Source organism: Bos taurus, chromosome 6 (assembly GCF_002263795.3).
Source record: "Bos taurus isolate L1 Dominette 01449 registration number 42190680 breed Hereford chromosome 6, ARS-UCD2.0, whole genome shotgun sequence".
Taxonomy (NCBI): domain Eukaryota; kingdom Metazoa; phylum Chordata; class Mammalia; order Artiodactyla; family Bovidae; genus Bos; species Bos taurus.
Genome location: NC_037333.1, coordinates 73,579,312 through 73,723,490, shown reverse-complemented (window position 1 = coordinate 73,723,490; position 144,179 = coordinate 73,579,312). Strand labels below are relative to the sequence as shown.

Below are 144,179 nucleotides of genomic sequence, written 5' to 3'. Positions count from 1 at the left end.
TGCCCTACATGGAAAGGGGATATTACAGATATGAAAATGTTAAAGGTCTGGTGATGAGGAGATTATCTAGATGTGATCATAGACTAAGTCCATGCACCACAACTATTGAGCCTATGCTCTAGAGCCCAGGAATTGCAACTATTGAGCTTATGTGCCACAATTACTGAAGAATGTGCACCCTAGAGCCAGTGCTCCACAGTAGGAGAAGCCAGCACAGTGGGAAGCCCGCACACTATAATGAGGAGAAGCCCCTCTGGCCACAAATAGAGAAAAGGCCTGCACAAGACTGAAGACCCAGCACTGCCAAAATAAATAAAACTATAAAAAAAAAGGAAAGAAAAAATACTTATTAAAAAAAAAAAAAAAAAGAGTCTTATAGGAGGGAGACAGGAAGGTCAAAGTTACAGAAGGGAATGTGACACTGAAAGCAGAGATATTTTCATCCTGGTCTCCAGAAGTTGTGAATGCTGCTGCCGAAAGGGAACTGTGGAAAGGTGATTATATTAAGGATATTGAGATGACAGGATTATCCTGGGGACCCAGGTAGGTCCAAGTAATCAAACAGGTTTTTATAACAGGGACTCAGGAGGAGCCAGAGGAGAAGCAGATGTGATGATGGGAGCAGAAACTGGAGTGACCCACTTTGAATATGGAGGAAGGGGCCACAAGGCAAGGATACAGGCAGCCATTAGAAGCTGAAAAAGACAAGGAAAGATATTCATCCCTGAGAGACTCTGGAAGGAACAAGCCAATGCTTTAGCTCAACAAAACTGATTGTAAACGTCTGACCTCCAAAACTATAAAAATAAACTTGTGTTGTTTCAAGCCACTAAATGCATGATAATTTGTTACAGCAGCAATGGAAAATTAATACAATATGTAGAGAAAGAAAAGCATTTGCCAAATCAAGAACTATGTAATAGGTGCCAGAGAATGTATGTATTTGTTTTTACACCAAAATCTTTTCTGCTACAGCAGTTGCAATGCAAGTCACCCACTCATAAAGTTTATAATTATCAATGGTTCATTTTTCTTCTACACAGGCCAAACTAGTGAGCTAAGGGGGCATGTAGTAGCATGTGTGCTAAGTCGCTTCAGTTGTGTCTGACTGTTCAATCCTATGGGCTGCAGCCTGCAAGGCTCCTCTGTCCATGGGCTTCTTCAGGCAAGAATACTGGAGTGGATTGCCATGTACTCCTCCAGGGGATCTTCCAGATCCAGGGTTGAACCCATGTCTCCTGCATCGGGTTCTTTACTACCAGCGCCACTTGGGAAGCCTTTTTCTTACTATAAAAGCCCTTAATTCAAAGGTTAGGGAATCAAATGGGAAGATTTCACTCGTTGTTCACTATGTCCCTTTCAATTTTACATCTGGAACTGAGGAAATAACCACAGAATGTGTTCAGAGACCTACTGAGTACAGTAGGCTTAACTAGAGCCCAAACTCCGTTGGTCACCTGACCATCAGCCTCTACTCTAACTAGTAGTCACTATTCTAACAGTGAGTTTGGGTCTCTAGGACTTAATTTAATTTCTTATCCAGCATTTTGCAATCTAAAATGTCAGATTATGCTCCCTTCCTTAATTTACAGTTATACTAGAAAATGGCTACAGTTCTCTTTAAAGAAGGCAGGGAGGAAAATTAACAGTATAAATTTTTGACAGTGTACCAGAATTCTTCCTCAAGAGGACCTAGGGTTACATTTCATTCAGGGAGCTCTAAGTCTGTAAATTGGTTCAGATTTGGGAATTAAATGAATGAGGGCCCATTGTTCTTTGACTTGGTTACTCCAGTCACTCTGTTCACTAGACCTAAAGCTTTTCCATTTATACAAATCAGGTAAGACTGTAGTTTCTACTCATCTACTTCACTCTAGGGACACCAAAGACCAACCAGCCAACACCATATCTCTGCAGGTCAGAACATTCAGATGACTGCTTTGGCTTTCCTGTTCATTGCAGTAACTATATGCAGCATCTTGTCTTTGGCTATTAAGTGCTGCCACTTGGCCCTGTACCCTGGGATTCTATCATCCTCTTTGAATTTAGGGAATCCCAGTTCCATGGTAGCAGTTCTCACTACAATGTCTGACCCCAGAGAAGAGTAACAATAGAGCTTTTCAGTGATGCTGAGGCTCTTTTCACAATTGAATTCTTACAGGTATGGTGAAGAACATATCCTCTGGATTTCAATGAAGGCAGGTTGGCAAGTCTTGTGTAATAGATGCTCTCTAGCAGTTTAACCTCCCTAAGTCTTCTGACACCTCGATCAATAGTACAACAAAGAAGTTCTGGCATATTGGTTTTATTGGTGTAAGACATCTTTGTGGTTGTATCTGTCTTTAGTGAGTGTAAGGCATATTTGGATCTTTATTGTGGATGTGACTGGTGATAGAAGCAAGGTCCGATACTGTAAAGAGCAATATTGCATAGGAACCTGGAATGTCAGGTCCATGAATCAAGGAAAATTGGAAGTGGTCAAACAAGAGATGGCAAGAGTGAATGTCGACATTCTAGGAATCAGTGAACTGAAATGGACTGGAATGGGTGAATTTAACTCAGATGACCATTATATCTACTACTGCAGGCAGGAATCGCTCAGAAGAAATGGAGTGGCCATCATGGTCAACAAAAGAGTCCAAAATGCAGTACTTGGATGCAATCTCAAAAATGACAGAATAACCTCTGTTTGTTTGCAGGGCAAACCATTCAATATCACAGTAATCCAAGTCTATGCCCCAACCAGTAATGCTGAAGAAGATGAATGGTTCTATGATGACCTACAAGGCCTTTTAGAACTAACACCCAAAAAAGATGTCCTTTTCATGATAGGGGACTGGAATACAAAAGTAGGAAGTCAAGAAACACCTGGAGTAACAGGCAAATTTGGCCTTGGAGTACAGATTGAAGCAGGGCAAAGGCTAATAGAGTTTTTCCAAGATAATGAACTGGTCATAGCAAACACCCACTTCCAACAACACAAGAGAAGACTCTACACGTGGACATCAGATGGTCAACACCGAAATCAGATTGATTATATTCTTTGCAGCCAAAGATGGAGAAACTCTATACAGTCAGCAAAAACAAGACCAGGAGCTGACTGTGGCTCAGACCATGAACTCCTTTTTGCCAAATTCAGACTGAAATTGAAGAAAGTAGGGAAAACCACTAGACCATTCAGGTATGACCTAAATCAAATCCCCTATGATTACACAGTGGAAGTGAGAAATAGATTTAAGGGCCTAGATCTGATAGATAGAGTGCCTGATGAACTATGGAATGAGGTTTGTGACATTGTACAGAAGACAGGGATCAAGACCATCCCCATGGAAAAGAAATGCAAAAAAGCAAAATGGCTGTCTGGGGAGGCCTTACAAATAGCTGTGAAAAGAAGAGAAGTGAAAAGCAAAGGAGAAAAGGAAAGATATAAACATCTGAATGCAGAGTTCCAAAGAATAGCAAGAAGAGATAAGAAAGTCTTCTTCATCAATCAATGCAAAGAAATAGAGGAAAACAACAGAATGGGAAAGACTAGACATCTCTTCAAGAAAATCAGAGATACCAAAAGAACATTTCATGCAAAGATGGGCTCGATAAAGGACAGAAATGGTATGGACCTAACAGAAGCAGAAGATATTAAGAAGAGATGGCAAGAATACACAGAAGAACTGTACAAAAATGATCTTCACAACCCAGATAATCACGATGGTGTGATCACTGAGCTAGAGCCAGACATCCTGGAATGTGAAGTCAAGTGGTCCTTAGAAAGCATCACTACGAACAAAGCTAGTAGAGGTGATGGAACTCCAGTTGAGCTATTCCAAACCCTGAAAGATGATGCTGTGAAAGTGCTACACTCAATATGCCAGCAAATTTGGAAAACTCAGCAGTGGCCACAGGACTGGAAAAGGTCAGTTTTCATTCCAATCCCAAAGAAAGGCAATGCCAAAGAATGCTCAAACTACCGCACAATTGCACTCATCTCACAGGCTAGTAAAGTAATGCTCAAAATTCTCCAACCCAGGCTTCAGCAATATGTGAACCGTGAACTTCCTGATGTTCAAGCTGGTTTTAGAAAAGGCAGAGGAACCAGAGATCAAATTGCCAACATCCACTGGATGATGGAAAAAGCAAGAGAGTTCCAGAAAAATATCTATTTCTGCTTTATTGACTATGCCAAAGCCTTTGACTGTGTGGGTCACAATAAACTGTGGAAAATTCTGAAAGAGACGAGAATACCAGACCACCTGATCTGCTCTTGAGAAATCTGTATGCAGGTCAGGAAGCAACAGTTAGAACTGGACATGGAACAACAAACTGGTTCCAAACAGGAAAAGGAGTACATCAAGGCTGTATATTGTCACCCTGTTTATTTAACTTCTATGCAGAGTACATCATGAGAAACGCTGGACTGGACGAAACACAAGCTGGAATCAAGATTGCCGGGGAAAATATTAATAACCTCAGTTATGCAGATGACACCACCCTTATGGCAGAAAGTGAAGAGGAACTAAAAAGCCTCTTGATGAAAGTGAAAGTGGAGAGTGAAAAACTTGGCTTAAAGCTCAACATTTAGAAAACGAAGATCATGGCATCTGGTCCCATCACTTCATGGGAAATAGATGGAGAAACAGTGGAAACAGTGTCAGACTTTATTTTTCTGGGCTCCAAAATCACTGCAGATGGTGACTGCAGCCATGAAATTAAAAGACGCTTACTACTTGGAAGGAAAGTTATGACCAACCTAGATAGCATATTCAAAAGCAGAGACATTACTTTGCCAACAAAGGTTCATCTAGTCAAGGCTATGGTTTTTCCTGTGGTCATGTATGGATGTGAGAGTTGTACTGTGAAGAAGGCTGAGCGCCGAAGAACTGATGCTTTTGAACTGTGGTGTTGGAGAAGACTCTTGAGAGTCCCTTGAACTGCAAGGAGATCCAACCAGTCCATTCTGAAGGAGATCAGCCCGGGGATTTCTTTGGAAGGAATGATGCTAAAGCTGAAACTCCAGTACTTTGGCCACCTCATGCGAAGAGTTAACTCATTGGAAAAGACTCTGATGCTGGGAGGGATTGGGGGCAAGAGGAGAAGGGGATGACAGAGCATGAGATGGCTAGATGCCATCACTGACTCAATGGACGTGAGTCTCAGTGAACTCCGGAAGTTGGTGATGGACAGGGTTGCCTGGCGTGCTGCGATTCATGGGGTCGCAAAGAGTCAAACACGACTGAGCGACTGGTCTGATCTGATCTGATCTGATTTCAGTCAACCAACCAAGCAAACTATTAGAGTCATTATTAACCTTCTCAAGTTAAAACATTGATTCTGAAGCACAGCTTCATATTTCTTCAGCCTATACCCTCTTCTCTTAAGCTTCATGGTTGTTTTTCAGTTGCTAAATCATGTCCAACTCTGTGACAACATGGACTGCAGCACATCAGGATTCCCTATCCTTCACTATCTCCTGGAGTTTGCTCAAACTCATCTCCACATAGTTGATGTTGCTATTCAACTATCTCATCCCCTATTGTACCCTGATTCTCCTGCCCTCAATCTTTCCCAGCATCAGGGTCTTTTCCAGTCAGTCAGCTCTTTGCATCAGGTGGCCAAAGTATTGGAGTTTCAGCTTCAGCATCAGTTCTTCCAGAGAATATTCAGGGTTGATTTCCTTTAGGATTGACTGGTTTGATCTCCTTGCTCTTCAAAGGACACTCAAGTATCTTCTCTGGCACCACATTTCAAATGCATCAATTCTTCAGGGCTCAGCCTTCTTTATGGTCCAACTCTCATATCTGTACATGCATACATGCAAGTGTGCTAAGTCATTTCAGTTGTGTCCAACTCTTTGTGACCCTATGGACTGTAGTCCATGAGGCTCTTCTGTCTATGAGATTCTCCAGGCAAGAAGGCTGGAGTGGGTTGCCATGCTCTCCTCCACGTGATACTCCAGGCACAGGGATCGAATGTGTATCTCCTGTGATTCTTGCATTGCAGGTGGATTCTTCCCAGGTGCGTTACGGCCATTAGGGAAGCCCCATCATTCCTGCCTACTGGAAAAACCATAGCTTTGACTATACAGACGTTTGTTAGCAAAGTGATGTCTCTGATTTTTAAAATACTGTTTAGGTTTGTCATAACTTTTCATCCAAGGAGTAAGCATCTTTTAATTTTGTTGTTGCAGTTACCATCTGCATTAATTTTGAAGCCCAAGAAAATGAAATCTGTCACTGTTTCAAATTTTTCCCCATCTATTTGCCATGAAATCATGGGAATGGATACCATGATGTTTGTTTTTTGAATGTTGTGTTTTAAGCCAGTTTTTTTGCTCCTCTCTTTCACCCTCATCAAGAGGTTCTTTAGTTCCTCTTTACTTTCTGCCATTAAAGTGGTATCATCTTCATATCTGAAGTTGTTGATATTTCTCCTGGCAATCTTGATTCTAGCTTGTGAGTTATCCAGCCCAGCATTTCACATGATGTACTCTGCATGTAAGTTAAATAAATTGGGTGAGTATATGTAGCCTTGTCATACTCCTTTCCTAATTTTGAACTAGCTTATTGTTAAATGTCTGGTTCTAATCGTTGTTTCTTGTCCTGACTACAGGTTTCTCAGGAGACAGGTAAGGCAGTCTGGTATTTTCGTCTTTTTAAAAATTTTCCACAGTTTGTTGTGATCTATGCAGTCAAAGGTTTTAGTATAGTCAACAAAATTAGATCGTTTGGGGCATCCCTTTGCTTTTTCTATGATCCATCAGATGTTGGCAATTTGATCTCTGCTTCCTCAGCCTTTTGTAAATCTAGCAAGTTCTCAGTTCACATACTATTGAAGCCTAGCTTGAAGGTTTCTGAGCATTACCTTGCTAGCATGTGAGATGATTGCAGTTGATTGAGCATTCTTTGGCATTGCCTTTCTTTGAGATTGGAAGGAAAACTGAGCTTTTCACACATATTCCCAAGGCTTCAGTTGATACATATTGGTAAAATTGTGCAATTATTTTAGTATGCCTCATTCTTCCTGTGGGCCACACTTTGTAACTCAGATCCTTTGGGGTCTGAGAGAACTTGAATCTGGGTATGAATCTGGACATGAATATAGGTGATAGGGAAAGGCCCTGAGGAGGAATCATTAGTGTTTTACAAGGCAACTGCCTCACTGGAACAATTTATATTGAAGAGCTTTTTCAGGAAAGGGAGGCTAGTCTTCTCAAGCCGAGCTGATTCTACAGAAGACACAACATAATTTAGGTATTCAGGGTTTTCAACCTCACTGGAATCTGCCCATATGCCCTCATGCCAAATTTTACTATTGCATTCCTTCTGAAGTGTTGTTCCAGCTTTATTGAAAGTGATCATGAGCCATCAAGAATTCAATTTATATTATTATTCAGTCATCTATAGGGTTAGACATTGAGTGTGGTTTTCAAAAATCCTGGTTCTGCAGATATGAAAGATATAGGCTTCCTTCAGGGGAATCAGAGAAGTTTTCAATTTCCTTGAACTGAGAATTTAAAGTGTTATCTTAGTGTACTATTTTCTAAATTATTCAGTGTGGTAAGGAGCAAAACAACTAACTCCATCTTACTCTTTTTACTGTCACTTAAATATTTATAGCAGTAAATAATGTGTTGTTCAGTGCCTTACTTTTTATAGATAATTGATTATAGTTATCTATAGATGATAATCTGAGTGACCACTTGCCATACATGCCATAAATTACCCAGGGCCTACTTCACCACTAGAAACTTAAACATTAATGCCTTTAAAGCAAATACAATCAGAGAACCAGTTTCAAGAAACTCACTGGAGAAACTGATGCTGAAGTTGAAGCTCCATTATTTCAATCTGATGTGAACTGCCAACTCATTGGAAAAGTCTCTGATACTGGGAAATATTGAGGGCAGAAGGAAAAGAGGGTGTCAGAGGATGAGATGTTTTGCATCACCTATTTAATGATCATGAACTTGGGCAAACTCCAGGAGATGGTGAGGGGCAGGGAGGCCTGGTGTGCTGCAGTCGATGGAGTCGCAAAGACTTGGACAAGATTGGGCAACTGAACAACAACAATTTGTATGTATAGTCCTGCATTGACAGACATTTTCTTTATATACATCCCAAAAAAATTGATTTAAAATATTACAATAATAAAATGTAAAATACTATATGTAAAAACATAACTATTTTAATGTTATGTAAAAACATTTTCATGACTGATATGTGAATAGATGGAAATGTATCTTATTAAAATTTTTAGTGTTTATTTGAAAATTGAAGCTCATAGTGGATATGCAGCAAAATAGCAAAAATAAAATTTGTTTTGAATTAAAACACCTATATTAAAAACTTTGCTTCATTCTGTCAACTAAATGACATGCATTCCTTCAGATAATTTTGTATTCATATGTCAATATATCCACTTGAAGAAATTTTGTCGTACAGATAATGACAAGTTCAAATCCAGCCTTGCCTTTTCTCAAATTCTCACATTTCAGTTTTCAAAAATGGTCTGAATTAATGAGTCGTTTTTATGATAAAACTCTGAAAGAAACATTAAAATGATGAATATGTCACAAACTTAGGAGAGAACGGGTGTCATAAAAAGAACTTCATACTTCTAATAATAAATAATTCTCTCAACTGCTGAATTTTCAGTTCAATATCTTCTCAGGAAGATGTCAGAATGAAGCATTAAAGGTTTCTCTGCTCCATCAGAATGGGAATAGAGTGGCAATACTGAGGAGAAAGGAACTGGAAGACTCAATAAAGCTCCACAGGATGATTCCACAGAGAGCTGAATGGAATTAGTAGTATGAGCACTTAGGACAGACCAGATGTTTTTAACTTATTTTTCATTTAGTTCTCACAATAAAACTAGGTATTTTTTAACATGAGGCTAAAGGAGATATGGTTTAAAAAGCTTAAATGACTTTAAAAATAAGAATTACAATGTGCTACACCAAGATTAAAACCAACATCTGTCAGGATAAGCTGCCAGGAGTGTGGTCCATGGAACAGCTGCATTAGTATTACCTGGGACTTTGTTGTAAAAGTCTACCTTGGCCCCATCTCAGACGTACCAAGTCAATCTGTAGGGGTGGCACACAGAAATTGGGTTAAACAAACTTTCTGGGTGATTCAAATGTATTCAACAGTGTTAGAAACTACTTCCCTATACCACACAGGGACTTGGAATTGGGTTTAATTTATCATATTTACACTATGTCCTTGTACAAATCACTGAACTCTATATATAATTTCATCATCTTTGTAAAGGTGAAAAAAAAAAAAAACCCTCTATGCCTTTCTTTACAAGAGAATAGTGTATTCTATAAAGCATTATAAAATATAAATATTGGAATGTATTTGTATCATCAAACATAATTTAATATAGTTATTTTTATGTCACCCTGCATGAAATTTTTTTGTAAGTTAAAATTCTTTAAGAAAGAAGCCAAAATACCATCTCCCAATCTTATCACTTCATCTTTTGTCAAGAGTTCTTAGCAATTGCCCTTGACCACAAAAGTAACTGATGGCCTTGTAAACATGATTATCTCATTTGAGGATCTACTTTCCAACTTTAGAAATAATTAGCTTACTTAAATTATTAAATTCAAAATTGGAGTGGAACTGTTATTTATTTTTAGGAGAATAAGTTTTTTTGGATCTCAAAACCTGCTTTGTACTATGTCAGTTACTTGCAAGATTCATTATCACTGTCAAGTTTCTATATACCATGGGCAATGCCCTTAGATCAGAAAAGGGTTATATTCACTAGATTTTCAAACATTTCCCTGGGTGTTCTAGTTACTATGTAGGAGTAAATAAGGAACAAAATATGCTTTTAGACTTTCTCCTGAGGATGAAAATTTCCAAATTAGAGGTAGCCCTATCATAAAAGAGATTTTCCTTGAAGATAGAAGAGGCACCCCTATCTTTAATTAAGATGCTTTCAAACTTACATTTCTTTGTTCGACTTGTTTCCATGAATTTTACAAGGTGAAAATAGGTGAAGTAAAATGTTTTTACTGCTGCACTTGCCTTGAAATCCTTGAAATAAGATGGAACAACATGAAAATAGGGGTGAAAACATATCTAGGATATAGAGATAAAATTCTGGAAATGCACTAAAACGGTGTGATCTGGCTGGCAGAGCAGAAATATGAGACAGAGAGATGAAAAATTACTCAAGAGATAAGTTGAGGTCTTGACTTTTAAAAACTGAGTGTGATAAAGTTGGTTGGATATTACATTTAGGTGGCCCCTCCTCCTCCCCAACTCCATTGAAGGAGAGATTAATCCCTCAAAGAGAACATTGCTAACACTTCAAAAATCCAATTTATGAACAATGTTCAAGTGTCTGAGAATACACATTTATAATCTTAACAACATCCTAGTCACTCAAAAATTGGAGGAAACATCATTCATTTTCAAATATCAGAGGATGTTATACCCTGAGGAGAAAATTAACATCCAAATGAAAAAAAAATTGTGGAAAATTGAAGAAAGAACAGTAAAAGATACAGGTATTTTTGTTCCCTTAACAATAATATTTAGCTGACTGGTACTTGGGCAAATATTTTGGGTTTAATATTTTGGTTGGAAGAATTAAAATGACCTTTTCATGTTATTTATTAAGTACTTAAGAATATGGAGAGGTCTACTTCAAGGTAGACTAAAGTTGCAGGAGAAAAATTCTCAAAATAAAAATTATAATAAATATGTTTTATATGTAAAGTTTGAATCTCACATACTAAAATCCATCTTCTCAAAACAAAATTAAAATAACTAAACTTCATACACATTTAAAAATTATTATTAATGTCACTAAGTTTTCATTATTTCATCTGTAAAGTGATAGCAGTTATCATAGTTGCTGTGAAGATTAACAAAAAAATCATAAAAGCTGTAGCAGAGTTCATGGCACAGAACAGATACTTGTTAAATGTTAGTTATACTACTACTGGCATTTCAAAGACTTTTAAGTATTGTTGCTGTTGTTCAGTCATTCATTGGGGTCCCACTCTTTGCAACCCACCAAGTTCCTGTGTCCTTGGGATTTCCCAGGCAAGAATAGTGAAGTAGGTTGCCATTTCTCTTCTTTAGGGGCTCTTCCTCACCCAGGGATAACACCTGTGTCTCCTGCATTGCAGGTGAAGTCTTTACCACTGAGCCACCAGGGAAGCCTCTTTCAACTATTACCAACATTAACATCAATAATGATGACTTGTTGTTTTTAAATTTGTATTGCTACTCAGTTTTTATATATCCTATTAATATGACATTATGTTTGCTTGATTACTTGATCATAAGAAATTAAATATAAGACAGATGTTTAAAAATTATTTACTCTTGTTTCTCTTTAAATTTGCTACAATAATCTATACCACAGAGATTTTTCAAGATATGCATCAAACAACTAAAATTTAGGGGAAAATGCCATTTTCTTTGATTAAAAAAGTAACAAAACACATAGTGAAATTATTTGGCAAAATTATTTTCTGAAACCTGTGTTGGCATATAGATAGAAACAGTCAATAACAAAGGAAAACTTTTACCTGTGTTATGAATGGTTTATTTTAGTAAGAGAAGTTTAAAAAGTTTGTTGTTGATATTGTAACATAAGGCACAAAGTGTTGTTAGTTATTAATTTTGTTACTTTCCTGTATGGTTTCATTTGAGCATCCATTCTATGTAAGGCGCTTAGACACATGTGCTGTATACATTTTGAAGGTCTGGTGAGAGGAATTGTGGTATACACTAAAAGAATAAAGCTGTGCTTTAAAAAATATCCTCAAATTAATAACTGGAGTTACCCTAAGCAAGAAAAAAAAAAAAAAAGGAAGAATTAATGAAAGGATGGGAAAAAGGAACAATGGTTACTTGCCAGGGGTTGAAATCAAAAACTAAAAATCCAAAATGAATTTCCTCTCATAGTTGGTTCGGCATTTCTTCAATATTTGCCTCAGTTCAAGGCTCTACATGACACAGTTTCCCACTCTCATAGCTGAGAATGGCCACCCCGCTCTTCCTGAATTCACAATTTCTAATTCCAGCTCATACAGAAAGACTCAACAGTGTCCTTGAATCCCAATCTTGAATTCTCAGGGACAGAATATGATTGGCCCACTGTGAGGCAACAGTTTATCCCTTCTGATTAATTGTGGCTGAAATGACAGCATCACATAGAACAGTAATAGCTTTCAATCCCTGGAAGTCAGGGAGGCAAGTCAGGAATAAGAGGACATGTGAAATGGAAAAATCCCCTCCAGTGTATTGATAGTATCTAGTATTATTCTCAAGGCGGAATACTCAGTGGTTTGGCTTATACTGGCTACCTTTCAGAAACTCACGTTCATGCCAAATAACTTCCATTTTAAGATTCCCTCCAAAATGTGCCCTATGACCCCACTGCAGATAGTGACTTCACTTTTCTCCACAGTCCAATAACTGTTTGGGAATCTTTTGCCATGCTTCCAGAAATATATTGAGGAAAGGCAAATTGAAAAACAAAGCTATATTTTCTCATTGCTATTTCTATACTGTCATTTGTGAAGCATGGTTTATAAATGCTGATTAACAATGCTATTTATCTTTCACAGGCAAGATTCCAGTTATACGTGAAGCATACAAAAAGCCCCAGTGATTTGGTTAGCCTACAAAAGTCAGTTCAATAAGAAATATAAGAGTAGTCAGGTCAGTTGTATGCTATTATGTATAAAGAGTAATAGAAGCAACAACAGCCACAGAAACCAGCTCATTGGTTGCCTGAATATTTTTCTTAAACAATAATTTGAAATGGTGTAGAGACAATTACAGAGTTAAATTTGGGGCATATCTTAGTTAAAATTCTGAGGTGTTCATCACGGTGACTGCCCTTTAGCTTTCATAATTCTCTGTGTATTTTTTAAAGCCCTTCCACTTTTTATGTGCACTGTCTTCATTGTACCTTACCACTCATAAGAGTAAGTTGAATTATATTGGGTGGTCTGATGGTTTGAATATTAGTATGTCCCCTCAAGTAACTAAAACTGTGAGTTACATGAACTTGCCCCTCTCTTAAATGGAAAATATGAGTAACTGAGCAAGATAGACTCAAATCCACTTCAAGATATTAAACTGAGAAATTTTATGAAAAATAATACTTATGATTTTACACTAAATTTTAAGTGCAGAAAAGAATAACATTCAAGATTTCTCCAGGAACCAGGGGAATGTTTTTTGCCTCTATGAATAGTAATGACTACATAAAAGCTGCATATGTATCTAAAGCTAGAGGTAGCTGGCAAGAGTTAAACAGGAAAATCCCCTTGGAATATTTGCCTTCCCAAAGAAGCTAGGGAAGAAGATGATTAACCCAAAGCATTAAGTACTGTAAGTGAATGATATGTGATGGTGACCAGCCTATAGAAGATTCGGACCTATGGGCTGCACCAGCTCATATGGAAAACTGGCACATGTGTCAAATGTTTACAAAGTAAAATTCCTCACTTATAAAAGTTATTTCTATATATTTTAAAAAGCAATCTTAAGGTATTATGGCTTATTATTATTCCTCAGTTGTATCTAAGTTTGAATTGGTTTTTTAAGATAGAATGCTCTTCATCTTGCCTAATCAATCCAAAATTCATCTTTTGGGATGATTATGTTGAAGCCTAAAGTCAGACAGATAATTATGGTAGTTACTTTCGCCCCTCTGCTTCTGAGACTCCAGAATTAGGAACTATTTTCTGATTTTTCGATTTAGAAGCTGTGACAATTATCAGTATATTTCCTCTCAGTTCTAAGTGCAGACTTTTTGAGATGTTTTTTGCAAAGATGATACTAGGACTGAATTCTGTAAACATTTCTCTTTGGCTAGCTAGAGCAAGTTAGGTCTTTTCATGGAGAATAGAGGAGGGTCATTGTGGGGTCTGTGTCTGTGCACGTTCAGTCCTGTATGAGTCTTTTGAAACCCCACAGACTGTAGCCCACGAGGCTCCTCTGTCCATGGAATTTCCCAGGCAAGAATACTGGAGTGGGTTGCCATTTCCTTCTCCAGGGATTCTTCTTGATCCAGGGATGGAATTGAGTCTCCTGCATGGCAGGCAAATTCTTTACCGCTGAGCCACCAGGGAAACTGGGTCATTGTGAGACTATAGAAAAAGTAAGATGCCTTTATTCCTAGCTATGACATGTTATTGCTTTGTGGGTGTGCTTGCTAACAATTGTGCCTGTTGGAGACCCAGTGGTGTTTATCTCTATGTCCTTGCAGACCAGCCCTGGATCATCTGGACCCTTCAGCAAGTTTCTTGGCACCAGTGGATTACTATTACAAACCAGCTTTGGCTTGTCCATACTGACTTCTTAATTTCTCCTGATCATTCACCCTTTCAGCCCTCATCTATTCCTTTTGTGAAGTTGCTGTGCCTCGGATAGACTGTACGTTTCTGTGGCAGTCACACATTCTCCCATTAGTTCAGAACCTCCCGACTGATGGAAGTGGGCCAGAAGATGTCTCCATGAATTTTTAGTCTCTTCCTTGCTCACTTTTTATCAGTCCTAGAGGTAGTAGCTCCCCCTGCATTGACTTTTTCCATATTCCTAGCGTCTCAGCTTACAACCCTTTTATAGTAGCTAACCTTTTTACTAGTTGATAATGATTTGCATTAAATGGTACCTGTTCAAATTATTGATATGGTTTTTACTTGGTGACTGATGGAAATGCATATTTGTATTTAGTCACACTGAAAAGTTTAAATTGTATTGGTGGTGAGCCTTTTATAAGAAAATATCACTAGATTTCAAAGAAACAAAATTAAAAATACCAAATCAAGGAGGTAGGTTTATTTATTTTAATATTTAGGTTTGAGACTTCAGACGAAAATATAGGAAGGAATAGACAACATTTGCTAGTAAGAGGTAAATATATCCAGTTAACTATTGTACTCATTACTTGACTCAGTACAGAAACATCTTGTCCCTATGTGTTTCAAACACATAAGAAGCTTTGGGAATGTTTTTGTGGCTTTGAGGGTCTTCCAATGACATTCATTTCCATCATCTCTACTCATTTATGAAGAATTAGAGAACAGTAACTGAAGCAGCTTAAAATAATTAATGGGATACTGTTTCCATGTAGACAAAATTCTCTCAGGAAAGCAGCCCATATCCTATTAGACACTCCTAAATCTTTTCTATTTGGGATTTTAATTATATAACTTCCAGTATCATCACCATATTATACAATTACCTTAGGAAACTTTAAAGCACTGATATTTTCATGAGAAGAACACTTCAAGCCCAAAAGCATTGGAAAAGATGCTTTTGATGTTGTCTGGTAAAATCTACCTTCCTTCCCCAAAGCAGAAGATGCTGAAATTGAGACTTTCCTGGCAGTCCAGTGGTTAAGATTCCACACTTCCGGTTCAAGGGGCATATGTTTGATCCCTGGTCAGGGAACTAGAATTCCACATGCCAAGAGGTACAGCCAAGAAAATATTTTTTTTTTTTTAAAAAGGAAGAAAATGTATTATTCAAAAGACACTGAAATCACCTCAAAGAAATCAGTGGAAAACCTAAAGACAGTGGAAGAGGAGATTCCTTAGGATTTATCTCCTCCCAGTCTCGTCCCAAGGCCTATTAGTTCACTGCAGTGTTCACTAACTCACACTGTCTCACTATTTTCACCACCTTCATTGCTGCTGAAACAGGAAAATCTAAAGTTTTCCACCATGCCCCATTCACCTCAAGGTCAGAAAGTAGAGATGGCATCCTCACTGTCCTCTGATGCCTCTAGTAGGTGGTCACTCTTTCAACTGTATAGGTCTTCCAGCTCCTGTGAATTAATCATATCTGACTATACAACTCTTCTTTCATTGCAACAGACTTCAAATTTCCCTATCAGAACCATTAATCAATTAGTCATTAATCATTAATTATCAGTCAATGAAGGCTTTAAATCTACCCTTTCCAACCTAACCCTTGTCATTAGTTTAACATATCAAAGTCCATGAAAACACATTTTCCAAAGAATACTAATAGATCAGTCTTTCTCCTTATAATGAATGACTTTATCCTCCAATCCTTCTCAGCCACCTGATCTTATATTCTCCGCATGGCCTGAAACTATTTTATTTCCTAAAATGTTAACTTTGGCATGTCGTTCTCTGGCCACAATCTCTTCCCTCTTCAGTTTTCTGTTCTTAGTCATAATGCAGACCAACAATATATGATGTAAAATCAGTGCCATTGCCCCTTTATTTTCTCCACGTCCAGCTTTGAAAGTGTTAATCACTCTGTTGTGTCTCACTCTTTGTGACTCCATAGGCTGTAGTCCACCAGGCTCTTCTGCCCATGGAATTCTTCAGACAAGAATACTGGAGTGGGTAGCTATTCCCTTCTCTAGGAGATCTTCCTGATCCAGGGATCAAACCAGGGTCTCCTGCATTGCATGTGGATTCTTTACAATCTGAGCCACCAGGGAAGCCCATATCCAGCTTTAATTACAAGCAAAAACAAACAAACAAAAACCCCTCATTTCAATCACTATCTTGAAAATGTCCAGATCCCTACACCACTGCTTTTACATTGCCACCTCATGGCAAATTTATATCCACAGTAAACGCAGTCTGAAGCTTTGTCCTTGCCTACAACCAAGTAGCTGGATGTTTATGGGGAAAAAAAATCACATATTTGAGAAACTTATAATAATTTGTGACTTTTAGCCTCATAAGGGACTTCAGTACTTCCCAGAGATATCACAATGTTTCTCCAGTAAGTTAGCTCGTCTTAAACCTCTGACCTCCTTATATTCCTTTGTGCAAAGAATATTACTTTTCCTCTGCTGCACTGACAAAAATAGAAGTTTCTATCAGATGCAAACTCTGTCAACATTCTCTAGTAAACAGAATGGCAGATACTATAAACATTCTGCTCTTGCCTTGATGCTATAATGTGGGGGAAAAGAAATGCCTTTTACTTAAGGTTTAGCTATTTATTTAAGCTTTAGTGCCACATCTTTTGGAATTCTTAGGACTCTTTTGCTATAGATTTTCTTTTCTACCTCTCAGAGACATTTTCAATTCACTAAATTCTTTCCATTAGAATTCAAATATGTTTTGTCAGTAGTTGTCATAATATGACTCTACACTACAATCATGTGAAGTTCTTTTACAAATGCCAAGAGATTCTGGTTAATTGACCATTAGCAGGTCCTGTACATCTTTTCAAAAATAATCTCTGGATTATTTTAATGTACAGGATTGAAAAGCACTGTTATAATATCTCATATAATTAAAATTGTACTGGGAAGAATATCCCAGTACACCTATCTGTTCCAGACGTTGTTTTCTTCCCTTCAATGCAAAATATCTCAAAGAATAATTTACACTACTTGTCTAAATGGCCTTCTCTGTTGAACTATCAACACTCTTTACAAAATCTTGCCAACCAAAAAAATGAGTACCATACAATTAAATCTAATATGTACCTTCAGTCCTTATTTTACATAACTTCACATCATTTGACACATGACTATTTGATATTCTTACAACACTTTCTTCTCTTAATTTTCTCTTCTAATTCCATCTACCATTCTGAAAACAGCCTTTTAAACTCTTTTGTCATTGTTTCTTTTGTATAAAATCATTAAATATTGTAATTCATAATTTATTGAGATTCCTCTAGGATATAAGGTATTAATTTTAGATCAGTAAAGTTTCTATCCAATGATCTCAAAATGTGGACTGAAGCATATAGCAATCAAGACAGGTTAGATCTGACTAAAAGGTAAAAAATATCCATGACTTAAAGTAGAAAATGTTCATTTTTCATTCATAGTTCACAATCTGCATCAGGGACTGGCAAGGAAGAAATATCTGCTAATAGTACTCACTCATGAAATACACCTGGCAGATCAGCTATCATCATAAATGTTGCCTGTTACTGTGCAAAAAAAAAAAAAAGTCCCAGCCCAAAAGTGACAAGTATCACTTCTGTCTTCAATTCAATGGCTAGAACTAATAGTCATATGCCCATGCTAACCACAAAATGTCCACAAAAAGCAATTCCACCATGGGCCAGAAATCAGAGAACTGCATAACAGTGAACAACACTAATGACTGCCGCCTGAGTAAAAAGACCTTTTTCACCGTTATGGAGCTGCCACACAAGACCATTTGGGAGAGAGCTCCAGTGCTTTATGTGTGATATGTAACAAGCATTCAAGAGATCTGTGTGCACACTAAAATTAAGATCCACTTTTCTGAGGATTCCATAAACAGACTTCAAGGAGGCTTAACAAACATGTAAAAAATCTGGTTAGTAAATGTACATAAGCAAGGTTATAATTATAATATATTATCCAAAGCAATGCACTTTTAACAGTGAAAGGTCCTTGATTAATATTTTACTAGGAAACAGACATAAAGTAGGACTATCAAAGAAACAATACAGAGAAACAGAAGATAAGAAATATTAACTAATTTCCCCCAAACCAGATGGCTCACTTGTATTAAAAAAGAAAAAAAAAAGATGAAATGGTTTTCCTGGTTCTAGTGATCATGCAGTTGCTTCAAAATCTAAATAAGATCCCTGTTCATCTTCATTGCAAATGTAGAATTTTTCATACCATTATATAGTTGGAATGAGTAATGACCACTTTCAAAAATAAAGGGATATTTTCCTTATAAATTCTACATTGCAGACTCCAATTTGGAATTATTTTTATCCTACTTATATCTTTAATTGCCTTATGTTTCTAACTTGAAGTTTGAAAATGTAAATTTCTAGAAGTTAGAAAATAAACTCTTCAGATTTTTCCTAGCAACTGTAACTATCCTAATGATAAGAAGACTTTACTAAAACTTCAGTGTAACCCTGATTTTTCTTTTCATGTGATGCATTTATGCGTCACATTAATATAACTGAAATATAATTCCCACTGATTCTAGATTATAAGAGAATGAAGGTTTATGCTTTCAGAGGATTATCTCAATTTTTATAATCTTCATTTCTCCTACAACATGCTAGTACCTATTCTTTCAAGTAGATGTCCTTCACTTTATCTTAGTCATAATGATTCTTACTCTATCTTTGTGTCATGTGAGTTCTTGATAAAGAAATAAGTTGTAAGAAAAAGAATAACATAGAAAGCATTCTCTTGACAAAGGATAAATATACATATATACAGAGAATATATTTCAAATATGTGCAAAGAACTCTTAAAACTCAATAATAAGAACCAACCAATCCAATCAAAAATATAGGTCAAAGGCCTGAATAGATACCTTGCCAAAGATTTACAAATAGGTGCCACATCGTATGTCTTTGGAGAAATAAACATTAAAATAACACTGCAATTTAAAACACATTGATGGAATAGCCAAAATATGGAAAATTGACAACATTAAATGCTGATGAGGATGTAAAGCAATAGGAACTCACATCCATTGCAAAAACTTTGGATGACAGTTTAATGGTTTCTTACAAAATGAATCATACACTTACCACAAAATCCTGCAGTCAAGTTTCTTGATATTTACCTAAAATAACCAAAAACTTACATCAATACAAACACCTGCGCATGGATGTTTACAGCAGCTTTATTTGTAACTGCCCCAAACTTGGAAGCAAACAACATGCCCTTTAGTAGGCTAATGGGAAAATAAGCTATGGTACATCTAGGCTATGAAATATTATTCAGTGGAAAAAAAAAAAGAGTTATGAAGTCATGAAAAAATAAGAAGGAATTATAAATGAATATTACATGTGAAAAGAGTCAATTGGAAAACATTACATAGCAATTCATTCCAGATTATATGACACTTTGCAAAAGGTAAAGCTATGGCAACAGTAGAAAGATCAGTAGCTGCCAGGCTTAGGGGTGTGGGTGGGATGAATAACTGGAGCACAAAAGATTTTAGAGCTGTGTGGTGCTGTAATGATGGATACTTGCCATTATACCTTTGTTCAAACCCACAGAATGTATAATAGCAAAAGTAGAATTGTAACATAAACTATGAACTTTGGGTGATTATGATGTGCCTATGCATAAATTGGAGAAGGCAATGGCAACCCACTCCAGTACTTTTGCCTGGAAAATCCCATGGACGGAGGAGCCTGGTGGGCTGCAGTCTATGGGGCTGCGAAGAGTCGGAAAGGACTGAGCGACTTCATTTTCACTTTCATGCACTGGAGAAGGAAATGGCAACTCACTCCAGTGTTCTTGCCTGGAGAATACCAAGGAAGGGGGAGCCTGGTGGGCTGCCATCTATGGGGTCACACAGAGTCGGACAAGACTGAAGTGACTTAGCAGCAGCAGCAGCAGCATGCATAAATCATCAGTTGTAACAAATGAACCACTCTTGATGAGGATGTCCATAATGGGGGAGGCTATACATGTGTGGAGGAGGAGGAATATGGGAAATCTCTATACCTTCCCTTCGACTTTGCTGGAAATCTAAGACAACTGTAAAAAGTAAAGCAATTATAGAAAATTTACGTGTTCCTTTTAGCTCTGTCCTAAGGTGAAACATTTAATATCACATATGAAATAAATACCTATACAAGGTACTATATAATATTCTTCCAAGTTTTCTGATAATAGTAAATTTGAATCACCCTAAAAGAACGAATATTCATAAAGAAAATAGAAATACAGCCTCAATTTGGCAGTCTGTCACATGTGAAATGAAACTTCTGAAAAGACAGGAAAATAATAGTTATTGAAGCACAAACAAATATGACACCATCTATGCAAACTACAAATGACAGCTACTTAGCCATTTCACTGCTTATTTTTCTTACTGATCATCTTTAAAGAAATTCATATGGAATATGCATTATATAGAAAGTTAAGCAATAAAGTGATTTTGTTAAAAGTCTTTAACATCATGAAATGAAACCTCTAAAAAAAAAAAAAAAGAAACCTCTATCACATTTAAATAAGCTTGATTAATACTTTAAAGTACAAGTAAAAATAGGATTTATTATTTGAACTACTTACTACCTAACCTAATCTGGGGTATCTTTAAAGTTTTTTCTTATTTTTAAAATTCTTTCCAATTTGTTGTAAATTTAAGGTCACTTATGCACATTCACTCATACCAACTTTGCTTATTAATATACCAAAATTTACATGAGTACAGGCTGATTTAATAAGGTTGTCTTTAAAATGCCTGTATCCTCTTCATTTCTCTTACCTCTCTCTTCCCTTCTGTGCAAACCAAATTAGTAATGGAATCTGCCTTAGTTCCATGTTTTTCTATATGTCTGCTGCTGCTGCTGCTAAGTCGCTTCAGTCGTGTCCAACTCTGTGTGACCCCAGAGACGGCAGCCCACCAGGCTCCCCCATCCCTGGGATTCTCCAGGCAAGAACACTGGAGTGGGTTGCCGTTTCCTTCTCCAATGCATGAAAGTGAAAAGTGAAAGTGAAGTCGCTCAGTCATGTCCGACTCTTCGTGACCCTATGGACTGCAGCCCACCAGGCTCCTCCATCCATGGGATTTTTCCAGGCAAGAGTGCATATGTCTACCTAAATCTATATATTTGTAAGAGATTCTAAATTCTTCAGGAGCATTATTCTTGCCCCAAAATACAAGCATGACATATTTTTATGCACCTTATATTTCTTTTCAATTTAGCTTTTATAATACTTTGAAAGTCAACTGTTAGAGCTTAAACTATTTTAATGATTACATATTAGCTCATGGTGCATATACGGCATAACTTGATAGATCATCACAATGAATGATGGGTTTGTATGTTGTTTCTACAAAATGTTGCAGAAAACTTTCTTATATATTCATCTTTATGTTCTCATGCTTTTGCATAGATTTGTATAATTCATTTTTCTAGAATGATACATAAATAATTTAAAATGTTAATATGTTTATCCAGTTTGCTGTTCGGTGTATTTATAATTTTGCATTTTACAACTCTCAGTATATAATAAGACCATTTTCTCACCATGCTAGTTGGCAAAATCTTTTTGCATCTTTGAAATACTTTTTAGTCTGATACATATAAAACTACTTCAAGTTATCGAAATTGGCATTTATCTTACCATTAGTGAATTAAATAATTTTTCTCAAGTTTGTTAGTCATTTGAATATGTTCTTCTCACAATTTCTTATTCAAAATCTTGGTTTAATTACTCATTGAGTTGCTTGCTTTTACCATGTCAATTTGTAAGTGCTAAGAACTTTTTGTGTGTTCCAGAATCTAGACTCTTACCATTTGAGTAATTTTCTGAATTGAGGATAGTATAGATAAATAATTTCTCCAACTAGTATCCTTATATTTTTTTTTATGGTTTCTAAAGTTCTACTTTTTGTAAAAAATATTTTCATGCCTTTAGATTGTAACAGGTATTGATTTCGATTTTTATAAGATATTTGTTGTTTTTTCACATGCATACTTTTATTGTCAAAAAAATCTTTCATCTATGTTATAAGGTAGAGACAAAACTTCATTTTCTTCTAGATCTATCATTATTTAAGCCAGATTACTTAACAAATAATATCAATACATCTCTTTCCTACTGAATTGAAAGGTATTATACTTTTCATAGAATATATTCTTGTATACCGAACTGAAATCTATCTCTGTATATCAGGTTGTATGGTTCTACTCTATTCATCTACATCAATTGTTGGTACCAAAAAAATCTTGATGTTATTATGGTTATGTTGATAGACAATATAATACTGACAATTTAGCGCTTCTTGTTTTTAAAACTTCTTAGATATTGTAAGACATTACTTTGTAATATGAATGTTGAAGTTAGTTTATCCAGGGGGCATAAGAAAATTGTTTATAAAATGTAAAAGTAATTGGAGAATTCACATCTGTAAGATACTAGTTTCATAACCAAGGATATTTGTGTTTTGCCATATGTTTAGATTTTTACATATTTCACCAAGATTTGTAATGTAATTTCTATATCATCTGTCTTCCCTGGTGGCTCAGACAGTAAAAGCGTCTGCCTACAATGTGGGAAACCCGGGTTCGATCCCTGGGTCGGGAAGATCACCTGGAGAAGGAAATGGCAACCCACTCCAGTATTCCTGCCTGGAAAATCCCATGAACAGAGAAGCCCGGTAGGCTACAGTCCATGGGGTCTCAAAGAGTCAGACACGACTGAGCAACTTCACTTTCACCTCTCTACATCATCCTAAAACACATTTCTAAATTTTTAGACTTTATGTTTATTGTGAATAATAATATTTCCCCAATTTTTACTACTGGAAGTATATTTATTACTGGAAACTGGCATAAGTAATAATTGACTTTACATGCTAATATTGTATACAACTAAACTGTCTTTTTTTTTCTTGGCAGTTTTTTACTAGATGCTCCCAGGTTTTTGAGCAATTCAATAATAAGGAATCTGATGACAGTAAATAAGCTAAACTTTCTTATTTTCCAATGTTTATGTTGCTTATTTAGTTTTCTCATCCAATGAATCTTTAGAAACTCTAAGACAATATTAAGCAAAAATAGGTGATATCCTTTAGCTGGTATCTTTTGCTAGTTCCCATTTTAGTGAAAATATTTTTAAAGATTTCCACGTTGGCATAGTATTTTTATTAAGTAAATTTAAGTAATTTATATTATTTATACAGTTTTCTTCTATTATGTATGTTTAGTGTTTGATTTATAATGGTAGTGAAATGTTATCAAGTGTTCTATGTTTTATTGAGCTTACCTTCATACTTTTCCCCCTTATGTGTTAATATAATTATGTATGCATATATAATTCCACTGAAGCCACTTTTCCGTTTCTGAAATTAAACTTATTTGGCATAATGAGTTAATCTTCATGTATGATTGAACTATAATGCTAATTAATATTTTAAAATTTTTGCAACTATTTTCATAAGTGATATAATCGTGTTTATAAGGTATAAAAAATGTATCTAACAATTTATTATTATATTGAATGCATATGTCTTGAACTAATTTACCAAAATTAAATATTCTGACTTCAGTTTTACTGAGACCATGATAACAAGCAATCACTGAGGGAAAGAAAACTTGACATTCATTGATTCTGTATTTGGTGGTTTCTTAGCATATAATTTCAGCCCCAATGCATTTAAACCCACATAAATCTAAATTTCTTAAACTTCAATAATAAAACAATGCCAAATTGTTCAGAGACAAATAAGCCAGTGAAATGCGTGTAATTATACATTGAAGCAGTTAGAACTGGACATGGAACAACAGACTGGTTCCAAATAGGAAAAGGAGTTCGTCAAAGCTGTGAATTGTCACCCTGTTTATTTAACTTCTATGCAGAGTACATCATGAGAAACACTGGACTGGAAGAAACACAAGCTGGAATCAAGATTGCCAGTAAAATATCAATAACTTCAGATATGTAGATGACACCACCCTTATGGAAGAAAGTGAAGAGGAACTCAAAAGCCTCTTGATGAAAGTGAAAGAGGAGTGTGAAAAAGTTGGCTTAAACCTCAACATTCAGAAAACGAAGATCATGGAATCTGGTCCCATCACTTCATGGGAAATAGATGGGGAAACAGTGGAAACAGTGTCAGACTTTATTTTTCTGGGCTCCAGAATCACTGCAGATGGTGACTGCAGCCATGAAATTAAAAGACGCTTACTCCTTGGAAGGAAGGTTATGACCAACCTAGATAGCATATTCAAAACCAGAGACATTACTTTGCCAACAAAGGTTCATCTAGTCAAGGCTATGGTTTTTCCTGTGGTCATGTATGGATGTGAGAGTTGGACTGTGAAGAAGGCTGAGCGCCAAAGAATTGATGCTTTTGAACTGTGGTGTTGGAGAAGACTCTTGAGAGTCCCTTAGACTGCAAGGAGATCCAACCAGTCCATTCTGAAGGAGATCAGCCCTGGGATTTCTTTGGAAGGAATGATGCTGAAGCTGAAACTCCAGTACTTTGGCCACCTCATGCAAAGAGTTGACTCATTGCAAAAGACTCTGATGCTGGGAGGGATTGGGGGCAGGAGGAGAAGGGGACGACAGAGGATGAGATGGCTGGATGGCATCACTGACTCGATGGACATGAGTCTGAGTGAACTCCAGTAGTTGGTGATGGACAGGGAGGCCTGGCATGCTGCGATTCATGGGGTCTCAAAGAGCCGGACATGACTGAGTGACTGATCTGATCTGATCTGATACATTGAAAGTGAAAAGTGAAAGTCACTCAGTCATGTCTGACTCTTTACGACCCCATGAGCTATACAGTTCATGGAATTTTCCAGGCCAGAATACTGGAGTGGGTAGTCTTTCACTTCTCTAGGAGATCTTCCCAACCCAGGGACTGAACCCAGGTCTCCCTCATTGCAGGCAGATTCTTGCAACATAATATAAGTATACATTCTTGCAATGTAATGTAATTATATATTACTTTATATTAATGGGCTTCCCTAGTGGCTCGGACAGTAAAGAATCTGTTCATGTAAAGCTTTATCTTAATAGCTGGTCCCAGAAAACAACAGCTTGATTCTGATGTGATCTGAAAGGTGCAGGAAGCCCTTCTGTGCTCTGCTGCTGCTGGTGCTGCTAAGTCACCTCAGTCTTGTCTGACTCTGTGTGACCCTATATACGGCAGCCCACCAGGCTCCGCCATCCCTGGGATTCTCCAGGCAAGAACACTGGAGTGGGTTGCCATTTCCTTCTCCAATGCATGAAAGTGAAAAGTGAAAGCTAAGTCGCTCAGTCTTGTCCGACCCTCAGCGACCCCATGGACTGCAGCCTACCATGCTCCTCCGTCCGTGGGATTTTCCAGGCAAGAGTACTGGAGTGGGGTGCCATTTGTTAATGTTTTGAAAATCTTGCATAGTTATAAACATACATTCTGAAAGTACGTTTTAATAAGAAATGGTTCAGTTCAGTTCAGTCGCTCAGTCGTGTCGGACTCTTTGCTACCCCATGAATCGCAGCACGCCAGGCCTCCCTGTCCATCACCAATTCCCGGAGTTCACTCAGACTCATGTCCATCGAGTCAGTGATGCCATCCAGCCATCTCATCCTCTGTCGTCCCCTTCTCTTCCTGCCCCCAATCCCTCCCAGCATCAGAGTCTTTTCCAATGAGTCAACTCTTTGCATGAGGCGGCCAAAGTACTGAAGTTTCAGCTTTAGCTTCATTCCTTCCAAAGAAATCCCAGAGCTGATCGCCTTCAGAATGGACTGGTTGGATCTCCTTGCAGTCTAAGGGACTCTCAAGAGTCTTCTCCAACACCACAGTTCAAAAGCATCAATTCTTTGGCGCTCAGCCTTCTTCACAGTCCAACTCTCACATCCATACATGACCACAGGAAAAACCATAGCCTTGACTAGATGAACCTTTGTTGGCAAAGTAATGTCTCTGCTTTTAAATATGCTGTCTAGGTTGGTCATAACCTTCCTTCCAAGGAGTAAGCATCTTTTAATTTCATGGCTGCAGTCACCATCTGCAGTGATTCTGGAGCCCAAAAAAATAAAGTCTGACAATGTTTCCACTGTTTCCCCATCTATTTCCCATGAAGTGATGGGACCGGATGCCATGATCTTCATTTTCTCAATGTTCAGCTTTAAGCCAACTTTTTCACTCTCCACTTTTACTTTCATCAAGAGGCTTTTGAGTTCCTCTTCACTTTCTGCCATAAGGGTAGTGTCATCTGCATTTCTGAGGTTATTGATATTTCTCCTGGCAATCTTGATTCCAGCTTGTGTTTCTTCCAGTCCAGCGTTTCTCATGATGTACTCTGCATAGAAGTTAAATAAGCAGGGTGACAATATACAGGCTTGACGTACTCCTTTTCCTATTTGAAACCAGTCTGTTGTTCCATGTTCAGTTCTAAGTGTTGCTTCCTGACCTGCATACAGGTTTCTCAAGAGGCAAATCAGGTGGTCTGGTATTCCCATCTCTTTCAGAATTTTCCACAGTTTATTGTGATCCACACAAAGGCTTTGGCATAGTCAATAAAGCAGAAATAGATGTTTTTCTGGAACTCTCTTGCTTTTTCCATGATCCAGAAATTTGATCTCTAGTTCCTCTGCCTTTTCTAAAACCGGCTTGAACATCAGGAAGTTCACAGTTCACATATTGCTCAAGCCTGGCTTGGAGAATTTAAGAGGGCATAAAGACATTGAATAGCTTTTAATATAAAAGAATACTCAAGTCCAGGAGCTAACTGAGGTACATACGGAAGTGAAGAATTGAGTCAATATAAATTGATAGTAACTCGTCCCTCAGAGTTGTTTTTGCTCACATCTGCATTGTTAAGTATACCCTTTCTATCTTGAGACTAGAAAATCATTGAAAGGGACCGTCCATCTTAAGCCATTGACTAAGTGAGACAATTCACCTATTTCACAGAAGGAAGAATCCCAAGGCAAGGAATGTCCTTATACATGGCCATAATTAGATGATAAGGTTTAGATAATCTTCCTCTTCTATGGGAAAAAAAGATACACACACACACACACACACATATATAACATCTTTCTAAGATATTCAATTCTATCCAGTTAAAATTAGTATATACATGGTTTGCACCTGCAAACATATATGTGTGTGTGTGAGAGCAGTTACTCAGTCATGTCTGATCCTTTGTGACCCCATGGACTGTAGCCCACCAGGCTCCACTGTCCAAGGAATTTTCCAGGGAGGAATACTGGAGTGGGTTGCCGTTTCCTCCTCCAGGGGATCTTCCTGACTTAGGGATTAAACCCAGGTCTCCTGTGTTGCAGGCAAACATACATGTGTGCTAAATTGCTTCAGCTGTGTCTAACTCTTTGCAATCCCATGGGCTGTAGCCCATCAGACTCCTCTGTCCATGGAATTTTTTTCTTTTTTTTTAATATCAATGTATTTATTTTAATTGGAGGCTAATTACTTTATAATATTGTATTGGTTTTGCCATACATCAACATGAATCCGCCACAGTTGTATTCCCCATCCTGAACCCCCTCCCACCTCCCTCCCCTTACCATCCCTCTGGGTCATCCCTGTTCACCAGCCCCAAGCATCCTGTACCATGCATGGAACCTGTTCTTAATTGCTCAGTTGTGTCTGATTCTTTGCCACTCCATGGACTGTAGCCTGCCAGACTCCTCTGTCTATAGGGACTCTCCAGGCAAGAATACTGGAGTAGGTTGCCATGCCCTCCTCCAGGAGATCTTCCCAACCCAGGAATTGAACTGGAGTCTCCTAAATTGCATGTGGTTCTTTCCCTCTAGCACCACCTCACTAAATAAAAAAGGAGTTTAGCTGTTAGCTGTCTTATTATCTGAAAGTGTAATAAGAATTTTTAAAAAATTACTTTCCTAAAAATTATCAGCTGTTGAGTTCATTTAATAATTCCAAAACTGAGATCACTCTAAAATAGAATACAGAGTCTATGCTGTTGTTAATCCTAATTTAAACACTAATTTTTCATATAGAAAAGTAAGGTTGGTTGACTGTGAAAGATTGAGACCAATAAGAAGTCTGAAGGAAATCTTATACTTTCTTTCCTCAGATAAATATCTGAGACACTGGCAAGGAGAAGGGAGTGTTGCCTTGAGCTGCACCACCTGTGTAAAATTCTAGAAGTATCCTAGATACAGAAAAGGTTCAGTAAGATCACAATGAGCTGTCTAAAAGCCCTTTAACCTCAGGACGAGTAATCAGGATGGAAGAAAAAAAAAAAAAAACATGATATTAAGGAAGAGGGGAAAAAAACATGGCTGTTTTTCTTATTCCTTTAATTTGGGCCAAACTGCCAAACAAAAGATATGGATCTTCCTCAATCTACAATACTGAATCTTTGGCCTTTAAGGCCACAGCTCCCCACAGGTTAATAGATTTTTCAACAACAGAAGAGAGGCTGTGATTGATTAGAGCACTTCATCATGTCAAAGCATTTTTTGTTGTTGCAAAGAAGGACGGATAATGATCATTTGTCACTAGCCCAGCCATTCCTCAGTAAGAGAGGTTTTTATGAACAGTTGAGTTCCATCTTTAAGATGAAGGCTAGCATAACCAACAGATTTTATATTAGAGAGAATTGAGAGGTAATCATTTAATCATGTTACTTGTTAAAATGTTTGGTTTTTCACTTTGTAAAGTGAATTGCATCACTTGGCGTATATTCCACAATTTGCAAACAAATGTCAGTATTGATTTTATTCTATCCTGATACTGTATGGAATCAGTAGAACATACATATTTACAGAACACAGGAAACATAAAAATGTAAGACTATAAATGAAAAGGACTTCTTTTGTTTCTCCATTAGGGTGTTTATTAGAAAAATAACCAAAAGTCATTTCCAGGAGTTTTAATGAGATCGAACTCCTTGGAAGGAAAGTTATGATCAACGTAGGTAGCATATTGAAAAGCAGAGATATTACTTTGCCAATAAAGGTCCATCTAGTCAAGGCTATGGTTTTTCCAGTGGTCATGTATGGATCTGAAAGTTGGACTGTGAAGAAAGCTGAGTGCCGAAGAATTGATGCTTTTGAACTGTGGTGTTAGAGAAGACTCTTGAGAGTCCCTTGGACTGCAAGCAGATCCAACCAGTCCATCCTAAAGATCAGTCCTGGGTGTTCATTTGAAGGACTGATACTAAAGCTGAAACTCCAATACTTTCACCACCTCATGCGAAGAGTTGACTCATTGGAAAAGACCTTGAGGCTTGGAGGGATTGGGTGCAGGAGGTGAAGGGGATGACAGAGGATGAGATGGCTAGATGGCATCACCAACTCGATGGACATGAGTTTGAGTGAACTCCGGGAGTTGGTGATCTACAGGGAGGCCTGGTGTGCTGTGATTCATGGGGTCGCAAAGAGTTGGACACAACTGAGTGACTGAACTGACTGAACTGAATTTTTCATTCCAGGTATCTCATGACTTCCTACTTTTGCAAGGCATCTGGTCCCATCACTTCACGGTAAATAGATAGGAAAACAGTGAAAACAGTGACAGAATTTACTTTCTTGGGCTCCAAAATCTCTGTAAATGGTGACTTCAGCCATGAAATTAAAAGACTTGCTCCTTCGAAGAAAAGCTATGACAAACCAAGACAGCATCAAAAGCAGAGACATTACTTTGCCAACAAAGGTCTGTCTAGTCATAGCTATGGTTTTTCCAGTAGTCATGTATGGATGTGAGAGTTGGACCATAAAGAAGGCTGAACGCCGAAGAATTTATGCTTTTGAACTGTGGTGTTGGAGAAGACTCTTGAGAGTCCCTTGGACTCCAAAATGATCAAACCAGTCAATCCTAAAGGAAATCAATCCAAAATTTTCATTGGAAGGACTGAAGCTGGAGCTGAAGCTCCAATACTTTGGCCACTTGATGTGAAGAGCTGACTCATTAGAAAAGAATCTGAGGAGGAGAAGGGGACAACAGAGGACAAGATGGTTGGGGGGGCATCACCGACTCAATTGGACATGAGTTTGAGCAAGCTCTGGGAGATGAGGAAGGACAGGGAAGCCTGGAATGCTGCAGTCCATGGGGCTGTGAAGAGTCAGACATGACTGAGCAACTGAACAAATGAGATCTAAAGAACCAGGCATTTGAAGTACTAACCAGTATGCCTTGGTTGGTGGAAACAGTCCAGAGTTGCAGTGCTTGGCTGTGCTGCTTGGTTATCTTCCAATTTGATGTTTGTCTCCAACATCATCTTCACCTATTGGTGAAGCTAAATTGGTTTTAGACTTGCTTTCTGTGTGTGCTTATTATTGAAGAAAAGACAGAACAAAGTGAATTGAGGATTTAGAGAATTTTCATGGGGAGCTTGCAAAATAAAAAGTTTAATATCCTAAAATCAGGATAAACTTTTTGATTCAGAGTTTTTTTTTTTTTTTTCAGAAAAAATAGTGCATAAGAATTAGATCTAAGAAAAATAGGCATATATGGTTATATATATATATATATATATACACATATATTTGTATATATATGAACTTTTCAAATTGCTATCTTTAAACTCCTAGGTTTTTGAAACACACAAGAACACTTATAAATGATATATTATGAGAACGGTCTTATCATACCATTATATCCCCTCCCTTCACCCGAACTAAACTAAATCATTTTTACACAATACAGATACCTTTTAAAGAATTGGATGAACTCCAAAGTGGAAATTATAAGACTTCAAAAGATTATTTTGATTGCCCTTCAGCTAGGATGGAAATTCTATGAAAAGTTCCTTTGTGACAGGCTGTCATGAGAGCCAGAAGAACCTTGAAATATTCGTATGAGGCTGGAGACAAGACACCAAATATAACTAAATAAATACTTAGAAAATTATAACATTGACTACATCTATTAAAATATTGATATTTCTGAAAAAAGTATTCAACTGAGAAACTAGATTAACAAGAAAAGAAAACTAGACAATCTAGAAATAAAATAAGAAAAAGTTTAATGAAATATTAAAGACAGACTAAAAGGACAATTCCTTGAAACAACTAATAAAATTGGCACATGTCTGGCAAGGTAGATCAAAGATAAAAAAGTGATATGGAAAATAATATTAGCAATAAGACTTTTCAAACTATCATTGCATGATTTTATGAAAATAGAGACGCTACTGTTATTGTTTAATAGCTCAGAAGTGTCTGACTCTGCAACCCCCTGGACTGTAGCCTACCAGGTATCTCTGTCCATGAGATTCTCCAGGCAAGAATGCTGGAGTGGGTTGCCATTGCCCTCTCCAGGGGACAGATGCTATAAATTTGACAATAAGCAGAATGTACAGCTTTCTAGAGACATATCTTAACAAAAATTAGTATAAAATTTGAAACACATACTGTTTTATAAGTATTAAGTAATCAAATAAATATTTAAAATTTTCCCTCAAGAAACATCATCAAACTCAGCTATTTTTATCAGACTTTCAAGTAATAGATATCATCAGTCTCATACAGACAATTGAGATAATAGAAAAAAATAGAATGTCCCTGGTTTCATTACATAAAGCAAGCACATCTTTGATGAAAAAGCAGGCATCAATCATATGATAAATTAAAATAACCATCCAATTTCACAAATTATCAAAAACATATTGTGACTAAAATATGAGCAAACTGAATGCAATAACATTTCATAAAATAAGTTTCAGTCTGCCTCAGAAATGTAAGTATAGTTTATAATTAAAATAAACACATTTTATTAATATATTAATATTTTAAGGTTACAAATGTATTATCAATGCAAAATACAAAGACTCTCATTTCACTAGAACATCTCAACAACTTATCAAAAGAAGTGAGCTTCTATAACTTATAAAAAGATATAGCACAAAGTGATAGAAATGTATTTTAACTTTAGAAATTAGGAAAGGACTCCTTCTAGTGAGAGATAAAATGCAGATACTACATTTATTAAAACATAAATTTTATGTTTGGAAAGAAAACACAAAAGAGCAATTATTTTATATATGCTCATTATTATTCTCACAATAATGTCAAGTAACTTTGTAGAGAATATTTACAATATGGAGATCATACAATATCTGTATCCAAAATTTATTGTGCCTCCAACATCTAAAATGGAAATTATTTACATCTATATCATGTACAAGAGCAGGAAAAAAATTAAAATTTTAAAAGGTCTGACACAGAATTTTGATAAATGATATTGAAGAACTTTTCAGAGAAAGGTATGAAATATTCATCAAAAGACCTATAAGAAGATCTAAACAAATGTAGAAATATATGTTCTATACAATTTTATTTAAATCCTCAAATATTTTTTCATGAACTGACAAGCTAATTCTAAAAATTACTGAAAAAATAGTGGACCATTAAGAACAAAAATAATTGGAAGAAATACTAGCTCTAAGCACTCATTTTTCCAAATATCTGTAGGCATCATTGCCTAATAGACCACTGTAAACAAAATCACCTATATAGGAAAGCAGGGTATAAGACAAAGGAGGCATTGCAGGTAATCATTGACCATGACAGACTTTTCAATAAGTAATGTAAAAATTGTCGCAGTTCAGTTCAGTCACTCAGTCTTGTCTAACTCTTTGCGACCCCATGAACTGCAACACGCCAGGCCTCCCTGTCCATCACCATATCCTGGAATCTATCCAAACCAATGTCCATTGAGTCGATGAAGCCATCCAACCATCTCATCCTCTGTCGTCCCCTTCTCCTCCTGCCCTCAATCTTTCCCAGCATCAGGGTCTTTTCCAGTGAGTCAACTTTTAGCATGAGGTGGCCAAAGTATTGGAGTTTCAGCTTCAACATCAGTCCTTCCAATGAACACCCAGGACTGATATCCTTTAGGTTGGACTGGCTGGATCTCCTTGCAGTCCAAGGGACTCTCAAGAGTCTTCTCCAACACCACAGTTCAAAAGTATCAATTCTTCAGGGCTCAGCTTTCTTTATAGTCCAACTCTCACATCCATACATTTGTATGTAAAAAAAGATAAAATAAAATCCCTAGCTTGGACAAATAAAACATGAAAAATGTAAGGATTAAGGGAATAAATATGAAGAACAAAACTGTATAATTATTAAAATCAATATATGCCTTATTGCCTTAAACATAGTTTCTAAGATATAAATTTGTATGTAGAGACCTTTTTTTTATTTTTTCCATTTGAAATAATTTAGCTGTTGTCTTCACATAGTTGGCTTGTCCACAGGCAGAGAATTGAACACTTAGAGGAATGTCATCAACAAAATCTTATTGCATATCTGGTGATGTTTTATTTTATAAAAAGAGCTAGAAAGAATTGTATGCATTGTATGAATACACACTGTGAATTTGGCAAATATTTCTGTGAAGAAATGATGATTGATGATTACTTTTAGGTATAGATGGTATTGTTGTTATTGTAGTTCAGTGACTCATGGAATTTCCCAGGTAAGAATACTAGAGTGGGTTGCTGTTTTCTTACTCCAGGGGATCTTCTGACCTAGCAATTGAACTCAGGTCTCTGAAGTTTCCTACACTGGTAGGCAGATTCTTTTTAGTTAAAAGCCCCATGTTTGTGTCACAATAGTGTTTCTTCTATTGGGCTGATCATCTCAAAAGTAAATTTGCATGCAATGTATAGAGAATAAAGAGCAGCTCTTGCTCAAATGAACCCAAATGAACATTCAGAGTATATCTGCTCAAGCCTGCAATGCTATCTAAGTAAGAATTACACCATTTCTAAAGTAGCTTAAATTTGAGTACTGTATTAGGAGTCTCTGGAGAAACAGACCCAATAAAATAGAAATAGATAGAGACAGAACTAGGTATCTGTATATACCTATGTATTTATATATTCTTATAGGAAATGGTTTATGCAATTACAGAGGCTGAGAAGTCCCACATCTGAAGTTGTCTGGAGAACCAGAAAAGTGGGTGGTGTAATTCAGCCCAAGTCTAAAGGCCTGAGAACCAGGGAAGCCAGTAGTTTTTAAGTCTCAGTCCAGTCTAAAGGCCTAAGCCTGCAGAATGAGGAGAAAGGGAGGATAATGATATAAGTCCCAGTCCAAGTCTAAAGGCCAGAGAACTAGGAGCATTCATGTCAGAGGAGATGATAGATGTCATCTCAGGCAAAGAGCACATTTTCTCTTCCTCCATTTTTGTTCTATTCAAACCATGAGGGCAATGGATGATGCCTACCTGCCCTGAAGAGAGTAATCTTTACTCAGTCTATAGAATCAAATGCTAATCTCTTCTGAAAACACCCTTACAGATACACTTAGAAATAATGTTTTGCTAGCTATCTGGGCATCCCTTAGCCTCGTCATATTGACATATAAAATTAACCATCATAGGTACTATATTTCACCAAAACCTAGATTATCCTAAGGAATGCCACTTGTCATTTTCAGAACAGCAACTTGCAGTAACTCTTAACTGGAAGTTATATTTCAAAATCAAGATCATTTTTGTTCAATTCTGCTTGCCATATTTTAAGCACAGCATGGACTAACAAACATGCATTAAGATGCTTAACCGGATAGATAGCAGGCCTCAAATTAATAAGATATTGGAGAACTACTGACTACTCAACTTGAAAATAATGCTTTCAGAGCTCACTACTCATTTACTTATTCATTAATTCATTTACTTCTAACTTACTGATAGCATGTACATTTTAATTTAATTCTTTGCCCTGGAACTGAAAAGATGATTTAAACAGTTTCCACACTCAAAAGGCAGATAGCATTGTGGGTAGAAAAGATTAAATAACTACAGTAAATTATAATAGATATTCTAAAGCATGCAGAGAACTACAACTTGGTAGAAGTAATGATTAACAGAGCCATGGTTTGAGGTTTGCAGAATTTTTAGATAGGCAGGTCTAGGTTTATTCTCGTAGGATATGTAAGAATTTAAGGAAAACAAGGCTTAGATGGGCGATTGAAAAGAAAAAGCAGTACATGAAAAGCATAAAATCATTCTCTTCCAATATTGTTAAGTGCTGTCACATGGAAGAGAGCACAGAGTTGTTTTGCTTTGATCAGAAATATCAGTGAGGGCATTTTCTGTGGAAGACTGAACAGAGGATGTGTAAAGGCAGTCATTTTCATGGTACTAAAACTGGACTTGATAGATGAACACAAAGGGCTTTGGGAAAAGACTTAAAACTCCAAAAGTGGTTTCCTAGATGACACCAACCAAGTCAAGCAGAAAAGTGAACATGGTCATTCATCAAAGGAGCCAGGCAAATGCTAAATATAGAGACATGTTTGTAGAATGAGAAGCTGAAGAGCAATTTAACAGAAGGGTTGTTCTAGGTTAATTCTGTACAGTGAGTACCAGCGTGGCTTTGAAACACCACCAGCTAGATTTGGGTAAACAACTGGTCCTCACAAGTGTTATGCATAAACAGAGAGTTTGTAGAGAGAAATTTTTTTTCAGTATAAAACAGAACTTTTACTTTTTTAAATTATATTTCTATATTCTTGCAATAAATTCCTTCCTCTAAGAGGTTTAATTGTATCCCTCAAAAAAGATATGTTGGAGCCCTAATTCCCAATCTCTTGATATCTTTGATTGTGACTTTATTTAAAGGAACTTTACAGAGTTAATCAAGTTAAATTGAAGTCATTAGTATTAGTCACTCAGTCATGTCTGACTCTTTAAGACCCCTGGGGTATAGCCGGCCAGGCTCCTCTGTCCATGGAATTCTCCAGACAAGAATACTGGCATGGGTTGCCATGCCCTTCTCCAGGGGATCTTCCCAACCCAGGGATTAAAACTGGATCCCAATATCTTTCATTATGGCTCTACTTAGAAGGACCTTTACAGAGGTAATCAAGTTAAAATGAAGTCATTAGGCTGGACCCTAAATTCAATATGACTGATATAACATGTAGAAATTAGGACACAGGGCAGAGAGACACACCAGAGAGAACCATGTGAAGGCATGTGAAGATAAAAGCAGAGATTGAAGTGAAGCATCCACAAGCCAAAGAATGCTGAAGATTGACAGCAATTCACTAGAAATTGAGAAGAGGTGTGAAAAAGATTCACCCTCATAGCCCTCAGACAGAACCAACTTTACCATCATTTTGACTTCGGACATCCAGATTTTCCAGATTTTGAGACAATAAATTTCTATTGTTTAAATAAGCCCAGTTCACGATATTTTTGTTATGGCAACCCTAGGAAACTAACGTAATAATTATTTGTTGGAAATTTAACGCATTATAGGGCTTCCCTGGTGGCTCAGAGGTTAAAGTGTCTGCTCGTGATGTGGGAGACCCGGGTTCAATTCCTGGGTCAGGAAGATCCCCTGGAGAAGGAAATGGCAACCCACTCCAGTATTCTTGCCTGGAGAATCCAATGGACGGAGGAGCCTGGTAGGCTACTGTCCACCGGGTCGCAAAGAGTCGGACACGACTGAGTGACTTCACTTCACTTCACTTCACTTTAACGCATTATATGCTCTGTTGTGGTTTTCTCATTGGCTCAGCAGTAAAGAATTCACCTGCAATGCAGGAGACACAAGAGATGTGGGTTCAGTTCCTGGGTTGGTAAGATCCCCTGGAAAAGGAAATAACAATGGATTCCAGTATTTTTGCCTAGGAAATCCCATGAACAGACAAGCCTGGTGAGGTACAGTCCATGGGGTTGCAAAAGAGTTGGACACAACTTAGCAACTAAACAACAACAACAACATGTGCTCTGTTAGACACTTTCCTATCATGTTATTGGTTATGACTTTATTAATGTATATTAAGGATAGTAGTTAATGCATCTATCAGTAAGCCATTTCTGTAATTTTCTTTCTCTTTATTTTTTTCAAATTTCCTTGTCAAATTTTAAAATCAGGGTCATAATGGCTTCAAAAAAAAAATTGACCCATCAGCCCTCCTCCTTTATTTTCTGAAAATATTTATATTAAATGTGTGCTATTTTTTCCTTAAATGTCTAATACAATACAACAGCAAAATCATCTGGACCTTAACAATTTCTGGAGATATTTTGATAACAAACTCAATTTCTTCAATAGATACAGAATTATTCAGATTTTGGGGGAAGAGGTTGTATCACTTTTGATGTTATCTTTTTCAAGAAATATGTCCATTTGTCTAAGTTGTGAAATTTGTTGGTATAAAGTCATTCACAGTATTCAATTACTACATCTTAATTTCCAAAATATTTGTAATAGGCCCTTCATACTGGTCATTTTTGTTACCTCTTTTTCTTTTATTTAGTCTACCTAGGAATTTGTTGATGACATTGATCTTAACAACATATATCTTTTAGCTTTTCTAATTGTCTCTGTTGCCTATCTCTTTTCATTGCATTTATATATGTTCTTCTATTTATTATTTCTTTAGTTTTATTTACTTTGTGTTTTGCTTTTCTTTTTCTAACACATTAATTTTGAATCATCGATAATTTATTCTAAATTATTTTTCTTTCCTAACATAACAATTTTAAGCTATGAATGTCCCACAAAGTATTTCTTTAGCTGATTCAAACAAATATTGATAAGCTGGATTTCAATTGTCATTCAGTTTATTTTCTAATTATCTTTCTTATTTCATTTATCACCCACCCAGGGATGTGTTGTTTGGCCCATGAATTGCACAGATGTGTTTTTTAATTTCTAGATATTTGAGATAGAATTCTACATCTTATTTTAATTTAATTTTATTTTTGTTAGAGAATAAAAGCTTTATGTTATTTCATCATTTTAAATTTAGAGTAATATTTTAAGGTCCACTATATGGTCAATATAAATAGCACTTTTCCTATGGAAAACAATTTGCATTGAGTATACATCATTGAATATTATAACGCAATACATAATATTTCTAGTGATGAATAGAGAGATTAAGATTTTCTGTATCTTTAATGATTTGTCATCTTTATATTCTATCAGTTGTTGAGACAGGGATGTTAATATCTCATATGTTTGTTGAATTGTCTCTTTCTGAAATTCACTCAATTTTTAATTTATGTATTTTGAAACTATTTTATTAGTTTGAGGTGCATGTACATTTTGAATTATATACTATTGAGTATTTCCCTCTTTTATCATTATAAAATGCTCTACTTTATTTCTGATAGTATTCTTTGTCTTGAAGTCTATTTTATCCAATATTAAGATAGCCACTCCAATCTTATTCAGCTTACTGTTTGTATGATAAAACTCATTCTATTCCTTTACTTTCAATCTACTTGTGAATTTATATTTAAAATATTTTTCTTGTAGGCCACATATAGTAAAGTTCTACATTTTAATCCTCCTCTGTCTATCTCTGGTCCTTGGTGCTTAGGCCATTAACATTTAATATTGTTATGATTATGGCTGGATATAGTCACATATGGTTGATATATGCTGTTCAGTTGCTAAGTTGTGTCCAACTCTGTGATCCCATGGGGTGCAAGAGGCCAGACTTTGCTATTTTTTCCTATCTCCCGGAGTTTGCTCAAACTCATGTTCATTGAGTCAATGATGCCATCCAACCATTTCAAAATCTGTTACCCCCTTCTTCTCCTGCCCTCAATCTTTCCTAGAATCAGGGTCTTTACCAACTAGTCAACTTTTTGCATCAGGTGACCAAAGGCTTGAAACTTCAACTTCAGCATCAGCCCTTCCATTGACTATTCAGCATTGATTTCCTTTAGGACTAACTGGTTTGATTTCCTTACTGTCCAAGGGACTCTCAAGAGTCTTTTCCAGAACCACAGTTCAAAAGTATCAAGTATTCAGTGCTCAGCCTTCTCTATGGTCCAACTCTCACATCCATACATGACTATTGGAAAAACCATAGCTTTGACTATATGGACTTTTGTCAGCAAAGTGATTTCTCTGCTTTTGAATACTTTGTCTAGGTTTGTCATAGCTTTTGGAGAAGGAAATGGCAACCCACTCCAGTGTTCTTGCCTGGAGAATCCCAGGGACGGGGGAGCCTGGTGGGCTGCCGTCTATGGGGTCGCACAGAGTCGGACACGACTGAAGCGACTTAGCAGCAGCAGTCATAGCTTTTCATCCAAGCAGCAGATGTCCTTTAATTTCATGGCTCCAGTGACTATCCGCAGTGATTTTGGAGCCTGAGAAAATGAAGTCTATCACTGTTTCATTTTTCCCCATCTATTTTTCATGAGTTTCATTTGGCGGCGGAGCAGGTTCCCTGCTCTCTCCCAGCAGGAAAGATATTGAGGTGGGGTGGGTAAATGGAATATCTGGGGCATACCCACTCATGGCCTAGACACTGAGTGTGGCTCAATTGAAAGACACTGAAAAATTCGATCCACTCTCAAGATACTGGGTGAGGGGCTGATTGAATAAAAGCAAACAAACAGGTGATTATTAACCCAGTGGAAAGATGCTGGAGGAGGGGCATGATGGAAAGAAATCAAGGAATACCTGGGGCTCGGCTGAAAGGTGGCTCCCATATGGCTCCATTGTAGAAAGACATAAGGAATGGAGCTCATACTTGCAAGTACCTGGTTAACTGAAGACATTAAATCTCACTGTAAATATTGAGGGGGATCTTTAATGCCTATGCAGTTAAAAATTAAAAGCTGGCTTGGTAAAATTTTAAGCAAGGCTTTCTATGGGGAGGCTCAGATTTCTCTGTGTCTTTGGGATGACCCAGCTTTCCTAGTGGCTCAGATATTAAAAATTCTGCCTGCAATGCAGGAGATTTGGGTTCAATCCCTGGGTCAGAAAGACCCTTGGAGTAGGAAATGGCAGCCGACTCCAGTATTCTTGCTTGGAGAAATCCGTGGACAGAGGAGCCTGGTTGGCTATATCCCATGAGTCACAAAGAATCAGATTTGACTGAGCAACTAACACACATGAAGAGATGGGACTAGATGCCATGATCTTAATTTTTTGAATGATGATTTCTAAGCCAGCTTTTTCACTCTCTTTCACCTTTATCAAGAGGCTCTTTAATTCCTCTTTGCTTTCTGCCATTAGGGTGGTATCATTTCATGTCTGAGGTTGATTAATATAGTCTCATTTATCATTTGCTTTCTGTTTATCCCCTATGATTTTTGTTGCTCTGTTTTACCTTTGGTCCCTTCTTTTGGATTATTTGATCATTCTATTTTAAGGTATCAGATTTTGGACTGTATCTCTTTGTATAACTGTGTTACTCTAGGAACTTAAATACACATATTCAAATGTTCACAGCCATTTCAAAGTAAAGTTTCACTACTTCAATAAAATACAGAATGTTTGTTGCCAGTTAGGTCTCTTTATACCCCCATAAGGATATGCAGATGACACCACCCTTATGGCAGAAAGTGAAGAGGAACTAAAAAGCCTCTTGATGAAAGTGAAAGAGGAGATGAAAACATTGGCTTAAAGCTCAATATTCAGAAAACTAAGACCATGGCATCTGGTCCCATCACTTCATGGGAAATAGATGGGGAAACAGTGGAAACAGTGTCAGACTTTATTTTGGGGGGCTCCAAAATCACTGCAGATGGTGACTGCAGCCATGAAATTAAAAGACACTTACTCCTTGGAAGAAAAGTTATGACCAACATAGATAGCATATTGAAAAGCAGAGACATTACTTTGCCAACAAAGGTTCATCTAGTCAAGGCTATGGTTTTTCCTGTGGTCATGTATGGATGTGAGAGTTGGACTGTGAAGAAAGCTGAGCACTGAAGAACTGATGCTTTTGAACTGTGGTGTTGGAGAAGAGTCTTGAGAGTCCCTTGGACTGCAAAGAGATTCAACCAGTCCATTCTAAAGGAGATCAGTCCTGGGTGTTCTTTGGAAGGAATGATGCTAAAGCTGAAACTCCAGTACTTTAGCCACCTCATGGGAAGAATTGACTCATTAGAAAAGACTCTGGTGCTGGGAGGGATTGGGGGCAGGAGGAGAAGGGGACGACAGAGGATGAGATGGCTGGATGGTATCACTGACTCAATGGATGTGAGTGTGAGTGAACTCTGGGAGATGGTGATGGACAGGGAGGCCTGGCGTGCTGTGTGTGATTCATGGGGTCACAAAGAGTCAGACATGACTGAGTGACTGAACTGAACTGAACTAAAGATTTATCTTATATTATCTTAGGTTAATAGTTGCTAAATCTATTACATCTACATATGTTGAAAATCCCACTGGACATTGTTATACATTTTATTGTCAACATGTGTACTAACACCACTTGGGAAGCACCACAATATGATTATACTAGTTTACATTTATCATATACAATTGTCAGATAGGGGAAGCTGTATCTGGTGAGGCTCAGGTGATCTGCAGCAGGATCTCCATTTCCATGAGGAAGGTGTCACTGGGCATGTTCCCCAATGATCTTGAAGAAGAGATGCCTAGGCATTTCAAGCTGATAAACTGCAGGGCTGGGGGCACCACAGCAGTTTTTCAAAGATACCCAGTTGTTCCAGATACTTCTACTTGGTGTCGGTCTCAAGAATGACATAATCTTTCACAGAACCTCTTGGAAATTGGGCAGACCCTTGATAGCTGGGTTAAACGCACTGTGGCTTGCAGGCTTCCCAGCTTTGACTTACTCATCTACTTCATTTTGAGCACCACCTCAGCCAGAATTCTGTCAAAGATGGAGTCAACCCCAGTGCTATGGTTATGGCTCAGATGATTGTATAAACCTGTGGCCAGAAGGATGTCAACCTGTACAGAAACCAAACGGTTAGAGAAGGAGGCAATCACCAATCCACTGCACCCAGCCCAGAACAGAATAACCTAGTCCTCCAAAGTGAGGTCAGAGAAGTGGGAAAAGTACTTGGCTCATTCAAAGAGAGTGCAAAGCTGCTTACTGGCTTTTTTTCCCCAACACAGCACATTTATGTTGCCTTTAAAACATCGCAAATATGAACCATCCAGCAGCTTGCCGTTTTGGTAGCTGGACAACTTGTCTTAATCATCAGTCTGCTGAACTTCCTTTTTTAGAAACATAAAAAACATCCAAAAATTCTCTGATAACTGTGTCTTTAACTGCTAGGGCTTGCTGAATCAAAGCAGCTAGATTTGATACAAGATCAGTGTTGTTACCTTCAGGAATTAACTTTTTTTTCTGATGCTTAAGATACTGAACAAGAAACACCTGGCCTCTTCCGAACTCTGTGGATGTATTTTTCGCCCAAGAAATTTCAAATTTCAACAAGAGACCTATTCTTTTGAATAATGATGCCAATGGGGAAGTGAGTTAAGTGCAGATCTCATCTTGAAACAGAAACCCAGCATAACACCTTTAATCATGTTTTGTGCATGACTTCAGATAGTGCCAAAGGTAGCCAGTTCCTTTCTATTTCTCCACAGTTTGTCAGCTCAGAGCCGCTTCTTTTTCTTTTGAAGGAGACTTTTGTATTCTGTCCAAAGATTTAGTTGTAAGCAGAAGACGCTGCAGTGACTTTATGCAGCCACAGCATATCTGTAACTATACAAGCCAAGTAAGAGTGACGTGGGAATGCAGTGATGAAAGTGTGGGATTCAGATATGGAAAAAAGCGGGGTCTATTCAACATGAAAATCCTTACTGAAAAAAATGAAATTTGTGACCCTAACTCACAGCATACATAGAAAATATTGCCACATTGTGTGTGTGCTTAGTCGCTTAGTCAGATTTGACTCTTTGAAACCCCATGGACTGAAGTCAGCTGGGTTTCTCTGTCCATGGGATCTTTCTAGGCAAGAATACTGGAGTGGGTTGCCATTTCCTCCTCCAGGGGATCTTCCTGATTCAGGGATTGAATCATCTCCTGTGTCTCCTGCATTGCAAGCGGATTCTTTACCCGCTGAGCCATTGGGGAAGCCGATAATACTGTAAGCAATAAAAATTTTTTAAATATATACAATCTTTATAATCATAAAGTATAAAATATTTTAAAGACAAGATGCAAAAGTAAAAATTATAAATGAGAAAAAGCAATAAATTACTACATGATAAAAAAAGGTATCTAACTTGAATTTATGAGCCATTGCCTCATTGAACAGCATAGATGGACTTTACAACATAATACTGAACAAAAGAAACAAAACACTATCCATGAAATAATTCTTTTTATACAAAATTCAAAAACAGACAAAGTGATACAGTTTGTAAGAAGACAGGGAAGTGGTTATTTTTCAAAACACATATTGACTTAAAGGGGAAATGAAAGCTTCTTGGGTGCTAGTAAAGTTCTGTTTCTCAATCTGGGAATTGTTATATTTTCATTTTTGTATTTGTTTTGTTTTATTGTGTATGTATGAAAATTCATCAAACTGGTCACTTATTTGTTGTTTCCTATCTGAACTTACACTTTAATAAATATTAAAATGAAAAGTAAGTAAGTAATACATGCAAGTTTTAGGATAATTAAAATATTAAGAGGCATTGGATGGTAATTAGAAGCACAAAAGATGATGCATTGCTATTGACAAAGTTCCAGTTAAGTTGGATTGAAGATTGAAGGATGTTCATCTTATTGTTTATTTTTACCATGTGGACATACATGTATCAACTATTTATACAACTATTACAAAATAATTAATAATCATGTTATTGCATAAAAGTGACATAATAAATAGGAGAAAGAACCTCATGATTGACACAGCCTAGACTTTCAAAATATTTGTGAAATGACAAAACATGATTAATTCATTTCAATATGTCTTTTTACTGGCATGTTAATCATATATTATCATTGTATATTTTAATAAACACTGATATTACACTAAGCATTTTACAACTTTTTATTTGCCATTTCACACTAAATTCTAAACATCTATTTTAAATTTTTTATTGTTGCTACAGATATAATCATATGGGTGAGTCATATTTCATTTAATTTGCTTAAAAGGAAGAGCAAAATAATGATGCAATAAATTGAAAGCCTTCTATAATTGACCTAGAGGAACAGTGGTCTGAAATGCAAAAGTCCACTTGTATACAGATTTTTTCACTAAATATGTACCACATGTCCTCAGTTGGTGTGGAGTTTGTTGATCCCTAGTGCAGTATTATTCAAGGGTCAACAGTATATAGATGCTTAGACTGTCCCATTCATGCAAATATGCTCATGATATTAATTTCTAAGGATGAGAGTATGGTACAAAAAACCTCTAAAAATGTTTGCCTATTAGTAAATGACTCAAAGTGTGTAGAAATTGAGTCCACATTTCACCAACAGCATATAAAGAGATTCCGTTTCTCCATGCCAACAATAATTTTGTGTTTACTATCTCTGCTCATTCATATAAGATAGAGAAAGATAATTAGGATTATTATTTGCATAGAGAAAAACAGCTTTTTAATGTGAATGTTGGTGAATGTAATCATATATTTGGCATAGAGAAATACAGATATATGACAGGTAGATAGATGGATACGGGCAGTATTTCTTAAAGTTTATTTTTAATTCTTTATTAGTGAGGTTGATCATTTGTTTTATAATTCATTTTCTTTTTTACTCTCATTTATTTGGGATATTCCTTTTACCATTAATTTATTAGTGTTTCTTCTATGATAAAAAGAATGTGACTATTATCTCTTTTATTCATAGCACCTGACTTTGAATTTGTGTTCCATGTTCCAGAATTTTTGTGATGATTTTATTTCAACATAAGGCTCTTTTGAAATCTGTGTCATTGTTCTGCAATGAATATTCACTCATAATTTATTTAGTAACTGTATTTTTTGTTTAAGATTTTGAGTCAGCCATAATTATTTATGATGTAGAGACAGGAATCCAGCTTAATTTTATCTTCAAATGGCTAGCTAGCTAAAAATAAGAACTTAGTAAGACTTTAATTTCCAGTAGTTTCAAAGGTTTGACATATATTAAAGGTGTATGTTTTATATTGAGAACCTTCATTTTGAGATAGTTTAAACATATAATTGGCACCCCACTCCAGTACTCTTGCCTGGAAAATCCCATGGACAGAGGAGCCTGGTGGGCTGCAGTCCATGGGGTCGCTAAGAGTCGGACACGACTGAGTGACTTCCCTTTCACTTTTCACTTTCATGCATTGGAGAAGGAAATGGCAACCCACTCCAGTGTTCTTGCCTGGAGAATCCCAGGGATGGGGGAGCCTGGTGGGCTGCCATCTATGGGGTCGCACAGAGTCAGACACGACTGAAGCAACTTAGCAGCAGCAAACATATAATAATTATGCAATTCTTTTTTACTTTGTAGTTATAACAAAATTTAAACCATTTCTGGTAAAAAAAAAAAAAATTGAAACTATTTTGAAAAGTGTATGGTTGTATATCATTGCAGTCAATGCATTCTTCCATTTTTCCACCCTAAATCTTCCTGTACTTTGAAAGTCTTTACTTGTATATAAACAGTTTTGATGATAACACACAAACATTGAATGTTGGAAAGGGAACAACAGATTTATAATGAATTTTATAGGTGCTTAGGACACATCATTTTTTTTCAGCCTTATTTTTATGTTTACTTTTTATATGTAATATATCTATAAAGGAAATAAAACTCTTCAGCAACAAATTCTTACATATGCTTTTTCATCTGATACCAGAAAACAGTCTTGAATTCATTTTGTGGGATGTTTACATCAAATCTAGCCAACAACACATTTTTTTTTCTTTTTTTTAATTTAATTTAATTTTATTTTTTAACTTTACAATATTGTATTGGTTTTGCCATATCAAAATGAATCCACCACAGGTATACATGTGTTCCCCATCCTGAACCCCAGAATATTGGAAATAAAAGCAAAAATAGACAAATGGGACCTAATTAAACTTAAAAGCTTCTGCACAACAAAGGAAACTATAAGCAAGGTGAAAAGCCAACAACACATATTAACCAATGTAAAAATCATGCTGAAATCTTGTGTTCCTATTATGTAAAATTATTAGTTTCTTCTCATTTTCATGATAGTCAGTTTGGAACTAACTTGTATATTAGGAAATAGGGAAGGGAATGAAGATTATACAGTATGTATCAGTAAATGGGTTGAAAATGTTTTTTGAGTGAACCTTTCTTTGTAAATATGATTTGGGATTTCGAAAAGAGCATATTGCAAATGCCACCCAGTGCATTCAGCAAATGTTACCTTCTATCATAGAAGATAGGCTCCAAATGTGATTTGAGTAAAAATGAACATGAGGGAATAGCTTGTAAATGACACTTAAGCTTTTCAGTCTTGATTGATTTCAATACTGAATTTGAAAACAATATAGTTGCAGTTGTAAATAAAGTTTACTTCTACTTTTATATAACTGTTAAGTGTTTTCCTTCAACATTCAGGAAATTATTGCTTCTTCCACTAAAGTCTATATTTCACGTCTGTCTGTAATAGATTTTAAAACTTTGGATAAACAGATTTGAAATCCTAACTGATCCTGTGAGTATTCCTTGCATTTCATAAAATTATTTTTGAAGTGAAACTTCTTCAGGAATACTTTAGCAGGTGATTGGCCAGCCTTTTCTGGACCTATGTGCTTCTTAATATTGTTGCTTACTGCCCTTGCCATCAAAGATACAGAGATAGGAAAATCCTTTAAAGCTTTCTTTTACATTTGCTTTTCAGCTTCATTATAGAGTCTTTGTATTGACAAAGGATCATATCTACAAAATCTATTCAATAACAAAGTTTTAAAATGACAATTCATATAAAAATAGGAATTTGGAGAATAACCAAAACAAAATATTCTAAGCCATATTCTTTACACCCAGCATAAAATCACATCCATCTCCACAGACCATCCTCATTTATGATTTTTCATTCACATTCTGCTATCACAGAACTCATTTAGAGAGAACAAAATGTGATTACTATTTTTTAAATTGCACTAAGAATTAGGATAACTCATAAACTTTGGATTACTCTAACTTCTAGTAATGAATCAATGATATAAGCCCTCCAATGGAAATTAAATTAAGATCAAGGTCTTGTTTAGTCACTAGTATTAATGGTTCAGTCATGTCTGACTCTTTATGACCCCATGGACTGTAGCCCACCAGTTTCCTCTGTTCACGGGATTCTCCAGGCAAGAATACAGGAGTGGACTGCCATTCCCTTCTCCAGAGGGTCTTCCTGACCCAGGGATTGAACTTGGGTCTCCTGCATTGCAGGCAGATTCTTTACCATCTGAGCTATAGGGGAGTCCCCTTTAGTCACTAAATTGTATCCAACTTTTTGTGACCTCATGGCTTGCAGGCTCCTCTGTCCACAGGATTTCCCAAGCAAGAATACTGAAGTGGGTTCCCATTTCCTTTTCCAGGGGATCTTCCCTGAGCCAGTGATTGAAACTGCATCTCCTGCATTGCAGACAGATTCCTTAACATTGAGCCACCCAGGAGACCCCAAGGACAACATTTCAAGAGTCACATCATGCAAGGTGCTATATAACAGACGATTTGGTAGTGGCCCAAGGAAAAGAAATGCAAAAAAGCAAAATGGCTGTCTGAGGAGGCCTTAGAACTAACTGTGAAAAAAAGAGAAGCTAAAAGCAAAGGAGAAAAGGAAAGATATAAGCATCTGAATGCAGAGTTCCAAAGAATAGCAAGGAGAGATAAGAAAGCCTTCCTCAGTGATCAATGCAAAGAAATAGAGGAAAACAACAGAATGGGAAAGACAAGAAATCTCTTCAAGAAAATTAGATATACCAAGGGAACATTTCATGCAAAGATGGGCTCGATAAAGGAAAGAAATGGTAGGGACCTAATAGAAGCAGAAGATATTAAGAAGAGGTGGCAAGAATACACAGAAGAACTGTACAAAAAAGATCTTCATGCCCAAGATAATCACAATGGTGTGATCACTCACCTAGAGCCAGACATCATGGAATGTGAAGTCAAGTGGGCTTAGAAAGCATCACTACAAACAAAGCTAGTGGAGGTGATGGAATTCCAGTTAAGCTATTCCAAACCCTGAAAGATGATGCTGTGAAAGTGCTGCACTCAATATGCCAGCAAATTTGGAAAACTCAGCAGTGGCCACAGGACTGGAAAAGGTCAGTTTTCATTCCAATCCCAAAGAAAGGCAATGCCAAAGAATGCTCAAACTACCACACAATTGCACTCATCTCACACACTAGTAAAGTAATGCTCAAAATTCTCCAAGCCAGGCTTCAGCAAAACGTGAACTGTGAACTTCCAGATGTTCAAGCTGGTTTTAGAAAAAGCAGAGGAACCAGAGATCAAATTGCCAACATCCACTGGATCATTGAAAAAGCAAGAGAGTTCCAGAAAAACATTTGCTACTGCTGCTGCTAAGTCACTTCAGTTGTGTCCGACTCTGTACGACCCCATAGAGGGCAGCCCTCCAGGCTCCCCCATCCCTGGGATTCTCCAGGCAAGAACACTGGAATGGGTTGCCATTTCCTTCTCCAGAAAAACATCTATTTCTGCTTTATTGACTATGCCAAAGCCTTTGACTGTGTGGATCACAATAAACTGTGGAAAATTCTGAAAGAGATGGGAATACCAGACCACCTGATCTGCCTCTTGAGAAACCTGTACGCAGGTCAGGAAGCAACACTTAGAACTGAACATGGAACAACAGACTGGTTTCAAATAGGAAAAGGAGTACGTCAAGGCTATATATTGTCACCCTGCTTATTTAACTTCTATGCAGAGTACATCATGAGAAACGCTGGGCTGGAAGAAGTACAAGCTGGAATCAAGATTTCTGGAAGAAATACCAATAACCTCAGATATGCAGATGACACCACCCTTATGGCAGAAAGTGAAGAAGAACAAAAAGCCTCTTGATGAAAGTGAAAGAAGAGAGTGAAAAAGTTGGCTTAAAGCTCAACATTCAGAAAGCTAAGATCATGGCATCCAGTCCCATCACTTCATGGGAAATAGATGGGGAAACAGGGGAAACAGTGTCAGACTTTATTTTTTGGGCTCAAAATCACTGCAGATGGTGATTGCAGCCATGAAATTAAAAGACACTTACTCCTTGGAAGGAAAGTTACGGCCAACCTAGATAGTATATTGAAAAGCAGAGACATTATTTTGCCAGCAAATGTCCGTCTAGTCAAGGCTATGGTTTTTCCAGTGGTCATGTATGGATGGAGAGTTGGACTGTGAAGAAAGCTGAGCACCGAAGAATTGATGCTTTTGAACTGTGGTGTTGGAGAAGACTCTTGAGAGTCCCTTGGACTGCAAGGAGATCCAACCAGTCCATCCTAAAAGAGATCAGTCCTAGGTGTTCATTGGAAGGACTGATGCTGAAGCTGAAACTCCAGTACTTTGGCCACCTCATGTGAAGAGTTGATTCATTGGAAAAGACCCTGATGCTGGAAGGGATTGGGGGCAGGAGGAGAAGGGGAGGACAGAGGATGAGATGGCTGGATGGCATCACTGACTCAATGGACAGGAGTTTGAGTGAACTCCAGGTGTTGTTGATGAACAGGGAGGCCCAGCGTGCTATGACTCATGGGTCGCAAAGAGTTGGACACAACTGAGGGACTGAACTTAGTTAAGGATACCACTCAAGGGACACAACTGGTAAGCTTAATATGGCACATCTCAGAAAAATCTTTAAGCATCTTATATAACTAAACCACCATAATCCTATTTTTAATAATTGATTACAGTTGGTTAGGGGTTGTTTTCAGGCCCTTGAGGCTGCTCTAGTCTCTAACAAATGGCCCCTTCCACCTTTAAAACCAGGAAAGATGAGTGAAATCTTTCTTTTGTTGTTTTGTTTTGAGTATCTTTGACTTCCTATTTTTCTACTAGCTTAGAAGTATGTTTACTTCAGAAGTGTTCATATAGTTAGGTTATATCCACCAGGATTATTTGTATTTTGATTATCTTAGTGGCAACTGATCAGAAACCTGAACTACACCTGCAAGATCCATTTTAGTCTGTAATGATGTCATCATGGGCAAGACGTCTTTCCCTGTACTTATGGAAATGGGGAATAAAAAGAAATATACTGAGGGACAATTTTATAACTTGCCAACCATAGGAGTTGATTTTCTATCCCCTACCTATCATAAAGAGGCAATGCTCTAATTATACTACTAAAGTAATATCAGTGTACTTAAGCCAGGGATAGGTCTTCAATCCTCTATACAGCAGAAGCAGGCAATGCTCTAATTCACCTACTAGACTACTTTCATGAAGGCCCAGCAAGGAGCCCCCTACTACAGTCAGCAGCAATAATGCTTAACAAGGCAGTAGAAGGTGAGTTAGTTAGCATTCCACTTGCTATGTCTTTGTATCAACAGGACCTAGTGAGGAGCCGAGGCTTCACTCTCATCTAACAAGACTGAATGAAGTGTATGATGCAAGGCTACTCAGCACTCTGGTCTTCCTCACCTCACCTTGGTGTCAGTAAGAATCAGTGGGGACTGGAACCCTCACCCTCATCTAACTATAATATATCCTAAACAGGACAACTGCTTGAAAAAAAGATTATATAGAATACAGAGTCTCATAACATAATACCCAAAATAGCCACAGGACAATAAAAAAAAATTTCTGTTTTGCAAATAATCTCTCTTTTACAAATGAACAACTTGTATAAAGTACAATCATAAAGAGACATCAATATTGAGAATATCAACTACATCGACACTGTGGTTACCTGAAAAGGATTTTAAAGTAGTTGTCATTAAAATGCTTCAGTGACCAACTATGAACACTCTTGAAAGAAGTGAAAAAAAAAAAATAGAAAATCTCTGTTAAGGGAATTGAGATAGCAAAAAGAAATAAAATAAATTATAGATCTGAAAAATACAGTAACCAGAGGGAGCTTGGGGAAGACATCTCAAAGCATGGGCTCAATAGCAAAATGAGATGACAGAGAAAAGAATCAGTGAACTCAAAGACATATCAATAGACATTACCTGATCTGAACTAGACCATTCAAGCATGACCTAAATCAAATCTCTTATGATTATACAATGGAAGGGACAAACATATTCAAGGGATTATATCTGATATAGAGAGTGCCTGAAGAACTATGGCTGGAAGTTTGTGACATTGTATAGGAAGCACTGATCAAGACCATTCCCAAGAAAAATAAATGCAAAAAGGCAAAATGGTTGTCTGAGGAGGCCTTACTAATAACTGAGAAAAGAAGACAAGTGAGAGGCAAAGGAGAAAAGGGAAGATATACCCATCTGAATGCAGAGTTCCAAAGAATAGCACAGAGAGATAAGAAAGACTTCCTCAGTGATCAGTACAAAGAAATAGAGGAAAACAATAGAATGGGAAAGACTAGAGATCTCTTCAAGAAAATTAGATACTAAGGGAGTATTTCATGCAAAGCTGGGCACACTAAAGGACAGAAATGGTTTGGACCTAACAGAAATACAAGATATTAAGAAGAGGTGGCAAGAAAACACAGAAGAACTATACAAAAAATATTTTTCATGACCCAGATAACCACGATGGTGTCATCACTCACCTAGAGACAGACATCCTGAAATGTGAAGTCAAGTGGGCCTTAGGAAACGTCACTGTCAACAAAGCTAGTAGAGGTGATGGAATTCCAGTTGAGCTATTTCAAATCCTAAAAGATGATGCTAAAAAGTGCTGCACTCAAAATGCCAGGAAACTTGGAAAACTCAGCAGTGGCCACAGGATTGGAAAAGATCAATTTTCATTCTAATCCCAAAGAATGTTCAAATACTGCACAATTGTTCTCATCTCACACACTAGCAAAGAAATGCTCAAAGTTTTCCAAGCCAGGTTTCAACAGTACATGAATTGAGAACTTCCAGATGATCAAGCTGGATTTAGAAAAGGCAGAGGAACCAGAGACCAAATTGCCAACATCTTTTTGGATCATCGAAAAAAGCAGGAGAGTTCCAGAAAAGCATCTACGTCTGCTTCATTGACTACAGCAAAGCCTTTGACTGTGAGGATCACAATAGAGTGTGGAAAATTCTTTAAGAGAAGGGAATACCAGACCACCTGACCTGCCTCCTGAAAAGTCTGTATGCAGGTCAAGAAGCAATAGTTAGTACCAGACATGGAAAAACAGATTGGTTCCCAATTGGGAAAGGAGCATGTCAAGGCTGTATATTGTCACCCTGCTTATTTAACTAATATGCAGAATACATCATGTGAAATGCTGGACTGGATGAAGCACAAGCAGGAATCAAGATTTCTGAGAGAAATATCAATAACTTTAGATATGAAGATGAGAGAAAGCAACCAACTTTATGGCAGAAAGCAAAGAGGAACTGAAGAGCCTCTTGATGAAAGTGAAAGAGGAGAGTGAAAAAGCTGGCTTATAACTCAACATTCAAAAAACAAAGATCATGGCATCCAGTCCCATCACTTCATGGCAAATAGATGGGGTAACAATGGGAACAGTGACAGACTTTATTTTCTTGGGCTCTGAAATTGCAGCCGAGAAATTAAAAGATGCTTGCTCCTTGGAAGAAAAGCTATGACCAACCTAGTCAGCATATTAAAAAGCAGAGACATTACTTTGCTGACCAAGGTCCATTTAGTCAAAGCTATGGTTTTTCCAGTAGTCTTGTATGGGTGTGAGAGTTGGACCATAAAGAAAGCTGAGCACTGAAAAATTGATGCTTTTGAACTGCGATGTTCAGTCCTGGGTGTTCTTTGGAAGGACTGATGTTGAAGCTGAAACTCCAATACTTTGGCTACCTGATACGAAGAGCTGACTCATTGGAAAAGACAGATACTGGGAAAGATTGAGGGCAGGAGGAGAAGGGGACAACAGAAGTTGAGATTGTTGGATGGCATCACCAACTCAATGGACATAATTTGAGCAAGTTCTGGGAGCTGGGAATGGACAGGGAAGCTTGGCTTGCTGCAGTCCATGGGGCCACAAAGAGTCGGACACGACTGAGTGACTAAACTGATACTGATACTGATCTGAGTAACCTGGTAAATAGAGAGATATTGATTTGAAAAAAAAAAAGAAGAAGAATGGAGTCTCAAAGACCCATAGAGTATACAGGACTATTTATCTAGCATTCATATCATTGGAACCCTAGAGAAGAGAAAGAGTATGTGAGGGTCATAAAAAAATTGGGTAGATCTCAAGTGAGTTTCCCCAGTGTCTCAGCAGTAAAGAATTTGCCTGCAATGCAGTCCACCTTGCTTCAACCACTGGATGGGGAAAATACCCTGGAGGAAGGCACAGCAACCCACTCCATTATTCTTGCCTGAAGAATCCTGTGGACAAAGGAGTCCAGGTGGTGGCAGAGTCAGAAATGACTGAAGGGAATGAGCACACACAAGTAAGTGAATAAAAGCCTATCTCAGAATGTTAGATATTGTATCATTCCATTTATTTGACATTGCTGGCTAGAGAAATTATAGAGATAGACAATAGATTGCTGGTTTATGAAGCTTAGGAATGGAAGTGAGAGAAACTTTGAGTGAGTCTAGGAAAGGTTAGTCTGATGGACCTTGTGGTGGTGTAACAGTTCTGTATCTTGAGTATGGTGGTAGTTACATGAATCCATACATGTGGCAAAAAGGCACAGTACTGTATATAAAACACACACAGGCACACACACACACACACATGCACACACACACACAAGCAAGGGATTCTATGTAATATATACCAATGTTAATCTCCTGGTTTTGATGTTATACTATGGTCTTTCATGATATTACCACTGTGGAAACCTGGGTGAAGAATCTCCTTATGTCTTTTGTTTTCGTTTTTTGTGACCTACAGTGAATCTAGTGAAAGTGTTAGTCTCTCATCTATACTCATTTTTTAAAAGTTTAAAAAATTATTAAACAGATACTTTTTCATAAAATTTGGTCTACTCTGTCTCCCTCAGTTTCCCTGCTCTTTCAAATATTTTCATTTGGTCCGAATTATTTATCAGGACTTTGTCCTATAAAGCATCCTGAGAACCTATGTTGGCCCTTTTCCTTAGACAGCTAACAATAAGATATCCTACTTTTGCAATTTTCAATGCATAACTAAATTTTTGTGCTTTCTCTCTATCTGCTTAATAATGAATAGGATAATAATAACTAGATAAAAAAAAATGATGCTAGGAAAATACATTCCAGATGCCTGAGTCTACCTGTGTAACTACCTAAGGAGGACCCTGGATCTCTGGTGAAACAACATGGACCATTGCAATTGTCCCTAGATTTTAATAGGGCATTTGAGATTTCTAGAGTTGTCTCTTTATCCCATTGTTCATTTTTTAGTGATGCTTTCCTTACATTGTAAAAATTTTGAAAGGATTAACTATAAAATGTCTAATTGCATTTTAAAAGTCTGTATGTAGTTTTCATAGCATGCTATAACAAAAAAAAATAGGCAGGAATTAAAACTGACATTGTAAAATAGCTGCAGATTCTAATACCAAAGGAAATTAAAGGAGGAATATACGTCAAAAGAAAAGTAATTATGATCATTTAGAAGACAGGTTCAACTTAGTAATACAGAATCCATATTTAAGTTAACAATCTGTAGTCTCAAGATAAAATAAATGACATTCACAGACATGTTTGGGCTTCCCAGATGGCACTAGTGGTAAAAAGCCTGGCTGCCAAGGCAGGAGTAAGAGACACAGGTCCCTGAGTTGGGAAGGTCCCCAGGAGAAGGGCATGGCAACCCACTCTAGTATTTTTGCCTGGAGAATCCCATGGAACGAGGAACCTCCTGGGCTACAGTCCATAGGGTTGTACAGACTCAGACACGACTGAAGTGACTTAGCATGGGCACAGCACAGACGTGTTTAAGCAACTTTATAATCTAATTATAAAAATGCTTAGTTAGTAAACTTGGTCAATCCCTAAGTTTTAAATACTGACTTAAAAAATAAAATTATGTTTAAAATAAAAATTTTTAACATTTTTTATTTTGTACTAACAAGAGGAAACCTAAGGTAGTTTGGCAGATGTTCTTTCTCAAGTTAATATCTCAAGTAAAGTGGACCAACACAACACAAAGAAGTAAATGTTAGAAGTAAATGTTAAATTTGTTTGAAAGGTTTAAACATTCCCCTAGTAAATCGCCAAAGAATGTTGAAGGTTTTGTGACACAGTCTGTTGTATTTCATGACTGCATTTTTCCTTGTTTTAGGGTGAACATATTGGTGTCCTCAAGTTGTATTAAAGAGAAAATTGCAACCTAGAAAATATTAATGCTTCAGTACCACTTGACCCGAAACAAAGGCACAGGAACATCATAGAAGAATGAAACTTTTTTTATAAAGCTATCAACTAACTACTCAATTAGAAAGAATTAAAAAATAGAAGTTAACCATAAATTACTGCAGTAAAGAATAATTAACTTTTTAAATTTTCTGGTCAAATTTTATATATAAAAGAATAACTTTTTAATTTGTAGCCTATAAGAATATCACTGCATTTAGATTTGGGGGATATTTCATTATTCATCTTTTCATTGTCATGTTGAGTCATAATTACCAACAACTGATTAGTTAAATATCAAAATTAGATTACTTTTTAAATGATGCATTTTATTTATACCGGGTTTGGACACATAAAGTCTACCTTTCCAAGCAGTTCTAATTGACTAAATCCAGTCTTATACTTTAGTGAGTTTATAAATTCAAGAATCACCTGAACAAGTGTTCTGAGAAAGCACAGAAAGAAAACACCTGAGAGAAAAGGCTGTAAGGACAAAACAGGAAAAAAAATCATCCAAACTGTCAGCACCTAGAAAAATTGTTCAGTATTTTTGACAAGAAGGTCAATGGTGAATCCTCACCTTTTGCCTTTTGGACTTAAAAATATATACAGTCAGCAAGTTGGCAGTTCTTAGTGACTATGTAATTCAATGACGTACCGGGAGAAATCCAGTTTCTTGTCTGCTACACTGTGCTTTACAATTTCAAGAAATCTTGAGACACTTGAGCCTGACCTTCATATTCTTATTGTTACTGGACCAAGAAAAAAGGGAAGAAAAAATTTTGTTTGCTTCTTAAAATAATTAATGATTTTACAGTTACTTAGTAGGGATAAGGGACTTACAGAAATTCAGCTTATTCAGATATAGCATCATTTTTCTCTACATATAAATCTCTACTACCTTGAAATGTATTAGAAATATTAACCAAATATTTAACATAACAAATAAAAAAGCCCCCAAAATTGCAGGTTGCAATTTTGTAAAAAAAAAATCCATACTCTGACTATGCTGAAATCTCTACATATCTTTATTAATTAGGAAAAAAAATCTCAGAGAAAAGGCAGGATGAAGTGAGATGAAATGTTCTATAGATATGCTGTATAATATGGCAGCCAAGAATTATTGAACAAATAAAATATAACTATATTTCAAAATAAGCTGTGTTTAGCTGTAAATACATACTAGATTTTGAAGACAGTATGGAAAGAAGAATGTATAAAGCTCATTAATATGTTTGTAGTAATTAAATGATGAAATGATAATATTTTGAACAAATTGAGTTAAATAAAACATATTATTAAAATTAATTTCACTTTCTATCAAGCAACTATAAAATTGTAAACTACCTATGTTTAGATTTTGTAGTTCTTATTATGTTTCTATTAGGCTAGGATGCTCAGTAGAATACTCATAGTTCTTTCATTTACAGTTCCTTTTCTATAGTAAAAATCTATCTAAATTCAGTAATGAGCAGTCTTATCACCAGGGTGGGACTGCCAACTGACCAGGTAGTTATTGTTCTCCCAGCTTTGAGGACAAATGCTATCAGGTGGTCCTAGTGGTAAAGAACCTGCCTGCCAATGCAGGAGACATAAGAGACATGGATTCAGTCCCTGACAGTGGAAGATCCCCTGGAGGAGGGCATGGCAACCCACTCCAGTATTCTTGCCTGGAGAATCATGGACAGAGGAGCCTGGTGGGCTACACTCCATCGGGTTGCAGGGAGTTGGACGTGACTGAAGCAACTTAACATACATGCCTAGCTAGCTCATGCTAATGGCATCTTCCCAATTACCATAACCTTGAAAAGAATAAGTCAGAATGTATGTTTCTATATTCCATTTTGCTATTCTATAAAGCTTTATTTTCTAACTTTACTTGCTTATTCATCTGTGTTTCCCCCTGTGAATTCCCAAGGATGAAGTATTTCTGTCTTTGCACTTTTTTGAGGTAAGATTTACAAGAAGTGAGATTGCACTTGCATAGGATAGATGTGAAATAAATATCAATACACATTAAATGTTCCCAAATCCCATCCCTATTTTATTTGGGATGTTATATATTTATTTCCTTATTGGATTATCTCTGCCTCCTCTCACTAGAAAGTTCTCTAAATGCAAGAATTTGGTTTAACTTAATAATTGCCATTATATATATCTACAGTTTAGAATATTGCCTGACAAAATGATATTCAAAAGTGCCTGATGGATGAATGAAAGCAGAGCCTTTGACAAGGACCAGAGAGAGTGAAGAGTCAGTTCAAGCTGTCAAGGCAAACACTTTTTTTTCTTTTTTCACCCCTTTCTGCACATAATGAGATTTTACTTTCCAAACCATCACAGTTAAGGAAATAGCCCTCCAACTTATCCTTATTAATAGGAGGGTGTTTTTTTTTTCTTTCTTTTCCAATTGTCAGCTGTCTGGCAGAACATCCTATTCCATATTTGCATATTTCAAGGAGCAGATTATAAATATCAGTTAAGGCAAAATACTTTCACAGATTATTTTGTTATTCTTGTGTGAATAGAGTTGTCTCAACTTTGATCTACCTCTGCACCATTTCAGGTCAGTCTTTAATTTCTTGAACAAAGAGAACTTCTTTTAAGGGACATTGATAATTATCAAACAAAGTATTCTTGAAAGTTTTCTTGGAAGTATTTTGAAACTGTCATCGGTATACTTAGGTGATTGGGAGGAAAAGCAAGGGAGCTAAACATTGTTTTTATCACCAGTAAGTGCATCTAGATCAAAATAAATAAGATATATTCATTTTCTAAATGTTTGTTAATGTATTTATTATAAATTTATAATATTAAAAATCTCACATTAATTGATAAAATAAGTTTTATTAATTTTCATCATATCATAGATTCTCTGAATTAGAGATCAAAATCATTTTAAAAGAGGGCAGAAAAATTAACAAAAGGGAAATTCAATCCTATGGAACTAAGACAATGTCTTTATTTTAGAAAGTAAAATTTCTTTGAAGTCCTAAAAGCTTCATGTTACCTATCAAACAAAGACAGAAATGTTCCCTAGTCACTTATATAAAAAAAGACAGTCTCGGACAGAAGATTAAACCCTAATATATAAGACCAAGAAAATTTCTAACAAAAGTGTCAGATGCAAAGGATCAAATCTTTATTCAACTCTGAATTGTCACTACGACTTACTCAAAATGCAGTGATTTAGAATTCAGTATTCATATTATTGTCCTTTTCTGGTAGCTCAGATGGTAAAGAATTTGTCTTCAATGTAGGACACCTGGGTTCGATCCCTGGGTTTAGAAGATCCCCCGAAGAAGGGAATGACAACCCACTCCAGTATTCTTGCCTGAAAAATTTCATGGACAGAGAAGCCTACAGGCTACAGTTCATGGGGACTCAAAGAGCCAAATACGACTGAATGACTAACACTTTCCTTTTCACTTTCTCACATCTGTACATGATTCCTGGAAAAAGCATAGCTTTGACTATATGGTCAAAGCTTTGTTGTCTCTTTGACAACAAAGAGACATCACTTTGTTGGCAAAGTGATGTCTCTGCTTTTTATTACTTTGTCTAGGTTTCTCATAGCTTTTCTTCAAAGGGGCAAGCATCTTTTAATTTTGAGGCTGCAGTCACAAAGTCACTAGTGATTTTGGAGCCCAAGAAAATAAAATTTGCCCCTGTCTCCACTTTTTCCCCATGTATTTGCCATGAAGTGATGGGCCTGGATGCTGTGATCTTCATTTTTTGAATGTTAAGTTTCAAGCCAGTTTTTTTCACTCTCCTCTTTCACCCTCATCAAGAGGTTCTTTAGATCCTCTTTACTTTCTGCCATTAGAGTAGTATCATCTGCATATCTGAGGTTGTTATTTCTCCCGGCTATCTGTATTTCAGCTTTCAATTCATCCAACCTGGCATTTCGCAGGCTGTATCTTGCATAGAAGTTTAATAAGCAGGAAAAACAGTATAGAGCCTTGTCATTTCCTTTCCCAATTTTGAACCAGTCAGTTGTTCCATGTCTGGTTCTAACTGTTGCTTCTTGACCAGCATATAGGTTTCTCGGGAGACAGGTAAGGTGGTTTTATAATCCCATCTCTTTAAGAATTTTCCAGTTTGTTGTAACCCACACACAGGTATTAGCATAAACCATGAAGCGAAAGCAGATGTTTTTCTGGAATTCCCTTGCTTTCTCTATGATCCAACAAATGTTGGCAATTTCATCTCTGCTTCCTCTACATCTTGGAAACCCAGCTTGTACATTTGGAAGTTCTCAGTTCCAATACTACTGAGGCCTAACTTGAAACATTTTGAGCCTAACCTTGTTAGCAAGTGAAAGGAGCACAATTTTATGGTAGTTTGAACATTCTTTAGCATTTCTGTTCTTTGGGATTGGAATAAAAACTAACCTTTTCCAGTCTTGTGCTTCTGTGGAGTTTTCCAAATTTGTTGGCATATTGACTACAGTACTTTAACAGCATCATCTTTTAGTATTTTAAATAGCTCAGCTGGAACTCTATCGCCTCCACTAGCTATTTTCTAGTAATGTTTCCCACTTGACCTCACACTCCAGGATGTCTGACTCTACATAAGTAACCACACCATCATGGTTATTCACATCATTAAGACCACTTTTGTATAGTTCTGTGTATTCTTGTCATCTCTTGTTTATCTCTTCTGTTTCTGTCAGGTCCTTGCCATTTCTGCCCTTTTTCGTGCCCATCTTCTCAGGAAATATTCCTTGATATCTTCAGTTTTCTTGAAGACATCTTTAGTCTTACCCTTTCTGTTGTTTTTCTCTATTTCATTATATTGTTCATATAAGAAGGCATTCTTATTTTTCTTTGCTATTCTCTGGAACACTGCATTCAGTTGGAGGAGGAAATGGCAACTCACTCCAGTATTCTTGCCTAGAGAATCACATAAACAGTATGAAAAGGCAAAAATCTATGACACCAGAAGATGAGCCCCTCCAGATCAGAAAATGTTGAATATGCTACTGGGAAAGAGTAGATAGCAATTATGAATAGCTCTAGAAAGATTGAAGTGACTGAGCCAAAGTAGAAATGACACTCAGTTGTGGATGTGTCTGTTGGTGACAGTAAAGTCCAATGCTGTAAAGCACTATATTGCATAGGAATCTGGAATGTTAGGTCTATGAATTAAGGTAAATTGGATGTGGTTAAGCAGGAGATGGCAAGATTGAAAATCTATATTTTAGGCATCTGTGAACTAAAATGAACAGAAATGGGTGAATTAGTTCAGATGACCATTATATCTAATATTGTGGGCAAGAATCCCTTAAAAGGAAAATAGTAGTCCTCATTGTCAACAGAAGATTCTGAAATGCAGTACTTGGGTGCAATTTCAACAATGACAAAGTGATCTCATTTCCAAGACAAACCATTCAGCATCACAGTGATCCAAGTCTATACTCCAACTACTGATGCTGAATAAGCTGAAGTTGAGCAGTTCTATGAAGACCTACAATACTTCATATTGTGTGGCATTTCATGTGTGTATGTGTGTGAAAGTCGCTCAGTCATGTCCGACTCTTTGTGACCCCATGGACTATAGAGTTCATGGAATTCTCCAGGCCAGAATATAGGAGTGGATAGCTGTTCCCTTCTCCAGGGAATCTTCCCAACCCAGGGATAGAATCCGGGTCTCCCATATTTCAGACAGATTCTTTACCAGCTGAGCCACCAGAAAACCCACACCTTCTAACACAAAAGATTTCTTTTTCATGATATGAAATTGGAATACAAAAGTAGGAAATCAAAAGATACCAGGAGTAACAAGTAAGTTTGGCCTTGGTGTACAAAATGATGCAGAGCAAAGGCTAACAGAGTTTTGTCAAGAGAACACACTGTTCATAGCAAACTCCCTCTTCCAACAACATAAGACACGCCTTTACACATGGACATCACCAGATTGTCAATACTGAAATCAAGTTGATTATGTTCTTTGCAGTCAAAGATGGAGAAGCTCTATCGAGTCAGTAAAAACAAGACCTGGAGCTGACTGTGGCTCAGATAATGAGCTCATTATTGCAAAATTCAGGCTTAAATTAGAGAAAGTGGAGAAACCATAAGCCACTAAGATATGACCTAAATCAAATCCCTTCCTATTATACAGTGGAGGTTACAGATTCAAAGGATTAGATCTGCTACACAGAGTGCCTGCAGAACTATCGACTGAGGTTTGTAACATTGTACCAGAGGCAGTGACCAAAATCATCCCAAAGATAAAGAATTACAAGAAAGCAAAATGGTTGTCTGAGGAGGCTTTACAAATAGCTGAGGAAAGAAGAGAAGTGAAAGGCAAGGGAGAAAAGGAAATATATACCCAACTGTATGATGACTTTTTAGAGAGAACCAATATGGCACAATCCATGAAAGAAATAACTGACAAACTGTATGTCATTAAAAGTAAAAACTTTTGCTCTAAAGACAATGTCAAGAGAATAGGAAGACAAGCCACAGACAGAAATATTCATAAAAGACTCATCTTAAAAAGGAATATTTTCCAAAATATGCAAAGAACTTTAAAACTCAACAGTAAGAAACAAACAATCCAATTAGAAAATGGTCCAAAGACCTTAAACAGATGTTTCAACAAAAATATACAGATGGCAAATAAGCATATGAAAATATGCTTCATATCATTTCTCATCAGGAAAATGCTAACTTAAACAATAACAAAATGCCATTAGATACTTTTTAGAATGGCCAAAATATGAAACATTGACAACACTAAATTCTGGGGAAGATGTGAATTAATAGTAACTCTCATTTATTGCTGGCAGGAAAGCAAAATTTGGAGGACAATTTGATAGTTTCTTACTAAACTTACATAATTTTACCATATGATCCAGCAATTAAATTCCTTGAATTGAATACTTATGTCCACACAAAAACCTACACTCAGACATTTATAGCAGCTTTATTCATAACTGCCAAAACTTATAGGCAACTAAGCTGTCATTCAGTATATGGATGAATAAACTGTGTTACATTGATATAATGGAATATCATCCCATGATATAAACAAATGAGCTATCAAGCCATGAAAGGACATGGAGCAATCTTAAATGCATACTAGTAAATATCAAGAAATTAATCTGAAAGTTTTCATATTGTATGATTCCAGTTATATGACAATCTAGAAAAGACAAATTATCATAATAGAAAAAAATAAAATTAGTAGTTTCTAAGGGTCAGGTCTTCCCTGGTAGCTCAGATGGTAAAGAATCCACCTGCAATGCAGGAGACCTGGATTTGATCCCTGGGTCAGGAAGATAGTGACCACTCCAGTATACTTGCCTGGAGAATCCCATGGACAGAGGAGCCTGACGGGCTACAGTTCATAGGGTCACAAAGAGTTGGACATGACTGAGTGGCTGAGCACACAAAAGTCAAGGTCAGGGAGGGGTGACCAGGCAGATCAAAAAGAATTTTTAGGGTAGTCAGACTATTCTGTTTGATACTAGAATGCTGGTGCTTCCCTGGTGGCTCAGTTGGTAAAGACTCTGCCTGTAAGTCAGGAGACTTAAGGTTTGATCTGTAGATTGGGAAGATCCCCTGGAGAAGGTCAGGAAGATCCCCAGGAGTGGGAGAGTAGGAATGCTGACTTCTTACAACTAGAGTAAGTCCACAGAATTCAGATATTACAATGTAAGTGACTACAATTGGATTTTAATTTGAAACAGCTATACTGAGCCTGCCAATGCAGGATACATAAGAGAATTGGGTTCAGTCCCTGGGTGGAGAAGATCCCCTGGAGAAGGGAATGGCAACCCACTCCAGTATTCTTGCCTGGAGAATTCCATGGACAGAGGAGCCTGGAGGGCTACAGCCCATGAAGTCACAAACAGTTGGATACAAATGAGGGACAAAGCACACACAGATGCTAGAATGTCAGTACATTTGTCCAAACACATAGAATACAACACCAAGAGTGAACTTAATTGTAAACCGTAAACTTTTAGTGATTCTAATGTTTGAATGTGTCCTTCAACTCTAATGTGTATACCACTCTAGCAGGGGATACTGATGATTCAGGAAGCCATGTATATAAGGGGGAGGGAGTATATGGAAATGTCTGTACTTTCCGTTCAATTTTGCTTTGAACCTAAAACTGCAAGTTTAAAAACCTGTTTTTAAATTATAGCAGCTATTCATTTTTAATATGTAAAGGTTTCTTTTATTCACTTCAAACACATAGTTCTGAGAAAACTTGCTGATTAAAACCCTCAGCTGTGAGAAACGTAACTGTCTGAAATTAAATCAGTGAGAATGAAACATTCTGCCTTTGCTTAAAGGATCTGAACTATTTGGGTCACTATTGAACTAACCTTAATTTTCAACCTCAATTCTTCAGATTAGAACAATTTTTTGGTTCACTATTTTTGTTGTTGTTGTTGTTGTTTTTACAGCATTCCTCATTTATTCTAACTTTGTATTTTCTGGAAAAACAGAACCCAAAGTCATCTTCTTAGTATGACGGGTAATCAGATTATAGCATTTCTAACAGAAACTAAATGAGTGTTTTCAACTAGACATGGCCAAGGCCACATAATCAAAGCAATTATGGCTTCCTGACCAATGATTTCCTCAGTCTTGCTTTTACTGCCTCCTGAGTAAGACTGCTGTGATAAACATCTAGTAATGTTTCACGCTTCTTCCAGGTGCTCATTAGAAACAGGCATTAGGCAGAAATGTGAGCCCTATTAAAAGTCCCTTCCCATTTCTTTTTAGTTATCTGCCCCATTTTTCCTCAAGGGCAATGTTCACCAATACTGCAGAAAACTAAAATGAACCAAATTTTGTTTTATTGGTGTAAAATAAACCAAATCTTGTTTTACTGGTGTATTCCTAGTGGTATTTATCAGACAGGTTTTCTCAAGATTAAAATGTGTAGCTTAACACAGGTCGGTAGACATTTGCAGACTGATTCTTCAGTTCCAATTCTCCTTTCTCCATCAGCAGTTTTTGATCGTCCCGTTCTTAGCTACATGACTCTAGTAGAATTGGCTTCCTGAAACAAACCTCTCTGGCCACTGAAAATGAATTCAAATCAATGGAAAAAAGTAATTTCTAAGATTTCAAAAGATAGCAGAAGACAAACTCTAATTTTTCTTGGAATGTAAACCATAAAAATGTGCAAAAAGGTGCAGTCTGAATATGTGCTAGTGATCTTACTATCCTAACAGGAGAGTCTGGAACTCTAGTGTGGAAACTTACATCATCAAAGCATATCAGAGAGACAGATGTGAAGTCCTATGGGAGACTGGATCCAATATTGCCTGCCTCTGGCCTTTCAGATAAATAGGTCAATAAAATCCATTCTTTATTTAAGCTACACTGAGGTTTGTTTGCTTGTTTGTTTTAAATGAACTTGAAAATATCCTCTTATAAATGACTCTGACCTAAAGACATACAGAATATAGTCAAAGTTCAGAGGAGATACCAGTTTTGTTGATTCCACATACACCATGGTAGAAAAAAGCAAAGACTAGTCTATTCCCACTGTGGCTCAGATCATAAGCTCCTCATAGCAAAATTCAGGCTTAAACTAAAGAAAGTGGGGAAAACCACTAGGACAGTCAGGTATGAGACTTAAACCAAATCCCCTATGAATATACAGTGGAGGTGATGGATAGATTCATGGGATTAGATCTAGTAAACAGAGTGCCTGAAGAACTATGGACAGAGGTCCATAATACTGTACATGAGGCAGCCAAGAAAAAGCATAACAAAGAAAAAGAAATGCAAGAAGGCAGAGTGGTTGTCTGAGGAGGCTTTTCAAATAGTCAAGGAAAGAGGACAAGCAGCAAGGTAGAAAGAGAAAGGTACATTCAACTAAGTGCAAAGTTCCAGAGAAGAGCGTGGAGAGACAAGAAGGCCTTCTTCAGTGAACAATGCAAACAAATAGAGGAAAGCTACAGAAAGGGTAACACTAGAGATCTCTTCAAGAAAACTAGAAATATCAAAGGAACATTTCATCTAAAGATGGGCAAAATAAAAGACAGAAGGGGTAAAGACCTAATAGAAACAGAAGAGATCAAGAAGAGATGGAAAACCTACCCAAAAGAACTGTACAAAAAAGATCTTAATGACCTGGTAACCAAGATGGTGTAGTCTCTCACTCAGAGCCAGACATTCTGGAGTGTGAGGTCAAGTGGGCCTTAGGAAACAATGCTGCCAATAAAGCTAGTGGAGGTGATGAAATTCCAGCAGATCTATCTAAAATCCTAAAAGATGATGCTATTAAAGTGCTTGCAATATATCAGCAAATTTGGAAAACCCACCGGTGGCCACAGGACTGGAAAAGGTCAATCCTCATCACAATTCCCAAGAAGGGCATTCAATGTTCAAATCAATGGACAATTGCACTCATCTCCCATTCTAGTAAGATTATGCTGAAAATCCTCCACACTAGTCTTCAGCACGTGAACTGAAAACATGCAGATGTTCAAGCTGGGTTTAGAAAGGCAGAGGAACCAGTATCAAAATGCTAACATTTTCAGAATCATAGAAAAAGCAAGAGAATTCCAGAAAAACGTCTACTTCTGTTTCATTGACTATGCTAAAGCCTTTGACTGTGTGGATCATAACAAACTATGGAAAACTCTTAAAGAGATGGGAATACTAGACCATCTTATCAGTCTCCTGAGAAATCTGTATGTGGGTCAAGAAGCAACAGTTAGAACCCTGTACGGAACAACTGACTGGTTTGAGATTGAGAAAGGAGTACAACAAGGCTATTTATTGTCACTCTGTTTATTTATCTTATATGCAGAGTGCATAGTGCAAAATGCCAGGCTGGATGAGTTACAAGCTGAAATCAAGATCGCTGGGGAAAATATTAACAATCTTAGATATGTAGATGATATCACTCTAATGGCAGAAAGCAAAGAGGAACTAAAGAACCTCTTGATGAAGGTGAAGGAGGAGAGTGGGGAAAAAAAAAAAGCGGCTTAAAATTAAATATTAAAAAAATTCAGATCCTGACATCCGGTCCCATCACTTCATGGTAAATAGAAGGGGAAAATGTGGAAGCAGTGACAGAGTTCCTCTTCTTGGATTCTAAAATCATTGCAGATGGTGACTGCAGCCATGAAATCAGAAGATGATTACTTCTTGACAAGAAGCTGTGACAAACCTACCAATGTGTTAAAAAGCAAAGACATCACTTTACTGACAAAGGTCTGTATAGTCAAGGTTACGGTCTTTCCAGTAGTCATGTACAAATGTGAAATCTGGACAACAAAGAAGGCGGAGTGCCAAAGAATTGATGCTTTCAAACTGTGATGCTGGGGAAAACTCTTGAGAGTTTCTTGGAAAGCAAGGAGATCAAAATAGTCAATCTTAAAGGAAACCAACCCTCAATATTCATTGGAAGGACTGACGCTGAAGGTGAAGCTCCAATACTTTGGCCACCTGATGTGAACTGCTGACTTCTTGGAAAAGACCCTGATGCTATGAAAAACTGAAGGCAGAGAAGAGGGCTTTAGAGGATGGGATAGTTGGATGGCATCACCGATTCAATGTATATGAACTTGGGCAAACTGGAAGATGGTGAGGGACAGGGAAGTTTGGCATGCTGCAGTCCATGGGGTCCCAAAGATCAGACATGACTTGGTGACTGAGCAACAACAACTATTCCCACTAACAATGGCCCATGTACATGGCAAGGAAATGACACAGTACCTAGGAACTGTTTGTTTGATGCTGCTGCTGCTAAGTCACTTCAGTCCTGTCTTACTCTGTGCAACCCCATAGATGGAAACCCACCAGTCTCTGCCATCCCTGGGATTCTCCAGGCAAGAACACTGGAGTGGGTTGCCATTTTCTTCTCCAATGCAAGAAAGTGAAAAGTGAAAGTGAAGTCGCTCAGCCTGTCTGACTCTTAGTGACCCCATGAACTGCAGTCCACCAGGCTCCGCAGTCCATGGGATTTTCCAGGCAAGAGTACTGGAGTGGGCTGCCATTGCCTTCTCCATGTTTGTTTGGTAATGCTCTTTAATAATAGCAGAGAGATGTCTAATACTCTTCATTAAGCCAGTATCTGACTGAGAAAAAAAAAAAAAAAAGGCAACCTTGAGGGTATTAAAACCTTGGAGACTGTTTACTTATTTTGGAAAAGAGAGAACTGAATAGACTTAATTATTGCTTTTCAGCATTGAGACAGTCTAAAAGAGTGAAAACAACCACTAACTATTCTCTGCCTTCAAAGAGAAAAACATTTGTAAGTTTTGCGAGTGCTGTTCTTTGAAGGCAAGAAAAGTGAGGCTCAGAGACATAAGAGGTCATTCATAGCCTGTAACTCATGAAATAAGAATAGTGAAAATAATAGCTACATTTTATAGCTTCATCATTCTGTTTTAGATTGTACATAGTTTATTCCTCTCTGTCTGAAGTATTATAATTATAGTCATGTCACTGTATTGACAAGAAACAGGTGTAGAGAGCAACTTTTCCGATATTGCCCAAAAGCAGCTACAAAAGATAAACCTGGGATTTGAATCCATGTCTGTCACCCTCCAAGGAACACATACTTAACTACTAGCTGTGTTTCATCACTAGAATCCAAATTCTTTGATTTTCAGTCCAGAGAGCCAAAACATCTTTAAAGATGGGATCAAATTTATCACTTTGCTTCTCAAGGAAATTATTAGTAAGAATTCAATAGAAACATGATGTTTTTGACAGATAATTATTTCTATAAATGCTATTTTAATAGCTACATCCTGTCTTTTTCTATTTGTGTGTGTATGTGAGGAGCCTGGGAGTCCTTTATTCAATAATAAATAGCAACTACTTACTCTTTTAATATTTGTGCTGATAATACAACTTCTCATGGAATTGACACTTTAGTGGGAAAAAAGAGATATTGAGCAAGTAAAATAGCAAATACATAATGTTAGTAGCTACTTAAAGAAAGCAATCTGGAAGAAAGAACAGAGTAATATTATATTGTTAGACTAATGAGAGGATAGAGTCTGAAAATGTAAAAATCAAGGAAAGACAAGTGAAACAATTGAGAAAGTCATTTAAAAATCTGGAAGAGCTCTTCAACTTAAGAAAGTAAGAACAAAACTATTTAGGTGAGAATAACTTGACAATTTGAAAGAATAGCATAATTCCAGTGGCTGAAGAGAAGGAAGCAGTTAGGTAGAGATAGGAGATGAATTTGGAAAAGTTGGTAATTTCATCTGTGTTATGAGGACTAGAAACATGCATGACTTTGCAGGACATTTTAACGTATTTAGGTTTTTTTTTCAGAGTTTCATGGAAGGGGAGTGGAGTTTCAGTTAAATGTGCCAACAAATTTCAGGTTTGATAATTAATAATCCATTTTTAAATGATATGGCATTATAAGTATTTTAATATAAAATCACATCTTGAGTGTAAAAATGTTTTCCTAAAGCATATTTGCCATTTTCAAATATAACTTTACTTCTCCAAGCCTTATTATGTTATCACATTAGTTCTTTGTTATATAAAAAAATTTAAATAATCTAACCTTTTGTGCTTAAGAAAGCCAGAACCAAAAGTAAAACTATTTTCAGGAAATCACAGAAGGTTTTATGCCTAAATATACTTTTGAGAACGTTAAATGCAGTTCAAAGCAAAAATTTATAAATAAGATTACATCCTCTCTTGGCTAAAGTGTTCAGAACCGTAGACATAATATGGTTTTAACTTTTTGCATTCAATAGACATTATGCATTCATCTCAATGAAATATATATCTCCTTTGGGTTTTAATAGTTCCAAGCAAAATCTTCTTTAGGAAAATAGAATTAATCTTCTATTTTTGTGGTCTTTATACTGTTTTAGCACAATTGGACTTTAGCTCAATTGACATGGCAGACATCAGAAGAACGAATTTTCCACTATCAGAAAAAAAATATTCATCTGTTTTTTATCTGGATTGTATCAGGATGTTCTCTTAACCAGTATATCTATCCTCTGGTTTCCAGTATATCCTATATAGAACCATAGCCATATCTGGACTTCTGAACTACATACTGCTGCTGCTGCTAAGTCGCTTTGGTCATGTCCGACTCTGTGCAACCCCATAGACGGCAGCCCACCAGGCTCCCCCGACCCTGGGATTCTCCAGGCAAGAACACTGGAGTGGGTTGCCATTTCCTTCTCCAATGCATGAAAGTGAAAAGTGAAAGTGAAGTCATTCAGCTGTGTCCAACTCTTAGCGACCCAATGGACTACAGCCTACCAGGCTCCTCTGTCCATGGGATTTTCCAGGCAAGAGTACTGGAGTGGGGTGCCATTGCCATCTCCATCTGAACTACATAGCTGTGTACTAAATATGCATATAGGTTGCAATAACTAGATGTGATTTCACTCTTGGCAGAGAAAAAATAAGTGTCATTAGACTAAATCCCCCACTAATAACAGCTATAAAATCTGGCTAAAATACAAAAACAGTGTTTGAAGGCATTAAGAATTAAACATGATAGCCAACGTTTGAGAGAGAATACTTTGAAGGACAGGAAATACACAGATGTGAGTGCTAAATTTCCACCTATTCCCAGGCTTGAAATTTTATTATTTACTGTTTGGGATCAAAGAGCAAAAGCACACAGTGGTCCAGAGTTTGTGACAGTCTCACTGGGCTGAGCAGACAGAAACTGTCTGTCACTGAGGTCTAATAAATAAGGATGACTTCATGGGTCAAGATGCAGAGGAAAGGGAACCAGAATGAAGTCCAATATTTTGAATGCAATTTATTTTTTATTTTTTGATGCCAAAGATTCTCATTCTTAGGGTAATATTTGTAAATGACCAATGTACAGCAGTTTCTAAAGCTAAGCAGATACTTCAACAGCCTTATCACATTAAAGAGATGCAAGTTAGCATTTAAGGTTTTTTCCAGTATAAGAGGCCAAGTAAATATCCCAGCCTTTCAGTTCAACCTTACAAATATAATGCCCTGAGGGGAAAAAAAGCAAACTGGAAATTTATCATCATTGGTTAAGAGGGTGATATGCCCTTATCCTAATTACTGGAAGAAGATGAAATCCTTTCTGAAAGAGGATATTATTATGCAGAGTCTGTATTATGTTTAATACACAATATCCAGCATGTAGGCTAAAACTTACCTATAACATAAGGAGACAAAATTCAAAATATCAAAATTATAAAAAGTAGAGATAGAGAAAATAATAGATAACAAATTTTAAATCCCAAGGATTAGCATGTTTATTAAAAGAAAATTAAAAATAAAAAAAATCACAAAGATCAGAAGTAAAAACAAATAACAAAAGATGGCTCATATAGCTAAAAAATGCAATGGTTGAAATTAAAATTCAGTAGATAGACTTAACATCCAACTAGACTGAGCAGAAAAGATAATTGAAAAACTAGAATACAGGTCAATAGAATGAACAGAGATTAAATAAAGCACAAAGCAAAAAAATGATGTTGAAAACAGAGGGAAAAAACCCATGATGAAAAGATATAATAAGTGTGTTTGGAGTTGTATGAAGAGATATGAGTAATAACAGAGCAGCAGTAAAACTTGAGATGGTACTGCCCAAAATTATGCAAAATTGACGAAATGCATTATGGTAGTCTGCCTCCAAGTTGACTCACAGAGACCCCCACTCCTGATACCCATGCCTTTGTGTTGAGCATTGGCTGGACCTAGGCTCTCACTTCTAACTGGTAGAATGAAGGAGAATTAATGGTCTCGAATTCCAAGTCCACAAGGCTACAAGAAATAGTGTGTCATGTTGTTCTCTCTTTTGATCACTTATTCTGGAAGAAGCCAACTACATGAAGAGGCCTTCAAAGGAAGGAACCGAAGCCCCTGCCAACTTCCATGGTTGTCATTGTGAATGTCTATCCTTCAGCTGTCAGATAACAGCTACCCCACTAACAGCTTAACTGCAACATCATGAAAGAGCTTGGTCAGAACCACCCAGGTAAGCCACTCTTGGGGTTCTGATATTCAAAACCTTAATGAAACAATAAGTATTTGCTTTAAGTAACTAATTTGTGGATAATTTCTTATTAAACAACAGATAGTTAATACAATCACATGGTCTAAAAATGAAACCAATGGTATGCCTACAAAACATTTTGTTAAAACCTTAAAAAGATAAAAATAGCACCCAAAAGGATTGTTTAGTCAGACAAAAGATCATTTAAAGTTTTTAAAAGTACAATTCTCTAAATAAATAATAGGCCTCCTAAGAAATATAAGGACATTATTACTCAGGAGAAATATGTTAGCAAAGTGCTTGTTTTGAAGAAATCTACTGGTATTTTTATTTTTTGTTGTTGTCAAATGTGGTGACAAAAAAACATTCACAGGATATCTACAAAGATTTTCATATTCAGCAAGGTGCCAGCTTGAACTGAAAGAACTAGTACAACTTGAACTTGAAAGAAATAGTACAAAATGAACAGAATCCTATGGACATCCAAAATTCTGACAGGAAATAGATTAAAAAAAAAAAAAGCTATTTGGCTGTAAACACATGCTAACTTTCATGAAAAAGGAAATATGGTTCAGAAGGTAAATCAGGACCAAAGAGTAATTTCAAGAGACAGGAAAAGTTATTTCCGGGGATAAGTAAAAGCAAATTATAACCAAGGAATTTCCAACATAAGTCCTGCTTTCTAATTTGCCATCTATTTCAATAACTCAATTAACTGATAAAATTTGTTTTCTGCCAGTCTTCAAAAGACATTTTATCTCTTTCAAGAATGTGTATCTTTATGGAGTTTTACAACCAATAGGAAATTTAGAGATCCACTAATCTAACATTTGTGTAGAAGTTAAAATCTTTGTACCTGCAGAGTCAGGATCATGGCCCAGACTAATGTTGTCAGTAAAAATGTCAGTATAAATTCAATGAATGGCCTTCTGTCTTCACTATGGCTATGTCTCTTAACCTAATATGCAATTTCATTAACGCATATTAAACACTTTTTTTTCAATTATATAAGGAGGATTTGGTGTGATAGCTTTGTTGTGACAATGAAAGTAAATGAAATATTTACTAAGTAAAATGAAATATTTAAAAGCTTAAAGTACCCATATGTTGCTCAAAGCATAGGTTTTTCTTCTTGTATTTGGAATATTTGAGATTCCTCCCTTCCACCTTTCTCAGTGTCGAAAGCAAAGAAGAGTAAATAACAATGACCACAAAGAATAGCAACTACAAAAACCACAACCACACCATGAACGAACATTTCTATTACCAAAAGATGGGAATAAAGAAAAAAGAGAAGCTTAAAGGTGTCCCATTGGGTCAGCCGAATTATTATTATACATATTTCTATACTTTTATGACATAAACGTACACTGATATATATAAGTAATTGCCAGCATTTGAAACACCAAAACTGGAATGAATAAGCATTCAATAAAGAATATGAGGCTAATATGCTATAGGCTTCATCTTCGAAAAGAATAAATTATCAATTATAAATTGGCAGAAATGGCCATTGAGTTTTTAAAAACACCATTAAGAAAGATTTGCCCTTCTCTTGTTTATTTTTTAGTAGTGTCTTCCTACTTGCACTTAAAACTCAGCCTCTTATTTTGGTTGATTAAAATAGCTACAGAGAAGCGTGCTCCTCTTGAATGTTGGCAGGTCTGTGGTTGCTCTGACAAATAGCATACAGAGGAAGTGATTCTATATCTGCTTTCAGATCCTAGCTTCAAGAGACTGACATTGTCTTCTTCCTCTCTCAGAATACTTGCTCCTGGAATTCTGAGCTGCCCGGGTAAGAAGTCCACCTATCATAAGGCTATGATTCTGAGGACACCAAGATAGAAAATGATGTAGAAAAAACAACAACAAAAAAGAAACCCTGAGATAATATGAAGAGATATCTAGCCAGTCCCCAACTGTTCCAGCCCCGAGTTGTTTGACTTACCCCAATGGAGATGCTATATATTGTGGAGTAGAAACAAGTCTTTCCCTGTGTGCTCTGCCTAAATCTTGGATCCACGAGTATAAAGAATAACAACAACAAAAAAAAGAATAACAAAATAGATGCTGTTTTAAGCTTTTAAACTTGGTGATAGTTTATTATGCTATAATAGAGAACCAGAGAATTGACCATGATAAAGTCTAGAATTATGTATTAGAGAAAATCAAGCACCTATTTAGGGAGTTTTCTTAATACCACTCAACCTCCAAATGGAAGAAAATGTATACAAACTTCAAATATGTCAAATTGCAAATTAAAAATTTGTAATTAGGCCACAATTCCGATAGCAATGTTTGGAAAGCAAAGGTAAATTAGCAAAAGTTACTACAAATAAGGGACTTCTCCGGTGGCTCAGAGGTAAAGAATCTGCCTGCAATTCAAGAGCTACAGGACACATGGGTTCAATCCCTGGGTTGGGAAGATCCCCTGGAGGAGGGCATGGCAACCCACTCCACCATTCTTGCCTGTAGAATCCCATAGACAGAAGAGCCTGGCAGGCTATAGTCCATAGAGTCTTACTTAGCGTGCACGCACACACTACAAATAAGAGTTACTACTTTTGATGAGGAGCAATTCAGTCAAAAAATAAATTTACTGACCATCCACAGTATGACAGACCCCATTAAAGATATTGGAGAAAAAGTGCTAAACTAGAAGAAAGAGTCAGAGAAGGCAATGGCATCCCACTCCAGTACTCTTGCCTGGAAAATCCCATGGACAGAGGAGCCTGGTGGGCTGCAGTCCATGGGGTCGCTAAGAGTTGGAGACAACTGAGAGACTTCACTTTCACTTTTCATTTTCATGCATTGGAGGAGGAAATGGTAACCCACTCCAGTGTTCTTGCCTGGAGAATCCCAGGGACGGGGGATCCTGGTGGGCTGCTATCTATGGGGTTGCACAGAGTTGGACACAACTGAAGCAACTTAGCAGCAGCAGCAGAAGAAGAAAGAGTACATGACCTTATGGAATTGTACACTTTAGTAGACAGACAAAAAGAAAAGGATGAAGAAAATACTTTTAGGATGAATATGAGCTAATAAAACATTAGAAAGACAAGAGATCACCAAGGGAAAAACTACTTTAAATAAAGTAGTCAGGGAGAATATCTTTGAGCATATGTCATGTAAGATAAGACTTAAAAATGAAAAGGAAGCAACCAGATGAAGAGGAAAGCGTGGGGACATTTAGTGGGAACACGACTGCAACACGTAAATGTGTGTGTGTGCCAAGTCGCTCGGTCATGTCCACCTCTTGGCAACTGTATGGACCATAGACTGTCATGCTCCTCTGTCCATGGGATTCTCCAGGCAAGTATACTGAAGTGGGTTGCTGTGCCCTCCTCTAGGGGATCTCCCTGACTCAGGGATTGAACCCATGTCTCTTATGTCTCCTGAAATAGCAGGTGGGATTTTATCACTAGTGTCACCTGGGAAGCCCCCCAACATGTACATCTCCACAAAAATAAGCAAAAATAGCTTTCAGAAGGGTACAACAGTAAAGTGAGTTTACTGATTCAACAAAGGTGAATCATGCCCAACTGCATAGATCACAGTAAGAGTGTGAAATTTTTTTTGAGAGCTTTGGGAAGTAAAACTTTTAAGTAGTAAAACACTGTGACCCAACTCACATTTTAAAAGATCACCTTTACTGTCATATAGAAAAGAGGACTTCCTTGTAACTCAAATGGTCAAGAATCTGCCTGTGACGCAGGAGACCACCATTGGATCCCTGGGTCAGGAAGATCTTCTGGAGAGGGAATGGCAATCCACTTTAGTATTGTTGCCTGGATAATTCCATTGACAGAGAAGCCTGGTTGGCTACAGTTCAGGGGGTCTCAAAGAGTTGGACACGACTGAGCAATTAACACACACAGAGAAGAAGTTGAAGCAAATGGACAGGAGGTATTGCTTGTAATTCAAATAATAGCTAACAGCAACTGAAGGTAAAGATCAATCACATAGTAAAGGAATCTAAAAATTGACAGATATTTCCAAAACAATTCAAATATGTAATCAATACATTTTTCAGAGATATAATCAATAGTACTTGCTAAGGAAAGGATAGGAAGGAGCAATTTGGGGTGTGGAATTGACAAATCTGTAGTTTTGGTGGTGGAATGTTGAATGAAATGGTTTCTGGTAACTTCTGCTTTCTCAGTGAGTTAAAAGATGAATACTCAGCCCAGATTAAAGGTGATGAAGTTTAGAGTTAAAAGGAAGAAGGAATACATCATGGCATGAAAACATGAGCCCAAAAAAAAGCACTAAAAGAGAGTTAGGTAGTCTTGAGGATCTGTTTAAAATGTGTGATATAAAATGATTCAGGTCAACCAAGCAGTTATGGGCTGTAGTACAGATTGTGAGAAAATAAATGGATATTGGGGTTTAGATCACTTTAATAGCTTCAGGTGTGTATTATGGATATGAAATAAAAGTAAGAAATAATGATAATGATGGAGTATGAATTGTAGGCTAGGCAAGGAAAAATGAACACCAGAGATTTTCGGTTAATAATGATAAAGTGCCCAATAAATGTATTAGAGATCTCAATGAAATCAAAGATTCACTGTAGTAGAGGTTCTTTAATGAATGAACTCGAAGAATAGGATATAATCAGAGAGAGAGAGAGATTTTTGATAGTGAGACTTCAGAAGTAAATTATAGCCTAAGCAAATTTATGTAACTTGATATAAACTGATAAAAATCTACAAGTGAATTAGAAAATACATTACTACTTAAGATTTAACCATATTAAGTTTCTGATGAAGTGCTTTTTAAAATGAATACTGTATAAATTTGACAGAATATCTGGTTAGAATAGCTAATACAAGTAGACATAAATGTGGCCAACTCATTTATAGACAACGTGTGGAATATAACTTGATGGGGTGAGGACTCAAGTTAGGATCCTTCAATATAGCAGTACCCAACCTTCTTGCCACAAGGTATCAGTTTTGTGGGAGACAATTTTTCCATGGGCTGGGGGAAGAGAAGATGGTTTCGGGATGACTGAAGCACATCACATTTACTGCGCACTTTATTTCTATTATTATTCCATCAACTCCCCCTCAATCCTCTGGCATTGGATCCTGAAGGTTGTGGACCCTCTGGTTTAAACTGATTATATTCCATGAGCTGAACATAATCTGTGTAAAGGATATAGCTGTAATTTTAGAAGAGCTTATTTTCTCTACGAAGAAGAGGATATTGTGGGTTTGATTTTTAAATTTAAGTAATACATCTGGTAGCCAATACAAACATTCAGGAGAAAATGAGTTAAATGTCTGAATTTTGTTGCCATTTTCAGGTAAATGAGAAAAACCAAACATAGACAATGACATATTTGATAGTTCAAATGTAATGTAAGATGCGCCTCAGGGGGAACATAGACCACATTCATAGGAGGTGCATGGCTCATTCCCAAACCAGAAATATGCAAGAAGTGTAATTTTCTTTATTTTTTATAATACAGCATGATGTGAATATATATATATATATATATATACATGTATATATTGAACATATAACTAACACATATATATTTTATATTTATATAAGTATATAAATATACTTTATTTATATTTAGTATATTTTATAAATGTGCTTATTATATATTCATATTATATATTCAACATATACATGTATATATATTTATTACATTTTTTAATAAATAAAATTTACACTGTATTATAAAAATTAAAGAAAATTACACTTCTTGCTTACTTCTGATTTTGGAGCATGCCAAAAGTGTTTCCAATTATTATCACAGTTGTTCTTCACAAAACTCTGAGAGATGAGGATCCTAGAGTGTGAAGTTAAGTGGGCCTTAGGAAGCATTTTTTGTGTTTGCTTAGTCGCTCAGTCATGTCCAACTCTTTACAACCCCATTGACTGCAGCCCACAAGGCTCCTCTGTCCATTGGTATTCTCCGGGCTTGAATACTGGAGTGGGTTGCCATGCTCTCTTCCAGGGGATTCTCCCAACCCAGGGATGGAACCCAGGTCTTCTGCATTGCAGGCATATTCTTTACCATATGAGTCACCAGGGAAGCCCTAGGAAGCTTTAATATGAACAAAGCTAATGAAGATAATGAAATTCCAGCTGAGCTATTTAAAATCCTAAAATATGATGCTGTTAAAGTGATGCACTCAGTATGTCAGCAAATTTGGAAATCTCAGCTGTGGCCACAGGACTGGAAAAGGTCAGTTTTCATTCCAATCCCAATGAAAGACAATGCCAAAGAATGTTCAAACTACTGTACAATTGTGCCCATTTCTCATGCTAGCAAGGTAATGCTCAAAATCCTTCAAGCTAGGCTTAGCAGCACGCAAACCAAGAATTTCCGGATGCACAAGCTGGATTTAGAAAAGTCAGAGGAACCAGAGGTCAAATTGCCAAATTCCATTGGATCATAGAGAAAGCAAGGGAATTCCAGAAAAACATCTACCTCTGCTTCATTGACAATGCTGAAGCTTTTGACTGTTTTCATCACAACAAACTGGAAAATTCTTAAAGAGATGGGAATATCAGATCACCTTACCTGTCTCCTGAGAAACCTGCATGCAGGTCAAGAAGCAACTGTTAGAACTGGACATGGTACAATGAATTGATTCAAAACTGGGAAAGGAGTATGTCAAGGCTGTGTATTGTCACTCTGCTTGTTTAGCTTATATGCAGAATTCATCGTGCAAAATGCTAGGTTGGATGAATCACAAGTTGGAATCACGATTGCTGGGAGAAATAGCAACAACCTCTGATATGTAGATGATACCACTCTACTGACAGAAAATGAAGAGAAACTAAAGAGCCTCTCAATGAAGGTGAAAGAGGAGAGTGAAAAAGCTGGCTTAAAACTAAACATTCAAAAAAACTAAGATTATAACATCCTGCCCCATCACTTCATGGCACCATATAAGGAGAAAAAGTGGAAACAATGACAAATTTTATTTTCTTGGACTCCAAATTACTGTGGACAAAATTAAAAAAACATCTGCTCCTTGGAAGAAAAGCTATGACAAACCTAGGCAAAATATTCAAAAGAAGATACATCACTTTGCCAACAAAGGTCTGTATAGTCAAAGCTATGATTTTTCTAGTAGTCATGTAGATGTGAGAGTTGGGTCACATTTCAGTTGAGCACTGAAGAATTGACGCTTTCAAAATGTGGTGCTGGAAAAGACTCTTGAGAGTCCCTTGGAGAGCAAGGAGATCAAAACCAATCAAACTTAAAGGAAATCAACCCTAAATATTCATTGGAAGGATTGATGGTGAGGCTGAAGCTCCAATACTTTGGCCACCTGATGCAAAGAGCAGACTCACTGGAAAAGACCTGATCCTGGGAAAGACAGAGGCTAGGAGGAGAATCGGGTGACAGAGGATCAGATGGTTGAATGGAATCACTGACTCAATGCCCAGGAGGCTGAGCAAACTCTGGGACATAATGAAGGTTGGGTAAACCTGGCATGCTGCAGGTCATGGCATTGCACGAAATTGGACACGACTTAGCAATTGAACAACAACAACAACACATTGAACATATATGTCATATCTGAAGTACAGAGATCATCAGTCAGGTGTGTTAGGAAAAATATATATATTTTAAAAGTCTTCTGTGTGAGGGTGTTAATAAAGAGAAATGGAAGAATATTGCTCTATTGTCTTCCTATTTGCATCATTCTGATAAGAAATCTGCTATCATCTCCATGTCTTTACTCCTCTGTACATATTTCAGAGCAATATGATTATTTTATGATTTGAGGTAGTTTTCTTCATACTTTTTTGTTTTGAGTTTTTGTTGAGATTTTTAAATCTGTGGATATATTATTTTCATAAAATTGGAAAAATTCTAGCCATCATTACTTCAATGTTTTCTGACCCTCCCCTTTTTCACAGACCACAATTAGGCAACTTGAAGTTCCATACATTTTCTCTGTTTCATTTTGGAAAGTTACTTTAACTATCTTTTCAAGTTCACTACTCTTTTCTTTTGCATTATCTACTCTTCCATTCATTTCATGTGTGATAGTTATTTGTGTGTATACATTTGACTAAAAAGAATAGAAATTTTAAATTACAAGTTTAATAATATTGATATTCAAATTCAGAAATTAACACATTCCTTCATAAAAGCTAAAAATGTCATGACTGACAACAATTTAACTCATTAATGATTTATATCCTTTCTTTGATTAAGCCGTATTACTATAGGATTCTAAATTCTACTCTAAGGTGGGTTTAAAATGTATAAGAGATGAGAAAAGTAAGGTCATCTTATTATAAACAATTCATTCATGTTTTAAAAAGAATAATGGAAAAAGAATGATGAAAAGAAAAGCCAGTTATTAAAGTGGAGAGTGAAGCTAAGAAAATCATATCAATAATCCTTAGTTAAAAAATACAGTCACAAATGGGAACTTCCTGGCATCTATAACAAAGAGGAAAGGGAACTGTGTGCCATTTGCCTTATTTAGAAAATTACACTAAACATATGAATCTAAACATAGAAGCCATAGAGAACAAAATAGATGATATCCTTAAAGAAGTTATATTTTTAAAAGCAGCGATTTTCTCACGCATATTGCTTCTACATCATCGCCTCATTGCTGCTGCTTCACAGTGTGATCTCAGAAGTGCCACTGCCAGGGGATTTGTCTCCACAGTGAAATAAAATGTGAAGAAACATCAATGTTCATTTGACATAGCCCTTAGACCTATTATTTTCTTTAACATTTTTGCTCTGTATCTAAGCACTCTAATGGAAAGATGTAAATTATTATTAATAATTTTGGCTTAATGTAATTACATGTACATAATACTAAAAAAAGTACAGTATCAGCCTTCTGAATGATCTTGGACCACCTATTTTCCATGACAAGAGAAAAGTGTTTATCCAAAATATATGTTGAATACTTCATATCCAAGTAAGGAAGAAATGCAACTATGAAGCTCAGCTTAAAATTATAGAAGTTTACTTTGCTAGAAAGAAATTGCTCGCTCTTCTTTCCTAAACTACATATAAATAATCTCTGTTGGTGGAGCTCTAAATAAATAAGCACATGCTAGATCAATCACTGCACAGATGGTATTGCCCTTATTTTCAACCAGTGTTTTTCTAAGTAAAAGAGAGGGTAACAAAGGCCCAAAATAACTAATTGGACCAGATATCTGCTTATTTTCTTCCACAGGATATTAGACCAAGAGTTTTGTAAAAGGAGAAGCTGGTGTGAATTTTGAGGGGAGTTGGGTCCAATGGCTCTTCATTTTAGAGAACAAGTAAATATCTTTGAATATAAATACCTTTTAAATATCTTTGAGATAGACTGTACTTTGGGAACAACCTCTGCCATAATCATTCCTTTGATGTGTTTCTCTTTGAGAAGATGTATTCATTTGGGATACAAATTGAGGATAGAAGGTATACTTCTTTTTCCTTTAAAAGAAGGATAATCACCAAAGCTCAAGCATCTACTTGACATTTTAGTGAAATTTCTTTATCCACTTCTTGTTTCTATAGTAACTCATGTTGCTCTAATAAAATGACCCGGATTGGCATCACTGTTTTCAGGTGAGATTTTTGAGATTGAATTTCCAGGCTATTTAGCACTGAATAATTTCCAACTATAGTTGTAATCTGTTTAGACTTGTGAAATCTTAAATTACCATCCAGGTATAAATGAGCAAACATTTCATTAAAAAATGAAGAGCTTTATGACAATATCTTTCCTTGGAAAATGGAGCCACCTGAGCTTTTCTAATAGCTGGTGACATCCATTAGTGGTTTTCTCTGAAATTGAAAACATTTTCCATCTGTTCATACACACTCATTACAAAGTAGTTAAGAGCCTGTGGGATCACAAAGGCACATTTTGGCAAATTACAAAATATCAAAATGAGTTATTGAAGAGGCAGCAATGACTCTATAATAAGCTGCTCAAACTTGCAATTGTCAGGTTTTGTGTAAGAAAAGACATCTGTATGCTAAAATCTAGTTTACCTTTTACTACTTGGGACCCTTCCATTTGATGGAATTCATTTCTGTGCCTATGACCCAGATTTTTTCTTCTAAGGGAATTTGTGTAATTTTGTGAATTTTCAAAAATAAATGCTTTATTTTTCAGTCTTTGGAGAACTGCTATTTAATCGATCCTCTTCAGAGGAACACATGGCAGCAATGGGCTGAAATAAAGGCAGTGCAGGATTCAGCTGAGCACCAAGAAGAATATTTTGGTTGTCAGTTGACTAAATAATGGAAAATAAGCAGAGCCGGTGATAGAGGCCCTTCATGTGGATGTCTTCAGAAATAGAATACATGGTCTTTCCTGCTGGATCCTGAAGACATTCTCTTGTCCAATAGACAGTGAAAGTTTCAGATGATCTTTGGCAGATGTTTCAGTGATTTATTTTTCTGTCCTTATCCAATAATATATTACCTATGAGCAAGCTGCTTATGTGTCACCTAGAAGTTATGATCTGAAGGACTGTGATATATGACAGGTAATGTTTAACCTAAGGTGCAGAACAAAATATAGCAATCCCTGTAAAACAAGAGAAGTTAGGCTTTGGATGGTTACAACATGAGATCTGAAAATGAAAAAGAGACAAAACATGACATAGCATGAAAAAGAAAACCTTGTTTAGTTTTAAGTATTTCCCAAGACTTGTCTGCAAGTATCTACATATAGATATTTTTTCTTTTAAAAATAACACATAATTTTCTCTAATAGGATACTGTATAAAATACACATATAAATAATATCCATTTTTATAGCATTATATAGGATGAATATTAAAATATGATAAATAAATGTTATTTCATATTAAATCTTCCCTAGGCAATGTTGTCAATACAATTCATACTGCATGAATTATATATTAAGAACTGGAAAGAAAAGAAGAAAGGGAAAAAGGAAGGAAGAAGGAAGGAAGGGGAACAATGAAAAATGAGAGAAGGAAGGAAAATGGAAGGAGGGGAAAAAAGAAGGAGGACAAAGAAAATACTTATTAAACTAATATGTGAAATTCTAATACCACAATACCTGGCATTCACCATTTAACATTATACTCAAACAATTTTTCAGATGTTTCTGGAGATACAAATCAAAATGAAACTGGAAGAATCACAAAGGATTTTCAACACCATTTCTCAGTGTTTGATAGTTTTGGGCAATATGGCTGTTCCTAATCCAAGCCTCATTAATTATAATAAAGATTAGTTTTAACACTTTTACATTTAAATTTTTGTTCACCAGCCAAATTGACTTTAATGACCTTTAATATTAGATTTAGTTCAAACTGTCTGTTAGAGAGTTAATAGGTCTGCTCTCTCCAAAAACATTCCCTAAGAAACCAGAAAGTCAAAAGACTCCATAGTTAAATATGTAAGAACTCTCATTAGAAAGTATTTGGTAGTTTTGATGTGTACCAGGAGTGTCAGTTCATGAAAGTAGCAATATTTTTGTTTCTTTCAAGATTCCTTTCTTTTTCTACATTGAACATTCAATATTCCCTTCTACTTTCTATAGCCTTTAACCCATAATACAGTATCTAATATATTTCTCTACCACCTTGTTTTCCATACCACTCCTAACTATTGGGCTTCCCAGGTGGTACAGTAGTAAAGAATCAGCTGCCAATGCAGGAGGTGCAAGAGATGTGGGTTAAATCCTTGAATTGGGAAGATCCCCTGGAGTAGGAAATGGCTACCCACTCCAGTATTCTTGCCCGGAAAATTCCACGGACAGAGGAGCCTGCCAGGCCACAGTCTATCGGGTCTCAAAGAGTCAGACATGACTGAGAGACTGAATACACACCCAAACTATTAATCAAAAGAGGAAATAAGAAGGAAACCAGTTGCTTGAGCATTCAAAATGTATCAGTGTTTGCATTACACATGCAGTCTAATGTAAATGGCACATTCTTGGAATGAGGCATCTTCCTCATTCATTTGAAAAGCACTATATGGCATACATACAACTGTGAATAAGAAATATTTTCTGATGAGATCTGCTTTGGATATTTGCAAGAAGATTAACCTTTAAAACTTGAGGAAGTTTGTATGGAAACTCAAAATCATTAAACACCTAAGAATGCCTCTCAGCCCCCAATTCAATGCAGAATAGAATCTTTGCCCAGTTTGTGGTAAATGCCTTATGAAGTTTTGTAGCACTAATATCAGCTCTTATTCAGTGAAAGACAACTCATTATCATTCAAGGTGGACAATACCAAGTACTGTAAATTTGTATTTTGAGGCTATATTCTTTTATGTATTTTAAAGTAAGAAACAGATTTGACTTCATGTTGAATTCAGTAGTAAAGCTGCAAAAATTGATATATAAATTCTGTCTTTATCAGCTGTGATGGCAAATGCAGTCTGTATGCTAATGGCTTAAATGAAATTGAGTTCAGCTTGATGGGAATAAGGCAGGGCCCTAACAAGAATAAAGTACCAAGCCCCGAAGAAATTCAAGCCATTTCTAAATTCACAGACTACTTGTTTAGTTTGCATCAAAATAGGTTTGTAAATTCTCAGCATATTTGCTACAGGCAGATGCTAGTGTTGTCTTAGCTTATTAGAACAAGGAATAGTCAGAGGTACGGATTAATGGGTACTATTGATAAATAAGAGGCTTCCCTGGTGGTTCAGACAGTGAAGAATCTGCCTGCAATATGGGAGACCTGGATTCAGTCCCTGGGTCTGGAAGATCCCCTGGAGAAGAGAATGGCAACCCACTCCAGTATTCTTGCCTGGAAAATCACATGGACAGAGAAGCCTAGCAGACTATAGTCCAAAGTCACAAAAAGTCAGACATGACTGAGCAACAAACACATTGATAAATAAGGGTGGGCTGAATACATTTTTAGCAAGCTGAAAACAAGAATGCAGACCCAGTGTTTCAGAGAATGGTTTTAAAGCTGCAGGGTGTATTTATCTATCAACATTCTTAAACAGAAGAGGGTAAATATTCAAGATAATTAAAGTGAATGACGTCCATTAGCAGAATAAACATGAGCCAAATATTTCTGATGTTGGATATGCTCTTATCAATGCCACATAAGTATACATTAGAATATTTTATTTTTCTACAGTGAAATAGGTTCCTTAAATAAAACCCAGATATCTTTAGGATTTTATGTTGAAACACCCAAGCTTTCCTTTCAGTATTCTTCAAGGCATGGTAACAACATTTTAAAGTGTAGAGAAATAGATGAATGGATACAAACAACATTAATTAAGAATCAACAATAAATATTTACGGCTCAAATGAACATTTGTGAAGATCAAATGTAAAATGCTTTGCATTTGCAGTTAAAAGACCAGGTTTCAAGTCCAAGATTCATTACTTACAGTCTATGGAAATGCAGAATAGTAGATTAAACCCTTCAAATTAAAATTTGGGCATTATAATAATTATCACATACAGTGTTTGTGAAAATCATACAATCTCCAATTATTGCCTCAGTCACTAGTAACTGGTTGATTCAAAGGATTATAAATGTTGCCTAATATATCAGTATAAATAGAACATTTGTGATTGAAGATATTAGTTTATCTGATTTTTTTCCTTAAATAAGGCAAATAATAAATTACAGTTAAAAATGAAAACGTTTAAAACCTACTGTTTGTGTAACATAGCAAAGAACACAATTCGAGCACAATCTTGTATAAGAATACAAAACAAATGATCTCTGTAAGGGCAGTAGGCAACAAGAAAGCAATAAAGTTAGGAAAATAAAAGTTTTCACTGAAGTAAAAGGGAAGTGTCAAGTATGAGGAAAAATAAATAGGTTCTTATCTAATTAAAAAAATAAAAGTGATAAGTAGTGACACATTTTATTTTTTAGATAGCCAAAACATAGGGCCACAGATTTTGAACATCATTTCTACTTGTTTAAACTTATTTGTGACAAGATGCATCATTCAAACTAAGTCACTTCAGTTGTGTCTGACTCTGGTGTCCCTATAGACTGTAGCCCACCAGACTCCTTTGTCCATGGGATTTCCCAGTTAAGACTCTGTGGGAGAGGGAGAGGATGGGAAGATTTGGGAGAATGGCATTGAAACATGTATAATATCATGTATGAAACTAGTTGCCAGTCCAGGTTCAATGCATGATACTGGATGCTTGGGGCTGGTGCACTGGGACGACCCAGAGGGATGGTATGGGGAGGGAGGAGGGAGGAGGGTTCAGGATGGGGAACACATGTATACCTGTGGTATTTGGCAAAACTAATACAATTTTGTAAAGTTTAAAAATAAAATAAAATTTAAAAAAATAAAGAAAAACTAAAAAAAATAAAGAAAGAAAAAAGAATAATAGAGTGGATTGCTGTGCTCTCCTCCAGGGGAGACACATCATCAGTTCAGTTCAATCGCTCAGTCGTGTCAGACTCTTTGCGATCCCATGAATGGCAGCACGCCAGGCCTCCCTGTCCATCAACCACGCTCGGAGTTCACCCAAACTCATGTCCATCGAATGGGTGATGCCATCCAGCCATGTCATCCTCTGTCGTCCCTTTCTCCTCCTGTCCCCAATCCCTCCCAGCGTCAGGGTCTTTTCCAATAAGTCAACTCTTAGCATGAGGTTGCCAAAGTACTGGAGTTTCAGCTTTAGCATCATTCCTTCCAAAGAACACCCAGGACCAATCTCCTTTAGAATGGACTGGTTGGATCTCCTTGCAGTCCAAGGGACTCTCAAGAGTCTTCTCCAACACCACAGTTCAAAAGCACCAATTCTTTGACACTCAGCTTTCTTTACAGTCCAACTCTCACATCCATACATGACCACTGGAAAAACCATAGCCTTGCCTAGACGGACCTTTGTTGGCAAAGTAATGTCTCTGCTTTTGAATATGCTATTTAGGTTGGTCATAACTTTCCTTCCAAAGAGTAAGCGTCTTTTAATTTCATGGCTGCAGTCACCATCTGCAGTGCTTTTGGAGCCCAAAAAAATGAACTCTGACACTGTTCCCAGTTTCCCCATCTATTTGCCATGAAGTGATGGGACTAGATGCCATGATGTTCATTTTCTGAATGTTGAGCTTTAAACCAACTTTTTTCACTCTCCTCCTTCACGTTCATCAAGAGGCTTTTTAATTCCTCTTCACTTTCTGCTATAAGGGTGGTATCACCTGCATATCTGAGGTTATTGATATTTCTCCGAGCAATCTTGATTCCAGATTGTGCCTCCTCCAGCCCAGCATTTCTCATGATGTACTCTGCATATAAGTTAAATAAGCAGGGTGACAAAATACAGCTTTGACATACTTCTTTTCCTATTTGGAACCACTCTGTTGTTCCATGTCCAGTTCTAACTGTTGCTTCCTGACCTGCATACAAATTTCTTAAGAGGCAGATCAGGTGGTCTGGTATTCCCATCTCTTTCAGAATTTTCCACAGTTTCTGTGATCCACACAGTCAAAGGCTTTGGGATAGTCAATAAAGCAGAAATAGATATTTTTCTGGAACTCTTGCTTTTTCAATGATCCAGCAGATGTTGGCAATTTGATCTCTGGTTCCTCTGTCTTTTCTAAAACCAGCTTGAACATCTAGAAGTTCACGGTTCAAGTACTGCTGAAGCCTGGCTTGGAGAATTTTGAGCATTACTTTACTAGCGTGTGAAATGAGTGCAATTGTGCGGTAGTTTGAGCATGCTTTGGCATTGCCTTTCTTTGTGATTGGAATGAAAACTGAACTTTTCCAGTCCTGTGGCCACTGTTGAGTTTTCCAAATTTGCTGGCATATTGAGTGCAGCACTTTCACAGCATCATCTTTCAGGATTTGAAATAGCTCCACTGGAATTCTGTCACCTCCACTAGCTTTGTTCGTAGTGATGCTTTCTAAGGCCCACTTGACTTCACATTCCAGGATGCCTGGCTCTAGGTCAGTGATCACACCATCGTGATTATCTGGGTCATGAAGATCTTTTTTGTACAGTTCTTCTGTGTATTCTTGCCACCTCTTCTTAATATCTTCTGCTTCTGTTAGGTCCCTACCATTTCTGTCCTTTATCGAGCCCATCTTTGCATGAAATGTTCCTTTGGTATCTCTAATTTTCTTGAAGAGATCTCTAGTTTTTCCCATTATGTGGTTTTTCCTCTATTTCTTTGCATTGATCACTGAGGAAGGCTTTCTTATCTCTTCTTGCTATTCTTTGGAACTCTGCATTCAGATGCTTATATATTTCTTTTCCTCCTTTGCTTTTTACTTCTCTTCTTTTCACAGCTATTTGTAAGGCCTCCCCAGACAGCCATTTTGCTTTTTTGCATTTCTTTTCCATGGGGATGGTCTTGATCCTTGACTCCTGTACAATGTCACGAACCTCCCTCCATAGTTCATCAGGCTCTCTGTCTATCAGATCTACTCCCTTAAATCTATTTCTCACTTTCACTGTATAATCATAGGGGATGTGATTTAGGTCATACCTGAATGGTCTAGTGGTTTTCCCCACTTTCTTCAATTTCAGTCTGAATTTGGTAATAAGGAGTTCATGGTCTGAGCCACAGTCAGCTCCTGGTCTTGTTTTTGCTGACTGTATAGAGCTTCTCCATCTTTGGCTGCAAAGAATATAATCAATCTGATTTCAGTGTTGACCATCTGGTGATGTCCATGTATAGAGTCTTCTCTTGTGTTGTTGGAAGTGGGTGTTTGCTATGACCAGTTCACTATCTTGGCAAAACTCTATTAGCCTTTGCCCTGCTTCTTTCTGTATTCCAAGGCCAAATTTGCCTGTTACTCCAGGTGTTTCTTGACTTCCTACTTTTGTATTCCAGTCACCTATCATGAAAAGGACATCTTTTTTGGGTGTTAGTTTTAAAAGGTCTTGTAGGTCTTCATAGAACCATTCAGCTTCTTCAGCATTACTGGTTGGGGCATAGACTTGGATTACTGTGATATTGAATGGTTTGCCTTGGAAACAAACAGAGATCATTCTGTTGTTTTTGAGATTGCATCCAAATACTGCATTTTGGACTCTTTTGTTGACCATGATGGCTATTCCATTTCTTCTGAGGGATTCCTGCCTGCAGTAGTAGATATAATGGCCATCTGAGTTAAATTCACCCATTCCAGTCCATTTCAGTTCACTGATTCCTACAATGTCGACATTCACTCTTGCCATCTCCTGTTTGACCACTTCCAATTTGCCTTGAATCACGGACCTGACATTCCAGGTTCCTATGCAATATTGCTCTTTACATCATCACACCTTGCTTCTATCACCAGTCACATCCACAGCTGGGTATTGTTTTTGCTTTGGCTCCATCCCTTCATTCTTTCTGGAGTTATTTCTCCACTGATCTCCAATAGCATATTGGGCACCTACCGACCTAGGGAGTTCCTCTTTCAGTATCCTATCATTTTGCCTTTTCATACTGTTCATGGTGTTCTCAAGGCAAGAATATTGAAGTGGTTTGCCATTCCCTTCTCCAGTGGACCACATTCTGTCAGACCTCTCTACCATGACCCGCCCGTCTTGGGTGGCCCCACATGGCATGGCTTAGTTTTGTTGAGTTAGACAAGGGTGGTCCATGTGATTAGACTGACTAGTTTTCTGTGATTATGGTTTCAGTGTGTCTTCCCTCTGATGCTTTCTCGCAACACCTACCATCTTACTTGGGTTTCTCTTACCTTGAACGTGGGGTATCTCTTCATAGCTGCTCCAGCAAAGCGCAGCCACTGCTCTTTACCTTGGATGAGGGGTATCTCCTCACTGCCGCCCCTCCTGACCTTGAACATGAGTAGCTCCTCTTGGCCCTCCTGCACCCATGCAGCCAGTTGGGTATTACCAGTTGCAACAATATTCCCCATTTTAATTCCTTGTGAAAACATAGGTCCAAGTTTCAAGGTTTTCCTCAAGGGTATATCAAGAAAAACTTGAGTATTTCTTTAGCAGAGCCAGTTAGCTGGAACATGAAGAGAGAGGGCTTGAAATGGAAGAAAGCTGTGCCTCTAAGACGCTTCCCCCATCAGGGTCTTCCTCTGGACAAGCCAACTCCAAGTGCGGAGCTAGTGAGGCCAAGCAAGTTTAAGGGATGGTTAGTGACAGGTGGACACATCATAGCTACCACCAAAAAGGAGATTTTCTAATAATAATTTTTGTTACATTTTTCTCTCAGCAGTAATAATAGTAGCAAATATCAGCATATAATGAATAAATGGAGGCATTAAATGACCATCACTGTTCTTTGGAAACTTACTTTATATATCCATTTTTTAAATCGTGTATATCACATACCAACTCGATGCAATAAATTTACCCTTTATTGTTTAGTCACTAAGTCTTGTCTGACTCTTTGCAACCCCATGGACTATAGCCCACCAGGCTCTTCTGTCCATGGTATTTCCCAGGCAAGAATACTGGAGTGGGTTATCATTTGGATCTTTCTGACCCAAGGACTGAACCTACATCTCTTGCATCTCCTGCTTTGGCAGGTGGATTCTTTACTGCTGAGCCACTGGGAAAGCCCACCCATGGAGTATTAGCTAATATAATTATGGAGACAGCAGAAAAAGTTATAAAACTACTCAATGGTAACATATATGAGAAAAGAATCTTAAAAAGAATGAATATATGAATACATATAGCTGTATCACTTTGTTGTACACCTGAAACTAACACATCATAAACCAACTATACTCTAATAAAAATCATGGAAAAAGACTATATAATTTAAAAAAAAATCTGTTAATTCTTTTCCTGTTAAACTAAGTATACTGGACCAAGTTCATTGAATGGTTCAGAGAAGCCCACAGACCATATGGCTTGCAGAACTTTTTTTTTAAAAAGGAAATACATCATATTATAAATACTTTTGTGACACAACAAAATGATTCTAAAAAAAAATTTAGGTTGCTTTTGCTCATTGATAACCATATATAGAATTGTCTACTGCCTTTTTTAAATACTTTAATATGTCTAGCTAATATAACAGAAATTTAATATTAGAGAATAAAAATATCAAATGTTGAGATATAACAATTTAAGGAAAAGAACAAGGATTTTGAGCTCAGAGGACCTGATTCCATTCTTAGTTTTATCTCTGTTAAAGAAAAACTATTCTGGCATTTGTTAAAATGGTAAGGAAGACTTTATTCCAGACTATTGCAATAGGTGTCACAACTATGGCAATAGGGCAGAAAGACTGAACTCAACCTTGAACACAACAAAGGAAAGGGAACACAGCTGAAGAGCAGGTTGAAGAAGGTGTTGGGGATGGAAAATTACCAAGAGGAGACATCAAGAAGTGGGGAGTTCTTACTATGGTGACTCGGTATTTTTGCTGAAAGCAGGTCAAGTTGGAGGATGGGGGATTTGATCAGATATAAAGAGTGAAGGATTCTCTCTAAACTGGCTCAGCAGAATTCTTGCTAAAAATGGACTATGTGGGCTTAGAAGGGCTGGGACACAGTCTGATCTAGTTGAGAAGAAGGCTTAGAGGAGTTTGAATAAAGTTTGGTTAAAGAGAGTCTTTTCACCACTTATTAGCTCTATGACCTTTTAATTTGCCAAACCTTTTTTTTTTTTTTTTTCATGTCTCATTTTTTTTAAATTTATTTTTTATTGAAGGATAATTTCTTTACAGAATTTTGTTGTTTTCTATCAAACCTCAACATGAATCAGCTAGGGCAATAATGGAGAAACAGACATAGAGAAGAGACTTATGGACATGTGGAGAGGGGAGGAGAGGGTGAGATGTATGAAAAGAGTAACATGAAACTTACATTACCATATGTAAAATAGATAGCCAATGGGAATTTGCTGTATGGCTCAGGAAACCCAAACAGGGGCTCTGTGTCAACTTAGAAGAGTGGGATGCGGAGAGAGATGGAAGGGAGGTTCAAAAGGGAGGGGACATATGTATACCTCGCCAAAACTTTTTAAGCATCAAATTCCACAGCAGCAAAATGGGGACATCAATCTTAGGAAGCTGTTATGAGGCAGCGTTCCTTTGGTACTTGCCTCGCATGCTGGTCCAGCTTTCAAACACCTGGGATCCCCAGGTTCTTAGGCTAGACTTCAGTCAAGATAAGAAAGATTCTCCTAACCACATGGCCTTACTTCCATAAGAATTTCAGTGAAACAGTTTTAACGCCCTAGCTTTAGCATTTAAAGTTGTTTATAAATGTTGGCTTAAAGCTCAACATTAAGAAAACTAAGATCATAGCATCTGGTCCCATTACTTCATGGGAAATAGGTGGGGAAACAGTAGAAACAGTGTCAGACTTTATTTTGGGGGGCTCGAAAATCACTGCAGATCGTGACTGCGGCCATGAAATTAAAAGACGCTTACTCCTTGGAAGGAAAGTTATGACCAACCTAGATAGCATATTCAAAGCAGAGACATTACTTTGCCAACAAAAGTCCATCTAGTCAAGGCTATGGTTTTTCCAGTGGTCATGTATGGATGTGAGAGTTGGACTGTGAAGAAAGCTGAGCGCCAAAGAATTGATGCTTTTGGACTGTGGTGTTGGAGAAGACTCTTGAGAGTCCCTTGGACTGCAAGGAGTCCAACCAGTCCATTCTGAAGGAGATCATCCCTGGGTGTTCTTTGGAAGGAATGGTGCTAAAGCTGAATCTCCAATACTTTGGCAACCTCATGCGAAGAGTTGACTCATTGGAAAAGACTCTGATGCTGGGAGGGATTGGGGACAGGAGGAGAAGGGGATGACAGAGGATGAGATGGCTGGATGGCATCACCAACTCCATGGACATGAGTCTCAGTGAACTCCGGGAGTTGGTGATGGACAGGGAGGCCTGGCGTGCTGCAGTTCATGGTGTCTCAAAGAGTCGGACACTACTGAGTGACTGAAGTGATTGATGCTTTTAAAAGATAGAAACCCAACATGACAGTTTAAACCCCAGAGACTTAGTGTATAGCTCCAGTTGCCCAAAGGTGATGGCAACTTAAATTTTAGTTTTCTAAAGAATGAGAAAAAAAATAAGATTACATTAGCAAACTTTTTTTTCTCTATCCCCTCTGAGCATTGAATTTCATCTCATCTTCATAAGTTTATAAATGATTTGAAACACTAAACAATGATGAAAGAAGTAAATATCAGGGATCAAGTAAAGTTTGTTAACATAGCCAATGTCAAGTCTCAATAAAGTAAATGTATGGAAGAAAGACGACAAGTACAGTCTTTCTGTTCACTTCCTGGTCACCATCCATAGGAACTCTCATTTTTACCGGACTTTCTTTTTACCAGAGAGGATTCAGTGTGAAGTAAACTCAGCGTGCATGTGTGTATATGTTTTCATCCATCTGTTATATATTATATTTTAAAATGTCATTTTTCTGAAAATAAAGTCTGGGCTACTTGTTTTAAAGCTGATTTTGTAGAATGTGAAATAAAGACAAGTAGGACCCAAGGCATCCCATTTTTAAAGGGCAAAACTCTATATTATTTTCTCTTCAAAGAAAGGTTTTATTCTATATTGCTTTATCCTTACCCAATATCAGACAAAAATTTAAATTTTATTTAAATGTGCATATCTAGTCTTTTAAATAATTTATGACATTTTGTGAATGAGTAAAAGAATTTATCCATGGAAAGTAAAGTTTGAGAATATTGTTTTTCTTTATTTTATATATCTTTTTCTTATTTAAATCAATGTTTTGCAATATGAACAATGGTTAGTAAAATATTGGTTTTATGACTTTGCATGCTATTTTTACCTATAAGTTATTCATACCTAAAAGTGGAGAAATCTATAACACAAACTTTCAACAAAGATTTTCTCAACATTCTCTGTCAGGTTGAGAGAGAAAGAAATTCTAGAAAGTAGAGAAATCTTTAAGATATATTCCAGACCCAATATTTTGCTCAAGTAAAAATGCTCCCTTTTCTTTTAAATTTCTGCAATATCATTCATATTTTAAATAACTTTTTAAAAGATTAATTTTCTAATTTCTGTGACTTTATGAAAGATAATAACAATGAGAACAATTACTACACATGACTACTTACCATATTCTATTAGAGTATTGTACTTACAATATTCATTTTCCCACAAAGTATCTATATGATAGGTGATGTTATTTTTATATTACAGGTGTGGAAATTTCAGCTTACTAGACATAAGAAACTTACCTAAGACTGTACAGCAGCCAGGTGGCAAAGTCATGATTTTAAGACATGTCTACATCATTCTTGAGCTCTTTCTTTCCCCTATGTAAAACAGCTTTTATAGTTATAACTCTACAGTTAATTCAGTTTCTGCTGACCAAATTATTAACTGTCTGAGAAAACAACTTATAATTTTACCCTTGAAAAGTTTTTGTTTACTTTTTGGTTCTTCTGAAGGGGTTAATTATTATGTGAAACAAGCAAATGGCTTCATGCAGAAGGAAAAAAAAATGATATCTTATTCCCAGGATCAAAATAAAAGCCCACACTCTCGCTTTGTCAAAATATGCTTCCTGTCCAGCTTTCTGGCTCAGAAATAAAAAAATAATAAATGTGTTGGGTAAAATTCTAACCTGAGGTGATTATTCTGGCCTAATTAGGACTTTGGGTATTGCTTTTGTACTAAGAAAGGGATCTTGAATTTCTGATGAAGGGTTATAGTACCTGCAGTGATGCTCAGTTAGCAGATAATTGATGTTTATCCAAAGAAAATAGAAGAATAGAGAAAGAAATGCATCACACACACACAAAAAAAAAATTCTCAGAGTAGCCAAGATAGCAGAGTAGGAAGACCCTGAGCATACCTCCTCCCACAAGCACACCAAAATTGCAACTATTTATAGAGGAACTATTGGTGAGAAACATAGAAAGATTATTGGAAAATACCTTCTTCTACTAAATATATAAAGAAGGAACCACAGGGAGAAGGGTAGGAGTGGCAAAGATGTTATACCCAAAACCCGTATCCCTGGTTGGGAGACCCAAAAATGAGAGGATAATAATTTCAGAGAGTCTCTCTAGGGAGCAATAAGAGGTGTTAGCCCCACATCAGGCTCTCCAGTCCAGGAGCCCTGCACCAGGATGATGAGGCCCAGCATATTTGATTATGAAGGCCAGTGAAGCTTACTTTCAGGAGATCCAGCGGGCTATGGGAAAAAGAGATCCCACTATTAAAGGGCACACACAAAACCTCACATGCTCCAGACCCACAGCAGAAACAGTAATTCAAAAGGAGCCTGGCTGAGACCCACCTGCTGTTCTCAGAGAGATGCCTGGAGAGGCAAGGACTCATCATAGGGATATAGACACTGACAGCACCCATTTTGAGGAGCTCATTCGACCTCAATGACACTGGTGCTAGCAAGCACCATGTTGGAAAACTTGCTCTAGCTTATTAGTGTTGGGACCCAGCCCTGCTCACCAGCCTGTTGGCACCAGTATTGGGATGCCGCAGGCCAAGCAGAGAACCTCATGTACTTTGGTAGGAATGTGTACTAGTGCAGTCACTGTGGAAAACAGTATAAAGATTCTTAAAATATTTACAATAGACCTACTGTAGCAATTTAATCCCTGGATATCTATCTGAAGAAAGTGAAAATACCAATTTGAAACTCCCTTGTGTTCACAGCAACATTATTTACAAGAGCTAAGATATAAAAACAACCTAAGTGACCATCAGTAGATAAATGAAGATGTGGTGTATATATATATACAGTGGAATATTATTTAGCCATAAAAACAAAATCATGGCATTTGTGAAAACATTGATGGACCTAGACAGTATTATGTTAGGTGAAATAAATCATACAGAAAAAGTCAAATACTAGGTGATTTCACTTATTTGTGGAATCTAACAAACAAATGAACAAACATAAAAAAAGAAAACAGAGATACAGTTATACATTCAGAGAATAAACAGGTGGTAGCCTGAGGAAAGAGGATTAAGGAAAGCAAATAGATGAGGAAGATTAAGACAAAATTCCAGCTGAAAAACAAAGGAGTCAAGAGTATAAAATGTACAGTGTAGGGGAAATAGTCAATAACTATGCAATATCTTGAGTGTTTGCGTGTCTCCTGCAGAGGTATGGGTCAGCAGTGTCCTGCTGCAGGGGCAGGGGCCCTGGGTGCAGCAAACCTGGGTATGGCATAAGCCTTCTTGGAGGAGGTTGCCATAAACACCACCATAGAACCTGCACTTATAAAGGACTGGGGAAACAGACCCTTGGAGGGAACAAACAAAAACTGTGTGCACCAGGACCCAGGAAAAAGGCGCAGTGGCCCCACAAGAGACTGACCCAGACTTGCCTGTGAGTGTCCAGGAGTCTCCAGTGGAGGTGTGGGTTGGCAGAGGCCTGGTGCAGGGTTGGGGGCACTGAGTTCAGCAGTGCATCCATGGACCTTTTGAAGAAGGTTGCCATTATCTTCACTACCTCCACCATAGTTTGGCCTCAGGTCAAACAAGATAAAGGGAACACAGCCCCACCCATCAACAGAAAATTGGATTAAAGATTTACTGAACATGGCCCCACCCATCAGAACAAGATCCAGTTTACCCCTCAGTCAGTCTCTCACATCAGGAAACTTCCATAAGCCTCTTATTCTTATTCATCAAGGGCAGACAGAATAAAAACCACAATCACAGAAAACTAATCAAACTGAACACAGGGGTCACAACCTTGTCTAACTCAGTGAACTATGAACCATGCCAGGTAAGATCACCCAAGATGAATGGGTCATGTTGGAGAGTTCTGACAAGATGTGGGCCACTGGAGAAGGAAATGACAAACGTCAGTATTCTTGCCTTGAGAACCCAATGAACAATATGAAAATGCAAAAAGATAGGACACTGAAAGATAAATTCCCTAGGTCAGTAGGTGCCCAATATGCTACTGAAGAACAGTGGAGAAATAACTCCAGAAAGAATGAAGAGACGGAGCTAAAGCAAAATCAACACCTAGATATGGATGTGACTGGTGATGGAAGTAAAGTCCAATGCTATAAAGAGCAATATTGCATAGGACCCTGGAATGTTATATCCTAGAATCAAGGTAAATTGGAAGTGGTCAAACAGGAGATGACAAGAGTGAACATCAACATTTTAGGAATCAGCGAACTAAAATGGACTGGAATGGGTGAATTTAACTCACGTGACCATTATATATACTATTGTGGGTAGGAATCCTTTCGAAGAAATGAAGAAGCCCTCAGAGTCAGCAAACGAGTCTGAAATGCAGTTCAGTTCAGTTCAGTTCAGTCGCTCAGTCGTGTCTGCCTCTTTGCAACCCCATGAATCGCAGCACGCCAGGCCTCCCTGTCCATCACCAACTCCCGGGGTTCACTCAGACTCATGTCCATCGAATCAGTGATGCCATCCAGCCTTCTCATCCTCTGTTGTCCCCTTCTCCTCCTGCCCCCAATCCTTCCCAGCATCAGAGTCTTTTTCAATGAGTCAACTCTTCGCATAAGGTGGCCAAAGTACTGGAGTTTCAGCTTTAGCATCATTCCTTCCAAAGAAATCCCAGGGCTGATCTCCTTCAGAATGGACTGGTTGGATCTCCTTGCAGTCCAAGGGACTCTCAAGAGTCTTCTCCAACACCACAGTTCAAAAGCATCAATTCTTCAGCGCTCAGCTTTCTTCACAGTCCAACTCTCACATCCTTACATGACCACTGCAAAAACCATAGCCTTGACTAGACGGACCTTTGTTGGCAAAGTAATGTCTCTGCTTTTAAATATGCCATCTATGTTGTTCATAACTTTTCTTCCAAAGACTAAGCATCTGCATGCATTCTCAGAAACAACAGAATGCTCTCTGTTTTTATCCAAGGCATACCATTCAATATCACACTAATCCAAGTCTATGTCCCAACAAGTAATGCTGAAGAAGTTAAAGTTGAATGGCTCTATGAAGACCTACTAGACCCTCTAGGACTAAAGGCCAAAAAAGATATCCTTTTCATTAAAGGGGCTGCTGCTGGGGCTGCTAAGTCGCTTCAGTCGTGTCCAACTCTGTGCGACCCCATAGACGGTAGCCCACCAGGCTTCCCCGTCCCTGGGATTCTTCAGGCAAGAACACTGGAGTGGGTTGTCATTTCCTTCTCCAATGCATGAAAGTGAAAAGTGAAAGTGAAGTCGCTCAGTCGTGTCGGACTCTTAGCAACCCCATGGACTGCAGCCCACCAGGCTCCTCTGTCCATGGGATTTTCCAGACAAGAGTACTGGAGTGGGGTGCCATTGCCTTCTCCTCATTAAAGGTGACTGGAGTGCAAAAGTAGGAAGTCAAGAGATACAGGCAAATTAGGCCTTGGAGTACAAAATGAAGCAAAGCAAAGGCTAACAGAGTTTTGCCAAGAGAATGCACTCATCATAGCAAACACCCTCTTTCAACAACACAAGAGAAGATTCTACACATGGATATTACCAGATGGTCAATAATGAAATCAGATTATTACAATCTTTGCAGCCAAAGATGGAGAAGCTCTACGCAGTCAGCAAAAAAAAAGACTGGGAGCTGACTGTGGTTCAAATCATGAACTCCTTCCTGCCAAATTCAGACTTCAATTGAAGAAAGTAGGGAAAACCACTAGATCATTAAGGTATGACTGAAATCAAATCCCTTACAATTTACAGTGGAAGTGAAAAATAGATTCAAGGGATTAGATCTGATAGACAGAATACCTGAAGAACTAAGGACAGAGGTTGATGACATTGTACAGGAAGCAGGGATCAAGATCATCCCCAAGAAAAGGAAAAATGCTTGTCTGAGGAGGCCTTAAATAGCTGAGAAAAGAAGAGAAGTGAAAGGCAAAGGAGAAAAGGAAAGATATATCCATTTGAATGCAGAATTCCAAAGAATCGCAAGGAGAGATAAGAAAGCCTTCCTCAGTGATCAATGCAAAGTTATAGGGGAAAACAACAGTATGGGAAAGACTAGAGATATCTTCAAGAAAGTTAGAGATAACCACAGAAAATTTCAGGCAAAGATGGGCACAATAAAGGACAGAAATAGTTTGGACCTAACAGAAGCAGAAGATATTAAGAAGAGGTGGTAAGAATACACATAAGAGCTATACAAAAAACATCTTCATGACCCAGATAAGCAGGATGCTGTGATCACTCAACAAGAGGCAGACATCCTGGAATGTGAAATCAAGTGGGTCTTAGGAAGCATCACTATGAACAAAGCTAGTGGAGGTGATGGAATTCCAGTTGAGATATTACAAATCCTAAAAGATGATGCTGTGAAAGCGCTGCACTCAATATGCCAGCAAATTTGGAAAACTCAGCAGTGGCCACAGGACTGGAAAAGTGAGATTTCATTCCAATCCCAAAAAACGGCAATGCCAAAGAATGTACAAACTACTGCAAAATTGCACTCATCTCACATGCTAGCAAAGTAATGCTCAAAATTCTCCAAGCCAGGATTCAGTAATATGTGAACCATGAACTTCCAGATGTTCAAGCTGGTTTTAGAAAAGGCAGAGGAACCAGAGATCAAATTCCCAACATCCATTGCATCATGGAAAAGGCATGAGAATTCCAGAAAAACATCTACTTCTCTTATTGACTACATCAAAGCCTTTGACTGTTTGGATCAGAACACACTGTAGAAAATTCTGAAAGTGATGGGAATACCCAGCCACTTGACCTGTGTCCTGAGAAATCTATGTGCAGCTCAAGAAGCAACAGTTGGAACTGGATATGGAAGAACAGACTGGTTCCAAATTGGGAAAGGAGTACATCAAAACTGTATGTTGTCACTCTGCTTATTTAACTTCTATGCAGATTACATCATGCAAAATGCCAGGTGGATAAGCACAAGCTGGCATCAGATTGCCAGGAGAATCAAACACCTAAGATATGCAGATGACACCACCCTTATGGCAGAAAGCAAAGAAGAACTAAAGAGCCTCTTGATGAAAGTGAATGAGGAGAGTGAAAAAGTTGGCTTAAAGCTCAACATTCAGAGAACTAAGATCATGGCATCTGGTCCCCTCACTACATGGCAAAAAGTTGGGGAAACAATAGAAACAGTGACAGACTTTATTTTGGGGGTTCCAAAACCACTGCAGATGGTGATTGCAGCCATGAAATTAAAAGACGCTTGCTCCTTGGAAGAAAAGTTACAACCAACCCAGACAGCATATTAAAAACAGAGATATTACTTTGCCAACAAAAGTCCGTCTAGTCAAAGCTATCACTTTCTAGTAGTCATATGGATGTAAGAGTTGGACTATAAAGAAAGCTAGGTGCCGAAGAATTGTTGCTTTTGAAACATGGTGTTGGAAAAGACTCTTGAGAGTGCCTTGGACTGCAAGGAGATCCAACCAGTCCCTCCTAAATAAAATAAGTCCTGAATATTCATTGGAAGGACTGATGCTGAAGTTAAAACTCCAATACTTTGGCCACCTGAGGTGAAGAACTGACTCACCGGAAAAGACTGATACTGGGAATAATTGAAGGCAGGAGGAGAAGGGGACCACAGAGGATGAGATGGTTGGATGGCGTCACTGACTTGGAGAAGAGTTTAGTAAGCTTTGGGAGTTGATGATGGGCAGGGAAACCTGGTTTGCTATAGACCATGGGGTCGCAAAGAGTGGAACTTGACTGAGCAACTGAACTTAACTTATGTAATAACTTTGTATTGTGACATATCCTAACTGAACTTACCTTGATAATCATTTTGAAATGAATAGAAATATCAAATCACTATAGCATATACCAGGAACTTATGTACTTCAAAAATGAACAAACAAACAAACAAAGTCATAGGGAAAGAGATAAGATTTGTGGCTACCAGAGGCAAGGGAAAGGAGGGTGAATTGCATGAAGGCAGTCAAAATGTACAAACTTCCAATTATAAGACACATAAATACTATGGATGTAATGTACAACATTAATGCAATTAACACTGCTGTATGTTATTTATGAACATTATTAAGAGAGTAAATCCTGTACTCTCATCACAAGGAAATTTGTTTCTATTTAATTTCTTTTATCTATGTGAGATACTGGACATTCACTAATCTCACTATGATAATCATTGTGTAATGTATGTGAGTCAAATCACACTGTACACTTTGAGCTTATTATACTATAATTTTTTTCTTTTTTTATACTTTATTTTATTTTATTTTTTAACTTTACAATATTGTATTGATTTTGCCATATATCAACATGCATCCACCGCAGGTATACATGTGTTCCTCATCCTGAGCCCTCCTCCCTCCTCCCTCCCCGTACCATCCCTCTGGGTCGTCCAAGTGCACCAGCCCCAAGCATCCAGTATTGTGCATTGAACCTGGACTGGTAACTTGCTTCATATATGATATTATACATGTTTCAATGCCATTCCCCCAAATCATCCCACTGTCTCCCTGTCTCACAGAGTCCAAAAGACTGTTCTATACATCAATATCTCTTTTTCTGTCTCATATACAGGGTTATTGTTACCATTTTTCTAAAGGCAAAACTAATACAATTATGTAAAGTTTAAAAATAAAATCAAATTAAAATTACAAAAAAAAAATTCCATATATATGCGTTAGTATACTGTATTGGTATTTTTCTTTCTGGCTTACTTCACTCTGTATAATAGGCTCCAGTTTCATCCATCTCATTAGACCTGATTCAAATGTATTCTTTTTAATGGCTGAGTAATACTCCATTGTGTATATGTACCACTGCTTTCTTATCCATTCATCTGCTGATGGACATCTAGGTTGCTTCCATGTCCTGGCTATTATAAACAGTGCTGCGATGAACATTGGGGTACACGTGTCTCTTTCCTTTCTGGTTTCCTCAGTGTGTATGCCCAGCAGTGGGATTGCTGGATCATAAGGCAATTCTATTTCCAGTTTTTTAAGGAATCTCCACACTGTTCTCCATAGTGGATGTACTAGTTTGCATTCCCACCAACAGTGTAAGAGGGTTCCCTTTTCTCCACACCCTCTCCAGCATTTATTGCTTGTAGACTTTTGGATCGCAGCCATTCTGACTGGTGTGAAATGGTACCTCATAGTGGTTTTGATTTGCATTTCTCTGATAATGAGTGATGTTGGGCATCTTTTCATGTGTTTGTTAGCCCTCTGTATGTCTTCTTTGGAGAAATGTCTATTTAGTTCTTTGGCCCATTTTTTGATTGGGTCATTTATTTTTCTGGAATTGAGCTGTAGGAGTTGCTTATATATTTTTGAGATTGGTTGTTTGTCAGTTGCTTCATTTGCTATTATTTTCTCCCTAACTCTAACCCTAATTTTTTAAAAAAAATGATTCCTACCACCTAGATAATGTAGTGGTGGTGCAGTCGTAAAGAATCTGCCTACCAGTGCAGGAGATGCAAGAGACACAGGTTTGATCCCTGGGTTGGGAAGATCCCCTGGAGTAGTAAATGGCAACCCACTCCAACATTCTTTCCTGTAAAATCCCATGGACAGAGGAGCCTGGCAGGCTGCAGTCCAAGGGGTCGCAAAGAGTCAGACATGCCTGAGCTGCACGTACACACAGGCACACACACACACACACACACGCAACATATGTTCCACACAAGTCCAAGGCCCAAATGCATGTCGTAAGGGACTGTTGTTTGTTTTATTCAGTGCTGTATGCCAAGAACTTCAGTAGATTCCCAGCAAACATTTGTATAATAAATGGTCTACTATTCATTTGTAATAGCAATTTAAAGATGGAAGAGTTCGAAGAGGGAGAGGGCACTATAATTTTTTTCCTGGTTTTCAACTGTCAATTTTATTGTAGAGAGATTTTATTCTAAAATTTTATTTGAATAGTCTGAGAAGCAATGAAATTGTAGCCATGAAAATTTTGTGTAAATCAGGCTATTAGGAAACTGTTGTCATTTACATCTATGGGCTTTCTGCTGGAGGCATTCTTAAAAAACATGGGAATTTGTGACATGGGAGACAGGAGCAGAGATCAGAAACAGGAGCTCTCAGACACAGGGATCATATCTAACAGCACTGGATTCCCAGTGTAGGCACAAATTTGAAATATAAAACTTCAGAAAAAATGGGGAAGGTCAGGGAAGGAGACAGCTGCGTTTAGCATCACTCCTTGACAGAAAAACAGCTCCTGTACCGATCCCTGGGAGGACATGATATAAACTACTCACAGAAAAGTAGGTAAGCCTGAAAGAACAAGGTTACCTTGTGAGACCAAAAGAATATGAATCAGTTAGGGTATCCAACAGCAACTAAAAAGGCGACAGATAATTTTTACTAATAGCTATTATAGAATGTCTATTATGTTCCAGGTGCTTTGTATCCATTATTTCTAATCTACTAGCAACCTTCCAAGGTCACATTTACTTTTAATATAAGAGGAAACTAAAACCTAGCTGGCGTAGTTACTTTCCCATAGCCACACAAAGATGGGATTAAAAATCTATGCCTGTCTGGTTTTAATACCTTTGTGCTTTACATTATACCATGATACCTGGGAAATATATAACTCTTAGTGGAAACAATCCTAATTTATTGATTGCCCCAGATACTGGAGGGCATCTGCCCAAGGCTGAAAGGGATCTTACAGTACAAGGACTACTTAGTTTTTTTACACTTCCCTTTCTTTCAATAAATAGTATTTTAAGCATTCTATAACTGTGATAGTAGGCATTTTTCCTTAAACAAGTTGCCCTTGATATGGAGACACAAAAAAATAAGTTAGGAAGCACTTTGGTATCACAAGCAGCCATTTGTGAAGGCTGTTGGAATTGGAACTTCAATAGAGTAAAAAAAAAAAAGAATTTAAAGCTTCATTGATTTAAGTTGGGTACTTGATATTTTTTTCCTTATGTCTGTGTTAGCCTGTGGCAGTTAAAGTTTACATTAAATAGAGTCATCAGCTCTCTTTTCTTGATTCTCCTCTTCTGACTCTATAAATTCTATTGCATAAATCTCACTAAAGGAAATGTGAAAAACCTCCAGGCTTTGAAAAATGCCATTCAAGTATGCAATAAAGCATGCAATAAAGACCAGATGTAGATGCCATGGTTTAAAACACTACCAATGATGCATAACTCAAACATGAGGAATGCTATAAAGGGAAAAACAGGACATTGTATTTAAAACCTATTTCAAAAAAAGCAGTGGAGCCCAGTTGATTAGTCCCTGCAGTAAGAGTTAAAATAACTTCAGATTTTATCCTATTCTTCTTTGAATGACTGAAAGCTTATCTTAGGATTTTACTTTTGTCTTAAATTTAGCTACCTTTCTCCCAAGGACATCTAAGTAATGTGTAGGCATAGAAGAAAATGAACATATATCCTTATGATTTAAGAAAACCAATTATTTAACAAAAATTACATATTGCTTCATTATTCTGCAAAAAAAAAAAAGCTCACTCATTTGTAACATTAATGCATAAAAGAAATATGAATTAGTTCTTTACTGCCACTTGACTTCTTATCAGGAACAAAAATCAAATATAGGCTTTCTAAAATATTGCTGCAATTATGTAGTGCATGCATGCGTGCTCAGTCATTTCAGCCATGTCCAACTCTTTGTGACCCTATGGACAGTAGCCGGGCAGGGTCTTCTGTCCATGGGATTCTCCAAGCAAGAATGCTGGAGTGTGTTTCCAGGCCTTCCTTCCAGGGAATCTTCTCAACTCAGGATTCGAACCTCAGTCTCCCACTTTGAAGGCAGATTCTTTGCTAATGAGCCACCTCAGTTCAGTTCAGTGCAGTTGCTCAGTCGTGTCCAACTCTTTGCAACCCCATGGACTGCAGCAATTATTTACAATTATTATTATTGTGTTAGTTTCTGTTGTACAATAAAAGGTTCATATATATATATATATCCCATTCCTTTTGGACTTCCCACCCTTCTAGGTTATCACAGAGCACCTAGCTGAGCTTCCTGTGCTTTATAGCCGCTTCCCACTATCTATTTGACACACGATACTATGTTGTTTATGTCAGTCTTAGTTTCTCAATTCAACCCACTCTCTCTTTCCCCACCATGTCCACATGTCTCTTCTCTTCGTCTGTATTTCTATTCCTGCCTTGGAAGTGGGTTAACCTGGACCATTTTTCTAGATTCTATATATATGCATTAATACATGTTATTTGTTTTTCTCTTTATTACTTCACTCTGTATGACAAATTCTAAATTCTAGGTCCATCCACATCTCTACAAATGACCCAACTTCATTCTTTTTTATGACTGACTTAATATTCCATTGTATAAATGTATTGTGTCTTCCTTATCTCTTCATCTGTCATTAGGCCTTTAGGTTGTTTCCATGCCTGGGCTATTGTAAACAGTGCTGCAATGAAATTTAGGGTACATATGTTCTTTTGAATTATGACTTTCTCAGGGCATGTCTGTACTTCAGTTCAGTTCAGTTTAGTCGCTCAGTCATGTCTGACTTTTTGCGACCCCATGAACTGTAGCACGCCAGGCCTCCTTGTCCATCTCCAACTGTAATAATTGTAAAGCAATTATATTCCAGTTGTTAAAAAGGAGGGCATAATAAAAAACACTATTTACAATGACTCATGACATTTTGTTTAATCACAGGACTACTTTATGTAGATGAAAATAGACCAATCCTGGCGTAGCTTAGCAACTTTTCACTGATATGCCATATTATACAACAAAATACCAATTTCCATGTGTAACTTAATTCTAGAAATCTATTCTCAACAAATTTGACCCTGTTCCTGTCTTGAAAGATAGTTTATCATTCTCTGGCTGTACGAACATTGAAGTCTGAGATTTTCAGCTTCTAAGTGGTCCCAAACATCTTTCAAGAGAAGTGAATGACATTTATATTGCTTAGGAAAGAGCTACTCAGTCATCCTGACAATTAATCACAAAGTACAAAGGAGTAGACATTTTTAAAGAGAGAACAAGAAAGAATATGTGAAATGAGTCAAGAAGATTGATACTCCCTCATATGTTTAGGTAAAGGTAAAATTTGTAATAGGCATCACTGTGATTTGTAATTGCTTACTTTTTTTCATAATTATATTCACCTAAAAGAATACTTTGGTCTCCTAGTACATATCTATGAGAGGTTTTAAAGTCCTTGTTAGGTTCACTGGTATGGAATTTCTAACAAAAGTGGGAGAAGTTGAGTCTAACTTTTTAGTCATATCTGCCCATGCTTTCTTTGCCTTCTCATTTTTTGAAATACATTGTTCACTCCTCAGGAATGTCTTATGGTATTTATTCTCTTAGACTTATATATGAATCCATTCATTTCTTAAAGCTTTGCCTCTCTACTCTGATATTCTTTAACCCTCTCATGAAAATTAATAATATATAGATTATGTGATAATATTTTGACTATTATTGATGATGGTGGTGGTGGTTTTAGTCACTAAGTCATGTCCAACTCTTAAAACCCCATGGACTCTAGCCTGCCAGGCTCCTCTGTCCATGGGATTCTCCAGGCAAGAATACCAGAATGGGTTGCCATTTCCTTCCCCAGGGTCCCGATCCAGGAATCAAACTGAGGTCTCCAGCATTGCAAGCAGATTTTTTACCAACTGTGCTACAAAGGAAGCCCATTATTGACAATAGTATTAACTATTGATAACTCTATTAACGATTAGAACTATGAACCATCTTGTATGTTCAGTTATAAGTTAGGACATATCTGCTTGACTAGTTTGTATATACAGCAAAAGGAAAATTCATGTTAGATATAACACCTAAAATAATGAATATAGTGAGCTCTGCAACTAGTTGATTAATAATATGATTCACTGAGGCATTGAAGCAAGTTATCTAAATAGAAATAATGAGTTTACTTGAATTACAGGAACTAATAGGAAAAGGTTCAGTTCAGTTCAGTCACTCAGTCATGTCCGACTCTTTGTGATCCCATGAACCCCAGCACGCCAGGCCCCCCTGTCCATCACCAAACCCCGGAGTTTACACAAACTCATGTCCATTGAGTCACTGATGCCATCTAACCATCTCATCCTCTGTCATCTCCTTCTCCTCCAGCCTTCATTCTTTCCCAATATCAGGGTCTTTTCAAATGAGTCAGCTCTTCCCATCAGGTGACCAAAGTACTGGAGTTTCAGCTTCAACATCAGTCCTACCAATGAACACCCAGGACTGATATGCTTTAGGATGGGCTGGTTGGATCTCCTTGCAGTCCAAGAGACTCTCAAGGGTCTTCTCCAATGCCATAGTTCAAAAGCATCAATTCTTCAGCACTTAGCTTTCTTTATAGTCCAACTCTCACATCCATACATGACCACTGGAAAAACCATAGCCTACTAGACGGACCTTTGTTGACAAAGTAATGTCTCTGCTTTTTAATATGCTGTCTAGGTTGGTCATAACTTTCCTTCCAAGGAGTAAGTGTCTTTTAATTTCATGGCTGCAGTCACCATCTGCAGTGATTTTTGGAGCCCCCCCCAAAAAAAAAAATCAGCCACTGTTTCCCCATCTATTTGCCATGAAGTGATGGGACCAGATGCCATGATCTTTGTTTTCTGAATGTTGAGTTTCAAGCCAACTTTTTCACTCTCCTCTTTCACTTTCATCAAGATGCTCTTTAATTCTTCACTTTCTGCCATAAGGGTGGTGTCATCTGCATATCTGAGGTTATTGATATTTCTCCCAGCAATCTTGATTTCAGCTTTTGCTTCATCCAGCCCAGCATTTCTCATGATGTACTCTGCATATAAGTTAAATAAGCAGGGTGACAATATATAGCCTTGACATTCTTCTTTTCCTATTTGGAACCAGTCTGTTGTTCTATGTCCAGTTCTAACTATTGCTTCCTGACCTGCATACAGGTTTCTCGGGAGTGAGGTCAGGTGGTCTGGTATTCCCATCTCTTTCAGAATTTTCCACAGTTTCTGTGATCCACACAGTCAAAGGCTTTGGCATAGTCAATAAAGCAGAAATAATGCTTTTTTCGATGGTCCAGCGAATGTTGGCAATTTGACCTCTGGTTCCTCTGTCTTTTCTAAAACCAACTTGAACATCTGGAAGTTCACAGTTTACGTATTGCTGAAGCCTGGCTTGGAGAATTTTGAGCATTACTTTACTAGCGTGTGCGATGAGTGTAATTGTGCAGTAATTTGAGCATTCTTTGCCTTTACCTTACTTTGGGAAAAGAAATTACAAATTACCTTGAAAAGGTTAGGGTTGTTGTAAATATGTTTTCTTTTCTTTTTTTTTTTTTCAGCTTATACTTTTAAAATTTAATCAAAGTCATGTTCTGGGTAAATCCTTCAAGTTTCAATATTCTTCCCCCCCTCCCCCCACCAATAACATCTAGCTGAAGAAGGTAAAGCGGTTTTAATTAGGGTAAAAGAAATGGGAAATTTGTACTTAAATAACAGAAAAAAATGAAAACTATGTTTTTATAGTAAGCTGTATCTTTGAATCATCTCATTATATTTTTCCCTATAGACAGAAATTCCCAGGTGTTTGCTTAAACAAATATTAGATGAAAGGAAAGGCAAATTCAGTTATTTCAGTTGCTTATTTCAGCAACTGAAATTAGCATGATGGAAATGTTCAGGAAGAGATATAATTAGAAACAACAGATGTGTTTTTATATATCGAGTTGCCATATTGTAATCACAGAAATAATCACAATGTCTAAGAAAGTCATAGCTTTATCCATTGGTGTTGATGTGAAAACAGCAATACAATATAGACATTTCAGTAATTGGAGTCTTTTCTCCCAAATATGCTATATTAAAAATATAGGTATTTTTTACAAAGTCACCTTGCTTCCCATCAGATTATATTCTTCAAGAACATTCTTCCCACCATGACATGCAGCAAGAAATCTCACTGATGCTGCTCTTTACAAAATCACATTTCCTTCCAGCCTGTTGAGTCGGGTATGAGTTCAGTAAGGGCACTACCTTTCTATTTGGTTAAGTTGAATAATAAATTACATTAAACACTTTTATAAAAATAGTACCTGATCAAGAATACAGAATCCCTGCCAGTGATAATAAAATTGCCAACAATTGTACAGATCATTTATACATTTGATTAAGAATATATTCTACAGTGAATAATCCAACTGTTTGAGATAATAAGGAAACATAAGAACTAGAATACATAAGAATTAATGATTATGATACTTGAAATGTTGGAAGTTTATGCCACAGTTTCCATTCATATTTCTAAATCAACATTTCCCACCTGAGATATTACAACTCTATTGTCACATATACTTATATCTCAAATGGTTTCTACGTAAAGATAGATCTTTCTTCTAGTAACAACTAATATTCTAACAAAACAAATTGTCAACAAAATCAAGCAAGATTTGCCAGTGATGATAATGACAATGAAAGCTAAATGTTATTTCCTCTAAGCAGTGCAACAAAATACTAATTTTACCTTGATGACTTCTAAAATACTTAAGAAATCCTCATCACTCTAATGTTTGTGGTATATGCTTCCTACTGAGTTGATTAATAGATGCTAGATAATAAGATTTGTTCTAAAATGCTATTAGGATAAAGGAATGAGCAGAATGCACTGTTAGGAAGATGACTTCATTCTATCTTTTTGAACTATATTCAGAAGTTTGTAACTTGTTCATTTCTTCTTTTAATTATGTGATCTATTACAGTCAACCTTCTGTCAATAAAAAGTCTTTTTGCTTGGCTTCTATTGTTGTCGTTCAGTCACTAAGCCATGTCTGATTCTTTGCAACCCCATGGACTGCAGGACGTCAAGCTTACCTGTCCTTCACCATCTCCCAGAATTTGCTCAAACTCATGTCCGTTGAGTCAGTGATGCCATTCAACCATCTTATCCTCTGTTATCCCCTTCTCCTGCTGCCTTCAATCTTTCCCAGCATCAGGTGTTTTCCTGATGACTCATCAAGATGAGTCAGCTCTTTGCATCAGATGACCAAAGTATTGGATCTTCAGCATCAGTCCTTCCAATGTATATTCAGGATTGATTTCTTTTAAGATTGACTGGTTTGATCTCCTTGCTGTCCAAGGGACTCTCAAGAATCTTCTATGAGAAGTCTATATATTTACTCACAAGTTCAATATCCAGAGCTGCACTATAAGAAATGTAACTTTCAATTTTCAGGACTAAAATTGTAATATTTTTATAAACTTTTGATTTGAGGACAGTTTCTGATTTATAGAAAAGTTCAAAGATAGCACAAAAAGTTTCCATGTGTCCACACCCAGTTTACCCTCTTGTCAATACTTTGTATTAGTATGGTGCATTGCTCATAATTAATGAAACAATGCTGATACATTATTATTAATTAAAGTCCATACGTTACTCAAATTTCCTTAGTTTGTTACTAAAATTATTTTTCTGTCTCAAGATTTTATGTAGGATACCACATTACATTTTGTTATCTTTTCTCCTTAGGCTCCTCTTAACCATGACAGTTTCTCAAACTTGCCCTATTTCTTATGACTTCAACAATTTCAAGAAGTATTGTTCAAACATTTTGTAGAATACGCCTAGACTGGTATTTTTCTTATAATTATATCTACTGTTATTTTGTAAGGAAGACCATGGAGGTCAAAGTCATCTTTATTGCATCATATCAGAAGTACATACTGTTAACATGATTTAACACTGTTCATGTTAAACTTAACAACCTGTATTGAGATAGAATTTGCCAAGTTTCTCTATTGTACAGTTACTATTTTTTTCTTCTATTCTCTACTGTAGTCTTCGGAACATGGCCATTATGTACAGCCTACCTTAAAAAAGTGGGAAGTTATACTCTACCTCCTGGAGCCTGTATTATGTACATAAATTATTTGAAGCCTTTTTGCCCAGAAGATGTGTTTATTTTCCTCAATTACATATTCATCATTGATATGCATTTTATATTTTGGGTTATGCTCCAATACTGTTGTGTGTGAATGTGCATGTGTAGCTCAAATTGTTTTATATTTGGCAACTTGAAACTCTTTCATTTGGTACCTATGTCCCCTTAATATACCTGTACCATTGCTTATGTTTTTTTTTCTTCAATTGTAATTTTTAGTACTAACTCAATTTCAGGCACTGTGAAATGCTTCAGGCTCATCTTGTACATGCCCTGCCCCAATATTTGTTAAATCAACTATTTCCCCAAGTACTCCTACTTTCTTCCATTTTAAAATGGTATTAGAAACCAAGATGTGAACACTTAGTTTATTCTTTGCTACTGAGGAATTATTGCCTATAGATGCTCTCACCTGATTTAACAAGGAAATTTATATGCATATATTAACCCATATATAAGGTTTTCAGGTGGTGCAGTGGTAGAGAATCCATCTGCCAATGGATTCTCTACCTTGCAGGACACACAAGAGACATGGGTTCCCTCCCTGAGTTGGAAAGATCCCCTGAAGAAGGAAATGGCAACCCACTCCAGTATCCTTGACTGGAAAATTCCATGGACAGAGGATCTGATGGACTTCAGTGCATGGGGTCACAAAGAGTCAGATACAACTGAGCACACACACACGTATGTATACATACACATGTATGTATACATATCTGTAATTATTTCTCTATGTAACATCTGTTTATGCAAAGGTAAATATAACTTGGTCCTATTGTCTCCAGCTGAGTCCTTTAAGGCATGAATCATTCTAGCCTCCTTCTCTTGCTGAATGTACCCTTCCACTTTAACAGTGAGAAATCCTACCATTTATTTTCGTAATTGTTAAATTTTAGGATACATGTAGAGTGTTTTCAGAATTGTAAATTTGCACTCCCATGGAAAAAAATAAGTTCATGTACTACTATATAGAGTTATGTACATTTCCCTTTGCTTTTAGTCTCACAGATTCCACTTACTTCCAAAGTTACATAGGTCAGCAACTTTTCCTTCCAACCCCAATACAAGGTTGTTTCTTCTATCTGTAAGACAGTTATCCCTGGTAGCTCAGCTGGTAAACAATCTGCCTACAATGCAGGAGACCCTGGTTCAATTTCTGGGTTAGGAAGATCCCCTGGAAAAGGGAATGGCTAACCACTCCAGTATTCTGACCTGGAGAATTCCATAGACAAGGGAGCCTGCCAGGCTATAGTCCATGAGGTCACAGAGTTGGACATAACTTGGCAACTTTCACTTATATTCTTTTGCCATGGACAGTACCCCATCATAAGACTCATGCCATCTTCTTTTTTTTTAATGTACCATAAGATTTTGGAGAAGAAAATAGCAACCACTCCAGTATTCTTGCCTGGGAAATCCTGTGGACTGAGGAGCCTGGTGGGCTGCAGTCCATGGGGTTGCAAGTGTTGGACACGACTTAGTGACTAAACCACCAACAACAACACCATAGTAGGGTTTACTCTGAACTAAGTTATGTGAGTATGCATGGGTGTGTGCTAAGCCACTTTAGTCCTGTCCGACTCTGTGTAACCCTATGTACTATAGACCAGCAGGCTCCTCTGTCCATGGAATTCTCCAGGTAATAATACTGGAATGGGTTGCCATGCCCTTTTCCAGGGGATCTTCTCAACCCAAGGATTGAACACCCATCTCCTACGTCTCTTGCACTGGCAGGGATTTTCTTTACCACTAGTGCCACCTGGGCAGGGACTCTATGGGGTATAGCCAGTTAACAGTGTTGTGACAGTTTTAAGTGAACAGTCAAGGGACTCAGCCATATGTATACATGTATCCTTTCTCCCCCAGATACCCTTCCTATTCAGGCTACCACATGACATTGAGCAGAGTTCAATGTGCTACACAATAGGTTCTTGCTGGTTATCTATTTTAAATATATCAGTGTGTACATATCCATCTCAAATTCCCTAACTATCCCTCCCCCACAGCAATAAACTTATCTCTGCAGTTTTTCCTTTTCCAGGATGTCATACAAATGGAATCAAGCAGTCTGTAGAATTTTCACACTGACTCCTTTCACTTTACAATATGGATTTAAAATTCATCCATGTCTTTGCACAGCTTGGTAGTCCATTGTTTTGTTTTGTTTTGTTTTTTAATTGAGAGTATGCCATTGGAAAGTTGTATTATGGTTTGTTTGCATATTCACCTGAGTGACATCTTGGTTGCTTTGTTTTGAGTGATTATGAATAAAGATGTTATAATTACCTGAAAGCCAGGTTTTTTGTGTGGAAATTGTGTCATATAAGTTGGGTAAATGCCTAGAAGTGCAGTGGTTGGATTGTATAGTGGAGCTCAGGTTAGCATTTTTAAAAACTGCCAAGTTGTCTTCCAAAGTGAATGTTGTGAATTACCATCAATAATGAATGAGAGTTCTTCAGTAGTAATTGGTTTTATCCATTTACTGAATTTTAGCCATTCTACTGAAAGATGACACATGAGCAAGAGCTAAAATTGAGAAAGATGAGAAGAGCTGCAATGAATTTCTATGTACTACTCAATCTCACTATTTCTCCACTTCTAGATCATGTATGGGCACTGGGATTGGGTAAAAGTCTTGTGTTAGCATTTTAAACTGTGTTCTTTTAAAGTGTCTTGAGTATTCTTCCCTTAAGGGAAATTGTCACTGTGGTTTTTTTCAGTGCGGGCTTCAGTCATTTACCTTGTTCAAATAGCCCCTCTATCTCTGTCAGAATTCCTTCATTAATTTCCTTAGAATCCCTGATCTCAGTCTCCAAAGCCCTTTACATTTTTTCCAGAGAAGTTCTGGGTTTTGATCTGCCATTGCACTTCCAAGTCATACCCAGAGGGTTTCTTTACACAACCAAGCAAGTCCAAGGGGATTCAGAGAAATCTCTTTTAGAGATCTTGTGGTTAACCTTTTATTTAATAAGTTTGTTTTGTTTCATTTCTACCACATATGGAATCACACACATTGCCCTGTAGGGCACTTACATATCCACCCAAATCTGCAACAGGCTTGGCCCATCTTAAGACTTCTCAGTCTAGGGTGAAAGGAATTCTTAAGTGAGAGTGGGAAGTGCAGAGACTGAAATGGCTCTCCAGGGAAAGAAAGGGGAAACTGGTTGATCCATAGAAGGTGATAATAAAATTTAGAATTGGCCATATTTACAAATAATGACTATTCATTTTGTTGTTGATTTAGTTGCTAAGTCTTGTCTGACTCTTGTGAGCCCATGGACTGTAGCCTGAAAGAATCCCCTGTCCATGGGATTTTGCAGGCAGGGATTCTGCAGTGGGTTGCCATTTCCTCCTCCAGAGGATCTTCCTGACCCAGGTATTGAACCCTGGTCTCCTGCATTGCAGGTGGATTCTTTACCAACTGAGCTATCAGTGATGGTGCTCCTGATTATTAGCGAAACATTACATCTTCTCCAGGGAGTGTCTGTGGCTCCAAACTTTTAGGAGATAAGTGTGCTTTCGGAGGCAGCTAGAATAAAAAAGAGTCACAAAGCTGTATAATGAGCCCCCAAGTATCTTTGGTTCTGAAAAATCTGTTGTGCCAGTTCTGCCCACTCTCATTTCCTTTGAGATGTCCATGAATGAGATCCAGACCTTCTTTGCAGGGGGTTCCTATGATAACAAAGATGGTTAGAATGTCAGTTTATTTATTGATAAAATGGTTAATCCTCATGGACAGCACTGACTATCCTTTATCTTTAAGGTGTTGTGCATAGTTTGAGTATTAACAGATTATACACTTTGTAAGTATATTTCTCTATTATTTTTTAAATCATAAAAATTCCAGATATTTGATAAATAGTATTAAGTTAAAATATATGCAAATATGATTTTTTCTCACTTTTATTTGCTTTTGGTAACACTTTGTCTGTGTCTTTCTACTCTTGATTAACACACCCATCTTTTTTCTCATCCTTGACCCAGCTTTGAATGTAAAAATACTCCCTATTTGGAGGATATATGATTATCTATGACCATTTTAAAAGGAAGAAAAATCACATAACATTCTATTTTCCTCAACATTAATTTTTATTTAGTGATAAATGTACATGCTTATAAATGAAAAAAATTTCAAATATGGCAAGTTCATAGAAACTTTGCCTTTCTTTTTCTAATCATTCAATTCTGTCATCTTGTCACCACTAAAAATTTTCATCTTTATAACTTAATTACCAAGGTCAATTTCTAACATTTCCTTTATTCTGTCACTATGAAAAAAAGAGCCATTTGAGTAGAAGCCCTGATTAAAAATGAAGCAGTCATATAAATTGAACAGGTGACATTCTTTTCAAGGCTTATATTTTATTTTTATTAGCAGAAATTGTGTTTCATATAATTAATAGGAAGTTTTTACTGGGTTAAGAAGGAGAAACAAAGAGTTTTAATTATGATGCATAGAAATGTGTATTTATATTTGGCAAGAATTAATAACTTCTAAATTCTAAATTTGTTTCAATGCCAGTATGTATCACATATCCTAGACTAAATCAGAGTTTTTCTGAAATTTTGTGGAAATTCAGACTTTCAAGGTGACTTATTTTCTATCCTTCCAATCACTTATCCTTCATTCTCAATTAAAAATATTTTCTATCCGTTCATAGTTATCTGAAAGTTGAATTACATATTCTGTTTTCTTTAAATGCTTGACAGGTGTCATGTAAATTTTATGTAAGCTTCATTCTCATGTTATTTAAGAAAAATTATGCCTGTAAAAAGCTTGAAAGTAAGATATACTTATTTATAACTTTACAGGTAAGTATTGAAGAAGATAATATATAGGTTGTTGTTTTTACTTATTCATCTTAGATTTTTTTAAACTGAGGTATAATGACATACATTATATTATTTCCTGGTGTGCAATGTAATGATTTGGTATTTGTATATACTGCAAAATTATCACTGCAATAAGTCCAGTTAATATCCATCACCATACACAGGTCAATAGATCATGTCTCACTCTTACCCTTACTGTTGCATGAGGGGTAGACAAGTTTGGTCCTAGTCATACCTCTCTATTCCAGTCCATAATCTTCTCTCATGTTGCTTCCTTTGATTGAAATGGTCTTACTCACCTGCCTTTGCTGAACCAGGTCCTATTCCTTTAAATTGCTACTTGTGGTAGACGGAATAATGGCCACACAAAGAGAACAACAGACTGGTTCCAAATAGGAAAGGGAGTACATCAAAGCTGTATATTGCCAGTCTGCTTATTTAACTTATATGCAGGGTATATCATGAGAAACACTGGGCTGGATGAAGCACAAGATGGCATCAAGATTGCTGGGAGAAATATCAATAACCTCAGATATGCAGATGATACCACCCTTATGGCAGAAAGTTAAGAAGAGCTAAAGAGCCTGTTGATGAAAGTGAAAGAGGAGAGTGAAAAAGTTGGCTTAAAGCTCAGCATTCAGAAAACTAAGATCATGGCACCTGGTCCCATCTGCTGCTGCTGCTGCTGCTAAGTCGCTTCAGTCATGTCTGACTCTGTGCGACCCCAGAGACGGCAGCCCACAGGCTCCCCCGTCCCTGGGATTCTCCAGGCAAGAACACTGGAGTGGGTTGCCATTTTCTTCTCCAATGCATGAAAGTGAAAAGTGAAAGTGAAGTCGCTCAGTCGTGTCCAACTCCTAGTGACTCCATGGACTGCAGCCCACCAGGCCCCTCCATCCATGGGATTTTCCAGGCAAGAGTACTGGAGTGGGTTGCCATTGCCTTCTCCGTTGATCCCATCACTTCATGGCAAATAGATGGGGAAACAGTGATGGACTTTTTATTTTTGGGGCTCCAAAATCACTGCAGATGGTGATTGCAGCCATGAAATTAAAAGACACTTACTCCTTGGAAGAAAAATTATGACCAACATAGACAGCATATTAAAAAGCAGAGACATTACTTTACCAACAAAGATCCACCCAGTCAGGGCAATGTTTTTTCCAGTACTTATGTATGGATCTGAGAGTTGAACTGTAAAGAAAGCTGAGTGCTGAAGAATTGATGCTTTTGAACTATGGAGTTGGAGAAGACCCTTGAGAGTCCCTTGGATGCAAGGAGATCCAACCAGTCCATCCTAAAGGAAATCAATCCTGAATATTCATTGGAAGGACTAATGTTGAAGCTGAAACTCCAATACTTTGGCCACCTGATGTGAAGAACTGACTCATGTGAAAGGACCCTGATGCTGGGAAAGATTGAGGGCAGGCAGAGAAGGGGACGACAGAGGATGAGATGGATGGATGGCATCACAGACTCAACAGACATAAGTTGGGTGGACTCTGGGAGTTGGTGATGGACAGGAAGGCCTGGCGTGCTGCAGTCCATTGGGTTGCAAAGAGTCAGACATGACTGAGTGACTAAACTGAACTGAACTGAAAGATGCCTAAATCCTAACCCTTAAACCTGTGACCATTAGATTACATGGCCAATGAGAACTAAAGTTGCAGATGGATGTTTTGATAATCAGCTGATCTTGATATAGATAGATGATCCCAGATTATTTAGATATGTTCAATGGAATTTTGGAACATCTTAAAAGTACTGAAGGGAGGCAGAAGAGAGGAAACCACAGTGATGGCAATATGAGAACAGTGTAACAACCATAGTTTCTGCCTTTGAATATAGAGGAAGGAGACCACAAACAAAGGAATGTGGGTGATTTCTAGAGACTGAAAAAGGAAACAAATTGCCCCCAGAAGGAGTGCAACCCTGAAAATCTTGACTTTAGCCCAGTGAGATCCATATTGGACTTCTGGTCTCCAGAACTGTAAGATGATAAATTTGTGCTATCTCAAACTACTGAGTTTATGGCAATAGTAATCTAGTATAATACCAAAATGGTCTTAAATGGAACTTCCTTAAATATTTCTGGAACATCTAGAATAGTTCTCTTTGTTCTACTTCATAGTAGTTTTCTTAAATTTAATTGGATAAATATCCTTTAGTTAATGTTTGTTACCTGTTTGACAATGTGAGCTCAATGAAGACAGGGATTACATACATTGTATCCTAGGAATATTCTCAGTGCTTAACATAGGACTTGCCTCAATCAGCGCTTCCTTGAGTGTGTGTGTGTGTGTGTGTGTGCGCACGCACGCGTGTGCACACATGCCCATTCATGTCCAACTCTTCATGACGCTATGGGCTGTAGCCCAGCAGGCTCCTCTGTCCATGGGATCTCTCAGGCAAGAATACTGGAGTGAGTTGCGATTTCCTCCTCCAGGGGATCTTCTGGATCCAGGGATCGAATCTGTGTCTTCTGCACTGAAGGAAGATTCTTTGCCACTTGAGCATCAGAGAAGCCCCAATAAGTGCTTGATAAATACTTACTAGATAGGATTTTTTAATTTTAAATAAGAAATTGACTAAGGTTTGTCCATCTATGATTATCAAGAACCAATCTAGGGAAAACTAATTTTGAATTTTTTTTAATGTGGACCATGTTTGAAGTCTTTATTGAATGAGTTACAACATTGTTTCTGTTTTGTGTTTTAGTTTTTTGGCTCCAAGACATGTGGGATCTTATCTCCCCAACCAGGGATCAAATCCACACCCCCTTAATTAGAAGATGAAATCAGAACCACTGGAGCATCAGAGAAGTTCCAGGCCCCTGATTTCTTTATGCAAATATTTTAAGAAAGGGATCTCAAGAGAGTAAACATACTTTGCCCAGGAGAGAACCTAACCAGTGTTAAAATGTCCTCCCTGTCTTCTGTATTTTGAAGGCAGAGTATTCTCCTTCAATCTGAATCCTAATCTATAAGACTATTTACACATAGTCATAAAAATAGATGGGGCCCTAATCCAGAAGAACTGGAACCTGATAGAACAGAATGTAATCCAGTAGCAGAGCAAAAGATGTCTGAGATCTCTCTTACCATGGGTGCACAAAAGAAAGGCCATCTGAGGACAAGAGGGTGGCAATCCACAAGCCATCATGAGGTCTCACTAGAAACCTATTTTGATGGCACCTCAATCTTTCTGCCCACAGAACTATGATCAATTTGTGCTTTCAAGCCACTCAAAAAAAAAAAGAAGAAGAAGAAAGGAAAATATCAAGGTATTCTTTTTTTTTATTTTATCTTATTTTTAAACTTTACAATATTGTATTAGTTTTGCCAAATATCGAAATGAATCCACCACAGGTATACCCGCGTTCCCCATCCTGAACCCTCCTCCCTCCTCCCTCCCCATACCTTCCCTCTGGGTCGTCCCAGTGCACCAGCCCCAAGCATCCAGTATCGTGCATCGAACCTGGACTGGCGACTCGTTTCATACATGATATTATACATGTTTCAATGCTATTCTCCCAAACCTCCCCACTCTCTCCCTCTCCCACAGAGTCCATAAGACTGATCTATACATCAGTGTCTCTTTTGCTGTCTCGTACACAGGGTTATTGTTACCATTTTTCTAAATTCCATATATATGCGTTAGTATACTGTATTGGTGTTTTTCTTTCTGGCTTACTTCACTCTGTATAATAGGTTCCAGTTTCATCCATCTCATTAGAACTGATTCAAATGTATTCTTTTTAATGGCTGAGTAATACTCCATTGTGTATATGTACCACAGCTTTCTTATCCATTCATCTGCTGATGGGCATCTAGGTTGCTTCCATGTTCTGGCTATTATAAACAGTGCTGCGATGAACATTGGGGTACACGTGTCTCTTTCCCTTCTGGTTTCCTCAGTGTGTATGCCCAGCAGTGGGATTGCTGGATCATAAGGCAGGTATTCTTAGTATAAATACAGACATTTATTTAAGAATTATCTGGTATAAATTATCTGATATAAAAATTAAAAACCAATAATTTTAAAGTGTATAATATTTTCCATATCACTGCTGCTTCCATGATAGTTCTATGTTCAAGGACTGAAAAGTAATACAAAATAAGAAAAAGAAAAACTTCTTTCTTTACTAACACTTGAAAGTGATAAGGAATTAGCTCCCGAGATGATTGGAAATACTGTCAGGTCACAGAGGAATACTTGGGGAGTATCCAGGCATTTTAAAAAAAGACATTATCAAATGCCATAAATAATGTTTCCATAAAGCCCTGTCATAGTTCACACTGCCAATGCACTGGCATCTCTTTGTGAAGAATTGGTTCCAAAGTTTCTCAGCATAACCAAATTCCTAGGAAGTATAAGTAAATATCCGAGAGAAGTGGCTGTTGGTGTTGGCAGATTTACTGGGACATCAACCAAATCAATTCAGCAAAGAAGGCTTAACTTACTTACAGAGAGTAATCCTTGCATCTGTTTCTTAGAAAGCTCTATTCTGTTATTTTTGCTTATTGAAATTATTGTCAATCTGTAGATTTCAGTAAATTATTTGAGTTGATTTCAAATAGAGCTTTTATTTATTAGTAGCCTCTATATTACAGTGACTTCTGCGTGCATGCATGTGTGCAGTTTCTTCAGTCTTGTACAACTCTTTGCCACCCTATGGATTGTAGCCTTCAAGGCTTTTCTGTCCATTGGATTCTCCAGGCAAGAATAATGGAGTGGGCTGCTGTGCCCTCCTCCAAGAGATCTTCCCAATGCAGGGATGAAACCTGTGTCTCTTACCTCTCCTGCATTGGCAGGAGGTTCTTTACCGCTAGCGCCATATGGGAAGCCCATAGTGACCTCTAGCCAAAGTCAGATTACCAAAACCTATTATATTTTATGTGAGAAAAGGCAGAAATATTAATTACAGAATTCATACCATTTTATTCTACTTGAAACTCTCATTAGGCATTTAAAAAAATGACTTGTGACTCAAAAGTAAGATATCTTATTTGTTAATGAAGCCAGATATTAAGAGGATACCAAGAAATTATGTTTTAATACTCTGAATTAATTAATTGAATAAATATGGCTAGGCATTTATTATGACTCGTGTGTTCTACTGGAGTCTTAGTGGAACTGATGGTCAAATAAATCTGTGTGATATAGTAGAAACCATGATAAATGAATACAAATACACATAGTTCATTAAAACACAGAAAAGAGAAATTATTCCCTGAGGAGAGAAGCATCTTAAAGAAGAAGAATTGAGCTAAGTCTTAAAAATTAGGTAGAAAAATGCTGTCTTGTGTTTGGTTTGAATACGCCAGAAAGAGTGCTTTATTTACTTGTAGTGTTTATTACAAAACAAATATAAGATCCAGCAGTTTAAAGATTTTTTACTAGCAAAACACCTCTACTGTATATATAGTATATATACATTGTACTGTTACTATAGTGTTTGCAAATGACATGAAAGAGAATATGGACCCCACATGTGGGGTTTTCCTTGGGCCCTGATCAAAGGTTAGGTAGTTGAGTGGAGAACTTCCTGTATCAGAGGGACAAGCTATGGGTAGAGGCAGCCTTCTGCATCATTGTGAGCCACCAATGCTGTAAGGAGATGATGGCCAAAGAGTCATCCCACTGGGCCTGCTGCCCTCCCTACAGCAGGGCTGAGAGGGCTTCCCAAACGACGGAGTCTCCCATCCTCAGGCCCAGCCTTCCGTCAACCCCATTGTTCCCTCTGTGGTGTGTACTCTCACAACAGCTACTGAGGCCATCACACTTGCCCCCTGCCCGCTTCATCCAAGAGCCCGTCCCTAAACCCTCTCTCCAAGCTAATCTCTCAGTGACTGCAGATCCCTGGGGTCGGAGCTTCTTCATCATCCTGTCCCCTATCCCAGCTGCAACTGGATCCAGGCACCTATACCCTTCACCTTCCTCCAAAGTGCCCCAATGTTCTGAAGAAACTCACAGAGTGAGTGCTGACCCAATGCTCTATTGACTCTACTCTCCTTCCAACTACCCCAACCCTGCAATCTTATTGGCCTCAGGCTGGCAGTGCTGCCCATGGCCCCGCCCCCTCCTCCAAAAGCAACTTATACTCAACTCTGACCCTGGTCCCCTCTAATAAGCTCATGTCTACAAGACACCAATGGTGAAAAAAACTATATACACATGTAAATTATTATATATGATTTTACACAGATATAAGAAATGTTTTATATTTTAAAGTAAGAAAAGTTTCTACAAAATGCACATGGCTTATAATAAGATTAAGGTTCTCACTACAAGTTAGAATGTAGAAATTAAATTTATAAGAAACCAGCACTCTCAGTCAGGTAAGTATAAAATCTTTACAGAGTTTTTTTTGGTTTTGGTGGTGGCACTTTTTGTTCATTTGTTTTGCTTTGCTTTGTTTTTTTACCATACTAAGAAAAGTAAATTAACTTGTGGCAGGAAGTCTTTCAGATGTTCACTAATGATCCCCTGGATCTTGGCATTCTCTGAATGTGAAATATTGGCCCTTTGAAGGTTGTGCATGGGTCAAGGAAGATAATAAAAATCCCCTTAGTCATTTTAGATTTTCAATGACTGCATTGCAATAGCATTCCAAGTCTGCATACCAGGTAGAGGGATAGTTCCAGTGTCCAAAAGCTAGGGAAAGGGCAGAAGAAATTGAACCAAATGATCAAAAGAAAACATCCCCAGAGAAAAAAGGCTGGCAGCTGGGAGCAAAGTGAGACCACTCATGATTGGGAAAACTAGAGGTAGTTTAGAAAAATACAAAGGGATGGCTAACATCTCTATAAATCTTAGAGTCAAAGCCTTGACAAACGAAAGTCTACACTGTACTCTCAAAATATCTGATGATAATTATGAGCTAAGTCTAACTAAATTTGTAGCCAAGCCAATGCACAGTTCAATTACAGAACACTCAATCACCACCCTCACACACACACTAATGGTCTTGTAGAAGGTAGGTTTGCCCTTTTCTGGAGGTAAGTATTATTTACTTTAGTTGATGGGCTTCCCTGGTGGCTTAGCGGTAAAGAATCCACCTGCAATGCAGTAGGCCCAGTTCAATCCCTAGGTTGGAAAGATCCCCTGGAGGAGGGCATGGCAACCCACTTCAGTATTCTTGCTTGGAGAATCCCATGGATGAAGGAGCCTGGCAGGCTACAGTTCATGGGGTCTTAAAGATTTGGACACTACCGATGAAAGTGAAAGAGGAGAGTAAAAATTTTGGCTTAAAGCTCAATATTCAGAAAACTAAGATCATGGCATCTGGTCCCATCACTTCATGGGAAATAGATGGGGAAACAGTAGAAACAGTGTCAGACTTTATTTTGGGGGGCTCCAAAATCACTGCAGATGGTGACTGCAGCCATGAAATTAAAAGACACTTACTCCTTGGAAGGAAAGTTATGATTAACCTAGATAGCATATTCAAAAACAGAGACATTACTTTGCCAACAAAGGTCCATCTAGTCAAGGCTATGGTCTTTCCAGTGGTCACGTATGGATGGGCTGTTAAGAAAGCTAAGTGCCGAAGAATTGATGCTTTTGAACTGTGGTGTTGGAGAAGACTCTTGAGAGTCCCTTGGACTGCAAGGAGATCCAACCAGTCCATTCTGAAGGAGATCAGCCCTGGGATTTCTTTGGAAGGAATGATGCTAAAGCTGAAACTCCAGTACTTTGGCCACCTCATGCGAAGAGTTGACTCATTGGAAAAGACTCTGATGCTGGGAGGGATGGGGGGCAGGAGGAGAAGGGGACGACAGAGGATGAGATGGCTGGATGGCATCACTGACTCGATGGACGTGAGTTTGAGTGAACTCTGGGAGTTGGTGATGGACAGGGAGGCCTGGCGTGCTGCGATTCATGGGGTCGCAAAGAGTCGGACAGGACTAGCGACTGAACTGAACTGAACTGAACTGAAGTGACTAACAACGCACGCACCCACTTTAGTTGATACTTTATTTTTACACACAGTGAATGTCATACAACCAAAAATTATAATCTATTATCAATAATATCTACAACAAGCAAAGCACATCATTCAGATATCTAATACTTCAGTGAAAGTGTTAGTAGCTCAGTCATGCCCAACTCTTTGTGACCCCATGGACTATAGCCTCTGTCCGTGGAATTCTTGAGGCAAGAATACTGGAGTGGGTACCCATTCATTCCCTTTTCCAGAGGATCTTCCTGACCCAGGATGGAACACAGGTCTCCTACATTGCAGGCAAATTCTTTACCCTCTGAGCCAATAGAAAAGCCCAATAATTCAGTATTCTCTTTCAAATACAGATAAATGTTATATCTATGACTTTGAATAAACAAAGTCATACATATTTGGTATATTGAAATTCTCTCAGTTAATATAAAAGTACATTAATTATTACATTAAACAATGTAGTATTTTTAAATAGTTAAATAATTAGGGTAATAGATTTTAATTAAAGAGGGGATTATGAGACAGTGTGTTGAGAATTATCTTACTTTTTTTTTTATTTTATTTTATTTTTTTTTTAATTTTAAAAATAAAACAGATATACACATGCTCCCCATCCTGAACCCTCCTCCCTCCCAACCTCCCCATACCATCCCCCTGGGCCTTCCCAGCGCACCAGCCCCAAGCATCCAGCATCGTGCACTGAACCTGGACTGGCATCTCGTTTCATACATGACATTTCACATGTTTCAATGCCATTCTCCCAAATCTTCCCACCCTCTCCCACAGAGTCCATAAGACTGTTCTATACATCAGTGTCTCTTTTGCTGTCTCGTATACAGGGTTATCATTACCATCTTTCTAAATTCCATATATATGCGTTAGTATACTGTATTTATGTTTTTCCTTCTGGCTTACTTCACTCTGTATAATAGGCTCCAGTTTCATCCACCTCATTAGAACTGATTCAAATGTATTCTTTTTAATGGCTGAGTAATACTCCATTGTGTATATGTACCACTGCTTTCTTATCCATTCATCTGCTGATGGACATCTAGGTTGCTTCCATGTCCTGGCTATTATAAACAGTGCTGCGATGAACATTGGGGTACACGTGTCTCTTTCCCTTCTGGTTTCCTCAGTGTGTATGCCCAGCAGTGGGATTGCTGGATCATAAGGCAGTTCTATTTCCAGTTTTTTAAGGAATCTCCACACTGTTCTCCATAGTGGCTGTACCAGTCTGCATTCCCACCAACAGTGTAAGAGGGTTCCCTTTTCTCCACACCCTCTCCAGCATTTATTATTTGTAGACTTTTGGATCGCAGCCATTCTGACTGGTGTAAAATGGTACCTCATAGTGGTTTTGATTTGCATTTCTCTGATAAAGAGTGATGTTGAGCATCTTTTCAAGTGTTTGTTAGCCATCTGTATGTCTTCTTTGGAGAAATGTCTATTTAGATCTTTGGCCCACTTTTTGATTGGGTCATTTATTTTTCTGGAGTTGAGCTGTAGGAGTTGCTTGTATATTTTTGAGATTAGTTGTTTGTCGGTTGCTTCATTTGCTATTATTTTCTCCCATTCTGAAGGCTGTCTTTTCACCTTGCTAATAGTTTCCTTTGATGTGCAGAAGCTTTTAAGTTTAATTAGGTCCCATATGTTTATTTTTGCTTTTATTTCCAATATTCTGGGAGGTGGGTCATAGAGGATCCTGCTGTGATGTATGTCAGAGAGTGTTTTGCCTATGTTCTCCTCTAGGAGTTTTATAGTTTCTGGTCTTATGTTGAGATCAGCTAATAAATATTTTTGCGTTTAAACAATACCAATCAGAATAATAGAGATGAGAGTACTATCATCTTTGCAGAAACTCTACAACAGATAAGGGAAAAAAAAGAAAAAAAAATCCAAAAGAATCTATAGAACAAGTCAAAACATAAGAATAATAAATGTTTTTCTTGAGTCAAAAATAAATAAATAAATTTAATATTTAATGCCTTATTTCAAAAACTGAAAAAATCAATGATCTTGTACTTCATTTAGACAGAATATAAAACTATTGAGTGTAAAAAAAAATAAGAACATTAAAGAATTAGGAACACATTACAGACAGACTATTTTCTTCAACATAAACTGAAAGAGAAGAAATTATCAGTCCTTTACAATAATGTCAAACATTTAACATTTCACTACAAATATTAAATAATACAACTTTAATAATAGGGATGATTATAATAAAACTTTAGATTAATCCCCCACTCTTCGGAATTTTTCTATAAAGGTGATAGGTAACTTCAGCCTGGGCTCTGGATAAATATTGATTTTAGTCAGAAACCGGTTGGTTTTCAGACAAATAATGGATTCATTAACCCTCTAAACTAGCAATCTTATTTTATAAAACTTCTTTTTTTTTTTTTTTTTCTGAAAAATGGAGACATTTTTTCACTTCTGGAAATTAGCAGAGAGTGGCCCTCCTCATTCCTCTGGAGCCATTGGTGGCAGCTCCTGTCTTGCAGCTTCTGTGTGACATTCCCCTTTCCTCTCCTTTTCCTGAACCAAGACTGCCCTGCAGCTTACCTTGACTGATACTGATTTCTTCCATCCTGTAAGTCCCTGGAAGGTGCTACTTGCTGGCATTTGAAAAATAAACACACAACTAGACTATTAACATACTTTTTTTCTAGGGTGATTTTTACAAGACTACATTTTAAAGAGCCTTTGTAAAAGCAATGCATGTGTCTAATTATTAGTAACAAATGCCATGCACTTAGCAAATTGAAAACGTTAATGAATTAACTGAAGAATCCAAAGCTGAGTTCCTTGTTGCTCCTTCTATATGTTTTACAGAACACTATTATAGAGTACCAATCAATTGAGAAAGCGATTCAAGTCAGAAGTGCTAGCTTATTCATAGGAATATTATTAAATCAATTAACCTACTAATGGCATCTGCCAGTTCATTTTCAAGAAAGGTTCAGTAGCAATAAAATTAAACTACAATCATAAATTTTTCTCTGGTTCAGGTATTGAAGGAAGAAAAATATTAATGTTTTTTAATTTTGTTTTTAACGTTAGTCAGATTGTTTCAAGAAGCTCAGAAATGAATTACGCTATCAAATGAGAAATCTATTTTGAAGTGTTTCCCAGTAAGTGAAAGTTATTTTTATGTAAACTTTTTTTTTTTTTAATTGCTGAAAGTGCAATTACCTTTACACATGACCTTCTGTTTAGGGAGAAAATGAAATAAACTCATGCTGCTATCATTTTATATCATGGTTCTTCTGCCTGATTTTCCCTCACCAGCTTATCTCCAGCACTCTCAGTCAGTTCAGTCATTCAGTCATGTCCAACTCTTTGCCACCCATAGACTGCATCACACCAGGCTTCCCTGTCCATCACCAACTCCCAGAGCTTGCTCAAACTCATGTCTATCTAGTACTCTAAACAGTCGAAATTACCGTCTCTTAGGAAGATGGGTCAGAATAGAGAATGTTTGAAAGCAGTGCATTAAGAATGGAAAAAACATTTAGATGTATTTATTTAAGATTTAGTGAAACTGACACTGAACTAGTTAGAAAATGTGAAAGATTTCGGAAATAGTTAAAACATAGTCTTCCCTTAGGAGAAATTGGCATTCTTTCTGATGAGTCAGAGCATATATTAACATCATTAGGAAAATAATGCATTTTTGTTATATTTGTATGGGAAAATATAGGTTCCTTGAATACCTAGAAAGCTAAAGAATAGTCCATAATGGATTACTAAATATAAGATAATTTCAAATGTTCACAAAATAACAAGGGAAGGAAAAGAATAAAATCAATTGGTTAATGATGAGAAAAGTCAAGATTACATGGAAAGAATGTTTGCCTCATGATGTCTGAAGTATATTCAGATAGCCTTTTTTTTTAACTTAGAAAGAAATCAAAGGAGCAGCTTATGTTGTTGTTGTTTAAAGAATTTGTGGTTTTTGTCTTTCTATCCATCTTTAATGAAATTGCTTCCAGCAACATTGAACTAAAACTAAGAATAAAAAATGTATATATTCCAGTTCAAAAATAGCTTGCATATAGAACTTTTTACCATGTTGGCAGTAGCAATAAACGAATAAAATGTAAAATTTGGACCTCATACTAAATAAAGTAAAAAGCAGTCTTATTTCAGTCCATTTGTTGATAATATGGATGACACTGCAAGTTAATAACATGTCAAGGATAAAAACTTCACATTTCACATTGCTATAAAATCTTATTTTAGAGCTTCTTTTCCTAAAAGAATGGGCTTCTTTTCCTAAAAATGTTTTTTAATGCTTATATGATCATAAGAAAAACCACCACATCAATTGCTTTTGTTACATCATTAATAATTTATCTTCTTTTTCTAGAATTTTGTTGTCTTATAATTGAGCTTGCTACATTTTAGCTGTGCATATTATATGATAATTAGACTTTTAAAAATATTATTGATTCAGATGTTATTCCAGATGAGGTTATGATTTATTAAATTGATAACACAGGAATATCTGAAATGATACTAAATTATAAAATAGCCCAGTCTTCTAGCTTTAATATTCTAGATGATCATGCTTGGGAGGTTTTGAATGTCATTGTTTGAGACGTTCCAAATTATTTGAAATGCTTCACATGAGAGGTATAATAGCTTTGCAGCACTCATGTTCCCATGGCAATTTGTGAAAGAAAACCAAACTCTCCTCTTTCAGTTAAAGCCAATTTAATCCTTTGAATTAAAGAGCTATGTCCAACTTTATAGCTACTGAGAAGTCGAGAAACATGAACTTTTGGAACTCTATCTCAGGATATAATTTTTAGAAGAAAAAGTTGATAAAATACCATTTGTGTAATTTATTTAATCTTCCACAACCATTTTTCAAGGGCATGCAAAAATGTTGAAAATAGGAATTTCAATGTTTATTGTCTGCTTCAAGCCCAGTGAAGACTATAAAGCAAAATGATTAAATACATTTCCTGAGAAATGGAATATTTTTCTCTAATCCCAGAAGTTGCATAAGGAATTTCTTTGTCAAAACTCAAAGCTTGGAAGATAGCGGAGGAGTAGAGAGACATGGAGTACATCTCTCTCCACGAATACCTCAGGAATACACCATCAGACCCAGAAGTGCATGCAGAACACCAGCTGAGAGGGGACAGGAGTTCCTGACCAGCAGAAAAGAATATATAGACCCACACAAACTCGGTAGGAGGAAGGAAGTAGGAGGAAAAACAAGTGTCAGTTGGCCTGGACCTGCCCTCGGCCGAGAAGCAGAACTGAAGCAGGGGTCCGATCCCCACATCAGGGCAATTTTCTGATCAGAGGAGAAACACTTAAGGCTGAGAGTGAAACAGCTGATCTGTGGCAGCCTAAATGGAATGAGAATCACACAGTCCTTGTTGCAGCCATACATACCCTGGACAGGACTACTGGTATCCTGGAAGGCACAGCAGCTGGAAGCTAGAGTTTAGGGACTGTGGAGCAATCCTAGGACAAGGGCTCCTGTTGTCTGTGGAGAGACAGATTGAGGGGATGTGAGGGAGAAGATCATGGTAGGAAATGTCAGTGGAGGAAAGCCCGGCAGCCATGGAAGCAAGGCGATGCTGCTGAGTCATGCATGGGGTGAAGCCATCATCATAGCCTCTCTATCCCCACACACCAACATTGGCAGCTGAAAAGTAGACAGCCTGGCCAATCAAACACCTGACACATGAACTACAGAGTAGGATCCCACGTAGGGTGACCCTTTAAGTGCCTGACACACTGATCTATAGAGTAGGACCCCAACCAGGGTGGCCCCTCTTATGTCTCTGACACGCTGAACAACAGAGAAGGACCCCAGGCCAGGGAGCTTTCTAAATAACTGAACCAATGGAGTTTTGAAGAAAGACTGGCCAAAGAGCCCTTCTGATTGCCAGGTACAAGAGGCTCAAAAAGAGACTCTTATAGGGCCATAACTCCTGTGGTGAAGGCAGTCCATGTCCCTACACACTTGGCATCGCCAGGGTCCCCACAGGCCAAGCAACTGCACCAACTTCTCGTTCAACTCTCACTGGGGCAGAACTGCCACAGGCATAAAAAGTCTTGTGGCTATACGTGCAGGGTTGCTTTGGTCGTGTCTGACTCTTTGCAACCCTGTAGGCTGTGGCCTACCAGGCTTTTCTGTCATGGACAGGGGTTTCTCCAGGCAATAAAACTGGAACGCATTGGCCAACACTGGTTGCTATTCCATTCTTGAGCTCTATATTTCCTGCTTCCCTAGCTGCCAATTCCCCTGAGCACCTGGTGCTGCCAGAACCCTGCAATCCAAGCAGCTGCACCACCTCCATACCTGGCCCTCACAGGGGCAAACCCAAGTCCTCCAGGGCAGCCTCAGGAGTAAACCCCATTGGATGACCCACATGCAGAGGTTGAAATAAAACCACAATTGAAACCCAGGGGCAGTGTGACTAAAGAAGAAAACTCAAAACATTCCTACCATGCTGGAGTCCAGGTCCAGCAGCCAGGGAATCAGCCTGAAGGGATGGGTGGTGTTGGCGAGTATTGATGCAGCCTCTCATTCATATTTCTTGGACTGCATATTTTTTTCAAGCTTAAGATTCTCTTTTATACTTTTACAAAAGCATTAGGTCAGAGGTTTGACATTTTCAGTTCCCCCTGACCCAGGTTTGTTGTCTCCATAAATCATTGTTGCCCCTCAAAAGGAGTTCCTGCCTCAGCAATTCTCTTATCTACTTCTTCTCATGTGTCCTTGTGAATACATCGTAACTCATGCTAATGTCTGGGCTGCATACCACATTCCTCAGTTTATTTCTTATCTTTCAAAATCCTGTTTGCCCCTAGTATCCTGAGCTCACTTTCTCTAAAAAGGCTTCTAACCACTAATATCTCCAAAATTCCTAATCTCTATAAGCTATAGTAAAATATGCTAACATTACAACATTCCTTAAGTCTTTAGCTTCTAACTATTTTAATTATTCCTAAGCCCTAAGTTCAGCAAACTCTTTTAGGCCATAAACATTTCCCTCACAAATAGGTTTCAGATAGCAATCCCTCCCATGGCCTCAAGCTGCGGCCTATGTGCTCATCATGGAACACTCTTTTGTAAAGGTCCTTGAATGAATGTCAATGATTAACTTTATGAATTATTCTCTGAGCACAGCTGCTGAAGACTTTGTGCCTTCTCATGCTCCTCTCAAGAACAATAAGCACCTTAATATTCTTTTCAGTCAACTCAGCCTAGGAGAGGAAAAAACAAGTCAGAATCACAAGGCCTAACTCCTTCATCCCGGGTCCGTACCTGCGGGACAAGGAGAGGGAGTTGGGGCCATGCCTCCATTTTGTCAGTAATGCCTAACACGGCTCCCAACACTACAGCTGTTCAAGTTGTAGATTAAATCCACAGGATCAACTCGGCAGACTCTGTGCCTATGGAATGTATCATTGAGAGCTCCCTCAAAAGAAAATGCACTGGTTCTGATAGCTGTGGACACTGGAGGCAAGAACACAGAGTAGGACCAGATTAGAATCTGAGCTGCCCCCCACAACAGGTCCAGAGATCAGCACAGTGTTGGAGGGCATCCTAGGGAGGTGAGGTGACCTGTGACTCCCAGCGAGGGGAAGGTCTCTGACAGCAGTAACTCAAGAAAGGCATTTATTATTCTCATGTTTTGACTTGCTCTGTAGATTCTTTTGGATTTTTTTTTCTTTTTTTCCCTTTTTTCCCTCTTTTGTTGTAGTTGTCGATTTTATTGACTCTATGAAATCTAATTAAGCATTTAAGCTTTTTTTTTTTCTTTTTTTTCTAAGTCACATTGTTTTGTTGTTATTATAAACCTCTGCCCCTACGTTGGGCTTTTGCTGTTCTGGGGAGTTTTCCTTTTTTTCTCTCTTGCTCTGTCTTTTTAATTTTAATTTTTTAAACCTATTGTTATTTTTTCTACATTTATTTGTTTGTTTGCTTTTCCTACTGTTCTTTTCCCCTTGCAGTTAATCTTTAATGTATAAAGATCTTCTTTATCTACCCCTATTTAACTTTGCATATCTATTCTTTCTTTTTTTTTTCTTTCTCTCCTTTCCTCTCAACTTATTTGTTAGTTTTATTTTCATTGCTTTATTCCCCAATTGGCACCTTGCTTTAGTTTTGTTTTCCAGTTTGTGCTTTAGTCAGTTTTGTTCTGGTAGACATAATTTTTTGTTTCTTCTGTTCACTAGATCAATCTATTGTACTTCATTTTCATTGGAATGTTTTGATTTCACTTATGGGTGTATATGTATATGTGTATATTCAGTCACACTTTTTATTGTTGTTATAAACCTCTGCCTCTATATTGGGCTTTTGCTGTTCTAGGGAGTTTTCTTTCTTTTTTTTTTTTTTTTTTCCTCTCTCTCTCTCTTTTTTTAAATTTTAATTTTTTAAACCTATTATATTTTTTCTACATTTATCCCTTTGTTTGCCTTTCCTACTGCTCTTTTCCCCTTGCAGTTAATCATTAATGTATATGTCTCCTTCATCTACCTCTATTTAACTTTGCATATCTATCCTTTCATTCTTTTCTTTCTATCCTTTCCTCTCAACATATTTTTTAGTTTTGTTTTCACTGCTTAATTCCCCCATTGGCACCTTGCTTCAGTCTTACTTTCCAGTCTATGATTTAGTTAGTTTTGTTCTGGTAGATGTGATTTTTGGTTTCCTTTGTTCATCAGGTCAATCTCTTATACTTTATTTTGTTGTAGTGTTTTGATTTTGCTTATGGGTGTATATATGAATATTCAGTCACACTTTTTACTGTTGTTATAAACCTCTGCATCTACATTGGGCTTTTGCAGTTCTGTGGAGTTTTCTCTTTCTTTTCTTTTTTCTTTCTTTTTTCATTTTTTTATTTTCTCTTTTTTATAATTTTGCTTTTAATTTTTCAAACCTATTATATTTTCTCTACATTTATTTCTTTGTTTGCTTTTCCTAGTGTTCTTTTCCCTTGGGAGTCAATCTTTAATGTATATAAATCTTCATCTACCTCTATTTAACTTTGCATATCTATTCCTTCTTTCTTTTCCTTTGAACATATTTGTTAGTTTTGTTTTCATTGCTGTATTCCCCACTTGGCACCTTCCTTTAGTTTTGTTTTTCCATGTTGTGCCTTAGTTAGTTTTGTTCTCAGCTGGAAAATATAATTTTTTATTTCTTTTGTTCACCAGGTCAATCTATTCTACTTTATTTTAGTTGGACTGTTTTGACTTTGCTCAAGGGTGTATATGTATATGTGTATATTTCATTTTTAATTATTATTTGCCTGATTTTGTAACTGTAATTTGTCTGGGGTTCATCTTTGGTTTCTTGTTTTTGGATATTTATTTTAATCTCACTTAATGTCATAGCAAACCAATTGTGGAAACTTCATTCCCAACAAGAGTTTAAGACCTGAACCTTTGGAGTGGGAGCACTGAATCCAAGTCCCTAGATTACCAGAGAACTAACCCTCAGTTCGGAGAAGGCAATGGCAACCCACTCCAGTACTCTTGCCTGGAAAATCCCATGGATGGAGGGGCCTGGTGGGCTGCAGTCCATGGGGTCGCTAAGAGTCAGACACGACTGAGTGACTTCACTCTCACTTTTCACTTTCCTACATTGGAGAAGGAAATGGCAACCCACTCCAGTGCTCTTGCCTGGAGAATCCCAGGGACGGGAGAGCCTTGTGTGCTGACGTCTCTGGGGTCACACAGAGTCGGACACGACTGAAGTGACTTAGCAGCAGTAGAAGCAGCAACCCTCAGTTCAGTTCAGTTCAATCGCTCAATCGTGTCCGACTCTTTGCAACCACATGAATCGCAGCACGCCAGGCTTCCCTGTCCATCATTGCCTCCCAGAGTTCACTCAAACTCACATCCATCGAGTTGGTAATGCCATCCAACCATCTCATCCTCTGTCGTCCCCTTCTCCTCCTGTCCCCAATCCCTCCCAGCATCAGAGTCTTTTCCAATGAGTCAACTCTCTTCACATGAGGTGGCCAAAGTACTGGAGTTTCAGCTTTAGCATCAGTTCTTCCAAAGAAATCCCAGGGCTGATCTCCTTCAGAATGGACTCGTTGGATCTCCTTGAGTCCAAGGGACTCTCAAGAGTCTTCTCCAACAGCACAGTTCAAAAGCATCAATTCTTCAGCACTAAGCTTTCTTCACAGTCCAACTCTCACATCCATATATCCCACTGGAAAAATCATAGCCTTGACTAGACAGACCTTTGTTGGCAAAATAATTTCTCTGCTTTTCAATATGCTATCTAGGTTGGTCAAAACTTTCCTTCCAAGGAGTAAGCATCTTTTAATTTCATGGCTGCAGTCACCATCTGCAGTGATTTTGGAACCCAAACAAATAAAGCCTGACACTGTTTCCACTGTTTCCCCATCTATTTCCTATAAAGTGATGGGACCTGATGCCGTGGTCTTAGTTTTCTGAATGTTGAGCTTTAAGCCAACTTTTTCACTCTCCTCTTTCACTTTCATCAAGAGGCTTTTGAGTTCCTCTTCACTTTCTGCCATAAAGGTGGTGTCATCTGCATATCTGAGGTGTTTGATATTTCTCCCAGCAATCTTGATTCAGCTTGTGCTTCTTCCAGCCCAATGTTTCTCATGATGTACTCTGCATATATGTTAAATAAGCAGTGTGACAATATACAGCCTTGACAAACTCCTTTTCCTATTTGGAACCAGTCTGTTGTTCCATGTCCAGTTTTAACTGTTGCTTCCTGACCTGCATATAGGTTTCTCAAGAGGCAGGTCAGGTGGTCTGGTATTCCTATCTCTTTCAGAATTTTCCACAGTTTATTGTGATCACTTAAACTAATGAACATATCATCAAAACAGAATATTAATAAGGAAACACAAGTCTTTTATGATACATTAGATGAGATGGATCTCACTGATATCTTCAGGACATTCCATTCAAAGGCAGAAGAACATACCTTCTCAAGTGTACATGGAACATTCTCCAGGATAGACCACATCTTGGGTCAAAAATCAAACCTCAGTAAATTTAAAAAAACTGAAATAGTATCAAACAACTTCTCTGAACACAACACTATGAGATTAGATATCAGTTACAAGAAAAAACCTGTAAGAAGCACAAACACATGAGATTAAACAACACGTTTCTAAATAGTCAACAGGTTACTGAAGAAATCAAAAGGGAAATTAAAAAAATTTATAGAAACAAATGACAATGAAAACACAAAATCTATGGGTTGTAGCAAAAGCAGTTCTAAGAGGGAAGTTTACAATAATACAATCTTATTTCAAGATCAAATAGACAACCTAATTTTACACTTAAAACAACTGGAAAAAGAAGAACACAAAAACCACAAAGAGAGCAGAAGGAAAGAAATCATGATATGAGCAGAAATAAAGGAAAAGGAAATGAAAGGAACACAAGTAAAGATTAATAAAACTAAAAGCTCATTCTTTGAGAAGATAAAATTGGCAAACCTTTACCCAGATTCATCAAGATAAAAAGAGACAAGACTCAAATAAACAAAATTAGAAATGAAAAAGGAGAGGTTACAATAGACAATATGCCTTGGATCATCAAAAAAGGAAAAGAGTTCCAGAAAAACATCTACTTTTGCATTATGGACTACGCCAAAGTCTTTGACTGTGTGGATCACAACAAACTATGGAAAATTGTTCCAGACCTCCTGACCTGTCTCCTGAGAAATCTATATGCAGGCTAAGAAGCAACAGTTAGAACTGGACATGGAACAACAGACTGGCTCCAAATCAGGAAAGAATTACATCAAGGCAGTACAAGGCTGTAATTACCCTGCTTATTTAATTTATATGCAGAGTACATCACGAGAAATGCTTGGCTGGATGACACACAAGCTGGAATCAAGATTTCTAGGAGAACTATCAATAACTTCAGATATGCAGATGATACCACCCTTATGGCAGAAAGCAAAGAACTAAAGAGCCTCATGATGAAAGTGAAAGAGGACAGTGGAAAAGTTGGCTTAAAATTCAACATTCAGAAAGCTAAGATCATGGCACCTGGTCAAATCACTTCATGGCAAATAAATTGGGAAACAATGGAAACAGTGACAGACTTTATTTTGGGGGGCTCCAAAATCACTGCAGATGGTGGCTGCAGCCATGAAATTAAAAGACACTTGCTCTTTGGAAGAAAATCTATGACCAACCTAGACAGCATATTAAAAAGCAGTGACATTACTTTGCCAACAAAAGTCCATCTAGTCAAAGCTATGACTTTTCTAGTTGCCATATATGGATATGAGCGTTGGACTACAAAGAAAGCTGAGCATGAAAGAATTGATGCTTTTGAACTTGGTATTAAAGAAGACTCTTGAGAGTCCCTTGGACTTCAAGGAGATCCAACTAGTCCATCCTAAAGGAGATCAGTCCTGAATATTCATTGGAAGGACTGATGTTGAAGCTGAAACTTCAATATTTTGGCCACCTGATGCAAAGAACTGACTCATTTGAAAAGACCCTGATGCTGGGAAAGATTGAAGGCAGGAGGAGAAGGAGATGACACAGGATGAGATGGTTTGATGGCATCACTCACTCTATGGACATGAGTTTGAGTAAGCTTTGGGAGTGTGTTATGGACAGGGAAGCCTGGCATGTTGCAATCCAAGGGATCTCAAAGAGTAAGACTCAACTGAGAGACTGAAATGAACTGAACTGAAGGAGACTAAAGACCTGTACACAGAAAATTATAAGAAACTAATGAAAGAAAATATGACATAAACAGATGGAGAGATATTCCACTTTCCTGGGTTTGAAGAATCAATATTTTGAAAATGACTATACTATCAAATGAAAACTACTGATTCAGTGAAATCTCTATCAAATTCCCAATGGCATTTTCCCCAGAACTAGAACAAAAAAAATTTCACAATTCATATGGAAATACAAAAGACCCCAAAAAGCCAAAGCAGTCTTGACAAAGAAGAATGGACCTGGAGGAATCAACCTCCCTGACTTCAGATTGTACTACAATGGTACAGTCATTAAGACAGGAAGCATGTACTGACACAAAAATAGAAATATAGACCAATGGAACAAGATATAAAACCCAGAAATAAACCCATGCACCTATAGGTACCTTATTTTTTACAAAAGAGGAAAGAATATACAATGGGGCAAAGACAGACTCTTCAGTAGATGGTGCTGGGAAAACTGGACAGCTACATGAAAAACAATGTAATTAGAACACTTCCTAACACCATACACAGAGATAAACTCAAAATGGATTAAAGACCTAAATGTAAGACCAGGACCTATAAAACTCTTAGAGGAAAACATAGGCAGAACATTTGAGGACAAAAATCAAAACTAGATCCTCTATGATCCACCTCCTAAAAAAATGGAAATAAGAACAAAAGTAAACAAGTGGAACCTGATTAATCGTAAAACTTTTGCACATCAAAGGAAACTACAAGCAAGATGAAAAGACAACCTTCAGAATGGGAGAAAATAATAGCAAATGAAACAACTGACAAAAGATTAATTTCCAAAATATACAAGCAGCTCACACAACTCAATGACAGAAAAACAAACAACCCAACCATAAAGTGGGGAAAAGACCAAAACAGACATTTCTCCAAAGAAGACATACAGATGGCTAACAAACACATGAAAAGATGCTCAACATCGCTTATTATTAGAGAAATGCAAACCAAAACCACAACGAGATATCCCCTCAAATGGCTCAGAATGGCCATCATCGAAAAGTCTGTAAACAATAAATGCTGGAGAGGATGTGGGAAAAAGGAAACGTTCTTGCACTGTTAGTGAAAATGTAAATTGATACAGATACTATGGAAGATGGTATGGAGAGTCCTTAAAAAATTAGGAATAAAACTACCACATGACCTAGCAATCCCACTCCTAGGAATCTATCCTGAGGAAACCAAAATTGAAAAATATACATGTATTCCATTGTTCATTGCACTAGCACCATTTACAATAGCTAGAACATGGAAGCAGCCTAGATGTCCATTGATGGATGAGCGGATAAAGAAGTTGTGGTACATATACAAAATGGAATATTATTCAGCCATAGAAAGTAACGCATTTGAGTCAGTTCTAAAGAGGTGGATAACCTAGAATCTATTATAGAGTGAAGTGAGTCAGAAAGAGAAAGGTAAATATTGTATTCTAATGCACATGTACAGAATCTAGAAAATTGGTACTGAAGAGTTTATTTACAGGACAGCAGTGGAGAAACAGACATAGAAAATAGACTTATGGACATGGAGAGAGGGGAGAAAGGGTGACATGTATGGAAAGAGCAACATGGAAACTTACATTACCACAGGTAAAATAGATAGCTCATGGGAATTTGCTGTATGGCTCAGGAAACTCAAAGAGTGGCTCTGTATCAACCTAGAGGGGTGGGATGTGGAGGGAGATGGGAGGGAATTTCAAAAGGGAGGGGATATATGTATACCTATGGCTGATTCATGTTGAGGTTTGACAGAAAACAGCAAAATTCTGTAAAGCAATTATCCTTCAATAAAAAATAAACTAAAAAATATTTTAAAAAATAAATTACAAAGAAAAAAAAAACTCAAAGCTTCAAATAAATATATAGTTACTTAGAAAGCAGTGGTCCTTTCAAAATTTTGAAACTTGATAATGTCATATAATCTGATATGCACTACTTTCTACCATTTGATAAGTTTAAACCCCCTCTAAGACAAATCTCAGTATATTTCTAGGGCTGTCTTTTATTTATGTATTCATATAGGCAGCATCATTACGAACAAATGGAGCCTCAAGCATTGTGCTAGATTCTGGGGAAGATGAAAAAGAATAACTAAATATTGCCCATGATCTTAGAACTCAGTCACTGGGTGGAGAGAGGCAGATGTGCAAATAGTACTGGCCCTACTGTATGTAAAATCAAATATTGAAACATATTATAGTACAAAGTAGTGATAGTTCAGCATGTTTTGTGAATGCAAGAAGCTAATTCTGTTAGATGTAGTGATGGAAGCCTTAAAGTTAGAAGGAATATTTGAGCTGGATCTTGAGAGACAAATAGGATTTTATGAATCAGAAAAGGGACAAACATCACAAGCAGCTGAATCTATTTACACAGACACAGAAGAACAAAAAGCATTTCTGGTTTGTAAAAGATCATCAGTAGTGTTAAAGTAGAGGCTGTATTTGAAGGAGTCTGACAGACAGAAGTAGAAAAGCAGAAGGGTCATACAAAGAAAGAACACATATACCAAGTTAAGGGGGTTGCAATTTATTTAATTCATAGTGACTAAGCAGAGGTTTTTCACCTAAAGCTTGTATGGTAAAAATTGTGTTTTAGAAAAAATCATTCTCAGAAGAACATAGAGAGAAAACTAAGACAGCAAGAGATGGTTTATCAAGAGGACATGTAAAAAGTGGCACTAAACAGTATATAAGATCTACATGTTAGTATAATAAGGATAGAGAAAAAAACCTGAATTCAAGTGTTTCTTGGGAAACTGGATGGAGTATAGCACTGAAAACAACGAAGAAATATACAGACACAAGAATAGTATAAAAAATAGAGAAGAGGAAGGATAGTGAAATTAGTTTTGGATAGCTTAAGCTTAAATCATCTTAGAGAGACATGAAAGTTATTCAGGGTATCAGAGGTAAGAAAACACTTTCTATATAGGGCCAGACAGTAAAGATTTCTGTTTTTGTGAGCCATGTATAACTCTGGCATTCTGTCATGAAAGCAATCATTGAAGGTAAGTGTATGGATATGTCAGCAAATTTGGAGAACTCAGCAGTGTCCATTAGACTGGAAAAGGTCAGAATTCATTCCAGTCCCAAAGAAATATCAACAGTGTCACATATGCATATGATACCACTCTAACATCAGAAAGTGAAGAGGGACTACAGAGACTCATGATGAGAGTGAAAGAGGAGAGTGAAACACCTGGCTTGGAACTCAACATTCAAAAAACTAAGATCATGGCATCCAGTTCCTTCACTTCATGGCAAATAGAAGGGGGAAAAGTGGAAGCAGTGAGAGACTTGATTTTCTTGGGCTCCAAAATCAATTCTGACAGTGACTGCAACCAGGAAATTAAAAGATACTTGCTCTTTGGAAGAAAAGCTATGCCAAATATAGACAGTGTATTACAAAGGAGATGCATCACTTTGCTAACAAAGGTCCATATAGTCAAAGTTATGATTTTTCCAGTAGCAATGTACAGATGTGAGAGCTGGTCCATAAAAAAGGCTGAGTGCCAAAGAACTGATACTTTTGAATTGTGACACTGAAGAAGATTCTTGAAAACCCCTTAGACTACAAGGAGATCAAATCAGTCAATTCTAAAGAAAAATCAACCCTTAATAGGATTGATGCTAAAGCTGAAGCTCCAAAACTTTGGCCACCTGATGCAAAGAGTCAACTCATTGGAAAAGGCCCTCATGCCGGGAAAAATTGAAGGCAAAAGGAGAACGGGGCAGCAGATGATGAGATGGGTAGATAGCATCATTGACTCAATGGAAATGAACTTGTGCAAACTCCAGCAGATAGTAAAGGACAGAGGAGCCTGGTGTGGGTTCCCTTAAATATATGATAGGAAATAAATGCAGGCAGGGGGATTATTGAGGGATGCCCTTTGGGTGACAAATATAAATAAGTAAAGAATGTAGGCTTGACCTGAAGTAGAACTTGAACCTGGGATGTGCAGGCAATCTGCAGGTAATGGTTTAACAAGTCCTACAGGGAAAAAAAAAAAAAAAAAATCCTTGATTTGTAACATTTGCTGATATTTATGATGTATTTAATTCTTTCAAGCTATCAACATAAACTCACTGAACAGGAAATTGGGAAAGTGAAAGTGTTAGTCACTCAGTCATGTTCATGTCCAACTCTTTGCAACGGCATGGACTGTAACCCGCCAGGCCCCTCTGTCCATGGAATTCTCCAGGTAATCATTCCCTTCATCCAGGGGATGAAATCCCTTCCTGACCCAAGGATCAAACCAGGGTCTCCTGCAATGCAGGTGATTCTTTACTGTTTGAGCTACTGGGGAATGATCCACAAAATGGCCTCTCAGCAGCTCTCTGGAGCTGGCTCCAGCACATCACTGAATTGACCTATAATGCAGGTCCAATAGAGGCCTCACCTAACCCAGTATAACCTTCTGGAGCTCAGATTCTCTCCAGTTTGACCAAACTGAAACATGAGGATTAGGTCTTCATATCACTATTATCTCTATAGTCATCGGAGATGAGTTGCCCAAAAAAAGTGAAGTGAAATAAAGTGAAGGTGACTCAGTCGTGTCTGACTCTTTGCTACCCCATGGACTATATAATCCATGGAATTCTGCAGGCCAGAATACTGGAGTGGATAGCCTTTCACTTCTCCAGGGGATCTTCCCAAACCAGGGATTGAACCCAGGTTTCCCACATTGCAGGTGGATTCTTTACCAGCTGAGCCGCAAGGGAAGCCCAAGCAAAGGGCTGAAAAAAAAAAAAAAAATCCCTTTTATTTTTGAGAAGAGTAAACTGTGCAACTCAAGAATGAGGTGTATCAACTTCATGAAGATTTTTCTGGGATAGATACCACATCATTGATAGTATGCTACCAGGTAGGAGTCTATATTCACATGAAATTACACTTTATTCAAGATTTCACAATATTTAGCATCACAAGGTGTAATAACTATACTACGTGCTATACCTGTCATGAATCGCTATTCCACAAAATATTTTTTTAATATATCCACTGACTTGCTTTGATGATAAAATAATTAGGAAATACATAACTGAAGCAATTCTTATACCATTTGGTATCATCAATGATGATGTCAAAATTAACAGTCACAACCATCATAGCTTTCATCCTTTGCTTCATTCAGTGTATTTCTTCTCATTAAGAGTCAGTCTTAATAATGAACTCCCCAGGTCGGTAGGTGCCCAATATGCTACTGGAGAACAGTGGAAAATAACTCCAGGAAGAATAAAGAGACAGAGACAAAGCAAAAATAACAGCAAGTTGTGGATGTGACTGGTGATGGAAACAAGGTCCAATGCTGTAAAGAGCAATATTGCCTAGGAACCTAGAATGTTAGGTCCATGAATCAAGGCAAATTGGAAGTTTTCAAACAGGAGATGACAAGAATGAATGTCAACATTAAGGAATCAGCAAACTAAAATGGACTGGAATGGGTGAATTTAACTCAGATGATCATCATATCTACTACTGTGGGCAAGAATCCTTTAGAAGAAATGGAGTAGCCTCATACTAAACAAGAGTCAGAAATGCAGTACTTGGATGCAATCTTAAAAACAACAGAATGATCTCTGTTCGTTTCCAAGGCAAAACATTCAATACCATGGTAATCCAAGTCTATATCCTGTCCAATAATGCTAAATAAACTGAAGTTGAATGGCTCTATGAAGACCTACAAGACTTTTGAGAACTAACACCCAAGAAGGATTTCTTTTTCATTATAGGGGACTGGAATGAAAAAGTAGGAAGTCAAGAAACACCTGGAGTAACAAGAAAATTTGGTCTTAGAGTGCAGAATGAAGCAGGGCAAAAGCTAATAGAACTTTGCCAAGAGAACACCCTCGTCATACCAAACACCCTCTTCCAACAACACAAAAGAAGACTCTACACCTGGACATCACCAGATGGTCAACACCAAAATCAGATTGATTATATTCTTTGCACTCAAAGATGAGAAGCTCTATACAGTCAGAAAAAACAAGACCAGGAGCTGACTGTGGCTCAGATCATGAACTCCTTCTTGCCAAATTCAGACTTAAATTGAAGAAAGCAGGGAAAACCACTAGACCATTCAGGTATGACCTAAATAAAATCCCTTATCATTATACAATGGAAGTGAGAAATAGATTTAAGGGACTAGATCTGATAGAGTGCCTGAGGTTTGTGACATTGTACAGGAGACAGGGATCAAGACCATCTCCATGGAAAAGAAATGCAAAAAAGTAAAATGGCTGTCTGAGGAGGCATTACAAATAGCTGAGAAAAGAAGAGAAGTGAAAAGCAAAGGAGAAAAGGAAATGTATAACCATTTGAATGCAGAATTCCAAAGAACAGCAAGGAGAGATAAGAAAGCCTTCCTCAGTGATCAATGCAAAGAAATAGAGGAAAACAATAGGATGGGAAAGACTAGAGATCTCTTCAAGAAAATTAGAGATACCAAGGGAACATGCAAAGGTGGGCTCGATAAAGGACAGAAATGGTATGGACCTAACAGAAGCAGAAGATATTAAGAAGAGGTAGCAAGAACACACAGAAGAAGTATACAAAAAAGATCTTCATAATCACGTTGGTGTGATCACTCACCTAGAGCCAGACATCCTGGAATGTGAAGTCAAGTGGGCCTTAGGAAGCATCACTATGAACAAAGCTAGTGGATGTGATGGAATTTCAATTGAGCTATTTCAAATCCTAAAAGATGCTGCTGTGAAAGTGCTGCACTCAATATGCCAGCAAATTTGGAAAACTCAGTAGTGGCCACAGGACTGGAAACGGTCAATTTTCATTCCAATCCCAAAGAAAGGCAATGCCAAAGAATGCTCAAACTACCGCACAATCGCACTCATCTCACACACTAGTAAAGTAATGCTCAAAATTCTCCAAACCAGGCTTCAGCAATATGTGAACCATGAACTTCCAGATGTTCAAGCTGGTTTTAGAAAAGGCAGAGGAACCAGAGTTCAAATTTCTTTTTTTTTTTTTTTTTTTTTTCAGAGTTCAAATTTCAACATTCACTGCAGCATGGAAAAAATTAGTCTTCCAGAAAAACATTTATTTCTGCTTTATTGACTATGCCAAAACCTTTGACTGTGTGGATCAAAGTAAACTGGAAAATTCTGAAAGAGTTTGGAATACCAGACCACCTGACCTGCCTCTTGAGAAATTTGTATGCACATCCGGAAGCAACAGTTAGATCTGGACAAGGAACAGACTGATTCCAAATAGGAAGAGGAGTATGTCAAGGCTGTATACGTCAAGTCCCAATATACAGCGATATACTGCTTTTTTAACTTATATGCAGTGTACATCATGCACAAAACATGCTCTTAATGAAAGTGAGAGATGAGACTGAAAAAGCTGGCTTAAAACTCAACATTCAGAAAACTAGGATCATGGCATCTGGTCCCATCACCTCATGGCAAATAGATGGGGAAACAGTGGAAACAGTGACAGACTTTATTTCTTTGGGCTCCAAAATCACTGCAGATGGTGACTGCAGCCATGAAATTAAAAGACACTTACTTCTTAGAAGGAAAATTATGACCAGCCTAGACAGCATATTAAAAAGCAGGGACATTACTTTGCCAATAAAGGTCCTTCTGGTCAAGGCTGTGGTTTTTCTAGTAATCATGTATGGATGTGAGAGTTGGACTATAAAGAAAACTGAGCACTGAAGAATTGTTGCTTTTGAACTGTGGTGTTGGACAAGACCCTTGAGAGTCCCCTGGACTTCAAGGAGATCCAATCAGTCAATCCTAAAGAAAATTTGCCCTGAGTATTCATTGGAAGGACTGATGTTGAAGCTGAAGCTCCAATATTTTGGCCACCTGATGTAAAGAGCTGACTCATTTGAAATGACCCTGATGCTGGGAAAGATTGAAGGCAGGAGAAGGGGATGATGGAAGATGAGATGGTTGGCTGACATCACCAACTCAAAGGACATGAGCTTGAGTAAACTAGGAGTTTGTGATGGACAGGGAGGCCTGATGTGCTGCAGTCCATAGGGTCGCAAAGAGTCAGACAGGACTGAGCGACTGAACTGAACTGAAGAGTCAATCTTAACTATAATAAGGTATGAACACCTCAAGAGAGACATACCCATATTTGAAAAATTATTCAACATCTTATTTTACAATTGACAAAGCATCTTAACTTCCCTGAAACTAATTTTCCAAATCTATATATTTAAAAAGACATCTATTCTTTTAATGCTTGATTTGATATTATGTAATTTGTATTTTAAAACTTGCCTATTATCACTTTCCATGTGTTCAGTCTGCTCAGTCTGATAATAATAATAACATTTATGAATTATATCTCTTCCTCTATATACTGTCTTATTTCTGTCCCTTCTTTCATAGCCTACCTTCTCAAAACTGATGTCTAAAATCATTCCTTTTCAAATTTAAATATGCTTGGCAATCAGCTGGATATCTTGTTAAAATGTGTATTTTCATCCAGTGGTTGTAGAGAGGTTCCTAAGTTTCTGCATTTCTGAAAAGTTCCTTGGTAGGGTTGATGCCATTGGTTCCTAAAACATTGCTTGCATAGCA

The 144,179-nt window shown here is 37.4% G+C and overlaps 1 pseudogene; it reads right to left on the bottom strand.

Annotated features, from left to right (window-relative positions):
* Positions 1 to 41,630: 41,630 nt before the first annotated feature.
* On the bottom strand, positions 41,631 to 130,208 carry LOC112447016 (retinoic acid receptor RXR-gamma-like; annotated as a pseudogene).
* Between the last annotated feature and the right edge of the window lie 13,971 nt (positions 130,209 to 144,179).